We start from the raw sequence: 125,086 nt of genomic DNA on the forward strand, positions 1-125,086 counted from the left end.
GGAATTCCAGGGTGCTTTCTGAACAGTTTGATGTGCTTCCCTGCAATTCCAGCTGGCTTTCACATGCTTTTTTTCCAGTGCTTTCTAGGATTTTCCCTGTGCTTTCTAGGAATTTTCAGGTGCTTTCTTGGTGCTATCCAAGTGCTATCTAGGGATTACAGAGCACTTCCTGGAAATTTCCCAGTACTTATTTAGCAATTCCCCATTGCTTTCTAGAAATTGCAGACTGCTTTCTAGATACTGCTGTGTGCTTTCTAAGACTCACAGTGTGTTTCCTAGGAATATCTTTGATTCAAACTCCAGGCTGTTAACATCCTCCAAGAAGCCACAGGGCTACAAAATTTCTCTGCAGTATGCAGCGTCTGGGTTTTAAAATTAGTAGAAGGGGGCCTATGTATTTTTATCTTTGAACAGAGATACAGTGGCAAACCCCGGAAGCACAGTAGTCCTTTGAGCTGCTGTGGTTTTGCCATGGTCCGGATGTTTTTGCACCACATTGAATTCTCAAACAAATGAATCCAGGGATATGGCAAAGCAGAGAATATCTAGAATGCTTGAGCAGGAGAGGATGTCCCTGTGAGTGAAGCTGAGGTTTGCTGTAGCAATGCACTTGCTCAAGGGCAGATAGGAAAGGCTGGCATCGCACAAGGTGTCAGATGCTTATCTTCCCTTCCAGAACAAATGTTGCACACGGTCACAACCAATTTCTCCACCAGAAAACCTAACACCTGATTTTAGCATTGCTAGATCTGCTTGCGGTAGCCCCAGACAAGCAGCCAGCCTCCTCTGCCTGGGTTCTTACTGGCTTGCAGCAGGACACACTGACAGGTACCACCCCACCCATCAACTCCGTCCTGGGCTTGTGCCATCTTCAAACAACACACGGCAGGGCACCATGATGCAAACCACTGTGCCCCACAGGCTTCTCTGCGATGTGCTGAGAGTGGCGGGGTCCTCACTGGAGTTTCAGGAATCTGTTCTTCTGTCCCTTTGCCCTCGCCTGTTGCGATGTGTTTGCTGGGAAAGGAGAGAGCCTGAAGAAAACTGGTGAGGTTTTTCCTGATTTCCTCGAGAAGCTGTTTCTCTAGCAGGATTTCTTTAACTGAGAAAGTCTCCGAAGCATGCTGAACTGGGGAATGAGATGTTTTCAAGGACCTCTGGCACAGACAGAGATGATGGATGAAGAGACCTGTTCCTGGCATCTTTTCATCCATCACATGAAATGCAGGTTAGTAAAAACTGGGTGGTTTGGCACAATCCTGGCTCAAACCACTTCTCTGCCCCTTACTGGGACAACCATAATTTGAAGAAGCAAAGCATGGGAGGGGGCACAGGTTTGTGAAGACTGCTTCTTCCCTACATATATTTAATGTCTTCCTTTCTGAAAGAGCAGCATTTTCCTCATTTTGCTAATTTTCTAAAAATGCCTCAGTATTTTATTCACAAACACCAACCCACTACTGGCTGGCTGTGGAGCAGTGGTGAAATAACTCCCACGGGTTATGGATGGAGCACTAGTGCCTGCTCACCATCTGTCGTAACTCTGCTTCACATCACCTCGTACTTTCCAAATATTTCACCTAGCAAGCTAACAATTTTAGATCTGGCAAGAATGTTCAAGGGTGATTTTTTTTTCCCCCGTTTCTTAATTATTTTTTTTAAATTACATGAAGAGAAGAATACTCTTAGATCACCAGTCAAAGAAAGGCTGTACCCTGAACTGCATTCACCCACTCTGGTGTTGGAAATTTAGGGTTTGGCTGGAAAATGGTCTCGGTGGAGAGCAGTGCCTCTGAGCTGGCTGGTGAGATTAGCTTTTGGATTTTATGAGGTTATTAAGAGTCAAAATCCCTGTGTGTGTGGCAGATGCAAATCTCTGCGTTCAGTTTCAGCTGCCTGCTTTAGGAGCCTTTTAAAGAAAGAAAGATGGTGCCATGCTGCATCTGGTTGTGGAACATGTGGAAGACATGGGTCATCTTAGGTGTTCATGGTGGAAAACAAGGCTGCACAGGGCGAGACCGAAACCCTGGGCAGGACATCACTGGTGATACAATGTCATTTTGCTGTATCTAGCAAATGCTTGCTAGAAACTTGGTGTTAATGGCAAGATGTTCATTAACATCGTTAATTAAAAATGGGACAAAGCCTCCATAAGGGGCCTGGCCCATCCTCCTGTTTGTTTTGGACAGGTTTCTATGAGATAACGACATGTCAGACATGTGCCTGCTGGAGCTGTGTGTGCATCACCCGCAGGGCCGGTGTCTTGGTGTCCTTCACCCCGGCTGTGTTGGGACTGTCATTCAGGCTCGTCGTGCAGTGCTCAGTCTCAGCAAGGCTCTTCCTTTTTTGCCCAACATCTTTTTCAAGCAAACTTTCCAAGCTGTGGAGCAGGTGTCCCTTGGCCATTGACTGTTTTAACCAGAGTAGGAATTACTCCCAGCGTTTCCATCCCCTCTGAGAGCGCAGTGCTGGGTGGCAAATACCGCCGGGTGGCTGTAATGACTGTAATTAAGAAAGATGGTAATTAAGACGGCACAAAACCATATGCTGCGATGGTAGATCACTGCGGATCCCCGCCTGCGCTCCAGGGGGCGCTGCCCGCCGGCACGCTGGGGAACGCCCCCGTCACGTGACGAGCCATTCTCGGCCTGGGATTGGCTGAGAGGGATCATGTGCGGCGGGAGGGGGCGTGGCGTGGCGAGGGGCCGCGGTTGCCAAGGCGACAGGAGGCGGCGGCGCGGGGCAGGTAGGCCGCGGCGCGGTGGTGCCGGTGGCCCTCGGGGTTTGCTCGCTCCCCTCCCCTCCGGCTCGCTGGGGAGCGGGTAGGGCCGCATGCTCTCGGCCCTGAGGGGCTGGCCGCAGCGCCCCGGCCCGCGTGGGGGGGCGGCGGACTGCGCTCGCGGGTGCTGTGTGAGGAGCCGGTGTGCCCGCCCCGCGGCCTGGAGAGAGCGGCGGTTCGGATGGGCGAGGACCAGCGTCGAAACCTCTGTGGAGGTGCCTTAGTGGGGGGCGGGCGGATATCTTCCTCACGCGGTTTGTTTAGAGGTGAGATGGGTAATGGGCTGTGCGTGGCTGGGCTGCGGTGGGGCTGTGTGAACCGCTGCGCTGTCGGCTACCACCCCCCTTCTTTATGATTTTCTAGGTTTATCAACGATGAGATGTAGCAGTAATGCTTAGCGATGGGTGATGTTCTAGCTTATGAAGCTGAGTTACTCGGACTAGTGAGAGAGGTTGGTTTTCTCTCTTCCCCCCCCCCCCTTTTTTTTTTGTTGTTGAACAAGGAAAAATTTCATAATGCTTGTATTCAGAGCTAGGCATTGTAACTGTGGTCTAAATTCTGGAATTATTTATTTGGTTGTTTGCTACACTCTGAAATCATATTGATTCCTGTCATGCTCTGTGGATTCAAAGGGCTTAATGTTCATTAAATGCCAGCAGTCAAACGTCAAATCATTCTAGAGTTATTTATTGTTCGTTGCAAATGAGGCTTTCATTAAAGGAACAGTTAAGCTGATTAGATCCACAGACAACTTTGGGGCTCAGGTCCAATCTGTGATAATGGTGAGATCTCTAAAACATTGCATAGCTGCCTCCTCATTTCATACGTGTATAAAATCACAGAGGCATATAAAAACCCTAGAGCTGATAAAGCCCAGGCTTAAGTCCTGAGAGTACTAATCTCCATGGGTTTATGCCTAAACAAGATTTTCCAGCTAGGCACTCCTCTACCCATATTGCCTGTAAGAGTTAACCAGAATATATACTAAAGTGTGAAATGGTCCTGTGAAAAAGACAGTGAGAGACAAACTTTCAAGGGTGGGTACCTTTGTGGTAGTCTGTGCCTTCTGGATAAATTGGCTAAACCGGGATATTTATGATTTGGAACAAGAACACAAGCTGTGATCTGTGAAATTACTGGCTAGACTGAGAGGTGTCACTCTTTCAGAGACGGTGTGCTCAGTTGTCAGTACTGTTCTCTAGGATGCAGGAGGAAATTTAGTAGAACTTTCGAGAGACAGTATTTTGCTACTACATGAGGTACCTGTTCTTGGTTTGTTGGTATGAAGCCATTGGTATTTATGGACCCTGCTACATAGAAACTTTAAAGGACTTTGGTAATTCATGCATCACTTATTAAATCAATAATAAATCTAAATTTTTAAAAAATATTGTTTCTATATGTTTTTGTCTTGTAGTATTTGGATTTTGCTGAATTTGAAGAAACAGTGAAGGTATTTACAAAGGAATGTAAAATAAAAGGGAAGCCACTACCTAAACCAGCAGGTGTTTCCTCAAGAGATTTAAAAGCTTTGTCTGTTCAGGTGATCATTTACATTTACTTTGAGTAATACTAAAACCAGTTAAAGGCCACTAACCACTGTGTGAATTATTACAGCAATGAGATTATCTGAACAGATTCTTGATTATTTGAAGAAGTCTGCTAGAAGTCTTCTTTCAGTGCAGGAACCTTCAAGTTTGGGATGGGTCAAGGATTCCCGTCATTTTGAACCTCAGACAGTAGGTTTAGTTCACACTATTTTAGATTTTTAGGTTGCTATACTTTGATAAGACTGATTTTCACACATCATAGGTATGTATTTTTCCCTTATGGTAAAGGTGGGTCCCCAGATCAACATGCTTGAAAATTTGGGCTTTACTGCTTGTATTGATGGTTGATTCAGGCTCTCAGAGATGTTAAAGATAGATGGAGAAAGAACATTTAGGTGGTCATTGAATGGTGAGAGATTTTGAATTAAAATTTTCATTCAAAGTGTTCAGATGGTACTTGATTCTTTAATTTGCTAAACTACTGTTAAAAAAATGTAGCTCTTCTGTGTTTGGTTTTTCATTGAATACTTTTCCCCTTTGCAGAAAGATTTGCTTACAGCATTTGAAAATGGTGAGCAGAAGGTTTTCTTCCAGCTCTGGGAGGAGCATATTTCACCTTCAGTCCAGGATGATGAACCGGTTGCTCAGAAGCTGGAGTTCTATCTTCACATCCACTTTGCCACCTACCTCTTAAAACACTCTATGGGAAAGCCTGTAAGTTTTGTTCACGGTTCAAACTCCAAATTGCTTTTGTTTGTTTTACTTATTTGTCTTTAGTGTGGATGAGGATTGGATGTTTAATAAGAAGAATTCCCAGAATATGTGTCCAGTTTTTTGGGCCACAGTCTGCATTTTAGTTGAACCAGACCGCTTGTATTGTGAAGTACAGAGATGGAGGTTGGAGGTGTCCTTATCTTGGAGCTCCTGATGTATTTTGTCTTGGAAAACACCAGCATGCCAATACTTTCACACCTCAAATTGTAGTCTATAGGATATTCTTAAAACGCTTATTTTGCTTCCAGTTTGAACTGAAGCTGTGTGTTGAAGCATAAACATTTCTGATAAAACAGGAAAGCTGAATCTTGACCAGCTCAATATATAATATTGAAACTGTAATTCTAAGCTGTCATAAAATAAAATCTCTGTTACATGGTACTTTCGTGATGAAGAGACATTTAAGTAGCCTGGAGTCAGCCACATCAGCCAAAGCTTAGTAGCTCCTCCCTTACACCTGTCAGCTGCTACAGGAGTGTTTGGATGCCTTCAGTGTGTTTTCCAGCCTCTAAGGAGCTTTTGGTCTGTTCAGTGTGCCAGCTCCCCTTCCTGGTGCTGTGTGAGTGGATTTTACGGTTCTGCAGTTATCACTGAAATAAAGCATGTCTAAAGTAGGTGTTTCCTTTCTGCCCTGAGTGTAGAATTGGCACTCTGCTTTAGAAACCTAGCCTGAAGTGGACAGGAATAATTTACATTCAAAAAGCAATTGTGTCTCTTCTTTTGTTGAACCTGGATGACAAAAACAGCAGCATTGTTTTAAATTTTCTTAGTGGTGAAAGATAAAATGCTCTCTAGAATAAATAAATGTTGCTTTTTAGAGAACAAATATTCAGGGATTTCAAACTTGATATTAATGTATTTAGGTCTCTGTATTTGACAGCTTTACAGTGCATGGTAGTTTTCTAGATAATTGTGCTGCTTTATTTCCTAGGACAAAACTGAACTTGAGGAAAGGATTTCTCATTTTAAGGCATACTTGGAAACAAAAGGAGTTGCACTGAGCCAGACTACAGAATTTCTTCCCTTCTATGCTTTGCCTTTTGTTCCAAACCCCATGGTACACCCTTCCTTTAAAGAGCTTTTCCAGGTAAGTATCTATTGTGCAGAGATGGTATTTATGATGATTTTTCTCATGAGGTGATAGGTATTGAATGATGTTTAGATTAGTAATAGCTTTTATTGTTTGCTTTAACAGAAACTGTACAATCATAAAAAACATATTTGATGGAGGAAGGGTTGTGAGATGCCATCAGTAACAAAACAAAGTACCATCTTAAATATATATTTTTATATTTGCTCAAGTCCTAAATCGTATGCTAGCTTTGTGTCCATAAATAAGGTTTGCTGCCTCTCCTTACTTTCCCCACAACCCTGAAATACATGTGCTTCTGGGAATCACTGTGTAGTAGTTCAAGTCCATGTACTGCTTTGAGGTTGTTGCCCAACCCCACTATCTCTCTCTATATATAGCTGGATTTAAAACACGATAGCTAGGCATAAGGAGACTGAAGCTGTTTCATTTAACGTGGAAAAGAGAAAGTCAAGTTTATAAGTAATCTTGTAACAGAAAATGAGTCAGTGTTTTCTGTGTTCTGAGACTCTTCCTCATAACCCTCACCAGAAAAAAAAATGCTGGAAGAGCTTAGCTGTGCTCAGTGCTTTAGTGACGGTTGCCAGAGGCATTTCTGCTGGTTAATTTCTTTGTTAAATATGTTTCAGCCTTTGCCTTTGAATGTTTAAGCTTCAGTTCTTAGATTTGCGTGTGCAAGGTGAGAAGAGAGCGTCAAGTCAGTGTGCTTGGACTTCAAATTAGATCTCATTTGCAGGTGCACTTTCAATGTGATGATGATCGACAGTTACTCTATTATTGAAGGAGTAATAAAACACCCTTAGAGTGACTGCTTTCTGGGCACCATGCAGGTAGATGGTTATGAGATGATGTCCAGAGCTGTGGTTTGATGTTCCAAAGTATTGGTGGCAATACCCATGAGGAAGGTACAGCCACCGTTTCACCTGGTGATGGCTTGTTCCTGAGGTGCTGTGCCTTAACTTCTTGGTTATGCTGGAAACAGCTGGTTATGTGTTTGCACTTGGTCTGGAGCAAGGAACTGATGTGCTTCATTGCCTGTGAATGTTTGTGTATAAAGCTCCCATGTACACGCACGCACGTACACAAATTTGTTTCTAAAATATGTATAATTTTTTGCAGAGTTACATGCTTAAAATGCTTCACGATGCTACTACATAGACCGTTGTGCTGGCTTGTCCAAGCAGCTGTGGGCAGTTAATGTGGTGGGAGGAGGTATCTTCAGCCTGCATTGCTCTCCTGCACTTTTTGATACCAAATTAAAGCTTAAGTGATACTTGCCCTAGGGTGACTTCAGATGTACCAGCTGATGAGGAGATCCAGTGTAACACCAAAAAAAGGCATATACTGCCATTTTCCTTTGGGACTAGCTATAAATAATGAGATGTACTGGTTGACCTCAGAGATGGGAGGTTTTAATTATACTTTAACTACTCTTTTAATTATACTTAGCAGCTTTTTTTTTTTTTAAAGCCTTATCTAAGATGAGGTCCTTAGGGTTATTCGTGGTAACCCAGTGTCCAAACTCTTAGTCCACAGTCACTCATGTTTCCTTGTGGGAATTGTACATCTCATTCCATGTTAGTGTTGAAACACATATTGTTTTACATTTGAGAAAGAACAGCAGTGAGTCACTAGTCTACTAAGCAGTGTTCTTAAGGCTTTTTTTTTTTTTTCTCAGGCGTCTGATGCTTTATATAGCTAGAGTTCCTGTCTGTTTGTGTAATACATCTTGAAAAATAATATACACTCCCCTCTGTAGGAGATAAGGTTCCTTTGGTAATATACAGAGTACTGTGGTGCACCACTGTCTGGATACTGAATTGGTAAATGCAGCAAGTAAATTCTATAAGCTTTCTGGCATCATGAAATAAGGGCAAATCTGAGCTGCAAGAACAGCTTGTAACATACATATGCAGCAGTAAATTTAGGAAGTTCCTGTTACTTGTTGGAAGATACTGCTTTTTCATCTGTTGGCTAGCTTTTTGTCAAACAAACTAGCTTAACTGAAGGTTTGAAATAGAAGAAATAGTATTCAGTGAATTCTTAGGTGTAGTTTGGCTTTTTTCCTTAAGTATTATTTTCTTGTGAGACATTATGTCAGGCAGAAGGCAGCATTCCAGTTAGTGGTTGATGTATTGGTCTATTTTTTGTACATGAGATGTTTTTCTCCAAACCCTTATTTTAGAAATGTTGTACCCTGATCACTGATGTCATGTCAATGATGCTTGAAATAGTTATTGACAAAATTTACAATTCCCGGATCTTGTTAGGAGTGAAAGATGACTACGGTGATTACTTTTTGAAAACTGAGCAATGGAAAATTATTCACTTTGTACTCTATTTAATAAATGTAAAATTCATGTTCATATCTTAATCTTTTTCTCAAGTTGCTTATATTTTTAAAAGTACTTCTAATCTAGGGGTAGTTGTTGCATGTGCATACAAGGCACCAATGCTATATGATAGTTTTACACCTGAAATATAGCTACATTGTGTTTTTAGAAGTCTTGCCTAAGAATAATACTGAACTCTCTTCTAACTTCTGTACACTTTTATGGGTGGCTAGCAAACACATTTGCTTCAGTAGGGAAAATCTTTTTAATACATTGCTGGCTGCCTTGTTTACTAGTGGAAGATTGCTGTGATCCAGACAGCACTTTCAGCAGAGTATACATAATTGGTGAACAACCATCATCATTTGGTTTTGTTTTCAAGGATTCTTGGACATTGGATTTAAGGACAAGATTGGAAAAGTTCCTGTCTCTGACTCTCAAAGCTGGACAGACTCCTCGCCTTCTCAATTTATTTGTATCCTTTGAGTAAGCATTTTGAAGATAATTAGAATTATTATAAAGCGGCAGTATAATTTATTGGAAGAGTGTGCCGCTGAGATTATTGCAGAATTACAGTAACGCTGCATTTCAGTGTTAGGGTAGGAAACGTTGTTTATATTCCACATTCAAAAAAAGCTTTTGAAAAAGTTATTAAAGACAATGTATAGATGCATATGAACCTGCATATTTATCATATGACCATTCTTTGCTTCCGTGTAGTACGAGATGACTGAAAGCACTGACTTAACCTGACTTCGTTCTTAGCATTTGTAAAGCTGTTAGTCTTTTCAGTTAGCCATTTCAGGGACTAGCTGAAAGTTTTCCAGGGCTTTTAAGGGTTCCAGAAATTAGTGTTTTATTACATGTCTTGAGCTTTAGACTATATTGTTTTTGTAACAATATTGTTTAAGCTGTGTTGTCAGGCCTAATTTGCAAACTAACTAGCTGTATGACAAATTTTCTTCTCCATGTTTTGTCAGTACAGTTAAAGACAAGGTAGAGAGAACTGAACTGGATTCTGTTTCTGGCTTCCCCCCCCCCCCCCCCCCCTTTATTTTTTTTAATACAGGGGAAGTTGAAAGTCCTTTTCCTGCTATATCTTTATTCTAAAGCAGCATGTTGCCATGGTGGTATTGAATGATGAGCTGGAAATGACATTCCTTCTGTTCCATTCCTGCCCATCTGCCAGAATCAGGAGCAGTGATCAAAACACTGATTTCACTCCCATATTACAGAGGTTTGTGTGGGAGTCTGGCATAGAACAGCTGAAGAAAATTTTCTCTCTGCTCTTCCTCTTTGTGGAGTAATGGACTGGATCCTAACTGAGCCCTGAATATTTCTTAGGTATAAAACATCACTTGCCCTAAAACACTTGCATATTTGTATGTTGATTTTATGTAAAATCAGCAGTTTGACTTTTGATTTTGGTGTTAATACATTTAGACTGAAGTTACAGTATCTTATACTTCAGGGCTTGATCTAGTATCTTTTAAGGTCAACAAAAAGTATCAACTCTCCATGCAACATTGTACATTCTGCACTTACCAGATTTTTATGTATTTATTTATTCTTGCTCTCATGTGAAGCATCAGGCATTGGCTGTTGCCTGGGACAGTAGGAATATGTGGCTTGGTTGGGTTTGCCAGTTGGTTGAATTTCTCATCTTGCATCTCTGGAACAAACACGTACTGAAAGGATGCACGTTTTCCTGAACTGCTCCTGTTCATACAACAGAAGGAGAATGGACAGTGCAACAAAGGTAAATGCTGAGATGTGGTAAGGATATTCTGTATGATTATTAGGGGCTATAATGGTAGTGGAAAGTACACCTGCAATGACAGAGAAACTATTGATGCATGGCAAAAAGTCCTTTGAAATCCAGACCCCTTTCTTGGTGATAGTTATTGCTAGACTGCTTGAGGTAAGTAGGGTTGAGCATAGGCATGTATTAGAAATGGGAGAGGGTCTAGTAGTAGGATTTGTAGTCTAAGTCTATTCTGCCCTCAAATATAATAAAAACAAGTGGAGAACTCTGTACAAAGTATATACCAGGTCTCCATTTTTAGTTATGATGAACATGAGTTTCCTCAGATTCCTTTTCCATACCTGCTTATGCCTACCTGCATCTTCCAGATTTCAAATCTCATTCAGTTATTCTGATGATCTTAGACAAAGTTGATTTTTGCCCTTATTCACTCATCCTGTTTAAACTCCTAAACCAGCACATATGGGTATCTCCTGAATAAGAATGTGTTAAGTATGACTCTCCGATGTGTTGCATTTTCAGGTAAGCTCTTCATATACACTTAGGTGTGTAAGTGACTTGAGGCCCTTTAAAAAATAATTTCAGCACTGAATCCAATTAGATGCTGATGGTAATTAAAAGATGTTATTTTTAAGTCAGCTCAATAGATAGAGCTTAGATTCCCAAGTACCTTGCATGCGTTATTTCACTTGACTTTCTATATTTACTTCATTGGTAGGGATGTGTGTGAGTCCACCTTTGTTCCAAAAATGACTTTTCTTCTTGAATGATTTTAATCTGTAGTTTTACACTGACGATTTACTATTTATAAATTGAATTAAGGAGGAAGTTAGGCTCATCTCCCAGTGTGAGTTCCATGTATTTTCTTTGTTATTTTGTGTTTTGTGTTGCATTAGACTTTTTCATTGAATAATAGAAATATTTTTGTGGATTTTTATTTTCCAGAAGTTACTCTTCTTCATTGCAGTGGACTTTTCCTGAAGGCAATAATTCCATACTCTGATTAAAAAAAAAAAACTGTATGATTGGGCCTGAATTATTTTGGGCCTAATTATTTTTTTATTTGGGCAGGTTCTATGCTTTGTACAAGTACAGGGACTGTCATGGTATTGAATCCATGTAGGTCAGCCTTAATTTGTTACGTGCCTTGGAGGTTGAGTCAGTTGGGATTGTTCATAAGATTTCTTGAGGCCTGTCTCATATGAAAGTTTTGGATCCGAGAGGCTATTTTTGCAGTATGTTGCTGAGATTGCATGGGAACCACAGTACATACTGTTGGAGAATGTTTACTTTATCAGTGAAGGAGAAATGAAAAGAAAATTAATATGCAGCACATGAACGAAGAGCAGTATGGCAAAGTCCTGAAAACCCTTTTGTAAATAGTTGGCAGTCATTAGTCTGACATACTGAAGCACTTCAGATTTGGGTGGGGTGGTGCATATGCTCTTGAGGGTGTCCTGGAGAGTTTAGTGTGTTTACCTTGCCTGATTAACCTGCCACAGTCTGGCTTTTTCCCATTTGCTAAAAAACTTTAATACCTGTGTGGCTTCCGAAGCTATCTGTGTGGCAGTTGTGCTTAACTTACAGCTCTCCCATATGTTTTCAGTTTGGCTGGAAAGAATTATTGCAGAATGGTTGGCGTTTTGCAGAGAGCTTCAGACCTGCTGTGTGTCCTCTGTGCTGACAGGAATGGACGGAATGAAGTACTTGGAAGTGTGTTCAGCTACTGCCTTGTTATATATCCGTGGCTGAGGTCACATACACTCTTACACTGTTTCAGGGAAGGGGAGAGTAGGGCAAGTGTCAGGCTGCTGCACAAAAGAAGGCGAAGTGTGACCTACCTGTCTGTCAAGATTTGCTATAGTCTGAATGGCTATTATGTGGAAAGATGTCAGTTTAGAATATGGATAGTAATTTTTATGGAAGTGAGGTAAGCAAGGAGACAAGGCAACTACTGCCTCTCCTGAGAGCAAGGTTTTGGCATCACCTAAGGAGCCCTGGTGTCTGACAGCAGCTCTTGGGACCCGCAGCCCCTCTGCTGAGAGCTCTGCTGCATTGTAGGCAGGAACTCAACCTGGCTTCTAGCAAAGTGTGTGAGGATAGGCTGAGACTAGAGAGGCACAGAGAGCAAGCACAAGTTCAGGAAGCATGTTTGAGGTGTAGGTAAGCTGTCGTAAAGGATAACAACCAATCTCTCACTTAGAGAGCAGAGCTTATTGTGGAATTATGTGCGTATGCGTAATGCCTTGGCTGCTCATAGGGACTGAATTCCAAACATTAAAAAGGCCTGACAATTACATACCTAAGAGAGCAGGGAAGAATACTGGTAGAAACATGCAGTACTTCAGATGATACCTATTGCCAGCATCTTCATTTGGCAGAGTTTCAAGCTTTACTGTGTGATTCCTAATCTGTCCTTTACTTTTCCCTTTTTTCCTCCACATATGAATAATGGTTCTGGGAGGTATTAGGTCCAGAGCTTTTCCCCCCCCACCCTTCTATAAGCTTATCATATGTAGAAAGCCTTTGTCAGTGTTGGGACTTGTGTCTGGGAGAGGGCAAGAGGGAAGCCAAAGGTGTTGTGTTGTTCTGACTCCTGTTATGGGTGCAGTATGATCACACCTGCAAGGTGACATAAATGTGAACTGCCTCTGAAAGGCACCCTTTCCTTTTCCCCAATCCTGACTCAGATGGCAAGGATTTAACATTTTAAACAAGCAACTAAATATTAATTTTTACCTGGACTGGTAGCTCCCTGATCTCTCTGCACAACTGCTGATACTGGTTATGGGGATATGGCAGGTATGCATGGGGGAAATGGGGCAGCGCAGGACCCACTCTTCCAACATCTGTCTGTATTTGAGTCGGCTACATGTCAATGATGAAAGCTTCCTGCTTTTTCAGTAAGGGAAACTGTCAGGAAATACTTTTCCTTTTTTAGTAAAATTACTTGTGTGAGAAGACAGTGATACAAAAAATGCAAGATATGTTGAGACTTTGTGATTTCTGTCTTTGACTCCCTTTTCTCAGTAAAGGCCAGTGTTTCTAATCGATAATCCCTGGATTTAACAGGCAAGGGCTAAATTGGATCCCATTTCTTAATTGCCAAGACTAGCATTCATGAGCTGCACTGAGTTTTGGTTATGTCGTTTTTCCCGCTGACTGTAGTTGGAAGATGGATTTTCATCACTGGAAACTTTCCTCACTGGGCTAAGAAAAGCAAGCAAATTATGAGTAGGTTTATGTTTGGTGCTTCCAACTTTCCTTGGAGTGAAAGTCATGCTCTAGATACATCCACTGGAAATTTCTGAATCAAGTGTGTTGTATCACGGTTAAAATGTATTCCAGTTTGCTCATCTAGGCAGAGGAACAAAATGCTGAAGAATGGCTAGTTTTGTGCAGTAGTTGCTCTCAGAATCTTTATTAGTTTTGAAAAATCTTCTTGTTTTGGAGCTGTATAATATTAAAGCTATGGGAGCGGTTTAGCAGTGATGGCTGTAGAGCAAAAATAAAATCAAAATGGAATGATTATTATCAAGGAAGAATAATTTGGGTTGTCTTTGGAAGCTATCTCTTCTGATTTTCAAGTTGATGGATATTGATTGCAGTTGAGGTGGTTTTAACAGCTTAAAGAATTGTAAAAAGTTTGGTGCTCTCAGCAAGGTTACTTAATGTTACTGGGAGCTATTCTAGTGTTCTGTTCTTCCCCCACCACCCCCACCCCCACCCCCCAAATGCATTTTACTAGATTTGAGCACAATCTGTGGCTTGTCACAGCTTATATTGTGATTTCACACCGTTTTTGGCTCCCTCCGAGAAAGTATAAGAAAAACATCACAAGGATGGCTTGATCTGCAGTTTCCTATCAGGTGTCAGTCACAAATCCTGCAGGTGCAGAATGCTGTGGTTCATGAATGGTTCTCAGAAGGCAGCCATTCTTAGAGGGGAGGAGGCTGTGAGAGTAAAATAACTGTCTTTTTTTTTTTCCTGAACTTGCAGATTTTGAAAAAGTACCCATTAGAAGTAAGTAAATTTACCTTCTCTGTATTCCATGCTTTAAGACTGTCAATTTATACCTAAAGTTTATAGCTAAATTCTATTAATGCACATTTTCTCTAAAAGATCTCAATAAAATGATAATATTGCTAAGTTTTCTGAAAGTAAAAATACGCTGTTCTGCCATCTACTGCTTTTAATATAAATGGGATAAGAGCAGCCTATTTCACAAATACTGAAATCCATAAGATGTGACAAGTTTTTAAAGCAATTTCCAACATCTGAATTCACAGAGATCTAATAACTTTGATCTTTTCCATTTGTAATGAAAACTTTACAAACAGTTCTATTTGAATAGTATTTTTCTGGCAGTTTTGAGCATCTTACATCCACATGTTTATCACTTTTTGAAGCAGTTTGTTGGAAGTTGTTTGGCAGGTATTTGTGCATGATTAGTACATCATTACCTGCAATATAACTAGATTGCCATGATAGAAGACGTGAAGGCTCTTCCAGATAAGCCGCGGTGCTAATACAGCATTTCCACTCCCCATTTTTCCCTCTGCTGAAGATTACCACCCCCCTACACCAGTTGCCATGGGACAGCAGAGTTTCATGCCCAACTTCAGAGAGCAGGGGAGCAAATGGCAAGGGATAGCTTTTGGATAAGTACACCTAAATTATCCAGAGCTTGTTTATTATGACTCCAAGGTACTGTATGTTGAGCTTTTTTTAAACACAGAGCGTAACTGGTAACTGCGTGGTGAAAATTTGTACTGCTTAGGATTCTCCAAATGAAGTTCCCAAAGATTTCTGCTTATATCACCTATGTTTTGCAGTGCTTCTGTGTTATGGGAACATATGATCTACATCTTTTTAGAGAGAGATATCATGAAAGTGAATCATGAAAGAGGATAATGGTTTCTTCAGAGATCGTGGGCAAAGTCTGTTCAAAGCCAGAAACAGGAACTAGGTTTTCTAGTTTCCAGTTTTGCATCTTAGCTACTTCATTTTACTTCCCTATGGGTCTATTTGGACCTAACTGTGTCATATTGGGTCCTTTGGAATGCTCTACCCTAACCCAAACCATTTTTAAATCTGTAAAAACAAATCCTATTTCTGTTTGAAACTCTGTAGTCAAGCTGATTCCTGCCCATTGATTAACAGAAATCCTATGGCACATATTCAGTCTGTTTGCAGATCAGTGTGATTTTCACAAAACTAGAGCAATAGTGGCTTTTCAGCAAAATAATTTAAAACACAATGTTCTAGCAAAATACATAAACATCAGCAGTAAAAATAGCGTTATTGTGCCTGCCTTCATAGTTTTGTCCAGTCATGAAGATGTTCATTGTGTTTCACAGCTCCAGATTCCATGCCTGACTTCCATGTAGAACGCTAATTTGGCTAAGTCTGAGACTGGAGTGGAGGATACAGTTTTTGGTGCTTAGTTTCCTTCTTTCATCTCTGAAGTAATTGAACCCAAAGAACAAAATGTAGCAGAAATATAACTTTTTTTGGTTTTGTTATTTTCAGAAACTGAAGGTACTAAAAGTAACTGATACAGTTTATCATCAAACAGTGAGTGATAGAATCACCTGAAGAATATTGTGTAGAACTAAAGAATAAAGTAGAGAATTCCCTGCAAGTTTGAAGATTTCAGTGAATATTTTATTAGCAGATGAGGAACTGGATAACTTGACTGTTGGTTTGGGTTTTTTTTTCCTGTGAGTTGTTCCATTTTCCTTAGAAGATAGAAGACATTATTTACTTTAAAATAAGCAAAGCATTACATAACCTAAATATCAGTGTTCTATTTCTGTAAATTAACTGGAGAAAACACCCAGCCTCACAGTGTAATCTAACACGGACATGGATCTCTGAGTACTGTCATTCTCCTGTTTTGTTGTTTTATCTTTAAAGTGGTTGCTTGTCCTTTCCAGTTGCTCGGTGTGATGTTTTTTACCCACTGTTACTTTAATGAATGTAGAAGATAGTGCACAAATCTCATCTGCAGCTAGGAAGTTCAGTTAACCAAGTCTGAGCTGCGTTTTGTTAAAATGTTCTTCTGATTTTGGTATCGGCCCACAACCTCATTTTTGTGTCTGATAGCATGGAACTTCTTGTATTAACAGACCTTTAGAACAGTATCCTCTTCACAAACATATTCAGTGATGTTTATTGTCTAATAATTGTATTGCTGCTGTAACTGTGAAGCAATTGTTTCTTTGAGCAGTTAAGGCAAAATAAATACTTGTAGATGTTGCAATGCAATGAAATCACTCTAGTGGTGTGGAATTATCTTTGCAGTGAAATTCCACCCCTTGTATAAAAGTAATTCCACAGCAGCAGTTTTAGTTGTCCCTTCAGAGCAGTAGAAATGCTGTGATGGTTTTTCTTTTTTATTATTCTCTTGTCAGAAATGTTGCAACATCTTCATCAACAATTAGTGGAGTCTGAGCAGAGGACCATGACCTACCTGAAACGATTTAACAAAATGCAGGCAGACTACCATAATCTCATTGGAGTCACTGCAGAGCTGGTGGATTCCTTGGAGGCCACAGTAAATGGCAAGATGGTAAGAGATGACTCAGACATGTACTTGCTTCCCCACCCCCCCAAAAACAGAGAGAGGCCACTAAGATGTGAATTAAGCTTTGTAGTTATGAGCATTTCTGTAAGTACTGTGTCTCTTTACTAACGAGACACAGCACTTTGGATGAGAGATTCTTCTGTTGTCCCTGTGTGCTAGGATAAAGGTAGTGCAGAATATGGGTTGAATTGTGCTGGTTCCGAAGTCTTGAGAAAACTATCACCATCTCACAAGACGTCTCAGATCTCTTGTTAGAGTCCCCTTTTGAGCTTTGGCATCAGCAGTGATTAGAGGGCATTTCTGTAATTGCTAACTGCAGACCAGCCCATCAGCGGTTGTATATTTTTAAACTGCTGCCAGATCTGTTTTAAATTACACTGTGGTGGAAACAATCTTCTCATCCAAAATTTTGGTGAGAAAAAGCTTTACTCTCTGTTCTGCTAAGAGGAATTTGTTAATTTAATTGGTAAAGGGAACTGGGGTAGGAGTGAATGAGTTATTCACTGTGTGAAACAGGCCACATGTGTGTGACCAGAGAAGGTACAACTTTCTTGTGGGTATTTTTTTATACAAAGATGATTTTATGCCTCATCTTTTGTGCCATCTTCTCTGTGAGTGTGCCTCTCTGTACTATAGAAGATTACTCTTATGGTAGGTATTAGTGGCCTCTAGGTGCTTTTAAAGGACCTGTGAATTGTTAGCAGGGAGAATGACCTGGGAGTTCTGTGCTGCCTGCTGAGAAGTCAGTATGTGCCTTCCTCCCATCATCAGCACGAACATCTTGCAGTTTGTTATGCTGCATCTGGGGTCACTGTCTGCTCACATCATTAATGCAGGGAAGAGTTTGCCTCTGGGTGTGGATTTTGCTTTACAGCAGATTAGGAAACGTATCTGCTCACATGAACTTCGATAACAGTAAGAAATACATAGTCATTCATTTGCTGCCTCCCATTTCACACTTCATTGCTCTCCAAGGTGATACCCTCTTCCCTTCTGTGGTGGAGCAACCAGGCACTGGTTATCTTTTGTTGCGGATGCTTGTTTAATTTACTTTATAAGTCTTGTGCTGGGCAGTCATTTGATCCTTCCCAGGTGTGTCCAGATGAGGGTGCTCTTTCGTTATGAAACTTGGTTTCTGTCATTTCTGAATCCAAAGTGGAATTGGGTACTGAATAAAATCATGTTGAAGTTACAGCCTTCTGAATTTGAAGGGTTTTGTTGTCTCACTATAGGTCTAAGAATATCAGAAGTGTCCCAGTAGCATTTCTATAATCTCAGTCCTCTTGCCTCTTTTCTGGGAAAGCTAGTAACTGTTCTGAAATTTAGCAGTTCTATTGTGATGAACGTTTTCCAGAACAAAAAAAAACACTGAGATGTTTTGCATTGAAACACAAAGTACTGTAAGTATTGTACTATGTAATTCATATTTGTTCTCTCTGCTATACAAGACAGTTGTGTAAGTTCTGCTTCTTAGCTAGACAACACATCAGCATATCACTGTCTAAGTTTAAAGCACAAAACTTGAACAACTTACCTTTTGACTGAGGAAAATCTGTATGCAAACATAGGTGTGACAAAGTGTTTTTCTTCTAGACTCTCTGAAAATATTTAGTGTTAGTTTTGTAAATAGCATAACTATTCCCAGATGAAGAAAGTTTACTCTTAATTTCTGAACAGAACTGTAGTTGCAGTGCTTGCCTTGTGTTTACACTGATGAGTCTCAGGTGTGTGATTTCTTGCCCTCTTAAAAAAAATGCAAAATACAACCAACCTTGAGTATAGAAACACTTACCTTGTAGAAATTGTAATTTTTATATAATCCTGTGTTCTCTTTGTTTCCTAATGTTTAGATCACACCAGAGTATCTTCAGAGTGTTTGTGTTCGCTTGTTTAGCAATCAGATGAGACAAAGTGTAGCACATAGTATTGACTTCACGAGGCCTGGAACGGTAAGTATTAATGTTTGGTTTTTTACAGTAGCTGTCTCAAAAGACAATACCACTTAAGATGTATATTGAACAAGGAATGTGAGGTAGTGGAGACAAAGCAGTGTGTCTAAGCTTGGATAAGAATAGGGAAATACATAAGATTTTGTTGATTTCAAATGCTGGTGAATGGCACAGTTACGCAGTCATAGCTGCATAAGTGTAATTAATTCTGTTGTTATGATAACAGTAAGCTGTGTATCTGTTAAAACACTAACTGAATTTTTTTTTAAAATCGCAAACCTTAAAACTCATGTCCTGACTGTGGTTTGATGGCACATATTAGCCAATTTAATTTTGCTGAAAAAGGGTGGTTGTGTTGCTCAGCTCTGAACACATTATCTGTTCCTTTCTGCTGTCAGTGATGGTCCTATAACCCTAGAGTGAATTGGCTTAGCCCGCTAAAGGCGAAACATCAGACAGGATCATGAGAACAAACAGGGAAAAGAGGAGCAAGGGAGGGCTTCCCTTATTTGTAAGAGCTAGTTGTTAGATGGGCAGTTAGATGATACACCTAAGCCACCTTGTTGATTTACATGATGGGCTTTAACCCCATTATCTAAGGATCTTAGATCTTATTGATAAGCAGCTCAGGATCCCTAGGATTTTTTCTTCCCACTTCACCAGCCTCTTGTTCCTTTTCATATGTCTGTAGTATACCTAGCTGCTTCTTGTGCCCATTAATGTTCTGCTTGGTCTGACTAAATGGAGAGGAAGCTTTTTTTGTTTTTCAGCAACAGAACCAGCTTAAGATAGTTTCTAGTGTCTGTGAAACTGTGCCTGGGGGTGTGAAATTTTAAATGACTTAGTGATAGTGTAAGAGCTGTTCAGTAGTACAACCTTTTTTAATACCTAGCTTGTTCAAATTTTTCAAATAAGCATTAACATTAAAATTGCACTAAAACATTTTAGTATTAAAATATTATGTGCCACTGTTTCACAAAGACAAGCCAAAGTCATGAACTGCTTATTGGTTTTGCTGTGGCAAAACTTTGTAGTAGGAGAGCTTTGTGAAGTGTCAAAGGAAAAGCAGAAAAAAATAAGATTCTTGCTCCTTATTCTAGCCAAGGTTTTTAATAACAGTGGCGCTATGGGTACATTTTGTTCCTCTTAAATCTGTTACAGAAAGATGAGGAGATAATAAAAATGTTCCCTTTTCTATGTGCTAATATTTTCAGATCTAAATATTATTCCTCATTGCTCTTCAAGCTGTTTTAAATGCCCTCACTTCCCTGTTAGTGGTCATCATTCCTTTCTCTGACTTGCCATGTATTTAGGAGATCCTCTCGTAGCAGCCTTTGCAGGCTGCATATCCCAGGGTTTCAGGAAGGAACAGGACTGCTGTTCGCTACCTCAACATGAGGGAGTGTCTGTAACTCCTCTCTCCTCAGATTTACACCATGTCCATGGTGCATGGTTATGCTATCTCCCACCCCATAATACACCTCCCCCCCATCTTCTAATCAACAATTTTCAGGAGTCTTCCCTCTTTCCCTGCCAATGGCTTTCTGAGATAATGCACTCTGTACCTCAGTCTTCCAACATTTTTGCCATCTGATGCTGGGGGTTGTGTGTGTCTCCCAGCTCCCCTTCCCTGTACTGAGATCATTCATTCTGTACAGCCACATGTCCTCTTCTATCTGTTCCTGCTTTCTGCTTGCATCAAGGCTTCTCTTTTTCTCCTGTGCTTTCAAGGTGCTCCATTTTGCACAGGTTTTCACTCTTACTTTCTATCAGAAGATCCTCTGATCTTGTGAACCCTATTGGGAAGGGAGCAGAAGGAAGAGTGTCATCCTTATGCAAGGTGCTGATTTGCTGCTTTATCTGCTCTGCAGAGAGTGCAGAAGTGGCTGAAGCTTTGTCTTCACTGATAAAAGCTGGGTGGATTATTGCTAAACTGCACGTCTTTCTGTACCCCTACCACATACTCTATTTTAGCACAAACATCTGTCCTTGTACAGTTTAGCCCAGTTTAGCCTTTAGGTATAGGCATCTGTTTCTTTCTCTATGGAAAAAAAAGACTTTTAAGAGTTTTAAGAACAATAAATGATCGTTGAAGAAGTGGGTAGGCAGCGGTGTAGAAGCATTTCAGTCAGAACTGCTGTCACTGAAGGTTTTTAAGAACAAGGTAAACGAACGGTTACCACTTACAAGAAATGGTTGACGCTTGGCTGCTCCTCCAGGACAGATTAGGTGACCACTCAGAATCTCTTGTAGCCATACTTCCTCTGTTTCCTTCTACTAAACAACTCAACTGTGAAATGACTGTTTGTCTTATACATAATGTTTATTTACTCCTGCTTCTCTGAAAGTGTCTCCAAAAGCATTTCTGCTCCAGAAGCGCCTTGTCACTATACTTATGCCACTATGGCCACTTAAGCACAATCTTCAGCTATGTAGATAGGTCAGAGAAACAGGATTTGGTGGTGGTGGATTTTTTTGCCTCCAGTAAATAAATTTTTGCCTCCCTTCTGTCCCAAATTAGCCAGATTAAGCTGAGTAAAGCTGTATTCTTCTGGCACAGATCTATCTATTTTTATAGTAGGTTTTACTAGCATAACTATTTTTGTGTTGCTTTGTGTCTCCTTTACCCACACTATTTGAGGTAGTTGCTGTGACAGCAAAATTCTCTAGGGAAGGACCAGGACAGCTATAGCACTGAGACTATTTAGGTTAAGGGTTTCTTGACTGGTTTAGGTCACTCCTTCACAGTGAGGTTATAGTAGCTACTGTGGTTAAAATCTAATGTTGTTTCTATAAGCAGACCCACACACTCAGGCTGTCTGAGGCATTAGCCAAGTTTTGGAGAGCTAATCACAGCCTTCGCTTGTAGACCTTCACTGCATCATAACCAGGTTTCCTCATCTTATCCTTTTGTCTATACTTGATTGATTATATTTTCTTGTTTATTTCTCATGTTTTATACATGAATAGCAAACATATAGAAACATAAGTGTAAGATGAAAAAATATACATAGCACATCTTCTGAGAATTAAAATGAGACTCCTTCCTCCTCATCCTAAACTACTTCTAACTACTCCCTGACTCTGTTGATCCAGGAAACCAGATGAGATAGACTAAAAACCAAATTCTGGTTAGTGCCACTAGGCCACTAAGGCATCTCATTACTTTTTTCTTCAAGGATTCCAAATACCTCATTGTTATACACTTAGATGTTATTGTTCTACCCTTAAGTGGTTTCAGGTTTTTGCATAAGTTTTGGAATAAAGCTGGAGGCATTGTGACCCAGACTAAGTAGTAGCATGAATTTGCAACATCTGTGGTGGATTTGTGTTGGAAGGTCCCTTCACTTTTTGCTCATAACTAATTAGAGACATTAGAGTGTGGTCTTCCCAGCTACTCCATTTCACAAAACTCCTGCTATAAGGGGCAGTCACCTGTATAACTGCAGAGGGAAGAGACTAGCAGAGGGGCAGCTCCTTTGCTCATCCTTACCATTAGGTCACTGTGTAGGCAAAATAAGTGAGAGGTTTAAAAATGAAGTCTATGTCTTTTGTCTAAGTCTAAGTTTTGGCAGGCATTAAATATGGTAGTTTGGTGGGGTTTTTCCCCTTCTTTGCCTTGAGTATTCAGGATTTGACCCTATCTCACTGACATCATCGATGTCAGGACCAAACCCTTAACAAATTAGTTTCGGCAGATCAGTATCTGTAAACAGATGAGCAGAAAAGAAAATCATTAGCAAGGAAACTGCTTTTTTTTGTTGTACTGACATGCAGCCTTACATTTCTACCACTTTTACTTAGGGAATGGGTGGATGTGCATTACATAGTTTGGAAAGAGGAGGTGCTTGTGTTCAGTCAGCTGTACTAACACAGCCTTGGACAATCCAGGTTTGGGAGCAGGTCCTAAGAGCAGAAAATGCTAAAGCATACTTGAACTCTACAGTATATTTTGTTAAATCAGCTATACTACACTGGTCATTTTAAGTTATACTGGGAAGGAGGACTGTACCAGTGCTGTAACCAAAATGAAGTACTGCCCAAGGACATTAAAGAGTGTATCTTGGATTATGTCCTTGGTAGCTTTATTTGTATGCAAACTTGATTCTGTTCCTAGTGCATTGTTCTCTGCTGCGTTTTTAATGTTAGGAAGGTAGTATTGTGTAATATAAAGCCTTGACGTCTCGGGTTTTGAAATTACAATAAAGGTAGCATGTATCACAAATGTGTGCTGTTATTGTACAAACATCAGCTTCCTGATTTGCCCCTCACTGTGGCTGAAGGCCTGTCCTTTCATACTGGAAGAAATTCATATCAGGAGGACAAATCCCAGAACAAGTCTTTCTTACTGAACTTGCTTTAAGACCGGAGGCAATGACGTCTCTTAACCAAAAGACTTTCCCAGTGTAATCATACCCACAAAATCTTACTTAGCAAGGGCTTCTGGTGTTTTCTGTTGCTTTGTGCTCTCCAGTAAACTGTCTTGGATGTCATTCTTTTGCAGAGCAACTTCATGCCTCTTGCCAGCTCCGTGACCTCCTGGGTCAGTTTGTGAGCCTGATCCACATCCATTAACAGGATGCACCTGCTTGTGTGTAGTGGGAGAGAGGCCACACTACTGTGTTACAGTTGGGAGGTGCTTCCAAGGCTTCTCTAAAGCCCTGTTTTACCATAAGCCTTTTTTCCTAGCTGTTACTGCCATGTTCCATCATGTCATTTGACATGTGTGGTCCTGAATTGGGAGTTAAGAAACCCAAGAGAATTGTCAGAGCGTAATGTCTGGATCTAAGAGTAGGAGGTCAGAGCACCAGGTCTGATGAGCTGAGGAAACATTCACTTGAATTTTCGTTTGCAATTTTCTGTTTAAATACACATTATGCAGCTAAGAGGATTCTGGCTCTTTATCACTGAAGTGTTGTGCATTCACTTCTCACTGAAAGTAGCATCAGCTAATGTCTTAAACCCACAAAGAGATTCATCAATTCAAGTAAGATATACACCTTCTTGGAATTTCTTGCATTAGGGATAGTGTAATAAGATTCTCTAAAATATGGGTTAAGGGGAAAACGGGAACTGCTGCTTCTGATGGGCCGTTTCTGTCAATAGTCAAGATGTGTGTTAACCACTGGAGGATCTGTGACTACACGGCTGTATAGTTGTTTGCATATATTGCTCCTGTGTCATGGAATAGAATAAATGCCCATTATGTTTTTACTGCTGTTCAGTCTGATTATATTTACCTGTAGCTACAATTAGGTGAATTAATGTCCTTTGCAAGTTTTAGGTCTCTTTTGGCACAAGTCTTGAAGCTGTGGAAAAATTCTATTTTTTTTAGTTCTCTCACTGGACAAAAGCATCAGCTCTTCTATCAAGTTAAACTGTCATTTACAAACTGTAAACAAGGAGGAATCTTTTTATTTTCTGGGACAGCTGTAAAGACTAGCATGGGCTCCTTTCTTGTGCACTGTGCCTTTTTCCTCAAACACGCTTTTTAGTGCAAATGTGATTATGCTATCAGGCTGTGATAGTTGGTGGCAGGTGTCCTGTTTCTTACTTGTGAATGGGTTTTGTGCACCAGTAGACCCCATGAAACCTAGGAGACAGGGTAACAAGTGTTTTGTTTTGTTTTGGTCTTTTACTACTCTCAACTATTTAGAGTGGATTCACCAAACATTATGTGGATGTATGCTCTTTCATTTAAAAATAATATTCACAGTACAGCAAACAAGCATCTAGCCTAAGCAAGCTTTTCTTAGGATGAAATATATCAAGTCTTCTCCATCCCTGTCCATGGGAATATTCTTATATGTTACCACCTATATATGGTAAAGAAGAAACAAATCTACCTCTTTATGTAAGCAAAGATTTACTCTGCGGATACAGTATACGATGCCTTTTTCACAAGTTGCTGCAGGTGATACAACTACCTGCAGCAGCTTGGGCAGATATTTTTGTTTGCATAAATTCCTCATCTCTAAAGGTAAGATGTTGCCATCGGTAGGGGTTTTCACAAACTTTTCCTGTTATTGTCCTGTTATTGTTATTATCCTGTTATTTCCTGTTATTGTCCTCAAATCATAGAATAGTCCAAGTTGGAAGGAACCTTGAAAGGTTGTCTGGTCCAACATTTTGTGTTTCCTTTAATGTTAAAATTTTCCTTTAATGTCATCTTTGTCTTGATGCCTGCGTACATTTTCACTGGCTCAGATCACGTGTGTATTGAAATGTCCTTTCATCATGATACAGGTTATCTTCTGGTTTCTTTTGCTCACTTACTGGTCTCTATCAATGTTGTCTTTTGTCTTAAATTTAATTTTAAAATATCTTCGCCAGGAACTGTATGTATTTGTGTATAGCACTGTAAAAATGAAAATATTCACATCAGGGAATTATGCGTGTGATGGTAATAAAAAGAATATCAGATTTTTAAAACTGGTTAAAGAATAGAAAGAACTTTATTTTCTGCTCACAGTGAAGAGTGGCAAGTTTCTTATACCTTCTGAATATGTCTGTTAGAGGAACCTGCTAAATACAGTGTTTATGTGCTTGTTCATCTGCACAAATATGTCCTCTAAGTATTGGCAGGTTTGCACAAAAGACTAGAAGCAGAATAATTAATGTTTGTCTTACTGTGTTGAACTGTGTCCCTTTATTTTGATTTAAGACTGTTCTTTTTATATACAAAGCTGTTCCAAGTAAAATATTTTAGTCTAATTAAAGAGAACATGGCATATTTTGTACTAAACTACTCAAACCATGAATTACCACCATTTTTTATTTTAGTAACTAAATCTTAGGTTTCCTTCCAGAGACTGTTTCTTAATTTATCCTTGGAGCCTTTTGGGATGAGGAATTGATAGCATTACTGAAACACCTTAAATTGTCTCTCTCTGCTTTCATTACGTGCTGGTGAGGAACTCCAGTCAAAGCAAGTATGGAGAATACTTGCAGCTGCTTTCTCAGAAACTGAGGTCTCTGATTGATACCATGTTCACTGGTGGCTCTCTCTTAGCTGCTTCAGTGTAGTGAACAACAGAAATCATATATTCGCATAAATGTGTCAGTGCTTGGTATGTAGCTATTCTGACAGTTATAATGGAATAATGTGCAGACTAGGTATGTTTGCCAGGTGTGGAAAGGAGAACTTGTAATGTAAATTTATCACAAGAGAGACTCACTGATTTCAGTCCTAAAACATACGAGTATGTGGACTGGGAGAAGGTGCTTATACTTTTCTTTTCAAACCTAACAGTCTGTTCATTTTTAGATAATTTTGATGTGATGTTTTTTTTAGAACTGTGCATTTCTCTGTGATTTATTTCTGTTAACTTATTTTTTTAATCTTCTTTATTTTAATGTGTGCCTGTTTGCCCATAAAGGGATATTACTCTATGAGCCCTTGTGATGACGGATATGTAAGTGTCTATATCTTTATATCCTTTCACGTTGCCTGCTCAGTCTGTCACAGCCTTTAAATCTTTTCATTTCACAATGTGTAACAATTTTCCGTGCATTTTAACTTGTCATGACATTAACTGTATGGTTTATAAAGAGCCAAAAAATGTTTTGAGTTTTGGAATTTCTGCATGGAGAACAGAAGTTCTGAGAACCTTATGGCTTCACAATACACATAACATGGCATGTCAGCAAAAGAGCAGCTTTGTCCACAACTTTTACATGAAACACAGCTTCTTATAGCATGCAGAAAGCAACTGTTTCTTCCACGTGAACATCAGTGTATTATAGTATACAGTGTCTCTGAAGTGTGCCAACACCAGCTGATCCCACACCACTTTTGACAAAGCAGATAAATATTATTGCTTAAGACAATACAGCAAATTGAGTTCAGGTGCATCGTATTTTACATATTTGTATTTTTAATTTCTAAAGTGAAACTTACTCTCTGTAGTAAAGATTATAAAATTCATACGATTAAAATGGATCCTCTTTCATTGAAAACTGAAAAAGCACAACAGTATTCTGTGTATTGCCTATGACTTCTGTAACCCAGATGGAAGTTTGTATTCTGGCAATATTACAAGTACACCATAAGTATCTAATTTTGCCCATAGTCAGTGCATTCTTTGCAAACAGAGGAAATGAGTCTACTTCTAAGTAACTCGGTATGTAATCAATTCATAAAGTGATTGACACCGATTCTGAAAAATGTCAGTCAGTATTCTACTTTCAAATAATCCATATTTATATTTTTATCCCTTTTCTTGGGTAAAACAAGATTTCACCTTTCAAGAAAAACTACATTTTTTCCAAACTTATTCATCACTTGGAATTACAGTAACCCCTGTGGGCACTCAACTTCCTGCTTAAAACAACATTTTGTTTTGAGAAATAGTCATAAAATTATTGAATGCAATGGACTATTCCTTATGTGCTGCTTCTTATCTTAATGTAGAGAATACTATCTGCATTCACGTGTGTTAAAAGACCACCTGTATTAATTAACCTGTTCCTGTTGATAGTGTGAATGGTTATATCAGATACCTTTTGCTTGATGTTTAACATTTTGTTCCCTCAGTCAGTTTGTTCCCTCTCATAATGGTCTGTTTTGATTATTTGAATCAATATCCATCAAATCAAATATCCACAAGTTGATTACAGATGAGCAATTATGAATTAACTTTTCTTTAGCAAAGATAACTTTTGCCCTTATACAGGTAGCCTTAGTTAAATGTAACTTTGAGATGTAAAATACAATAACTTACAACACAGAGTTGTTCATAAAGTTTTTCTAAAGCTATCTGACTCTAATTCTGAGGTTTTTCTTGAATACATAGATAGCTTTCAGCCTCCTCATGCTGTTTATATATAGTGTTTTATACTTTGTGTTGTCATTACATTATCACATAGTATTACAGTATTACTTTTTTATGTACACTTCAGGTGTCTTAGAGAACCTGTTTTGTATGGTAAATGGGAAGTTTTCATAACAGCATATTTCTAGTATAAGTAAGAAAACAAACAAAAAAAAAATTAAAAACATTTGCAGATCTTCTTATGAAATAAATTTGCATAGTCCCAGTAGACCTGCCAGGTTACACAAGCTTGGAGCCTAATCCATCATAGGCTGCATGTAGCAGTCTTCTCGTTAATGTATAACAAATTAGCTCAACATAAATTTGTGGGTTATAATGTTATGTACAAATTTGATCAAATTTTGGGTTACTCCTCACATATTCATCATGTATCTTTGATTATTAATTCCGAATCTCCATTCACTTGACACTGAATTCTTATGGCACATTTTGAGAGTGGTAACTGAGAACAGAACCTGGCTTTCAGCTTTAGCCTTCACAGGCTATTTAGGCATTTGATGAATATATACATCAAATAGAAAAGTGGAGTTGGTTTGAATACAGAGCTACAGTATTTGATAAAATCAGTTGTGGTTTTGGCTTGCACATGAAATGCATCTGTTTTCTTTTATAAATATTGATTTTTTTTTTTTCGCTTTGAACTTTTTTGTTTTATTCCACACTGTTCATATTCATGCCTCAGTTCAAAAATGAAGGGCTGCCATCTGTGGCTGATCTGCATTGTGACAGAATTACTTCACTTAATATGGCACCTGGTTTGTCTTTGGCAAGAACCAACACAAACATAAGTCATGATCCTACCAGAATGAGCTATGCTTGGGCTGTTGTTTTCTTGTGTTTGTTTCTTTTCCTTTCATTAAGGCACCTAGTTTCTGCATGTGTTTCAATTCTGACATGATTCTGTTTCAGGATAGGTTTTAATCAAAAGTATGGTGTTCACAAGTAAGTCTGTGAATGCTGGGAGTCATGTATTGCAGATGAGTCATGCATGCCCCATGTTCTACATGCTCTTTTCATTCACTGGCAATTTCAGGAATACTATTACTCAAGAGGTTGAACTAATATTTAACCTGTTCCAGGAAAGGTAAGACTGGGGAAAGGGATTGGCAGAAAATGCTAAGGAAATAAATTCTTTTTAATCTAAGAAAACTGGTAGTACAGAGGAGCTATGTAGACTTGGCTGATTGGGACATTGTCTGGTGGTTGACATGATGGATGTGTAATGAGGAAGTTACCTGTCAGCAGTGCCTTTGACTCTCATTGCCCTTCAGTCTGTGGTCTTGGATTCATCACCTGGAGATGAAGATCATACTGTTTCTACTAACCTTACAAGAACATTAAGAATTTACTTTATATAGAGTGCTTTGAGGGCTATGAATGTACAGTGCTAATGGTTTTACTTTCATCCAATTATTTAAAAGCAGCTGTTATGAATAAGTCCCAACTTTACAGCATCCAAGTACTCTGTCAAAAACACGGTGCAGTTGGAGTTTTTGCATTATTGCCACAGAACTGACAAGATATCATCAGAGTTCAGCATTTGGATTTGAGAATGAATACCCAAGAAAGAGAAGAATGGATCTGTGAGGATCAAAAAGCCAAAAGGCTGAAGTGGTCTCTGTTCTGCCCACTTCCAGGCTTCAGTATTAACCTTTTCCTCAGTTAAATGTATCCATTCCTAAAAATAATTTTAAAAGGCTTCATGTTTTTATGTGTATCTGCAACATAGATGTCAATTTTTAAAAGCATATGGCTAAAATTTTGCAAAGAACTTGGAGTGTTGTTATTAATTTGGTGGTAGGGCACGTTTTTGTTCCTGACAATCTTGCTTTTGCTTTCCATGGTAGCAATGTAGTGAGAGGGGTGAAGCCTGGTTCACCTGGCACTCCCACCAGAAGTAATGCACGTGGAAGCTTGGCTTTGGATCTACAGAGATAATGGTGAAGACAATGACCTTTTTCCACTAGGTAGAATATGTGTTTTAAATGAAGCAAGTGTGCTGACGTAAGTAAGCCCACGAGCTGATTTGTAGGACCCAACTGTATTTGAGGTGTGGTTTTCCTTTTGTTAAAACTAATGTGCAAATCAAGAACTAGAGCTTAACATAGCTTTTTGAGGTTAGGTTATGTAAAGATATTTAAGTCTGTAAATATCCTGAGACTGAGACATCTCAGATCAGTACCAAAGAGGAGAAACAGAAACAAACAAACAAGTACTACCTAGTGAAATGTGAAAGGAGGTGCTGAGGCCAAAGTGTATTTGCTTTGGTGGGCCACCTGCTAGGGAATTCAGGATGCACATTTACCCTTCCCTGCTTGCATGGGGCAAGGCACTTTGTGAGGAGGAGAAGAGCACTCTGCTTAAGGAATAAGAGTATTAAACCAAGTTAAAATCAAATGTGAGGATGGATCTGTATTTTACTCTTTTCATTAGAAATCTTTGTGTGAAGGAAGCCATGAAATTTTCAGCAGAGTATAGGTTGTGTTCCCCAGGCTTAATTTGCACCCAAGTCCATAACTCAGTGCTTCCTACTGCTGCTTCCAACTTGTCAAATCTGCCAGCATTAAAAATGAGGCATGGGGCTTGGTACAAACTGTTATGACCTGTCTGGGGTATCAGCTGGAGCTCTGCAGGGACAGGCATCCCTTGCTGCTGCTGCTGCAGGAGGCAACGAAAGCAGCTGAGGAATGGGTGTAGAGGTAGTGCCAGTCAGTCTGGGAGTGAGAGGTGAAGAGTCCATGGTATGAGGAAGAGAAAGGCTGGCAGGGTAACAGGGCTGTGAGGGTCTGGGGTGTCGCATGTCTTTCCTCTTTAAAAATTAGGATAAAAAGATGAAAAGTTGAGACTCTATGGCAAGAAGTAGCCTAAATGTTAAATTGAATGATCAGCACTTGGTGGTACTGCATTTTTTGCTTGTTCAAAAATTAAATTAAACATTTGCTGAGCAGCAGAGAGCTTTTATATACATTATTTGCTCTTAGTGACTTGCTGTATTTCTTTTTGTACCACAGTTCTTTGTTTCATCTTCTCATCTGCAAGGGCTCAGTCATTTCGTTTGCTTTAATGTCCTATAGTCACTTTCCCATTTCCTTTAATGGAGAGGTGTGTTGAGGAAAGCAGTGAAAATTATTTGTAATTTCAATGCTCACTCAGCTACCAGATGATAGGTTTTGCCTGGGAAAACAGTTTTGTTTAAACAAAAGTTAACTTCTGATATTTATCAGAAATGCTAAGGAAAATGAATACAAATAAATGAGTGGAAAACAGTTTAGGTAGATATGATACTTTGAAGGGCTTTTGTATTGTGTGAAATAAACTATGATTTGAGAACTGCTGTCAAGACAGGTTAATTTTGAAGTGTATGACCTGTTAATTGACTATTGTGTACAAGTCATTCATTGACTTAATATAAAATGCTTTCCAGCGTGCCTATAAGCTTATTTCACATCTAAGAGAGCAGTTCCTTGTATTATGAAGGATGCCCATGAAGTAGTGTGTTCACGAGTATGTCAGCTGGTGTAATTCAATATTCTCTATGGTATTTCATGCTTTTTGTCTCCTAAATCCCTCAGTTTTAAATCTGACAATAGACATTGATTATATAGCTCCCATTGAAAGAGGCTAGGTTAGAATAGAAGTCTGATTTTAAAGGCATAAGTGGTAATGAGAGATTTTTTTTAGAAAATGAGTAGGGAGATCAACACAAAGAGAGGACACTGAATATTCTGCGAATGTGGTGTGTCGTTGACATCAGAATACATGATATGAAGCACTCTTATGCCAGAATTGCTGCTTCTTGGCTCACCTACAATTAGCTCTAGCAAAAAATATTTACTGAAGCAGACAACTTTTATGTGGAACTTTTAAATGGTGTTGATATTTTAAAGTTTTTGACTTGTTCAGTAGTGGTGCCTGCGTATGCTGTGTCACACTGCATCAGAGAGCAAGTATCTGGGCTTAACTGAATTTATCCTTGACAGAACCCCTGAGAAATGGCATGCTGTTCCATACTGGTTTTCATACTAGAATACACAGTATTCTCTTTACATAATATACAGGGGTATATCTTAGTAGCAACAGGCATTCTGATAACATTAGTGTCAAAACAAAGTAATATAGCAAGTTTGGATGCAGTAGTATATGCTAGGTCTCCAGTGAAATATTATTGCAACTTTAAGGTATGTGAAAATTTTTGAAGTCAATAAACGTGTTTAGCAAGTCCTTCATTGTTCCTCAGTGGGCTTTGGATAGTAGTTTCTACTCACTTTTTCTTTTTCTTTTTTAGAAATTCTTCAAGTGTAGATAATTTTGGGAGTATGACAGTGAAGATAACACAGCCAGATCATAACGCAAGAGATTTTTACCTGTGAAACACTTTAAGGGAGAAGATAAACACTGAAGTCCTCTCTCTCTTTAGCTGTGTTTGTATTTTGCAACATACATTTTATAGGAAAAGAACTGCAGAACATCAGTGAAAGAATTCACTGTGGACCTTGTTAGTAACACTGCTGGTATGAAATTTGGACTAATCTGTTGTGATTTTTTCTTTCTTTTTCTGATCCAGGCTTCCACAATGTTGAGAGCATCTTTAGGCCCTGTGTGAGTATTTATTGCTGAGCTTCCTTTGTATCTGTAGAGGAGGAGCGGTTTGTAAGCTGCAGTGCCCTGCCAGTTGTCTGCAGTGGCAATCACTTGTCCTCTCTGTGTGCTTCCTCTGATCTCAGTGAACTTTGTATCCAAATATTCTGTGATCTGCATTTTTCTGTTGACCAGGTTCAGTAACATCCTAATTTCAGCAGGATGTTGCTAATCCAGTAAATCTGCCACTCCACACCTGTGAGTTGGTTGCTGTATTTTCTTTACTGTTTCCGCACATTACAGTCTTGTTGTTGTAAGGGGTTTGATTCTCACAAATCCATGGTAATGTGGATTTTTTTGGTGCTTCAAGTTTAATTTTTGTTGTGACTGACTTAATAAAATTTGGCTTATAAAACTGAATAGAGATGATATATCTGTAGTGAAGGCTTTATTAAATTTTTGAGACATCGTTTTGATCCTTCTGTTGTATAAAACATAATTAAAGGGACAACTATACATATAATATAAAATTTGTTTTGAAAAGTAAAAGGATAGGAAGATAGGAGTAAAAATTTAGTGGAATATGTTTAAATATTAAAATTAAAGCATTGACTAGAAGCAGTTTTGTTAAGGGAAACTTCAAAATAGCAAGATAGTACTGATGCATGGAAAGTGGTCCTGTATTAAGCCTTACGTTTTAAGCCAGCATAGTCCAGCCTGTAAAAATCCATTCAGCCTACCACATTTGCCTTGGAGAAGACATTTCTGTGTCCATGAGGGTTTAGGTGAAGTTTGAGCTGCAGCTTGTTGCCACGTCTGTTTATAACCATGTGCTAAGAGCCACAAGCTGCTGCTGTCATGCCCTTGTGGTCCACACGAGATAAAAAGAATGTTATTGTACTGTTCTGTGCCAGTAGAAGGCTCAGATCATCAGTTGGCTAGTTGTCAGAGTTTAGTGTCCCCAAGTTATGATGGTAAATGATCTGTGTGCATGGTGGAAAAATAAGTCCCAAATTTAAATAAAAAGTCTTGTTCTAACATGGCAATGGTAATAAAAGTAACAAAGGTGTACAAATATGGAAGCTCTCTCCTGTAGCAGACTTCCTGTTTTGGCTCTTCTCACCTCAGTAGCATCAGCTGCGCTGGATAAGGAGAGAGAGTTTTGATGAATGTCTTTCCCCTTTGTGTTGTAGGAAGATGCAGGATGTGCCATTATTGCCCTCTTTGGATTATGAGAAGCTGAAGAAGGATTTGATTACAGGGAATGATCGTCTCAAGGCCTTCTTACTGCAGGCTCTGCGCTGGGTAAGGGACAGGGCCTGTATAGAAGTAAACATATAGGTCCCTTCTGGAGGGTTCCAGAACTAAAATCCATTTTGCGGGCAAGATGGTTGTTCTGGTGATCAGTTCAGCATTATAGGTAACATTTCTCTTTGTCAGTGAAGCCTGCTAAGGCTCCTGAGATGATGAAGAAAGCCCAGGCAGTAGGTATCTATTTGTAGCGGTGTCCTCATCATCTGAGGAAAGCCAGATAGGAATTCCTGGGATATTCAGTGGAAATAATTCCTGATGTGTTTTCAAAGAAGTTGTTTTAGGCAGTTCTTTTTCCATGTATTGCCCTGTTTTAGATTTATATAAATATTGCTGTATCCAAGAAACACCTGACTAATCACCAGTTTTCCTTTGTAATCAAGGTATTCTACAAGAGCCTACCTTTTGGTGACTTGGATCATGTAATGATATTTCAGAAAAATTAAACAGGAAGTTACATTTTCCTGCTGAAAAGGAAGCTGATGGGTTCAAAGTGACAGACATAAAATATTATAATAATGGAATTCTGATCCAGCTTCAATGTCCACTTTCACATAAAAAAACATCCATTGGGTCTGACCAGTGGTTCTTCTGGCCCAGTATTCTGTCTCAGATCTTTCAGAAAAGCACCACATCTGTAGCTATTAGAGGGACTTTTTAACTTTATGGGAAGTAATGCTGTATCCTTCCTGTATGGACAGTGATGACAGCTCCCAAGTAACGGTTTTGTAATGGATCATTTGGCTGAGGTCAGGTCAGTTCGTCTCTTTCCCTTAGATCACTGAGGCTGAATTCCTTCTCCCCATGAGAAGAGGTTTCTCAGCTGTGGGGTATCAGCACCTTTAAAATTTTCAGTGGCCATCAATTCACATTACCATTTATTTGACTCGTTTATTTATGTTGTTATTTATTTTAGCGCTTGACAACATCATATCCTGGAGAACAAAGAGACACTGTCCTACAAGCCTACATCACTAATGACCTCCTAGATTGCCACAGCAGCTGTCAGGTCAGCTGGAAAGGGTTTTCCTCCAACTTGTATGTGATATTGCTCTTTTGTTTATTTAAAGTGCTGATCAGAAAATTTTATCACTCTCTGGAATGGGGGAAAAAAATAATAGTGCCAAAGTCATGTAATACATTTAACTTCTGCATCCCAGTCTTTAAATATTGATGGCAAAGCTTTGCATTACAAGAGCTGTCGATGCAGATTGTAGACAAGTGGAAGTTTGTCACCTCTCCTGGTGCTTAATGCCTGCAGGTTGAGCAGAAGCCTACTGAGCCCCTTACTTAGGAGTTAGCTCTTGCTTATCAGATGATATGTCTTTTTTTGAGTGATTATGTATTGATAGATAATACTTCCAATCCATTTCACTGATCTAGGCTAAGAACCAAATTAGGACTTCAGCCTCAATACCTCTGTGGAATATATGATTATGCACTTGTAGTAAAATGTTCAACAGTATTTCCGTGAATTTTGAATGGATTGTTATCTTTCTTTAGAAAGGGAAATTACTGGCATGTTGATTTTGAAAGGTTGCTTCTGTCATTGGTAATCCAATGCTATTGCTAACAAAAGTGCAATAGCATTTTAAATTTGTAATAGTGAATTTTGTCCCCCAGTTGTTTGAAGCAGTGGGCCTACTTATTATGTTGTGGCTCCCATTTTCATTGTAACAGTAACTTCACTAGAAAAGTTAAAGGATTATTAAATCAATGATCTGGTTTTCTCTATGTAAATTTCTGTGAGAGGAAAGTTGCGTATAAGTAATGTATGAAGTAAAACAGATTAAAAGTAGTTTTCAATATGGTGTTCTTTGTAAGTTACTGAGCTGCTTTCCCACACTCTTAATTGTCAAACAAAAGCATTCCTATTTAGGTGACATTACTTCATTTAAGTTCATCAACAAATTTAACAGATCTTTTTTGTCAGTAACTAAATATTAATTTTAGATAGCAGCTTTAACTGATAACTGTGTTGATTCATTATAATTCTCACCCTACACCCATGGACCTTAATGATGGTTTAATAGACTGAGCCAAGGAGCTCTAATTTGCTTATTTGTTCATTTTCTATCTCTCCCGCAGCCTGCTGCCAAAAAAAAAAAAAAAAAAAGAAACTGAGAAATTTTGGATCATATTGACATTATTTATGATATCAGTATGCATTCAGAATTTGTTTGCTCTGAAAATTTCATTAAGCTTTTGAAACATTATAGAAGACTATCTTTTCCTACTTTGGTGAGTTTTTATTAATGTTTGCTTTCTTTTTCAGAGAAGTGTCCTCAAATTATTACATTCTAAGAGCGAGGTAGTCAGACAGTATATGGCAAGGCTCATCAATGCTTTTGCTTCACTGGCAGAAGGTAAGAGATTTGATTGGAAAAAAAAAAAAAAGTCAGCATTTTCATAGAAAACTGGCTTATAGGTACTTCACAAGTGCATGTCACTGCATGTGGAAATTTAGAGCCTTATTTGCACCCTTTTTCTAGGGATTCACTGTCTTTTGTTACATGCATTCAAACCATTTTTTCAATATCCAGAAAGTTTTAATTTTGACAGTGTATGTTCAGCATTTCAGTGGTCTATATGAGAACTTACGCAAGCACTGCCTTTAATATAGTCTTCAGTCTTTTCATGAGGGTTAAAAAAAAAAAAAAAAAGACAGAAAAGGCGAAAAATCCCTGTTAATTAAAGGTCCTGTAGGCAAAACTGCTACCAGGCTGTGCAGCAGTAATTAGTGCAGCTGCTGTTACATCTTCCTGGTCCTCACCTGAATTGTACCTCGCTGCTGTTTGCATTTATATGCAGCTTTGTATCTCTGCCTGTCCCAAATTAGCCCTTGGTTTGGTGCTACTTAAGGAGCTAACTGTTGCTAGGAACTGAAATCCTACTTAAAGTCAATAGTAGTAGAGCACCTTACTTTCCTGAGCTCTTTGGACGTCTCTGCTCTTTTCCTGAAGTATACAAAACTGATGGATTAGTAAAGCATGAATTCCTGAAAGAGGAATAGTGGATTCTGTGTGGTACTGATGTGGTGAGGAGCTCTAATGTCCCATGTGGCTGGCTTGAATGCAGATAGTCTGCTAGACAATTCATTTGTGCAGGTTTGTTTGGGTCTTGGCACAAGATTGTGGCTTGTCAGGAAGAAATCGAGGTCAATCCTGCTTACTTTTCCAAGGAGAGGGAGCTTTTCTGTCATAAGCGGATATCTCAGCATCTGTTCTTTCATCACTTTTTGCACCAGGTCGTGTCTACCTTTCTCAAAACCCAATGTTGCTGCAAATGCTGGAGGAGAGACTGAAAGCTGAAGACAAGGATTCCCTTACATGGGAGAATGTTCTGGGGGCTCTGCAGAAATTCAGCCTCAGGTGATGAAAACACAGCATGCAGTGGTGACAGCAGGAGAGGAAATGCAGGCTAGTTAGACTCTGTTCAGGGAGGAAAGAAGAGCACTTGATTTTCCCATAACAATCATCAGAACCTCTGATGACTGATGAAAGCAGCATCATTTATTATGGAGGAGAACTCAGTTTTGCTGACTGAATTAACCTGACTTCCTACAGCTGTCAAGACCCAAGTAAACGTACATAGCCTTGTGTACTTTATATGTACTCCTTAATTGAATGAAGTGAAAATCTTAATTTAGGAAGTTCTGAAGATCCTACATATAGAAAAAGAGAGTTGCATTACACTCCAAAGCATAAGGTTTTCATTATCCTTCCTGCAAACATTTTTCAGGATTTTATCCTCATCCTGTTAATCCCCTTTCCTGGAGCTGTCTATGCATGGGATGTCTTGTTTCTTACTTTTGCATTAGTAGTCTGACTCAAATGCCCACCACAAAAGAAATATGCAAAAGCAGTAAAGGGCATGATGTTGCTCCCACTTATCAAATAAATATGATCTAGGAACTCTGTTTTTGCAGTACTCAGGAGGAATATCCAGCCCTGAATAGTTAACTAAATGTAAGGACATGGATGGATGTGTTTAGCTGTTGTTATTTTCATTCATGTTTTGTCTAAATTAAAATTGCAACTGTTGGGGTTTATTTATATTTGTTTGTTTGGGCTTGTTGAAGAATCAGGGCTGCTTTTAGATTTGTCTCATTTAGAACTTGTCTGGATGAAGCACATCTAAATGTGCTTTGGGTAAAATGCTGGACTGCTTCCTGATGTGATACCTTTACACATATTTGAGATGCGAGAGAATAATTCTTCATAGCATACTGCTTGAAATCTTAAACCAATCTTAGAGAAAGTTATTTTTCTGTTAAAGCAGTTGTTGGTAGTACAAGTTAGTTTGAATTTTGGGGCCTAGGCACTAAGCTACTGAAAATTTGAAAGTCTTTTTACTTTCTAAAAGAGATAAGAATTAATCTCATAGAAGGTTAATTCCAGATATTTGACAAGAGGGACTTTCTTTTAATGTGTCACCAGATGCTCCCTTGTTTTGCTCAGTCCATGCATAGACCTGCAAGATCCAGGACTGAGAAAGTGTATGGGTTTTCAGGAGTAATCCAAATACCCACACCAGCAAAATACCTGCTTTGATCTTTGTAATTTAGATGACTTACTGTCCATAGGTAAGACAATAATGTAATTAAAAATGGTGTTCTTCAGTAAGACCTTTCTATGAGTATATAGTTCTCTCTAGTTCTCTCTTTTTTTCTTTTTTTTCTTTTCTTTTTTTTTTTTTTTTTTTGTATTATAAAGTGAGGAATTTCTGTTGTAGGAGATCACAGTTAGTTGACGACCTGGCACTCTATTGAGTATACTCTTCGAGGGCAGCTACAAGTTGAGTTAAAAGAATATGTGATTTAAGAATCTCTAGGAAAAAAGAGCAACTAGATTTAAGCAAAAGATCTCATTTGTCAAATCAACAGTACAAAAGTGCTATGGCTATCTATGGCCAAAGAAGTAATTAATTTGTTTTATGGTTCTGTTTTGTGTAGCTGGCTTTTTTTACCAATTTTAAGACAATTGAAAGTACAGTTTTAGGTGGAGTGAGAAACCTTAGAAAACGGTGAAGAAACTTACCTCAGCAGTTTGCAGGTTTGTAAAAACAAAACAAAACACAAAAAACCAACCCACCCAACAACGTTTTAGTCCTCTAACCCTATGGGAATCTGCATCTTCAATTTCTTCAGGCTTTATTAATTCTTTAGTTTAATTGGTTCTGCCAAAATGGATAGTTTTGGGAGGTTTTTTGTTGGCAGACTAGTGTATAGCAGGTAGATGAAGGATGGTTTTAATGTGCTTATATTAGCTATAAATTATTTGAAAGCTATATATGGTCTGATTTTTGTGAACTTTTGTTTTTTAATCCTAGGCGTGCACTGCAGTCAGCAATGATCAAAGATGGGCTCATTTTCTGGCTGGTTGATGTTCTAACAGATACAGATTGCCTGTCTGATTACACACTGGAGTATTCTGTTGCCTTGCTCATGAATCTCTGTCTGCGGAGTGCAGGTGTCTTACATTTTGAATTACAACCTTATTCCAAGAAATGGATAGGGAAGATTGTGAATCCTTTTTTCTGATCTCCCTGGATTCTTTCAAGTGACTATAATTAGTAGCAGGAACTCACATAACCAGAGATATTTGAGTGTTACAACCAGTGCTTTTGAGATTTACCAAGAATCCCAAACTATGGAGATTAGCTTGACCAAAATATAAATAATTAAGACAACAGTTAATCAGTGGAACCCTCTAAGAGTTGATTCTTCTTTTGTATCCGTATGTGAGGACTGCTATTCCTAAATTCCAGGTCCACTTTTCAAAGGACACTTCTTACTTGTGTGAGAGATTTGTTTGTATAAAAGAAAGTCAAAACAGAGTTGATCAGTAATGTCAAGGAGCTTAACCTTCACTTTGCTGAATATGCTCAAATGCTTGCATTCTTCATTTCTACAATGCAGATATTCCCCCAAGAAAATAAAGTTCTGTCTATGTCCAAGGGACTTAAAAGAAGCTTAAAGTAAGTTTCGTTTTAAAAAGGAAAGTAAGACAAGGGTGAAAAATTGACTGTTGCCATAAGCAAAATAATGTCTTTGTTAAACTGTTTAAAACCTTTTTGTTTTGCATCTTGTCCAAGATTACAACTGTATCTTACAAATTCAGAGTAACTCCACTGATTTCAGTTCAGTTATGCTGAGCAGCATTTGGCAGGGACAAGGCAAAGTTCTCTGTAAATTATATTTAATACCAATTTTAAGAAGTAAGCAACTTGCTCTGATCTGTTATATTTTTTTCAAGCATATTTATGTTTTCTTCCTTTGCAGGGAAGAAAATGTGTGCAAGGATCGCAAACCATGTACTCAGAGTTCTCTCTGATCTTCTTGGCCATGAGAATCATGAGGTATTTGAACAACAAACTTTAGGTTAAGGAAAAGGCAGAAAGAAAATTTAAAGATTAAAAAAAAGCAAGAAAGGAAGAAATGGAAAAAAGTAAATTGGTTTTGTTTCCCTTGTTAGACCCCCATGAAATTAAGTTGTGTGAAATTTTCCTAAAATTCAATCGTGTAAACTTTTCTTTCATTGGGCACTGTTATTTTCTAGACTTAATTTTGTCTTCCTTGCAGCTAAGAATGCAAGTCTCTTAGATGCATAGTTAACATGCAGTCCATGTACCTTCTTGATTGCAGTTTCTAATGCTGTTTAAATGTCATCTCACACCAAATCATCTCAAGCTTAACTAGTGACATGAACAGTGTATGATGCAAGCCATTATGCAAAACATCAGGTGCAAAGAAGCAAATCTTCTGATAGTTTTAAGGAATATTTTAAGAAAGCAGTACACCTGTGACATTCAAGCCCTAATATCTTTTTATCTACCACTTCATTTAACCTGCCACTTAACCCTTTTTGTGGTTCAAGTTTCTTTTCTGTCTCCAGACATGCTTGCATCTTAGATGCTAAATTAAACTACCTCAGAGGAAAAGATTAGTTATTTCTACCTAATGCTTTTCAACATGTCACTGATATCTGCTGTCTGCTGTACAAAGCATTACTTCAGTTGTCTTTGCAGAGGGTCACTTCTTTAATCATGGAGTAAAATTCAAGGGAGGAGAGAATGCAGGCAAATATTATATGAAGTTGAAACCATAGGGAGGCAGAATTTTCATCAGGGTATTCTAGATTGATTCCTTGATGACTGTGCACAGTGCAATGGAATATAAACTCTCGTGTCTCATGTTTATATACAATGATTGTATCATCAGGTTTTTTGTTTATCACCTCAACCAAAAATAGAGACTAAATTGAAATGAAGCATTTACTCCGCATTTTATGAATTCATTGCAAGATGTACATCAGTTCTTTACTAGCACTGTTTTGATTAAGCTGAAACTTAGCATACCTTTATTGTACTGTTTCACTAGCTTTGTTTTTATGAATGGTGAGAGTTAACACAATACATACTAACACAAAATAACATTGCCATCCCTAGACTGAAGTATTTAGAAAATGCTAGCATACTGTTGAAGTCTGTGTCTTAGAATGGCTTTGAAATTTCTTTCAGGGGGTGCATTCTTACAACCTAGTTTGAATCAGCACAGCTGATAGTAGTTTTGTTATCAAAGTCGAAGGGAATGCTCTTGGGTGCCAGGAGAGCTTTATGAGAAGCTGTGGAATCCTTGTGTAAATCCCAGTCCCTTATCTTTCCTTGCTTCCCCTGCTCCCAGCCTGGCTCACTGTTCATTTTTCCAAGAGTATAGACAGAGTATGACTGGAAGTCTTAGTGTTCCGACAGTAACTGACCAATACAAAGGATCACATAAATGCCGATAAAACTAGTTTGACAGATCTGGTGGCTGTCACTAGCTGTAATACAGAGCTTTCGTGTTAGGTGGGTTTTTTTTCCTCTGCTAAGGGACAGTAACAGGCAGAGTGAGAGGATGTTTGAAGCTGCTACAGCTTTTATCATCCTGCCGAAGGCTACAAGGCGTGAAGCCTGTCTTGAGCTCATGCTGACATCTTGTCCCTGTTCTTTGTCTTGTTTTTGTACTGCCACTAGTGTTTTGTCAGAAACTTTTTTTTTTTTCAGGCTAGGTCAGTTTGCAAGAATACATTTTCAGGAGTGGGGTGGAAATCAGCATGCAGCAGTACTGATTTAGAGCAACCATATCACAGTGTATTTGCGTTCTTGAAGTTTACTGCTTCCCAAGTGGGAATTTTTTCAAGCGTGGGCTAACCCGATTAAACTCTCTAACCATAGTTGCTCTGCACCTTCACTCTTAAATTTTGCTTATAGTCAACTGGGATGAATGTAAGAGTTTCTTAGTGGTATGACTATATTTCTTCCTCTTAGATACAACCATATGTGAATGGAGCACTGTATAGCATTCTTGCTATCCCTTCTATCCGAGAAGAAGCCAGAGCGATGGTAAGAAGTGCTGCTTTGCATAGCACAACAATCAACATATATGCCAATGATGGCATGCACACAGGTACCCATTGAGCAGTGCAGCAGGGCTGTGAGATAGGAGCCGTGGCATTTTGAGAAGGAAATCCGCAAGAGGCCCTCCACCTTTGCTGTTCAGGCAGGCATGGATGGATGTCTCAGACACTTTTGCCATATTTTCTGGTCTTTTCCCAGAAGTGGGGCCCCAGCAGTGTGAAGGTGTGAAGGATTCTGTCTTAAGTATAAATAAAAAGTGTTACTTTAGAATAGTGTTCTCCACCTAGCATTTCATAGACTGGATATGACCCAAGGGATGCTTTCATATTACCTGCTACTTCTGCCCCTTATTGAACTCATTTTGCACCAGTGAATAGCCACTAAGAGTATGAGTTCCTCTTGCTGATTTTGTTTCTGCCTGGTATAGACATGTTTCACTGGAGAGGCAGCAGGAGGAAGGTTTTAGCAGAACTAGGACTTGATCTTCTGTGAAAGTTAGTGTAATGGTAATCATGGCTCTTAACTTCTGAATTTGAGGAACCTGTTCTTAAGATAGCAGTGTATCTTTATCTTAAGAGCTAACCTAGAGAGTTATGCAGATGTAATTGTTGTCAGATGTTTTACCTCAAAGAGCAGGGAGGACTGGAAGGCATCTTAAATAATTAAAGACACAACATCAAGCCTATAAGGGGGCACAAAGAGAGAAGCTGGGTTTAAGAGAAGGTCATAGTTGGTGCTGCTTTTTGCTTTTCTTGTCTGAACCTTGCACTGTTGTCTTTGAATGCAAATTTTCCCTTTTCTGTTGACTATGGTGTACTGAGTTCAGAAGGCAGAAGCAGCAGGTCTATTGTAAAAATTTGCTGTTCATCATAGATACTTCTGTATTTGAACTTAGAAGCAATCTTCTTTTGTCTTTGGGAAGTGTATGGACAAAATGGAGTGCCTAGAGCTGGACACAGCGGTTTGTTTCACACTGCCTCTGTTTTTCCTGACAAAAAAAAAGACATTTTAGCTAACAAAACTCTGTCACTGTGGTCACATGGAATACTAATCTAGCAATGTTTTCCACTACATCCAGGGAATGGAAGAAATTCTGCGCTGCTTTATCAAGGAAGGAAATGCAGAGATGATCCGACAGATTGAATTTATTATCAAGCAGCTCAATTCAGGTCAGAAGAACAGATGCAACTATCTGAGCTGTAAATCTGTCACAAAAGCCACAAGAAAGCTCATGTTTTAACTTGGCGTTGAAACTCTCAAAGAATAACAATAATGTGATGGTCTGAGAAAGGGTGAATAGTGAATGTCAGGATTTGAATGTCAGATGTATTTTAAAATTTCCTTTTGTGTTAGAATTATAAAGAAGAAATAAAAGGCTGAGTAGATCTCAATTCCAAAGTTTTGGGCCTGTAAATAGAATGACCTTGACTGTTTTCTTTCATGCCAGTGGCCCCACAGTAATGAGAGACTGCTGTCAACTACAAAAACAAGCAGGTGATACAATTTGGACAGCAGGATTAGGCACTAGGTCTGTCTCTGCTCATCTCTTGCTCTGTTGAGGAGTGCAGCTTTGTGACCAGAAACGGCTTATCCTGTACAGGGGGCAGAGACACCGTTTTTGGAGAGTATGTTGATGGGTCCCAGGAGTTGTAGATGCTGTGTTAATACAAACAAGTATGACGAGGTGGAATGTTTATTGTATTTTCTTTTTCCTGTGGCTGAACGGAAAGCTGAAGAAAGAGAAATTGAATATTGAAAAGGAGGTGAATTCTGATTAAATCTTTCTGTACAGTAAAAATAGAACACTGCTTTCTTTGGCTTTTGAAAAGAGCAGAAGACTGCATATCTTACGGTTCTAGCTTGTAAAAGAACAATAAAGTATTTAAGCACCGTATTGCCACAATGTAATATTTGTTTAGCAATTGCTTCTCTTCTCCCTGTGAATTGTATTTCTAAAAGGCTTTTGTCTGACTGGTGAGTAAATGTTGAGCATACAGATTTCCAGCATAAACTTGGCTGCTTTTTTCTAGGGAAATGAGTTTGTCCAAAATTTACAATATGTATTCCATGTGAGCACTCTTTTTACATATAAAGGCAGTATAATATTAAAGTGGCCATAGGGAGAAGTAGAGTCTTCTATTAAAAATCAGTTGAAAAATAGACAAACTTGCAAGTGCACACACTTTCATTCAAGTCGTGCTGGTAAATACGCTGAACCATCATAGTGGGATTTATGAGAAAATAACTCTTCTAGGGTGTTTCTGTTTCTGCCATTTTCCCAATATGAATTTATTTCACTGCTTTTTAGAATGCTTTATAGGAGTAAGTAATTCCAATAGTTGTTCTGAAAAGAATGGGATGTCTCTGTAAGAAGCAAGCTAAATCTTACTCTTGTAGAAGAGAGGCACTAAGAGATTCTGTTAAGTTGTACATGCCTTCTTACACTATTTTGTTTTGCTTTTTTCTAGAAGAGCCATTAAATGATAGTATTGCATCTGATGATGAAGAGGAGGAGGAGGAGGAGGAAGTAAGTATAAAGGCCTTCTGGCACCTTTTAGAAAAGTCCTTAACCTTCTAGACAGAAAATATTTGTGTCAATAAACCTGACTTTGTTTTTTTGGTGGTTGCTGATTTTGTTTCTTAGTTTTATTTAATTATCCTTGTATTAACAAGAAAAATGGATCTGTTTCCATTACCTTTTCTTCATTGGAAGTCCTACTTTTATTTTGACAAGTTGCCATCTCTGTGATAACTAAAGGATTATAGCCTGAAATAAGTAAGAAGATGGGGAGTTATTGCAGCAGTAGAAATCTTGCTTTCAAGCAGACCCATTCCAGCAATTAAAAATAAAGGAAGCAAATGAACCAGTATATTACCAGAATAGTTTATAAACAGGTTGTCACTTTTTCTTAAGGTGTTATTATCTGTTTAGGGTGTGACTACTTCTTTTGCTGTTTAGAAACTTTTAAATGTGTTAATAAATTGTCTGTATATAAAAAATAGTCATTACAAATTAAGAAATAACTCCAATAAGAAAAGAAAAAAAAAAGACACAGTAAGCATGAGAAACTTTATCATAGCAAATATAAAATGGTTAGCTGTGTATTTCCAGCTCTGCTAATAAATGCATTTTATACAAGTACTTCAGCATTTTTTTAAGAAGCTGTCTTCATAGAGCAATGGGATCCTAGGTGTAGACAACACAGAGTATTCAATCATCTAAATTAACAAGCAAAGCAAGATGTAAATGATGTGAAGGAAATGTTAAACTCAGTCTTCACTGGTGATATTGCCATTGCCATGTTGTCATGAATGCATGGGGCAGGGGGTTGAAAATATACTGTGTAGGCAGTTACATGGGAGTTTTATCTGAAAGAAGTCTACCAAATAACACTTTTCTTTTATTGAAGAGTCTTGCATGAGAAATTTAAAAGAACATCTATGGTAGATGTCCTTGGAACAGCGTTTGAACATGCTTAGGTGGGTGTATGTGTGCACATACATAAACACATACACTGAAGAAGTCAGTGACATTGAGTGTTAATGATCTTTGCAAAACATTCTTGTGCAAGAAACATTACTGGAGAACATATTTACTAAAAAACAAGTTTTTAGACAAAATGTAAGAACCAACAAAGAATAAGACACATAAAACTTGCCAAGTCAGTTGGGTCCACATTCTACTAGCTTGTTGCACATGAACACAAATGCTAGTGAACAGTGAGAACCATGCTACAGTCTCAAACCTGCCCTGTTATTACAGGGTGACTGAGTGCATTTTCAGGTGCACATTGAGCCTTTTATGTTTTGAAATCAGAGAAAGAAATGTAAATACCCTGATTCTAACAGGTGTGGTATGCTCTCAGGTGCCATGGGGTGTGGCACCTTTGCCTGGCAGCATCCAGGGAAGTTTTGCACTGGTTGTATTAGTTAGTTAGTTTGTGTTGTGGCACAATAGGGGGTGAACACATGAACTAATTACCCTTGACACTTTGCCTAAACTTAAAGCTATGTGGAAATTCGAAGCTTAGAGCTACAAGGAAGTTTTCTTTAACAGTCGGCTCTCCCCCTTTTGTTCAAAGGGGGTCAGTAAACTGGTTTTGTCTCATAGGAATAGATGATTGTAATTGTTTCACCTCCTTCAGCACTGAAGGGAGTTTTCAGTAATCTTTCCACTCCTTCCACCCCAAATCAATGCTTGATGTGCAAGATGGGCTTTCTAGGAATTAATCATCATAACTTTCCTTTGTTTAATAAACTTTTTAACACCCTTTCAGTGATGTTCCAAGGCTTTGGGTGTCTTAAGTATATGATGAGAATCGAGGTGATGATATTTTCATTTGCACTCTATTATACTTTTTTGAAGGATACTGTGTTCTGTTGGGAAAGCAGAGAGATAAGGAACACCCTCATGAAGGGTGTGGCATTGAATTGCATGATAATGTTGAACACTTTCATTACTTTACCTGCTCTTGGGAACAAAAGGAAGGTGAGTTTTCCTATTCAGCCATATCCCCTAGACGAGCTTCTGCTGTTTACAATCCCAGCCGAGGCTCTATGTCAAATCATTTTGAAATACATTTCACCACTGAACCATCATGTCATTAAAATGAACTTCTGTTACTTCTTATTATTTGACTCAGTAAGTTTTTGAAACAGAGAAGTGTCTGATTCCAGTTTTTTGTTAGGTTTACCATTATATTAAAAAGTCTCATTAAGCCAATTTAAAAACTGTTTCTAGTGTAACATTAACTGTGGCATGTTCTAAATCCTAATTGTTGCTGGGAACTGGGATTCTGGTCTGTTGCAAGGTGTCCTGGTTTCTTAGTCCCTCAGTTTAGAAAATATAGCATACAAACAGCATGGCAGCAAAATGCTACACAAAATGCATAATGTTGTTACTTTGCTAAATAAGCAAAGATTTGTTGACTCACTGCCTCAGTGCTTGGAGCCTTTCTGTATTTTGGAAATTCTGTGAGTTATTGTTCTTTGATGGGGTTTTGTGATAACATCTGATGTTGTGATCTGGCAACAGAAAGTTTTGGAAAACTTTATCACAAGTCTTGCCTTTAAGGAACTTTTAAAAATTAATACAGTATTTCAGAATATGTCCATATACTGACAATTTAATGACATGCATTCAAACTGCTTACTGATATAATTTGTTGCTGATGTACTTGATATTTATACCTTCACAACTTAAGAAACAGCTTAAAGACTCTTTTATGCAGACTTGGTTTGCAGGTTTTGCCCCAGCTTTTATTGTTTCCAAGAGCATGTGAAGGTTCCCATGCTGTTACTATTACCTTTCATGCTTTTTTGCCTTTATCTGTGTTTAATTTAGAGTTGTTGAATTCTGTCTTTGGCTTTGAGCAGATCTTGTGGTAATGACTACTTTCTCCTAAACACTGCTGCCAAGATGTGGTTTAGCCAGTTAGAGGATAATTCTGGGATTTCTAAGGGCATCATACACTCAGAAATTTAAGATTCTGTAATGTGTGATAAACCAAATAAAAAAGTGTCTGTGTGTATACTGTTATTCAGAAACAAATTGGCTTTTGGGTTTGAGATTTAGTGTAGAGCTCAGGATGCACTGGCTTCTGGAGTACATACCCACCTTTGTTATGTTAGCCATCTGGGGTGTGTTGACACCCACAGTCACACTGCATATTTTCTGGTGCTTAATATTCTTTTGACTGTTCTGTTAAATACTAACTTATTTATCTTCAGTATTTGATCTTTACATTTGCTTTTTATTTTACTTTTACCATCTTTAAAAGCTGCTTGTAAAAGTGAATATGTGATATTGTAGCTCTAATTCAAAAGTTTAGTTACAAACTTGAGCTACATTTCATAACTGTATAGTGACAATTCATCAGACACCCTCTGATCCCCCATCACTCAGCACCTGGCAATAAAATCAGTAAACTGCAGTGTGAAAATACACTTCAGCTAGAAAGTGTATCAAAAGGAGAGCTTAATCACAGACCTAATCGCAGGACTTCAAGCTATTACATTAAAGGACTTTGCTGCCAATGTCTGCTGCAACCTGTGGGCAATGGTGAACAGGGCACCAATTGTGTTATTTCAGCAGTGGAATGACGGCATGTCTGTCAAAGCTGTTTTTCTGTACAAGGAGGTAGAGGATGGACATGTTCAGGCTCAGTTACGTGGTATGTAAAATAATGTCAAGGAGCAAGGTTGGCAGGAAGAGGTGCTTCCCAGAAACTGGCATTCTCTTATCTGACAAAATGTGTCAACCAGAATATTGGAAGAGGTGGAACTTGGGGAAACCAAGGCGATCTATGAGGAGAAGTTAAATACATCAATACATCATGCATGCAGATTGCTGAATGAAAGAGCAGAGTGGTGTTCTGACTGTAACATGTAACACTCTACCTAGGCACAGTGTAGACAGTCTTCTGTAAAGAACCCTTGAAGAGAAAACTGTTAGCTCTTGATGCTGCATTAACATACCATATAAAAAAGATTTCCACCAGGCTCTTTATATAGCTCATCTTTGCAACTTTTAATTTTTATTTTTTTTTAAAGTACAGTATATTGTGGAGGTTGGAGTGTGGGGATTTTTGTTTTGCTTGATACAGATGGTTGTTGCCTAGTCTACAAGTGTTTTTCTGTGTTTTTCCATTATTTTTTGCACACCTACCCTGCTTCCCAGGTAATTAGGAGCAGATTATAATTTATCATGCTTTGGAGATAAAGGCAGATTGAACATCTTCCTGAGGGCCTATACAGCCTTATCTTTTATGGCTGAGCATCTAGAGAATACATCTTTAGGAGGATGAAGAGGATTAACAATGTGGTATCTTCAGAGCACTTAGAGAAGAACTAGGGTTTTATTAAATCCATACATAAACAAATACATTATGGAAAAATTTTACTCTAAACCTGAGAACATTGTGTGGACTACTGGCAGTATTTCTGTAACTGCTTCAGTTGTTCACACACTGGCATCTAATGTCTCTTCAGTTTAACTACAGCATAGGCAGCACCTGCACAGGGCTGTTGGATATGACTTGGGACCTGCGGGAGGTTTGTGCCTTTTCAGAGCTTTTCACTAGAAGACTAGATAGGATATTTAGGATATTTCAAGTAGAACTAGATGGTGCTGTGGGCTACTGAATTGAGTCCTTTGTGTCTACTTTTTATTTCTGCTTGACACCTGTAAATGAGGAGGTGATGAGCAAAGAGCATAACTAAATCAAAACAAAAATTATGTTTTTTAAGCCGTTTGGGACAGAGGTCATTGAACCTGAAAAAATGGAAACCTGTAGAGCTCTCGGGTAGTCAACACCTGCTTGGTGTGAGTGATGGCGGTCTCGTTATTTTGCACCAAAGACTGGAATCAGTCAGCCATTTCCCTTGTAGGAAATACCTTCCCTGTACAACTTCCAGTGATTTTTTTCTGATGTTGTTTTTGTAGAGCACTGTTCAAGCATCCATATTACTGGCTAATCTTTGTGGCAGAGGGTATTTCTTACTTAGGCTATTTGAGTCTAAATCTCACTAAAGTGAAACTGCTTTTCATTTTCTTTGTGCTCTGGGGCTCATTTGTTTTCAACGGAGTTTATGCCAGGCTCTCTACGTTGCTATTACAATAGAATTATTATTAGAATGATTCATTTACTACTTTTTCTGACAGTCATTTACATTTACTGTCACAGCCTGTTTCAAAAGCAAAGCACATCATCTTCATCTGGGGTGGGTCTTATTTAGGGTATCTTGTGCAGCACAGACAAGAATTCTTTTCATTAGCAAAACACAAGCAAAAATACTATCTTGTTCATGTATTACTACTTTTGGCTTGCTGAAGAGTCCCTCAAACTTTAAAATTTCCTGCCTTGTAGATTTGTAGAAGATGCAGAACTTTCATGAAAGAAGAATCACCCATAGTTATACTAGAAATAGGCACATGAGAGTGAATTCTTGGTGCTTTTCATTTGAGAAGTTGATTATATCTGGGTTTTTTTGAATAAAATCAACAGAGGATTGTTGCCTTCTTGTATGATATTTGTATCCTAAAGTACTGATTCTAAGAATTTTGCACCGGCCCAATATTGTCAGCTTTCAAGCTTCCTTGCAAACCTGAGTAGCTGCTGTTGCTGATGCACTTTGCTCTAAAAACAGCTGTTGTCAGATGCCCGTGGTCTCAGAAGGACACACCCCAGAGTGCTGAATATGCTTACAGGCATTTTGATGTCATGGAATGCTAGCATTATGTTCATAAAAGACTATGACTTATATTAAGGTGTGCTTACTTTATTTTTACTGCTAGTTGTTATATTCTAACTTAAATCTATGGTTTTATTACTGTCAGATGATGCTGATACAGAGTGAGATCCAGACAAGTTTTCTATCAAGTTTCCTACTCTTTGCTTGAGTGATAACTTTCTTGTGCTTTTTTTTTTGTTGTTTAGAATTGACTCACCTCACATTTTTGTTGTGTGTTAAGGTGGCCTTTTCTCAGTCTCTAGCGTGGCTGAGAAATGCCATCAGGTTGTTTTTTTCGATCTACTGCATGACTAGATTGACCTGGGCAGATCTGCAAAAACTAAAATTCCAAACTTCATACCAGCTGCTTGTTAAGAACAGAGCACTGCATCTCTTCAGACTAGTATGCAGTGTTCTACAAAGATACTAATGACTGAGATTTTTCCTGAGCCTTTATTAGGTCAAGTAAGTAATAATTATTTGGGGTTGGAAATTTGAAGAACAGCTTTTGAAATGCATATGGTACTTCTTGGTGTAGCATTTGTGGAAAAGGGGTGGCTTTTTTCTTCTCTCGGGATTCTTTAGTTTCTGATTATATCAAAAGTTTAGGTAGGTTTGTCTTTAGGTGTCTGCTTTTTTGGTGGAAAATGCTTGTACATTACCACTTACATGTGCAGTACTAACAGTCATTTATCTGGACAGTACATATCATCCAGGTGACTACTGAAGTGAGAACTAAATTTGAAATGAGAACTTCTTGGAACCTGGGCTCAAATAATATGTGAGTTGCTGTTGCAGGAGGACCATGACATCATGGAGGCTGATCTGGACAAGGATGAGGTTTTGCAACCTCAGCTGGGAGAGCTTGCAGGAGAGAAGCTGCTAACAACTGAGTACTTGGGAGTGAGTACCACTTATTAGGATCTTGAAATAGTTTGCTGGATTAAGTGTTTGATTTCAGTAGTTTCACCACTTTCTAAAAATCTTTTCTTCAGTTTGTTGCTTGAAGACCTGGGTTCTGCCTGCATATCAGTCCAAATCTTTCACGGTCTGTTTTATTAGCTGCTGTTCAGAAGATGTAGAATAAGTTTGAGAAAGGTAGCTACCCTTTCACAGAAGGTGGTTAGGCTGTGGCTTAACAATAAGCTAAAGGCAGCCTTAGGGTTCTAGTGCTACAACAGTGATTCTGTGGGCACACAAAGCAAAATGCTGAGCAAGTTAACACTGAAACACCCTGCTGGTCTGAAATTATTTGGGAAAAAAAAAAAAAAAAAAAAAGTTGAAAAGTTAACTGCTCCTGCAGGCATTATGCCAGATCAGGTATTGTATGTCTTACCTCAAGCATTAAGTAAAAAAGCATGAAGTTTGCATGAATGCCATTTAGTGTGCTGTGACTAATTTGAGATAAATGTGACTGTGTACCTTCTGGATCACAGAGTCCATAGGTCTACCAATGATGATGGAAACGTGACTTGAGATAAGATATGGAATAGCCTACAGTGATTCCAGGGAATTTTATCTAGTGACACCAGAATGCAACTTAGCTTCTGACGCAATGTTTCTATAGAATTTTCTCTATGGCTCCAGTTACGTGTCTTTCCACTGCATTTTTCCCCCCCCCCCCTATTTCTTTATTTCCTATGTATCAGATAATGACTCATACTCCAAAAACCAAGAAGAAGCTGTTGCCTGGTGTCCATCAGAGTATAGATGAGCCTCTCCAGAGACCTGTGACACCAGGTTATCACAGAACTGCATACCTAATGTAAGTCCAAACAAATGAGATTGCATTGGATTTTTTAAAGCTCCTTTAAAAAGCAAAACAACAAGAAAACCCCCCAACACCGACTGATAAATAAACCTTCCCTACCTAAAAATGCATTACCATTGTCATTCCTTAATGATCATTTCAAAGAAAGAAAGGAGGGCAATATTGTAGGCTGAGAAGGGTCCATTGGCTGAGGACACATACTTAGCATAGTTGAGTAAGTGTTTACTGATCAGTTTGATTTAAATTTGCATTATATCCACACAGTTCATAGTCCTTTCATCTTCTCATAATATATTCTATTGGTAAGTTGCATGGAGTGTGTAAAATGCCTGGATCTTCCACTTTATAAGCAAGAAAGTATATTGCTCTGGGGAGATTTGCTACCCACCCATAAAAGGACAGATTAACACGAAAATGGAAAAGACAAAAATTCTTGTTATTTTGGATTCCCTGCTTTGGAAGAAATACGTTTTCCAGTGAGATGATCTGTGACACCTTGCTCTTGGTGTGATTGGCGTCAGAGGTAGGAGGCTGCATTGTAAATGGAATAAAGAAATCCTAGAGTACAGAGCTCCTTGAATATGCTCTGCCTGCTGTTAGAACATGTATATCTTAATATTTTAATTTCTGAGATGAGTCTTCTCCTTTTTACTGACCTGACTGAGGAAGTAATATACCAATGAGATCTCAAATGTAAATTATTTTTTACTTTCAGTTGCATACAGTTTTGGATTTGATTAAATCCGGGTAACTATGATACATGCAGCCGTTTATCATGAAGATTTAATGTTTTCATTTTTGCAGATACTTAAGCTGAGAGACTAAAAGTCACTCAAATTATAGGTAATAGTACTTAAGTCATAGTACTGGTATAGCTGAGTACACTAAAATGAATGGGTAATCCGAAATACAACAGTGTAATGAAGTTAGAATGTAGAGGTGGTTCTTAGGAGAACATATTGGTCCTGAAGTCTGAGGACTGTCCTGTGTTATCCCCCTGCCACTTTTTGCTTTCATATTTTCTATTTCTAAGAATAAATTTCTGCCCCATTTTAGTGTGGAAGATCCATATAGAAAACAGTGTGAGGACTGATTTAGGCTGTAGTTACACAGCTGTAGTTGAATCTGATCAAAGTCTACTGTTTTCACAGAATCACCAAGGCTGGAAAAGACCTTGAAGATCATCCAGCCCAACCACTGACCTAGCACTGACAGTTCCCAGCTACACCATATCCCTCAGCGCTAAGTCGACCCTACTGTTAAACACCTCCAGGGATGGGATCTCCCTGGGCAGCCCATTCCAACACCTAACAACCTGTTCTGTAAAGAAATGCTTCCTAATATCCAGTCTAAACCTTCCCTGGCGCAATTTTAGGCCATTACCTCCTGTCCTGTTGCTTGTTACTTGGTTAAAGAGACTCATCCCCAGCTCTCTGCAACCTCCTTTCAGGTAGCTGTAGAGGGCAATGAGGTCTCCCCTCATCCTCCTCTTCTCCAGACTAAACCCCCCCAGTTCCCTCAGCCCCTCCTCATATGACCTGTGCTCCAGACCCTGCACCAGCTGCGTTGCCCTTCTCTGGACACGCTCGAGTCATTCAATGTCCTTTTTGTAGTGAGGGGCCCAAAACTGAACACAGGAATCGAGGGGCGGCCTCACCAGTGCCAAGTACAGGGGTATGATCCTGTCCCTGTCTCTGCTGGCCACACTATTGCTGACACAAGCCAGGATGCCATTGGCCTTCTTGGCCACCTGGGCACACTGCTGGCTCCTGTTCAGCTGGCTGTCAATCACCCCCCTAGGTCCCTCTCTGACTGGCAGCTCTCCAGCCACTCCTCCCCAAGCCTGTAGCGCTGCTGGGGGTTGTTGTGGCCCAAGTGCAGCCCCCGGCATTTGCCCTTATTGAAAGTCCTCCAGTTGACCTCAGCCCATGGCTCCAGCCTGTCCAGGTCTCTCTGCAGAGCCTCCCTACCCTGGAGCAGATCAACACTCCCACCCAACTTGGTGTCATCTACATCTGTTCTGGATAGGGAGTGGTCACAGCTTTATCTTGCCTGTCTGTATTCTCCCCCACTGTCTTGTGCTGGCATTAGCATTCATTCAAGCAGGTGATCTGACTGGGACCCCTCCTGAGTCATCCAGATATGTCTTATATGCCCATTCATATGGGATTATATTGATTGTGTTACCAGGGCTGTAGAATGGACAAGTGTAACATACCAGATCTGGACATGGAAAAAGCCCTGAAAGACATTTCTTATATTTTTTTAAAAAGCAAGAGGAATGAAACATTTCCAAATTTTAAAAAGAACCTTTGGCTAACTGAGAGCAAAACTTGTCTTACACAGTCTTGATTTTTCTTCTGAGTACTAGTCTGGAAAATATGGCATCTGTTTCAGCATGGTGCCTACTTCTTCTGCCTGCTGTAGCCTGAATGCACATTTAGAGTTCTTCCTCACAGTGGTCAACTTTTGCATCATCATAATGTCCACAGCTTTTGCAAGCCTTCTCCCTATATATTAAATGTGTGTGTGTGTGTAAGAAGGAAACTGTAACTAATTAATATAAGCTCATGTTAATAGCATAATGATTATCTAATCATTCTCCTGAAATCCTCCCAAAGAACTGCAGGCCTTAAAAATCTGAACTAGCTAATGCATGACTAAATATATGTACAGTGCCACTTTAATGTGGGGTCTGTGTTACTGAGTACAAGGTCCCAGTTCCCCTGCACAGTATTTTGCCCATGGTGGGCTAGGAGACCTGGACCCGTGGAATCAGCTGTTAGGGTAGCCTTACAGCCTACTTAGAAAGTATTCTTTAGGAATAAACCTTAGTTACCACTGGAGTGTCTAAGCATTACATTCCTGCTTTATAAGTGGAGAGAAAACCAAGCTTGTGAAAATGAGATGACTTTCCTATGGGAAGTCAGGAAAATGGTGGCAAACCCAGAGGAGTGTCTTTTATTTCCTAGTGCCATGTGGTACACTGCATTTTATGCATCAGAAATAATCTCTAGAAGTGATTGTATGTCTTTACCATCTACCCAGGCAGTATATTTACTTAACAGTATCCCGGAATACTGGAGTGACACTAGTCCCGTATTTTGTCAAAACTTGAATCTCCTTATGAACAGCTGTGTCGCTCATACCTCCACAAGACAGCATCAGGTCACTGCTGGATACAAATTAAAAACACCTTTCTACCATACTGGTTCTGGTAGCTGTGGGTCTAAGAGAAGCATTAGTTTGATGGTGTGAAGCAGCCTTTACAGATCGCCTCACTGTGCAAACTAGGGAGGAAGAATGTAAACCGCAGAAATCTAACATTGTGAAAATATGTGAAAATTAATTTCCCTTCTGCTCTGGCTAAGTGGTAGAAATAATATGAGCGTTTGGTGCTCCCATGTTTTAAGTAGGAAGCATGAGATACCACTCTGAATGAGAAGTTTGTACTTTATATCTAACTAATCTGTGTGCAAGAAAACTGCAGTGAATAGATGAAGACATTTTGAACTAAAGTTTACAATAAAAGGACAAGCTTTAATGGCTTTTATGCTGTTCTAATTTTAGTATGAATTCATTTACTAAAATGAGGAAATAATCCCTTAGGAAGCCTTGCAAGAGGAGACAATAAAAGTGAATAAATCTTAGCTGCCTTAATTTGAAAGCAGTATCTGAAGTGAATGTATTTCATATTTTAAATTATTTAAGTGGCTTCTGTGAAATGAAATGGCATGAAGAATGTCAGACTTTTTAGCCTTGTATGCAGCTTGTCTACCCAGGGACAACTCAGGACAGTTGATCTGAATTATCTGAAGTTTTGGATTCAGCAGAGTAGTTAAACTGCATTTGAAATTTGTGCAAATGCTTGCATTCAGAGTTGAAGTGAATATAACTTGTTTGAAGTTCTTCATGTGAGATTCAGTGTAACATACTCCATTTTAAAAACATCATGAAAGAAGCAGCAGCTGATGGAGATACTATAACATATCTCTGTGAATTGTTGGTTCATACCTCCAAAAGGAGGGGGGATGGCATATTGCTAGTGCTGAATAGAAGTATTCACACAGAAGATTAATGCAGAATAGCCACTGCACATGTAGCAGCTATTTCATGCTAATTTTTCTATGACTTCCCAGTGCAGAAAAGGCTCTAGTTACTTCAGATGAATTGTCACGGGATTCCTATATGGACAGGCTCTTGCTGTATGGAGTTAAGGGAGCCAGGAAATACTGGAAAGCTGCTTTTTTTTTTTTTTTTTTTTTTGCTTTGCTTTTTTTTCCCCCATCCTCTTTAAAGACTCACTGGCTGAGATCACTCAAGGGGGACTGAACTACTTAATATTCTGTTAGCTGTTTCCTTAGAAACTGATTTAGCTGTGAAATCATTAACTGCCTTCTTGGATTGCATCCTTTCTAACTAGAAATATAGTCTAGTTACCTTAACCTGATACTGGGCAGGGAAACTTTCTGTGTCTGCCAACTTCTTTTCACACACTTTTCATACCCAACTTGGTTCTGCAGTGTCTTATTGCTTATTACTAAGCAATCTTGTCCCTGTTCTGTCCTTCAGCTACTTCAGTTTCTAATTGATCCACCTCACTTGGGAAATCAACAGTTCTTCTCATCTACTTTAAGTCTGTATTGCATATTGCTTCATAAAGTCAGTCCTTGTAATATGCAGGAGCAAATCTTAAATCCTTGAAAAAGTATTGAAGACCTCTCAGGCCCACTGCTAGTCTTTTTCTTTAAGTGTCCTGCTGATATTTTGGGTCTTCAGACTGCAAAGAGTTATGATTTCCTTTCCTCAGCTCTTTTATTGCAGTAGGAAAAAATGTTAATTTTAAATACATCAGCTGGTGTGGGGGAGCTACACTCATGCAGTTAAATTACATCCTTAGCACTAGTTTGCAATATGAAATATAAAATAATTTCAATATCTTCTATGTCATTACAGACAATTAGAAGAAATTAGAATTTACTCTTCTGTGACTTTTTATACTGCAAGCGTTCATCACCCTGCATTCTCCTTTCTCCTTCAGGCCAGAAAACGATACCAATTCTTGTCAGGATAAGGATGAGAAGCTGCAGTCTCTGCCTAGTGGTCATCCTCCTATTTGTGGTGGGACCAGATCCAGCGTTTCTGACCTCTGCATTTCCCCTTCGTGTAAGGATATTCTGCGGATGCTGTTGTTAACTGTTGCTGTCTTTTTTGACTGGGGCAGGTGTTTGGGGCCTAGCTTGTGTGTGGTAGACTGCTTTTTTTAAACATAGCCTTGGAACTGGCCCTCTGTAGACCCTGGGGTACTCTGCAAGACCTTGGGGGGCACGGTTGGATTTTGGCTCGAGCTGAATGAATGGCTACAGAAGGTAATGTGTGGTCGGCAGAGACCAATGGTCTCGCTTGCCTCATGCCATCTTACTTCCCATGGAAGCACCAAGGATCATACCCAGGGCTTCCGATGTGCGAAGGGTGCTGTATTTCACTCCATGGTGTCCTCTGCCTAAGGGAAGAGCTGCAGCCCAGAGACAGTGAACTTCCCAACAGGCAAAGCCCCTTGCTTGATCAAATATACCCTTGTTTGGATCTAAATGAATCACTGTCTGCTGGCACCTGCAGGCTCTGTTGGCTGGACCTCTGTATTAAAGTTGAAGGCAGCTGCAGTTATCTGCTTAGATTTGCAACTACATTCAAACCGTAAAAAGCTGTGGAGGATGGGAAGCCCTGTGCTGTATAGCTGCATTGTGGGTGACGCTGCTAAAGATTCTGTCCTTGCAACTTAAACTGAAATGAATGCAAACTGAGCTGGACCTGAGAGCTCAGAAACATGTGATGGAATTTAAATGGTTATAGGCATCTGAAATACTTTACTTCTGAGCTTCTGATATGCACAGGATCATGGAACTTCGGATGTGGGAGTTTCAAACTTCTTGCAGGATTCATTAACATTTCCCATTAGGGATTTAAAGCAAAAGGTTCTGCAGTCTTAGATAAAGGATCTTGCAGCATATCCGGTACAGAATTATTAATAAGTTCAAACAAAGCATGCCTTTACTTTGCTGAAAAATATGCTTTGAAGCAGTAAAGGAATAGCATACTTTTTACTTTCTCTTCTATTTTTTTAAATTTCCTAGAGGAAATGAAAAGGATTCTGAGAAAAGTAAACAAGGTCTTACAGGAATTTGCTTGCGTAATGCCTAGAGCTGATAAATATAATGTGCTGAATGAAAGCCGTATGATAGACACAGATGAAGCTCCTGTTCAAGATGAGTACTTTGGTTCTCACTGTTGTGTAGGAATGAGAGCTGCTGTCCTCAAGCCTCACTTTGTGCTGTAGCACCTTGAGTATAGCCAAGTCCATTCTGCGGGGAAGTTGGCTGAGCAGGGGCATCAGCTTAGAATAAGAGAGGTTGTAAACTTATCAGAAGCATACTGACTTGACAGTTTTCCTATATAGAAGAAAAAACCTGGAGTTTTCTATACTTATGCTTTGTAAAGGAAATTAAGCCAAGCAGGTATCAAAAGTGTTCCTATTTGCTGTTTTAAAGTGTGATTGGATGCAATTTCTAAGGCATTATGCAGTCACTAGGAGCCCAGCATACCTTCTGAACCACATTTTGATGATATCTCAACAGTGAAATGCATTCACTCACCTCTTGCCACTTTTCCTGTGCTGCTGATGCTTTCTGGCAGTTTGTTTGTAGAGATTTGTGGGGAGATTTAAAGAGGGAGCCTGAGTAAGTCAGCAAAGTAAATGCTGTTAATTTTTGATGGAGAATATTGATTTAAAGCCTTCATACTGATGAAATTCTTGCCAACTTTAATGTTTCATATTGTCAGAACTTTGCTTGTAGCCTCTGTCTAAAACAGTTTGTTAGCTGTTTTCAGTCAAAATTATATGCAGGTGGATACTAGTAAGACTACAAGATTATACTCTTTTCTTGCCAAAAAATTTTGGAGGTTAGAATATATAGAATATTGCAGGTTTATATGCATTATGCATGTAAAAAGACAAATAACTTTTGTGTGTGGCAGAGACAATTCTTCCTAGCACTAATTCAGTCTATAAAACAACACTGAACTATTTGAAGGATTGCCAGAGGCTTGTTTCAGATTTTTGCAAGTAGCCAGTGAAATATATGCTTGTCTGTCTTACCTTTTGGGATTTAGAAATGAGGACTAGTTGAAGAGAAAAGAGAGACTGCACTGCTGGATCCCCTGGTGGTTCATGTTAGTGACAGGACTTTCAATCTGTATCATGATAATTGGACTGGGTCTTTGGACATCCCCTGTTTTCCAAAAGGCAGTGGGTTTTGTAATTTTTAAATTGGAAAGGCTTTAATTGGAAAATAAGCCCTTTATCTTCTAGTGACTTCTAGCATATGGCAGGGAACAGTACATAACAGAAAGGTGTAAAAATAATTGTACTGCTTCTGGAGACTCTCATCATGCCCTGTCAAACATCTTTGCTGTGAAATAAATATGCTGTTTGTTGAGTTCTGATCTTGGTCTGATGGCCATTATGCAGTACTGGGAACCTGCTCACTTCAGAATACGTGTTTTCCAGCATCACATGAATACTTTGGGATTCAGAGTTTCATGCAGTCAAGTCGTGAAATGAATAGTAAGAGACCAAGAGTGAACAGTTAGCATCATCAGGGTCATATCTCAAGGAAGCTAAGTTTAGCCTCAAGAAACCTTGATCCTCTCTTTCTAAAAATGAGAGCAGTTCTTAATATCACCCCTGCCTGGATATATTCAGCTGCTCTTGAGTTGGTCTGATTTTGTTTGGGCCATCCTCCCTTTTTATCACTTTGGTAAAGAATGAATAATTCTGTCTTTTTTCTTTTTTGTCTCCTGTGAGCAGAAAACTTGTGGACTAAAGATGAACCCTGGTCATCTTAATATGCTTATTATGCTGAATGTTAGACAGAACACGTGCTGGGCAGCCAGATGCTTGTCTGAAAGTGACCTGATCTGCATCTATAACAGCATATGAGAGCAAATCAGAATGGCAGCCTGTCCTGAGCATGGGAGGAATGGAGCTAGGGATTTTCCCTAAACTTAGTGAACTTGCACATCTTGGTAGCCTTGTGTCTCTTGGCAGACTGACTGTCCTTCCCTTCTCCATTAATGCAAGGCAGAAAATGAGGCATATTGAACAAATGTAGTAGATCTGAAGTCCGACAGAAGTGTAAATCACTGTTTTTTGTCCGCAGTGGCTGCCTGCTACTATGGATATGTACAGGCAACTGCAAGTGGTTGCATTCCTGTGGCTTTAATGAGGTATCAGTCATTAGCTGATACATGTTAACTGATGGTCTGCATGCTCCTAGCCCATTGCAAATGCAGAGTGTAGCTGCTTTGAAAATGATCCAAGCATGTTTTATCTTCCAACTCCAAAGGGCTGGAAGCATGCACACTTGCAGTTGGCTTGGCTCAGCTGATGAGCCATAATGCACTCTGCCACACTAACTCAGTAGCCTGCCATTATCTCAAGGTTTCCTTTGTACAGCAGGAACTGTGACTTGATCGTGTTTCTAGTAAAATTGTAAAGAGAGAACTCACTGAACTGTGTTTCTTTTTTAAATAGCAGTTGAAAAGAAGTCATCTGAAGTGTTCTCATCAGGCTATAGAATGGACCGAAGCATCCCACCTGGTGATAATATCTTGTCTTCCCGATCTACTGACTTCACCCAGGACAAAGTAAATGGGCAATCGCGTAGGTATGATTTATCCAGAGGAGTATCTAAAAGTGCAAGAGGAGTCTGAGGGGACTTACCAGCTAATTCCACGCTGCTGTAAAGACAATCTGTGAAGTCATTTGATGTATGATGTAGTCTGGTCTGAGACAGCTGTGGTGGTGCTTGCCAAACAAAATACCCTTAGCTCTGCCAGGGGCAGCTGTTCAATTTCTAAGCATCTGGTCCAAAATGGGAGAAATTTCAAGCAAGACATTATTAATGAACTTCATGTGTACTCACAATGCAGTCTTCTGCAAATAAAACTTCCTGATTACTTCCTTGGATGACTTGACTCTAACCCATGAAAAATCATTTATTAGTAAAGGAATAGGCTGGACTGTAGGAACAGGCCAGAAATTAAGTTGTAGAAGGAAGAAAAGCACTGAAGTGGATTCAGAGTGTTTAAACATGCCGAGCTGCTAGCACTGCTGACCAGAGTCCCTGATTTATCCAATAGACGGATATAGCAAGGGAGGCAACATTATGAGTTCTCCCAGCAATGGATTTCAACTCTTCCTTGAAACCATTTCTGTCAAAAGAAGATGAAAGATCTTCCTCTTCTTCTCTTGTTCACACCTTGAGCTCTCTGTGAAGCCTTTGTCATGTGTAAGACTGTGATGTTATATCTTGGATGAGAACTAGGAATTCATTAGCAATTGGACCAAGGTTACCAAAGTTTTTCAGAGCTCACATGTGTCCTTCAGACATTAACAGCTTTTTTCCTATAGCTAATTTGATTGGGCCAAGTTTTAAAACAGTGAGTGTAGAGAAATTGTGAAAGCAAGTACATTCCAGAAGTAAAACACAGAATGGGTGGAGATGTGTTAAAGGAAAGGTTTTACCAACTCTGTATGAATCTGATTTTTCAGAAGTGCTTACTTATTTTTGTCGGTTAAAGCTCTAGCACTTCTGAAAACTGGAGAGACTGCTTAGAGCTTTGTTTCCTCCTGGCCTACAGATACAGATGCCTGTGTGTGGTTTTTGGGGACTTTGGTGTGGTTTGGGGTTTGGGTTTTTTTTTTTCCCAGTTGTGCTGTTTCCATGGTAAGATCTGAGAAATTATATATTGTCATCAAATTATCACTGGTTAGCAGCTGAAGTGCTTAGTAGTCATACCCCTATCCCAGCATTACTGGTTTTATTTCTGTTGCATGTCCTAACAGTAGCTAAGGACATACTACAAATACAAATAGACCATGAGAATGGCCAAATTGCTTGCTTTGTGATGGAGAGAGAGATTATTTTTCAGGCTTTTGTTTGCAAGAAGCAAGCCAAATTGGCAGCATCTTGCCCCCCACCTTGGCAAGATGCTTTGCTTCTCTACAGTCGTTACCTATTATTAAAAGGACATGTCCCCAGTAATCTTTAATTTTTGTTCATAAATGTATGTCTAAATCTCAGTAATAGATGGGTCTCTAACTGAAGGCACAGGTGCAATGCTCTGTAGAAGAAAATATCTTTTCATTGCATGCTTGCTTAGCATGCGTACAGTAATTTGTATTTACAAATGCAGCCTCAAGTTACGGATATGGGCATGTAGCCATTCCCAGTCCAAGCGAACAGAGTTTCCTATGTCAAGGGTCGTTTGTTAATATGTTGGTGTTGCAATAGCTAGACCTGCCTTTTCATTCTTTCATTCTTGAAAGCGTACTTTAATTTGTTTGCAAAACAAACAGAGTGAATAAATCACTGCTTTAGTCATAGTTTTGACCACTATAAGGGATATCTCCTTCATACCAAGACCTTCCTAGGAGAGGTATGTATGAGAAAAGGAAGGCTGAGTTGTGGTGATGATGTAGTCACTGCTGTTTCCCCTCTTCCTTAGCAGTATAAATTGGGAATTTAACTGCATAGAGATCAGTGAAATTACACTAAATCCGTCAGAGAGAAGAATGAGGCCCTAGGAGTGACATGTCTATTGCAGTTGGTTTATATCCCTAGGAACAAATGATTGTTCTAGCTGATGCACATCAGACTGGCAGCTGCCCCTGTGTTGCTATTTCCTGCTGCATTTTGATCATGTAAGAATATAGAACTGTTGTGCTTTTTAGATAATCAAGGATAAATTTATAATAGACTTGAGTTTACAATTGTGTCTGGCTGAAACAGCCCTTTTTTTTATTGTGACTGTGTCCAGTATAATCATAATAAAGAGCTTCAGTATCATCATAATAAAGAGTTTCAACTCTGCAGGGCCTTCTGAGGCTGCTAATGGTCTTGCTTTTCTGGTGATCTGGTTAAAATGGCCAAAAGTCCAAGTGTGTTTCTCCTGGAGAAAATGGTCTAACTCATCTTTACATTCAATTCCTGTCACATCTCCTGGTTGATTATTCCAATCCCAGTGTCAGTCTGTTGTGCACTTCTTTATAGGCAATTATTTCCTTTTTTCCAATTAAACAGTTTGCTTTCTCCTCAATGCAAATGTAGGCTTCTCTGTGAGTTTGTTGTGGGTTTGGTTTTTTGTTTGGTTGTGATTTTTGTTTTTCTTTTTTTTTTTTTGTTCCAGCACTTGCTCTCAAATTACCACACCTTGTAAATGACTCCTTTACCAAATACTGTGGAACATTTTCCCACAGTAGATCTTGCTTCTTTCTTCATCTCATCAAGTTCTAAAGGATGCCAAATAGCAGCTTTCTGTGTTATTCTGAGGATTAATTATTTTCTGTTGATCTTGACCTATTTAGTGATGTAGTAAAAGGTACCATGGTTCTGTGACACCTGGGCACATGGAGACCATGATCTGCTCTGCATCCTGTCAGAAAAACAGCAGGTTTCTTTCAGCTTTCATCCTGTCAGAAAAATAGCAAGCTTCTTTCAACTTTACAGTGTTTGCTATCAATTTATTTCATAGAATCCTCTCCTGAAGAGTTTGCAAAGATGCGAGCTATCCTATGTGATCACTGTATGTATCTCTCTTCTGTAAAGTGTAGTAACTCTGGTTGCATTACTTTGCTTTTTCTCCAGAGTGCTTATAGTGTGGCTGCCTAGGTTACTGCAGTGAAACTCTGTGAAGATGGTTGATGGCTATAAAAATGCTTTTTAGTGTATGGGAATACAGACCAGAGTTTTGTTATCTATTGCTAACTAAGGAAAAAAAAGCTCATTTATGGCTCAGAAACTGCTGTGAGGCTGTTGGCTCTTCCTTTTTTTATCTACGTTAGCATATCATAGTACACATAAGATTACCAGGAAGAGCACTGGTGAATTGAAAGCGCTGCCCTTGAACCAAAGTCAATAAAATGAAAAAAAAAAACAAAACAAAAAAAACAACCACCCAACCCAATAACAATGAGACTGTTTTATGGAGAGAGATATTTAAATCTGTCTGTGGTCCACGGCTTGGGGCTTTATCTGGCCAATCTTACTTTTCTGGGTTTGTTTTGCGAACATGTTTCTGCTGTCATCTGCCACCTTCTCCTTTGAAATTATACAAGTGCAATACTTGTAATACTCGGAGACAGGTAGAGGGCTGCAGAGCAGCCAGTTAGCACGTCTCTGTCCTTAGTATATACATATGCAAAATACAGACCATTAATGCTATTTAAAATACAAAAGGAAGCACTTGCTCAAATCTCCCTGCAAGGTGAAGCAGGGGCATGGAAGGGCTAATCAGCACTGACTCAGCAGCATTCCCAGGGAAGGAGAGGAGATTAAATGTCTTGAAAATCCTCCTGATCACCCTTGCTTGATGGTCACAAAGGGTTCTTTTGATGGAGCTAATAACACGGGGAGTTTCCATTTTAATCGCCTGTTTTTAGATGGCACCTTTTTCGATCTCCTGCCTTTGACTCTGCTTTTATTTCATTTTTAAATATGATGAGCCTTTTCAGGTAGCTGTTATTTCAGTTTAAACTTTTCTCCTTTTAAGAGAAAATTGACTCACCAGAGCAAACATGAATATAGATTCAGAATTATTTTAGAGATTTGCCTTTTTCTGGTAGCCTCCATTTTTGTACCTTGGAAAGAATATATTGATGCTGGGGGCAGGGAAGGACAGTGTATCCTCACACAGTCATGGACTAAATTTTAAAGAATTATATTCTTGCAGCACATGCAGACTGAAATAGCGGCAGCTGTTTTATGTTCTCAGTGTGAACAAGGAACCTGTGTGCTTAGGGAATTTGTTTCATAGATGCCATCACAGCTCTTTGCTCTTTTGACAAAGCCTTCAGGGAGTTCTCTACAAATCTTATCACAGCTGGGAACCAGCGAGGCTGCCTGTGTCTGCCAAGGCTGTGACCTATACCTGAGAAAAATAATAGTGTCTGTGCCCTAAAATGAAGTATTCTCTGCTATAGCGTATCTGTATGTTTTTTGCACCTCAGATTGAGTCTGAGTGTGATAAATACAGTGAAAACCAAGCTGAAGATCTATTAATTGTTTGCAGAGGACTTAACTGAACCTGGTCAATCCTGTTGTCCAAACAACCATGTTTGAGTAGGATAGACAGGTCAACAGAGCCAGGTTTAGAGTCTGTGCAGTGAGTGCATGCCCCAGGGCCATACCTATGGTACCATGTTCCTTTCCCTTTGCAGTCTCCCAGAATTTTGAGCAGTCTGTCATGCTGTCACAGCACGTACTGCAGGTTTCACTTGGTTGCAGACTTACTATGCATACATATTTCTCCATGCATTGCTAACCCTTTCCATCTCCTCCTACAGTGAGTTTCCTTCAGCCTTCACCAGCAAACCTAAGATCCCTCGCACTCCTGAAGTGCAGAGTGCCAGCCCTAGAAAGGGAAAGGTCCCAGCCATTGCCCCCCAGTTCTCTCAGTCTGGACCCCAACAAACAAGCCGTCCCAGCTCCTCAGGATCATCCACAAGGAGCAGACAGAGTAAGTGGAAAAAGTCATCATTCTGTTTGTCAGTCCTTGGGGTAGGAATGGAGGGAGCACTGTAGTAGCTCTCCAGGAATGAAGTCGTATGCTACAAATGTGCCAGGAGTATATGACATTGTGCTTGTCATCTGCAGGATGTAAAACCATGTAATTATATCCTGCTGAACACCGCTCCTATTTTCAGGCTGTCATGTGAGCAGTTAAGAGACGTGCTTTTTCCTGTCTCTGGGTTGAAAAAAGTGGACCAAATTCTCAGAAGTTTGGGGGGAAGCTTCTAGTTGTAGATTAGACTTTCTCTAGATGTCATTAGACTTTTTCCTTCTCCTTAGACACTTGTTTGCTTCGCTGTGTAACTTGTTTAATGTTCTTGAATTTGGAGCCCTGGGTGTGTCTACACTGCAACTGAATGTAGACCAGATGTCAGGCAGTTCAGAAGATGGGCTCAGGGCAGCCTAGTGAGCACCCAGCCAAATATGGTGTGCTGCTTGTGGCAGTCCTGTTCTGCCAGAGACTTGTATTTAAGAACCATATGGATGTGTCATTGCCTGAAGAAGTTTAAGCCGTACTAGTCTGCAGTGGGCTCAGAAGAGGGGAGGGCTGTGACTTGAGGTTGGAGGAAAGGGATGGACATTTGCTTAAAAGGCAGCCAACACAAGCCCAATAAAGTGGAAATGTTGATCTCGGATGCTCACACAACAGTAAACATGGGTATGGTGTGTAAGCTGTAGGGTTTTTTGGGAGGAGAGGGAAGAAAGATACAGACTTCAGTAATGAGTAAGCTTTTTCCCTGGAGTGTGGTTAGGACTAGCTGGATTCAAATACACCTCTGGGTCCATCATCAATGACAATGATAGGAACTACGTGCTGTATATTCCAAATGTATTGTAAGAAGTTCAGTGATGATGATGGTTTGATGACAGTGTCACATCAGCTCTATTCTTTACCTGTAACTGTTATCTTTAAACATTTCGCATATTATTATTAGGGAGAATGAAATGCAGAGAATTGAAATAATCTAATAAATCAGCAACAGAGCTGCGAAGAGCTTCCTAAATCTTCTATGTTGCTCAGTCATTGCCCTTCCACACAGTTGCATGTGCAAGGAGATGAGGTGCTTTCATTCAGGGAGTACAGGTGAGGCAACGGAAGGGAATGTCCTTGGTGGTTAAGAAAGGTTTTGACCTAGAGAGTATTTGCTTAAACAGTCCTGTGCTTAGGTAATATTGCCAGCTCATTCGGCGTCACTCTTGCTGTGTATGCCGTGTGTTTTACCTCTGACATCCGTGCTTTCTGTTTCCTGCGATAGGAGCACTATTCTGCCCTGACTGAATGTGGTGTTAACACCCGAGAGTCTGTCCCTGGTTCCTGTTTCAGTTCATTTACAGAAGCCCTAGCCTATTGAAAAGGAGAAGTTCTGCTGAAGAAGGGAAAAGCATAGTAGTATGTGTGTGTGTGTGTGCACAAAAACTCCTTTGCATGTTCTAGTTTTTCCAGGGTAGCTTTTACACTCCTGGGTGCATGTGTCCTATGTAAGATTCAACATACATGTGTTGCTCTCATAGGGCTCTGGAGTAAGTTCCCTTTACAGTGGCACAGTGTATAATGTATTGTTTTGAAATTGCATTAAAGTAGAACGTGATCAGAGTTCCACATCACTTGGGTTTCTCCATTGATTCAGTCTATGCAGTTTGTAAGTCCAGACGTTTGGGCTCTTCTAACTTTTGTTGGATAGGATTTGTCTTACAGTATACCTCTTATCTTTGCTGTGTCTGTGCATCCTAAAGCTGAATGTATAGCAGGCATCACATCTTACTATATGTCCTTTTACCTTTTCTCCAGAGTTTTCCATTGGGGTTTCAGGTAATTCTTTTCTATCTGTCCACACGTGCCATGAGACAGACTTGGTGTCAGCAATTAAATTGTTAAACTCTTATCTTCCTGCTAAAAATAGCAAAGAAATTATTTTGCTAACAAGTAATCCTCTGTTCTCTTTGTGTATATGGGTCCTGCCTGGTTTGCTGTCACAGAGCACCTAGTAGTTATTGCCCATCTTGCTGGGCCTTTCACACAGGTGTTTATGGTTGGGAAAAGTGAGAGGAAGGTGATAAGGACCAGATTTTTAAAGGACTAAAAGTTCCCAAAAGTAATTCCCAGCTGGTGCTGGGAAAGGGGCAGGGAAGGCATCTGAATCAGGTGAGCCCCTAATGATTTCCTAGTAAAGCTCTGTGCTACTGTTCCTTTAATTTTGTAGCTGACTCATCTGTAATTTAAAAATGGTATCAGATGCACAGATACCAGCAATCAGATTTCAGCAGTTGCTGCCTCCCATTTGCTTACTGCATAGGTATGTAAGTTTTTACATATCAGGAGACTGTCCCAGTGGAGGACTGTCTTTAGTTTGTGGATTTCTTTGTACTTTTGGAGAAATACAGGTTTTTATATCTGATGGGCATGATGAGAAAAAGATTATTTTCTGATTGTACTTACTTGATGTGCTCACTTAATTTAGAGACACATTTTTAGCTTGCTTTTAATATTTATTATAGATACGTTTTCTGGAAATAAATTCCTTTTACGTAAACCTAGCTGACCTAGCTGGACTGCTCCTCTTGGAGCATGGAGTGTGTGGAATGCCTGAGGAATGCAGCGGAAGCACAGGTACTTAGTGCAGCTACAGGCCTGGGGCCAGATTCCTGCCTGAGATGTAGCCGCTGTGCCTTAAAGCAAAACCAAGCTCCTCCGAATGAAACCAGCCATACTGGGATTTTCTGTGGATTCCACTTCCTAGCTGGTACAGGGATGACACCGGCAGCATGGCTAGAACACAGGGTGGACCTCCAAATTTAGACTTTTTCAGCTGTGCTTATGTGCTCCTTGTGGACATGGTTGAATGATTTAATCTACCCTCTTCCTCACTCTACCTGTTCCGAGCAACTCTGTATGGGCACTTTCAAGCCATTTGCAGTGTACCAAGTTCTGTCTAAGACGCAGTGGAGCTAGAGTAGTACAAAAATCTACTAGAAGAATGAGAAATTACTTTTGTCAGGAGTGCGACTGAGCCCTGGTGACTCCCTGCTCCTCCACAAGTTCTTTCAGTGTTCCCTGACAAGTGGTTTCCATAAATACATTCTGCAGCTTTAAGTTGCAACATCAGTGGTTAAGGTGCCTTTGTGTATGTTCTTTGTGGTGTTTGTGTCACTGTACAGGTTGAACAAGTGTTGCCTTCAGGCAGCTCCTGCCTTGTAATAAATCCTGCTTTCAGCTGACAGACCCTTTCTTGCTGTTTTTCTGCAGGCAGCCAGTCCTACAGGAAGTGAGAACAGTTCCTTTCCTCAAGAATCACCTGTCACATTGTTGAAGGACAGAGCCAGCTTCCTGTAATGAGCTTTACTGGCGACCTGCTGAGAAGAGAGTGAGGTTATTGACATTGCACGGCATACGCTTTGCACGGTGAAGTGGGGATTATCTGATGGGATGCATCTGTTGTCGTCTCTAAAGCTGGCTAAGACAAGGGCCTTGTTATTACAATTCAAGGTCTCAGCAGCAGCCCAGGATTGATATGGGAGATGGATATAGTCCCAATGTCTCTGATGGTTTACTCTAAAGTGACATTGCCACCTTGAGAAGAAACTCTTGCTCTCTGCCTTCTGCATCAGAGTAAGCAGCCTTTGGAGGTGTTATGTAGGGCTTCAGCACAGGAGTCTGACCAAGCAACTCTCTTTTTTATATATTGCTTGCTGAACTAGCCTGCCACTTGCTTTTTTAAAATTGTGCCTTTGTGAATGAGTTGGGAGATATCTGTGTTCAAAGGATGTGCACTAGGAGGGAAAATGTACACGGTATGTGCAGAGCCTCATGGCTGGGCAGTCTTGTGTGAAGTGAGATCTGTGTTTGGCCACCAGAGACTGGAGAGAAAGTATTTTATCAACTTCTTTTTGACCTGTGGCAGTTGAAAAAGACTCTATGAGTGCCCAAGGCAGCATGCATGGATCTGATCAGCAGCTTTATCTGCAGCAATTACTCCTATTCCTTCTTCCTACGTTTTTTTTCTTAATTCTACTGTTTAACATTTGTGGAATAAATAATTTGTTCTTTCCACTGGAATGAAGAACTTTGTTTCTTCATTCATAGAAGAAACCATGAGAATGTGAACAGATGAAAAGTAACTTTCTCTTTACATTGTCTGTGGACAATCATCTTTGGTCTTTGTTGCTTTTTTTATGTTCTTCAGTTCTGAGACATGACTGGTTATGTCTTTATGGAATTGTGCTGGTCTTCAGTGAATATGAAATGCTGACTAGGCAATAGAGATCAGAAAGCCCTCCACTAAATAAAAAAGTTAGTTCTGCCAGTGAATTAGAAACCTAGTGTTGCTTGTTGTTCTTTCTCTGAAAAGTAACAGTGACCAGGAAACACTAAAGTATTCACTGGGGCTTGGCTTTTCCTAACATCCCCTCATGTGACACATCTGTTAGGACAACAGCAACAACTTTGTCAGAAATGCAGTTTACCTTGGAACTTAGCTGCTGCTGAGGCAGAAATGCACAAAAAGCAAGCAGTGTTTTTGTGATGGGTGGGCCTCAAAAGCAAACGCTTTAACAGGTACTAAAAGGAAGAAGGTAAGGCTTTTGGGGTTTCACCTTCAGAAACAAGTGAAACCCGGCCTGAAAGGTAAAGCAGCTCCACTAGGGACACTGCCTTCCCACGGAGTAAAGTGTTGCAAAAGCACCAGTCGTTTCCACAGGACCAGAAGAAAGCTTTACGCTTCTGCTGACACCTTGAATTTTGTCTCTTGGTATGTGGTGGCGACCGAAGAGCCAAGGCCATTTCCTTGTGTGATGTAGTTGCCATGAGACCCACCAAGATCACTGACGCTGTGTCAGAAGTTTGCAGAAAGGTCTCCCACGCACAAGTAACCCCCTTTGGATCATAGACTTTAAATTGGAATCGGGATGTTTTGTAGAAGACATCCCCCAGTTCAAAATCTAGTCATAGTCACATGGAAGTTACAATATACTGTTCAGTAACTTCAGGGTGTCCACAGGCCTAACACAAAGCAGGCAGAGTACAGGTGTTGCTTTAACTCCCAAACTACACAGGACATAAAGTTATTAGACACTTGATAGTCCCTGTCGGATAGATCTCCATGCTAGACAAAGGAATCATGGAAAATCTCTGACCTGTGCTTAGATTCATCCACCTCCTCTCAGAGTTGATAAACATAATTAATGGGAAAATGTCCTCTGGTTCACAGAAGTTCAGTAATGGAAAACAGCCATAAACTCACCTAGTGGTTTTCCAGGGTAGGCAGCTTTTCTTTTTCCTCTGAAATGCTGTTTTTTTTCCAGAATGTAATATCAATGGCGAAGTTGTTAACACTGAAGTGCTAAACACATTCATTTGCATACATGGATAACACAGAATGCTCCAGAAGTTGAGTTTTATTTATTTTACAGCAGTACAGAGTTTCATGTTGGAGCAGATGTGATTCTCTGAGATGCAGAGCAGCTTTTGAAAAGGGAGTGCAGACTATTTGGGGGGGGGGGGAACAATCCCAAAACCTCACTGGCTTTACCATTATTTGAGGTGAAAACTGTATCACTCCTTACAAGTCAGCCGAAGATGGTTGGTAGGTACGGCTACTGCTCCAGCAATTCGTGAAGAACAAAATGCATCTTGCAGGACTGAAAGGAACAAGCTGAAGTTTATGTACTGGGGTGTTTATTACCCGGGCCTATTGCAATGCAGAATTCCGTATGTATATTTTTCCAACTCTTAGATGTTTTGGAGTGTGAGTGTAGAGTTTGAAAACAGATTATTTTTAATATTAACGCTTGAGAAACTTTATTTTCCAAATACTTGAGAGAAACTATGGATATGCGTAGAAATAAATTATCAGCTGAGCAGTAATTTGAGAGGCCAACAAAGTAATGTGTCCTCCTTTTCTTCGTCTTGTTCACAAAAAGCCCCTGTGATGCCAGTTGAAAGGTTTTGAAGCTAATGAAAAATGTTGATTTTGCCTTTGTTAGTAGGTCTCCACTATTCGAGGTTGAAAGGTCCCTGAATAAAGGTCAGTAACACACACATAGCAAATTCTGCACCTCATTCATAAAAGTTGTTAGGTGTCTTTTGTATATGCTATGTAGAGGCTGCTGCTAGATACACCACCACCCTGGTAAATTCATAAGGGGAGCAGGGGAAATTGCCTGCCTGAATGGGAGGTGTACTGTACTTAAAGTGCCTGTGATTTTGTTTACAATAAGCAAATACAGTTATTGCATATGACACACAGACCTGCAAGGAAGTTTTTCTGGGACTAAAGTGCTATCTGGTGCTAGCGTCCCTTTGGAATGAACTTCTCTATATTCAGTGTAATTTTGTTTATGGACAGCGTTATATGAGACATAAACTGTGTGTCTACATTTGCATGGAGGGCTCATTCTGTACAAATACTTAAAAATTATCTGGCGGTGATGGGTAAAAATGCTTCTAAAGGGAATTTTTTTCTTTCTCTTTTTGATAGGTTTGGGGGTTCATGAACTTCTAGGGTGTGCATTTGTTTACATTTCACTCTGTTTTCTTATCAACAAAGTCTATCCTCAACAGCTTTGTCTCCACCTGAGTTGAACACACAGCTCCCTTGTGTTCATCCTGGCCTGCCTCTGCAGCGGTAGCACTGTTAACTTGGAAGTGTTGCAAAGAGACCATGAACCACTCATTGTTTGTGGTCTCTCATGAGGAGAGCCCGGGCATGTGGGATGCTACTGGTGACATTGGTTTGGTGTCAGAAGTATTATTTTGTTGGAGGATTTAAGTGTGTGGAGGAAGGACAAGCAAGGAAGTTCTCTGGAGAAAATTGCTGTGATGGGGAGGGACAATGGTTGCTTGGTTTGGCTTTGAGCTCTTTCCTTTAAACAAAGTTCCACTAGTCTTTATAAATCACAGTGGAGATTACAGTGTAGAGATATAAAGTGCTGTGTTGCATTCATGCACAACTGTGGTAGCAGAAAAGCAAACAGGATACTTTCCTCCCAGGTATTTAAGTACATCCTGACTTACCTTTTAGCTTGGGGCTTGAATTCATCTTTGAGCCAGAACATCCTGGCAGTTTGGACCATCCTTACATTTGCAGTCTGGTTCAATAGTGGAACAAGCCCTTTCCTGGGAGAGGAAATGCTGGGGATCTGGGAGGCGCACCTTGGTCAGCAAGCATAACAAAACCAATGAGTGTGTGAGCCCTGCAGGCCACCTTGGTCACACCTGGCTGTGCCATGTGGCCCGCTGGGCTCAGGAGTTGTGTGGGCATGGCTAGCAAAGAGGACGTGGATGTAGCCTTGCAAACCTTCACTGACCCTGGTGGGAACTAAGTACCAAAATACCTCTGTAACGAAGCCATGTGGGCTTCTCCAGGCTGTGCTGCAGTTTCCTAACCTCTGCTATCCATATAAATTGTAAAAGGAGTGGGACTCTTGAGAATTTGTTAACAGGTGAGAAACAACAAGATGTCCTGAGGCAAATAAAACAGACTTTAAGACCAGACTGTTCTGGCCAAACTCTATGGGAATCTGCTGTTAATAGATTTTTAAAAGAAAGCAGTTTCTGGGTGCAGAACATAGAATGTTGTCCTGTGTTATCAGACCAGTAATTCTTCTAGCCTGGCATCTTGTCAGTGGTTGAGATCTGATGTTTCAGAGCAAGTTTCTTCCCAACTCCAGGCTGCTTTTGCAGTGGAAGGGCATTGTATTCAGTTACAGGATCATGATCCAAATTTCCGCTCTTTAAGGATCTGATGCTCTCCAAACAACAGGCTGAGTGGCACACCCTAGGACATCTAATAACTTTCTGGAACATGTCCTCCTTTTATTACTAAGCACTCCTTGGCATATGGTCCAAGTTTCCAAGAAACTAGGGCAGTAATTTATTGTAGTGAAAGTGAAAATACTTCACAAAAAAAGGTAAGAAATCCAGGTGAAAGCTTCAGATGTTTGTTTTGTTCCTACCTTCTTCAAATATGGGAAATGCTGTTCTGATGTAAGTCTACAGATTTGGGCACTGACAGTTATTTTGGACACTCTGAGTGTGAGTGACCTAGCACTGTGTTTAATTTAAGAAATGGTTTCTAGTATGATTTGCTGGTTTTCATCTTAAAAGTCTTTATAGTGTTACTTCATTTTATTTGTTTTTCTTTTAATGATGCTACGAGCTAATTCTGCTAAGTAAAAGAATAAACAGGACAAATCAAAATGAGCGGATACTTAATGTTTATCCTACAGATGTTCAGGGTGCCTTATTTATTAAGCTGTAGCTGACAGCTATGAATGCTGAGGCCATCTGAAAACCAGACCACCTACTAAGGGATTTTGAGGCAAGGACACCTCCCTTTACCTATCTCAAGGAAAAATTCTGGCCTTTGTAGGCCCAGATTTCATTACAGACACATAGTCTTCCTCCTCTAAAGAGTGAAAAAGTTGAGCTAATGTGAGGATGGGATGTAAGTGCTGGAAATAGCAGCCCTGTGCCAAGTGATACAGTTCCTCATTTGGTCTGCCATGTGCCGGTCTGACTGCCCTAGCCGTTGTCTGGATCCGGTTGACTGTTGGCAGAGGTTGAATGCTTCCTGAGAACAAATCACTTCATTGTTCGTGTCTGCTCATGCACTTTCTTTTGGGAGCGTGGTTCATGTTGGTAGCAAGAAGCAGGACCATTAGCACCAAATGAATTCTTTGTCAAGCAGCATGTCTCACTGAAATTTTTACCCTTTCCTCCAACTGTTTCCCCCCTGGATTGAATTTGCAGTATCCTAATGGACTGGCTCCTATTAAGCAGATGACTTGTTTTGGGATGGGTTTTTTTGTTAACTCGGCAGATTGTGGCCTACCATGATTTTCCACAAAACTGGCTCCTTTCTTTTTCGTCCTCTTCCAAGTGAGCAGCTGGGAACTGAAATGAGGCAGCTCCAAGACTCGAGGAAAACAGTTCTGTTTCGATTAAGCCCCTTCCATCCTCAAGCCCTGTGTAAACTGGTCTGCTTGGAACAACGAAAATTTCCATTCTAACTGTACCAAAAGCTCCATGCCAGGGAGCTCCTAGTTATGAGCCACCACCTCAGGGACTGACCCACATACAAAGTACAATGGCAGATCTCAAGGGTCCCATCACTCCATGCCCCAGCAACACTGGCTAGAGCAGCCATCGCTGTCCTGCTTCTGCCCAGGTCCAGGGTTTGGGACTGTCTGGAGCGGCTGCACCAGTATGGCCACACTGCAACTGGGGGGTAATCATGGATTATGGGCCAGCACACTGGTCCTGTGGCTCATAGTCAGCCTCAGTGCTTATGTGACATGAGGGCACGAGCATCTGGGCCCATAACTAAGGCTTTTAGGCCCTACCACAATGCACAGTAACAGCAAGAAGAATTTGGCTTGCTTGTCCCAAAACCTAAAATTGGTCTGGTTGAGTTTTCAGTCATACGTATGTGGAGCTGGCCTGAAGTTTAGTGTCATCTTCTCACTCAAATTGAGGACCCGACCATTGCAGAGTATAGTTCCTCGTTTGTGCAGAATGGGAGAGAAATAATTTACTTCTTACTTTAATGTGGATTAGTTTTCCACATACATTAAAGACTTAGAGTTGCTGAACAGCTGTTTCCTGTGCCGTAGTTTAAAACCTCAGCGTGCTTTCGGCAGAGGCAAGGAGACAGCATTGTAAGGCTGTGTTTCTCTCTAACCCTTGTTATCCTCATGACTCTGAAGATGCAGGTGAGGATGCAGTTTTTCTCAAAGCTGTGCTGAGTGCTGCAGGAAGGTGTGTCTAAGCGACTGTGAACTTCCACAAATCTTGTTGGGGCTTCCAAGGTTCTCTGAAACCACATTTACAGCAGTTAAAGCATAAGCCAATGTCAGCAATTGTACGTCACTTCCCAAGTTACCCAGAAATGGCAGCAATGAGAACCGATTTTATCTCGAGTCCCAGCAGGGTGTCTTGGCTCCTGGGTCATGTTCCTGCGCAGCGCAGAGACTGAGACTTTTTAACCGAAACAAACCCAGGTGATCCTACACCTTTCTGGTGACAATAATACATTTGTACCTGTAGAGTCCAATCTGAAAAAGACATATCCTTGCTGCACATCTCATTATTTTCATTGCTTGTTGCTGGTGAGATAGAAGTATGTCTGTCCTGTATTTCAAGTCAGTCCAGCTTCCCCCACGCAGCTGGGAGGGGGCTGCTGATTTTCTACCAGCCCTCTCTCCTCACTGGCAGCAGGGGATGGTTTGAGCCTTCATAGAAAGCTCATAGTGTTGTTTGGGTGCCTGAAATGAGTTTCAGAAGGAACCTCAGCACATGCATAACAATCTGGCCCTTTATCCTGCAGCAGTGGCCTCTCTGAAGAACGTCCTTGTAGTTTCCTGTCCCTGCTTCCTTCCCTCCCTATAACTTTGTTTTGTTTGGGGAGGGAATTGCCTTATTTTTTCCTGCAATGGGAATTATTCCATAAGGCTGGATCATGTTTGTGCATTACAGAGGCAAAGGAGGCTTTGAAAGGTGCTCATCCCGACTGAAGCTCTCCTAAAACTTGATATTTTTTTTGGTGCTTGCTGGCTGTAGCCCCTGTCCCTTCACCTGTACCACAGCCTCTTCCTGCAACACAGCCCTTTATTCCAAAGGAGAGCTTTACCTGTCTGGTATTATGCAGGAATCTCCTTCCTTTTGTGCTGGAGCTGATTAAAATCTCTTATTAGCTTTACCTTCTGACTTCTGACGCCAGTACTTTATGCAAAACCATTTCCTAATGAGAACAGTTTAGAGCAAGTCAGCCACTGAAGTGTTACCTTTCCAACCGTGAGATCTCTGGGCCTCATTAGATGCCTCTCAAACCATTCCTGGGCAAGGGGAATGGGACAGTGGTTTGCTTAGATGAGCTGGCAGAATATTTTGTTCCTTTTTCCCAACACTGGCAGGTGTGCTAGGCAAAGCAGTAAGTCACAAGCTGCCTTATCTTCTGTGAAGCTGACCGGTCCTGCTGCTTGGTATGGTTACTGGTGTCGCCCACGTGTTTCTTTGAATGACCTTCCTCTGGGCTGTGAGTGTGGTTTGGACTGGGAATACCCTGCCCTTGCTAGAAAATCAGCTCCTGGGGAAATATGTCCTTGCTTAGGCGCATTGGAGATGATGGAGGGGGTGTTGTGGGTGAAGTGGGCAGCTCAGGCCTGCACAGCCACTTGCTTGCTCCCTCCCAGCAGGAGCGAAGGGTAAACTGTGAGAAAACTTGTGGATTGAGATAAAGACAGTTTAATAGGTAAAGCGTAAGCTGTGTGTGCCAGGAAAGCAAAATAAGGAATTCATTCACTGCTTCCCACGGGCCGGCAGGTGTTCAGCCATTTCCAGGAAAGCAGGAACAGTTACTTCATCATGTACAACCGTTATTTGAGAAGACAGACACCGTAACTCCTTCTTTCTCCCAGTTTTTATTGCTGAGCATGATGGCGTATGATCTGGGATATCCCTTTGGTCAGCTGGGGTCAGCTGTCCCTGCTCCCAGCTTCTTGTGCACCCCTCGCCTGCTCGCTGGCGGGGCAGCGTGAGAAACAGAGATGGCCTTCACACCGGGTAAGCGCTAACTACAACAGCCTGCCTTATCAGCACTGTTTGGGTCCCAAATCCAAAACATGGCACCATGCCAGCTACTATGGAGAAAATTAACTGTCCCAGCCACAACGAGGCCAGGGTGTCTGTCTGTTGTGCCCTGCACGGACTTGGCCATAGCATGCTACGAGTCGGAACACAGTAAGACTGGGGAGACGCAGTAGCTCTTCCGAGCCCAGCTGTGCACCAGAGGAACTGGGTGGATGGCAGCAGGGGCTGGCACAGGGCTGGCACCGTTACTGGATGCAGACCAGTTATACAAAGAGTAGAAACTGGGGTTTCCTTAACACTTTTGGGGGGATCTGAAAGGATGTGTCATACAACCCTGAAAGGAGTGAGGGCTGTTGGTCGTCTGCTCCATCTCTGCAGAGTTCTGGGTAGGCACACTGAAACCCCCAGTTTGGACAAGAGGGAAGGTTACCCAAAAGCCCTGCGGTCCTGGGCACCAGGAATGGGGGCTCTTTGTGCTTCCAGCTGTGAGGGACTCTGGGGAAGGCTTTTCCCCCAACATCTCTGCTCTGTCTGTCATTCCCTTGTGCGCTGGGGATGGATCAAAGAGAGAAAAACTGCACTGGGAGGTGACACTCCCTTTTCACTAGTTCAGCAAATGTTCCTGCTACTGCAGCAGCTCTTCCAAGTCAGGCTGTCCCTGCCTGACTGTGCCTGAGCTGTTGCAGGCTGCTTTTCTGCCCTAAGGAGCAAGAGATCAGTTTTTTAATCATGAAGAGCTTCTGTGTCTTGTCATGAACTGATGCAATAGAGCAGCAACTGCCCCAGATATGCTGCTGTGCCTGGCTTTCTGTGCAGACCTGTGCTCTGAAACAAAGGGAGGGGAAAGCAAAGAAGCTAAAAGCTCTGGTTTGCTAGTGTAACACCAGATCGGCTAGAAAGCTGTGTTTCAGCCTGGGTCATTACCCAGCGCCATTTTTATGCATGGACTGTCTTACAGCAGCTCAAATCTGGAGTATGACCTGCACACCTTCAAGTGTATATGCACCAATTAGTTTCTATTAGGCTCTTAACCACGGAGAAGGTCATACAATAGTCTAGGTGCAGTAAGGATTAGAGCAGTATGAGACTGAGGTTGTTCCTGACAATGTAAGAATCAGGAATGGAAACTTTACCACCACACCCACTTTCAGACCTCCTTGAACATCACAAAGAAGCTGAGAAAATACCTTTGTGGCTCCGGGGCTATGTGGTTGTCTCAAATGCAAATGTAGTAGCTTAAAAGTGTCTCCTTATTTTAACTCCTTCCAACCTGAGGGAGCTTTGCACCTGCCTCAGGGTTGATAGATTACAAGAGACAGAGCAGGGGAGATGCAGGGCTCCCCCTGAGCCTCCAGAGCGCTGGCAGCTGGGCCTGGACAGGGTGGCAGGGTTTGGGTAGGAGTGCTGCAAACATATAGAGTGAGTCTTAGGGGTAGTCCTGCTTTTATTTCTTACTATTTGATCTGAGGTTCCCGTTTGTTGTTAGTGTTTTCACACGTGTTCTTGCAGCAGGGTAAAAGTGTTTGTGCAGGGTGAAGGTGCAAGGGGTGCTCAGCGTATAGGGAGGGTGCAGCTGGGGTAACCGGAGCTGCTGCGCTGGGAGACCTGCAATGTTGTGCATAGGGGGCTGCAACTGGAGATTGCCTGGAAACTCAAAACGTTAACATGATCAGTACTAGTTTGTGCTTATTTTCTTTTCCAGGCACAGTTTGATGCTAGTGTTTGTGACCCTGAGGACTAGAAATAGATTTTGTTTGTCAGGACAGCCACGGTGTCTCTCCACTCCTGTGGTTCAGGATGGGTAACTCCTACATCCTATTAGCTTCACACTGAAATTGCAAAACTTTTGATCCTCCATCTGCATAAACTTGGCCCGTGCTATACCTGTATCAGCTAAGAACTGTTACATGGGATCTGGTTTTTCCTCCACATCCACTGAACATGCAGCCCACACCAAAGACTGGGGCTGCATAAACCCAGTCCAAGTTTTCCTTTGTTACATCACCCACAGCTAATGGGATGCAAAGTAATAGTGGAACACATCCCCTCCTTGTATGGACTAATGCACCTGCCTTTTGCTCGCAGCCTTAATTTTATTTTTTCCTGCTGCACTCTTTTATGCAGGCAGATTTCTGTTGCTCCAGTGTGTTTCCTGGGTATTAGTCAGACAACTTATTCTGGCACAAAGGAGGGACTGGGTTGGAGCAGGTTAGAGCTGTCTGGCCTGGCCATGCTGGAACTAGTGACAAATAAAAGCTCTGTAAATACAGTGTACATTCTTCTGCCTCTCTCCTTCCTCCCCACATGTATCCATTCCTTTCTCAGATTATTGAGAAAAGAATCTATATTTCCTGGGTGTGAAATGTATTGGTTCTCCCTTTGCGAACTTTGAAGATAATTTTTCTGGCAGGACTGTGGCTTGGCCCGAGGCTCTGCTGCTGGATGGCTGATTCCAAGGCCAAGGGGAGCAGCGGAGACACGGGCCTCAGCCCTGTGAGTGGGCTGCAGGTGCCTCTGGATTGCTCCAGCGTACTAGGACCTAGCTGGGATGTGGGACCAGCCCAGGATGGATCTGCCTGCAGGGACAGGGCTCCCTTCCTTCCCTGCCCACCCCAGCACCCAGTGCCCTGCAAGGCTGGGAAATGAGGTCCCTCTGGGCTCTAGGTCTCCCAGGGGTCTGTATATATTTAGGCCTTATCCATCAGATGTTCCTCTGTGGCTGCCATCACCATCTTTTGGCATCAGAACATCTGGCACAGCTGCACTTGCCCCCCAATAATGGGTCTCATCCTCCCCATGCACATTCCTGTGCTAAAGGGGTGATAGGATCCATCCCCCAGCTCCTTAACAAAACCAGGCGATGGTGCAAGGACAACCAGAGAGGGAGGGAGTGGAAAAAAGCTTTGCCAGGCGTTGTTACCACCCCAGCCTGATGCAGCAGCACTTGTTCTGTGCTCCAAAGCTGCGCTCGCCGCTGCCAGTGTGCAATGGGGCTGGTGACAAACCACGTCCTTCCCCTGCACTGGGACTGTGGGACCGTTGCCACACATCACAGGGCTCTCTGTGGCTGCTGGTGGCTGGCACTCGTGTCCACGCACCAGCGGCTTGACCTCATGGCCAGAAGTGCAGCTTCTGGGTGACCTTTCCCAGGTTAAGCACAGCTTGCAAAACTCTCTTTCCTCTCTCTGGGCCTATAAATCTCAAATTCCTTTGTTGTGGCAGTTTCACTGGAGATGGGAGCTGAAGAGGGACTTCACAGCTACTGAAACCTGGCAAACACCCAGAGGGGAGGGTGGCTGCAATGCACATCTCAGCCCTTCAGATATGGCATTTCTCCCACCAAGATTTCAAGATTTCGCCTCTCTGGCCTTACTTCTGGAAGAGAACAAACAAGCCTGGCCCCAGGGCAGCATCCTTCTGCTGTTCCATCCAAGGAGAGATGCCTGGGTGAGAGTGGAGGTTTGTCAGAGAGTCGGTAGCAAATCCCAGGTGGGGATTCCCCTTGAGCCTGCCTCTTGCGGTTTTTCACAGCCAGGATTATAGGTTTTTCCCCTTTTTTCTTAGCCCTGTTCCCTCCCTCAGAGCTGGGTTTGAAGCAGGTCTGCATGCTCCGCAGGTGTAAATTAGTGCAGCTTTGACAATGCCGGTGACCCCATGACGCTGCTCAGGGTGTGAGGGTCAGCCCCTTCATGTGGTCATGCTGAGAGCTGTGATAAAGATCGACCCTGCCCTAGATGGATGGAGGGACAGATGAACACACACACACACACACTTCTGCATCTGCCATAGAGGAGTCTGTGACTGTTTTGCCAGGTAGTTTCGGTATTTTGGCAAACTGAACAGAAAATCACAGGCAAAAAAGGCAGCAAGAGGCAGGAAGGAAAGAGAGGCAGGAGATACTCATGCAACCTCGTGCACAGAGGTATCCTGTGGGTTTGTGCACATCTCTGCTGTGTCACAAGAATTTACCTTTCTTTTTGTGTCCCTTGGGACATGCACACCTTGCTGGAGAGGCTGTGACAGCTGAAAAGCCCTGGTGTTAGGCTGTGGCAGGTGGGTAAGGCTCTTTTTGGGGTATAATCAATCACCCCCCTCCCCTGCAACACCACACATAGAATTTCCCAGGCTCCAGTGCTTTACCCCAGGCCATGAGATGTAAGTCCCCGGGGAGGGCAACAAGTCCCTTTGCACAAGCAGGACGTGGTGCAGCGCAGGGGATGGTGCTGTCCCGCAGGCAGCGTGCCTCCAGCTCACTCTCTGCACAGCCCTGGCCCCGAGGAACTCCTCTGCAAGCAGATTTTCTAGTGGCTTCTCTAGTAAAAGATTTTGCAGTGTTTCCAGGTGAAGAGGTGGTTTGTACAGCGGTGCCCACCCTGCTGCCAGCTGGGAGCCAGGGAACAGAGGAGCCCCTTCTCTGCCCCCCGTCCCTGCACAGCAGACAGAGCCCCGCTGTTGCTCAGGGAAAGTTTGGTGAAGGCAGAGGGGAGGAAAAGGCTCCTGGCAGGTTTCATCTGTCAGAGCCAAGAATGGTCCCGTTAGGAGCTTGTGATCCTTTTTTTTTCTTTTCAAATACATCTATTTATTTTTTTTTAGACTGCTGGCCCTTGCTCAAAGGGACTCGGGCTGCGTGTCCATCCCAGCCGGTTGACCGCTTGCTTGCTCCTCATCCTGGCTCAGATCACACCAGGAAGGACTTTGGCTTCTCGGCCATGAAAGCCGCTCTCTTAGCGAGGGCGCGGATGTCTCCCCTTGGCCAGGAGCCTGTGCCGGCAGCGGGCGCTGGGGGGGGGGGGGGCTCGGCACGCTGGCGCTGGGAAGACTGGGGCAGTGTTTGGGGCTGAGGGCTGCTGAAAGGGCTCAGTGTGTGCTGAGCGTGAGTCACCCAGGCTGGAGGGCAGCTGGGAGCTGGCGGAGGAGAGCAGCGGAGAGCTGCTACAGGAGGGGCCGGCGCCCCAGGAAAAGGTGGCAAAATTAATATCATTAGTGTGGAGTGGAGACAGAAGGGCCTGAGGAAAGAGGGAGGCTGGGAGGTGGCGTTTCCAGGGGCAGAGGGGTGTGAGGGACCTTCATGTCACACCTGGGGAGTGTGTGTGGGGACAGGGATGGGAACAGGGAGGGAGCAGTGGAGGCTGGGTCCGTCTGCCTCCAGGTACATCGCTCAACCTTCATGTGGCTCTGAGTGTCAAGCTGAAATGAAGCCTGGGGAAGGGCTGGGAGAGCCCCGGAAGGCTTCATGGGGTCCTCAAGACAGGGACTTCAGTACCCCAGGTGCCAGCTTGCAGGGCTGGTGCTCCATCCCAGCTGGTACAAGACAGCCCTGGAGCCACCGGTTTTCTTTGGCTGTAGCTCAGGCTCCGTTTGGCTGCGTGCTTCCCGGCCTGGCCCACACACACCCAGGCGGCTGCCAGGCTGCGCTAGTACCTTACGCATCCTCGGCATCATCTCCCTGTCCCCAGGGATGTCAGCTGCTGTGACAGGCCCAGGAGGCAGCTTGTCCCCTCCCAGAGCAGGGATTCCCTAAAGGGATCTTGGCTTGGTTTGGTGACATCCCAGCTAGGACCTCTGTGTGGCTGCATGTGAGATGAGAAGTAGGGAGGATTTTCTGGTTTAGCTTCAACACAGGCATGCGGGGGAAGGTCTAGGTCCATCTCAAAAGCAAACACCCCTGCTCATGGGGGTACCAGCACCCATAGAGGGATCCTCCCTGCCATGTCTGAGGGTTAACTGTGTCCTGCTGCTTCCAGAGGCATTGTGTGCTCATATGAGACACTAGCATGTGTGAGGACACCCTCTGGGGTTCAGCTTACCCCATCCTTGGGCCCACAAGCCCTGGGGACAGCGGGAGGCTGGAACTGATATGGAGAGGGTGTGCTCAGAAATCACTCCAGTGGTGGAGGGAAATGTATTGAAGCAGATACGCTTTTTTAATGGAGTTTTAGTTGACTGAACTGCAAAGTTGATCTTTACTGAAAAGTCATGCTAAGACCTTTCCCTCTAACATAAATAACCGCAACCCAAAAGCACTGGGTCTCGCCAGCCGAGCAAAGGGGGAGGGCGGCTGATGGTTGTGGGCAGCCTGGCCACGTTCCTGTGCCTCCAGACCGACAGAAAACCACTCCAGAGGCTGGGAACAATCTTATCGGCTTACTGGCTGCCATCCCAGGACCAGTTCCTCCACCAGACCTCTGGCTTGTGGATCCGTGGGGCCCCACAGCTGAACTCCACAGCCATGTGTTCTGTGTTGGCACCACGAGCTGCTGGTGCCGGGGAGTGTCCATGCCACCTTGGCCCAAGGACCTATGGGCTTTCCATCCTGCTCTTGCTATGCTGTCCAGCTCTCCATCCTTCCCTACCTCTTCTTAAGGTTGGGCAGATCTTCAAGGTTTTGGCCCTATAAGAGTGACCTCTTAGGGTGGTGCTTTTCTGTCCTGTTGTCACCAGTGGCAGCAGTAGGATGGAGAGCAAGTAAAACATTACAGGGAGCACACTGTGATGATACAAACGGGCCGGAAGGACCCACGAGAGCCATCAGTTTGCCCCTCCACCCTGCAGCAGGAGCTAATTTCCCACGGTGAGGCAGGGATCAACCCAGCAGCGGTGTCTGGAGCCTCCCTGGACCAAGATGCTAGAAACGTCAGAGCCACAGCAGAACTGTCAGCCCGACGGATGGCACGGGGCTGTGGCTGTGCTTGCTGTGAATCAGGGCAGGAGCTGGATCCATGCATTAACTCACTGGCCATCTCAGCCCACAGCATGACTTCACCGTCGGGTGAACATCCCACCATGGAAACCAAACCTCAGGAATGCAGCTGGGCGTGCCGGCTCTCTTCTCCTCTCCCAAGGGCTCTCGCATGGCTGAAATACTCCCAGGCTAGCAAATTGCTGTTGTCACCTCTCCCACCAGCCCCCTGAGCTGGGCTGGGGAGCAGTGCCCATGCAAGGGTCATCCCCTGTGCCAGGTGGGTGCTGGCCTGGAGGTAGCACTGTGGGTGCTGGGCACTGCCCTCCTTTCTTGTGCGTGCAGACACGAGGAGCTTTTCCATGGCCTTAGTTCAGTAGCCCCAGCCAAAGAGGGGGAAAGTTGTACTCCACATACCCTCTTTCTCCCTCTCTCCACCTCTTGCTGGAGACGGACCCACCAGTGGCTGTAGCAGAGCCCAGGTTTTGGCATAGGCGGCAAACAGCAGTGGAGCAATGATTAACGATGAGCAGAGCCGCAGGGCCAGGGATGTCTGAGTCGCCTCTGCCTCCCTCCTAAACCGATTTGGCTAAAAAAGGCTAACGTGAGCGTTTCTGCGTCTGCCGGCCCGGGAGGGGGCCCGGACAGAGCTCGGGGTCTCGGCAGGCATGTGCTGTGCTGGGGCTGTATGTTTTTCCACTTGGGCTGGAGAGGGGCCGCGGGCAGGCAGCCGCTGGGCTCAGGTGACTCCTGAGCCGGCCTTTCCATCTGACTCATGAGAGACGTCGCGAGGGCTCTCCTGCCCAATGGAAAACATGTCACCCTGCAGCTTGTGGCTCCCGGTCCTGTGCCAGCCCCACAGACAGCGGGGCTCCCCGGGGCTGCGAGCGCAGCGTGCCGGCACCCCAAGCCCAGCCCTTCTCAAGCTGGAGCTGGGAGAGCGGGTCCTGTGGGCTGACACCTGACCATGCCTGCGTGTGTGGCCTGTGCCCCTGGGCATCTTTGCAGGACAGCTGGGGCAGCAAGGCTGAGCAGGACAGGCCCGTGGTCCCTGTGGCAGTCAGGAGCATCTCTGCAGGCAGGGCTGCCAGCTTCAGCGCTGGCTGCCAGCGTGACATTGGTTTTCCAAATCTCCAACCTGGGAACTTCTCCCTCCTGGTTCCCTCTCCTCCACCTTTGCTCTTCGGGAGGGTCCAGGATGCGAGCGGTGCTCTCCGGCAGCAGGATGGGCCCTTCCCTTCCCCTCCTGGAGCTAAGCACACCAACATCCTCCTCCTTCCTTTCTGGCTCTGGCAGCACCAGCGTGTCCCTTCTCAACCCTGCTTTTCCTAGGCTTTTGCCATCCCTCTAGGTTTTCTCCATCTTCATGGGCTTGTTTTCCCCAGTGCCCGGATGTCATCCTAAGATTCATGGGGCAAACCTAGACCTCGGGGCTTTTTATGTGAGGCTGAATTGAGTAAGTAGAGAGGGGGAAACTGAGGCACGCTGGGGTAAGAACTTCTTGCAGGGGCACACTGGGCTGGGAGAGACAAGTCAGGGCCCCTGGCTCACTGTGTCCAACCACAAGACTGTTCACATCACACCGCAGAGGCAGCCCCACAAGCTGTCTTCTCCCCCCATGCCCGCTGCCAGAGCCACAGCGTCGGGCTCCCCCTGCTCCTTTGGGAAGGGAAATGTTTTCCCTTTCCCCTCCCTTCCCTGCTCGCCAGCTTGAGTCCTGTTTCCCCCGCGTGCTGCCGCCAAGCGCCTCTGGAACTGCTGGAAAAAGCATAAAAGGCCTGGGCAAGGCTGCAGTGAGGGTTACTCACAGTCACAGCTGGATCCAGCTGCTGATTTAAAGCAACAGCACGGCCAAACCGGGCTCCCCAGGAGACCTAGGCATCCCAGGGGCACAAATCCCCCGGGGAGAGGAGGCAGCGTCCTTGCGGGGCAGCAGCCCCCAAGCTGGAGGGGAGCCTTTTCACTGGGGAAGCTGAGGAAGTGGCATCCCCAGGAGGCAAACTCTTGGGTGGATCCGGCCCCAGGAATTTGCTCCTCCAGGTTTGCTGAGCACTTTAACCTGCCCTGCTCCTGCGGCTCCCGGCACAAAGGCCAGGGCAGCACTTTGGTGCCAGCCCCATCTCCTGTCCCACCGGGGGACACGGCTGCTACAACATCACCGACACCATGCCCTCACCCTGTCCCCTGCCTTGCCCCAAGCCCGGGGCACTCGGGTCTCCCCCCATCCTCCTATTCCCCAACATTGTGGCTGTGGGGTCCGTGTCCCCCCTCCCCGAGCACTGTGCTCTCATGGGGTGGCCCAGAGGCAGGTTGGGACTGCAAAGGGCAACAGCAGCCTGGGGACCTCCAAGCTGGGCGGGGGCTGGCCTGGCCATCACCCTTCCCTCCTCCCCTGTTTTTGGAAGCAGTCATGCAGATCCTGGGGGGGTTTGATTCAAAGCAGGGCAGCGGGTGCTGCTTTTGGCTGAGGCTGGAGGTGTTTCAGCAGCCTCTGGTGTTTCAGTGTGAGGCCGATGGAGCCGGAGGGAGAGCCTGGCTTTGGGAAGGCAGAAAACCTCCTCCCACCTCTGCCTGGGAGCCCAACTCTGGAGAGGCGCTGAGATGGAAAGGGCCACGGGGCCCTGGGGTTAAAGTCTAAAATAACTCACCCCACACTCAGCATCTGGTTTATGGCCCTGTTAATGATGGGCAAGCAGAGAGAGAGCTTTGTGCTAGGGGTGGCTGTTTTTCCTGGCATCTCACATCAGGTACATATTTGCCTCAACTTCTAAGCTGGTGGCATTCACCCAGCAATAAACCAGGATAATTATTAATCCTAACCACGCGGGGGGCTTTCTCTGAGCAAGGACTGGGCTGGAGGTGGCAGTGCCAGTCCCTGGTCATAGCCCCCAGCATCCCACGTGGGAGCAGCGGTGACGAGCAAACCTCTCCGGATTAGTCTCTACCTGCCAGCACAGCCCCAGCACCATCATGAAAGGTGCTTAGAGAACAAATGTGCTAAGAGAAAGGAACGTTCCCTGTCCTATCGCATCCAGGATGTTTGCCCACAAGTGCCTGCAAAGTCCTGACGCAGTGCAAGTCTGGCTCAGCTAAACAAATAGCAGCCTTGGCCTCCCTCCCCAGCCCCGGGGTACGTCACAGGTGCGTGGTTTATCAAAGGAAAACCTAAATGTGTGACCACCCAGTGCTACCGGTCTCGGGTCAGGCTGAGCCCTTGGTACCGCTCCAGGCGCTCGGAGGTTTGGGGAGAAGAGGGCTGGTTTGGGTGTCCCCACAGGGCGACGGGACCTTGGCGTGTGTGGGAAACCCAGCCCAAGAACGAGTGGCCAGGAGGTGTGAGCATCTCCAGGAGAAGGGATGAGACTTTATTCTGTGTATGTATAATTTGCTGGAATGGAAAGAAATCAGAAAACAACACCAAAAAACCCACAGCAAAGAAACCAGGGCAGCTTTTCCCTGTGAAACAAAACCCAAACCATCAGTGGGAAAACATTGGCTGGGTCAATCTGCCACAAGCCAGTCTTCTGGGATTAAATAAACTTCATCAAAAAAGCTCACTTCTTTCTTTGTACTCATTTTTTTCATAAAACATTTTAATTCAGGTCCACTTTGAAATGAAAAGAGGCTTCTTGAAACAAAAAAAGCACTGTGGTTTGCTTTGAGAACATCTAAATGAGCCATTTCAGCATCGCCCCAGTCCTTGCCCTTTCCCTTTGCCCAGACAATGCCCCGTAGCCCCGTTAGATGTCAGCTCCAAAGCCTCGTGTCCCCACAAGTCACTTGTGCCCATCTCCGGCGGTGACCCTGGGAGGGATGCTTGGGTGAGAAGCAAGTGTGTGGCACTGGTACTGGCCGTCTCCAAATGGATCCTGGGAGCTGGTGGCCAAGGACGTGGCTGCTGTCATCAGGAGCTGATGTCACCCCGGCCATGACTTGGGTGTCACTTGCATTACCTTCCCTTCTGCATCCCCATACAATGCAACAATAACATGCCTGGGTGTTATTTCTTGCAGGTCTTCTGCCAGCTCTCATGGGACTGCGGCGGCTCAGCATGCCTTGAAATGTCACTAGCATTGTGCCAGGCAAAGAAGTTTGGCTTTTCCGTGCCCAGTCAGCACCTGCCACTCAAGAGCCTTTCCCTGAACACCTGCAGCTCTGCCAATGGTGCCAAAAAGGTGCCTCCGAATTTCAGTCTGATGGCTTAGACCTAAGAAAATAAGGGCACTGGGTGCTGCAGCGAAGGAGTGGCAGGGCAACAGATCCAGCTGCTTTGCTGAAGGCAGAGCTGGGCAGGAACAGCAGGGATCTGCTGATGGCTGGGTCTGCCTGTGGTGAAGTGATGCTGCCCTCAGCTTCATTTTTGGGTGAACATAAAAATTCAGGTTTCTCTTTTTTCAGGTTTCACTCTCAACAGAGGTGTTGTGGCTGCTTGGATAAAAGCCATTCTTGCTGGCCACTGGAAAGAGGCAAGGAAAAGGTGTGTGGAGGATTTTAAGAAAAAAAAAAAGCTTTCAGTTTTGTTTTAGTCTTCCTGATGTCTTTCTGCTTTCTCAGGGTGAATGTGGAGAACATGAAAGCTTGGATTTATCCTAAACTTTTCTATGTAATGATGAAGAAAATGTAAAAAATGATGCTTCATCTTAAGATTCAGCCTTGAAACAGAGCTGGCAGTGCCAGGGATGCCAAGGACAGTGCCTATCTCTCTCATTAGTAGCCCCAGACCTGACACTATTTGAATCTTTAATGACTATCAGAAGTAAAGCTTTGCGCAGCCATCACTCCCCAGGTCTCACACAGTGGGATGTGCATCTCTCCCACACAGAGGGAGGTGGGAACGGACGGGGTCTGCCTGCACAGAGGGGGTTAGAGCCATAACCCTGCACAGCAGCACGGAGACCATCCGGTAAAGCTCGCAGTCCTGCCGCTTTCCTGCACGGAAGCAGGCGTTGGAGAGGCGGGAGCCTGGGAGCATGGCTGGCAGAGTTCCCTGCCGCAGGCTGCCGGGAGCCCTCCTCGCCCCGCAGCAGTGCCATTGCCACGCCGGAGCTGTACAGCCCACGGGCACGCTGCATCACGGCCAGCCCTGGGCTTGCTGGCCCACTGTGCTGATGCTGGGGGGACCCAGCGAGCCCCGGGAGCCTGTCGCACACCCACAGCATCTGGGTGTCCCTACGGGTGGAGTAAAACCCAGCAGGGATGCTGCCGTCCCTGTCCCCATCGTGGTCTCAGGGCATGTTGCAAGGAGGAGGTGGTGGCTGCACTTTTGGGGCTTTGATGTTCACATCCATTTGTGCCTGTTTGTGAAGGGGATGTTCTCCAGTGGGGTCCCCATGAGCCCCTCTTTGCAGAGTGGGGTGAACTCCCAGCCATGGCAGCCCTGTACTACAGGGATGAGAGGAGCCCTTCTCACATCCTGCTCTGGTCAATATGACACTCAGTGTGATTCTTCTTTCTCTGTGCATCTCACAGCCACGATTTTCTTGTGGCCATGAGTTCAGAAGATACAGAGTTTCCTATGGGCAGCAGGAACAGACTAGAAAGGAATCAGGGAAGGTGCGTAGGGACCTGTGGTGGTGATAAGGTTGTGGGGTGCTGCAGAGCTGGTGCAGCCTGTTTGGGCAGTGTTTCCAGGGGAGCTTTCACAGCCCCCAGGACGCAGAGCTGCAGGGCATCTGGGAAAGCAATAAGCCAAGATAAGGAGAAGCAGGTCTGGAGGAAGCAATGCAACTTTCCTCCCCAGAATGAGCTGGATTTGGGGTTTTCTGGGAGCAGGGCCAAATGCTGTTTGAGTAGCAGAGGTTGCATGGGTCCCAGTGTGTGTCCAGCCTCGGAACAGAAGAACCTTTCTCATGACAAGCTCAGTGTGTCCAGAGGTTTGTGAAAGCTGTGGGAGACTGGCCCTCAGCACTCGTGCAAAATGCAGAGGGGCTGCAGGGAAAGGAATATATCTGCTGGGCAGGAAAGGAAATATCCCAAAGGATTTCCTGCAGGTTTCCCAGTGTGGCTTTGTAATTGACATGAGTGGCTGGTGGGGATAGGAGGACGACAAAAAGGGAGACATCATAAATGAGGAGACTGATTTTCATGGCTGAAAAAGCCCCTCAACTGAAATGCTACATTTAAGAGGAAAGGAAGGTCTTAAATCCGCTTCTCAATGGGCAGTGGGATGTCCCATGCTGCAGCAGGGATGCTGGTGAAACACTGCTCTGAACCAGGGCTGAAGGTAAAGTTTGGAAGGACACCTCACCTGCCTGTGGTGCTGGTGGAAATTCAACCCATGACCAGGTCCTGGCATGCCGAGCGGGCACCATCCTGCAGCAGCAACCCTTTCTCTCGACCCCCTGCACCCCCAGGTGAGGTGTGGGTCCAGGAGATGTGTGGGGCCTGGGTAGAGCGTGGGGGCCTGGTGAGGTGGGAGTCCTGGGCAGTGTTGGTCCCAGGTTCTGGGAGAAGTGTGGGTCCAAGGAGCGGGGGGGGGGGTGGGGGGTGGGGGGTGGGGGGGTGTCCCAGGAGAGGTGGGGGGCCCAGGTAAGGGGGAGATTCTGGATAAGGGGGAGGGTGTCCCAGGAGATGTGGGGGTCCATTGCTCCAGGGATCCCAAACCGTGCTGTGCACAGAGGCAAAGCTGGGATCTCAGTGTCCTCATGAAAAACTGGGGTTGGGCCCCAGCTCCCTTTTGGGATTCATCCCAAAGTGACCTGCTGGGAGGCGGGGGCAGAAAAGACCCACATTTCTTTTCCAGAGATCAAATCCCAGCTGCCGAAAGCACCTCTCCTGGTGAGCGCTGGGATCTCCTTCCCGTATGTAGGATCCTTTACAATTACCAGCCCATAGCTGTTAATTTGTTAATTTGCAATTACCAGCCCGTGGCAGCTCTAACGCCCCCCAGAGAGGGCACTGTGCCCGGGGGTGCAGAAGACCCTGCGGGGTGCTGCAGTGGGAGCTCCCAGCTCCTGGTGGGTGTCCCATCAGCAGCGGGGAAGGTGTCCAGGGGGAAGTGTGGGGTGTCACCCTTAAACTCCTCGGGGCAGTGCTGGGGAGCCTCTGTCTGCTGGTGCGGCTGAGGGGGCGACGGAGGGGCAGGGCAAGAGTTAACCTACCTGCTCTGCCATCCCTCTTGGCTCCACCTCGGAGACCGAGGGGAGGGAAAAGGGAAAAAGTAGGGGGAAAAAAAAAAAAAAAGAAGAGGAGGAGGAAGAGGAAGAGGGCAGAGAGAAGCGCCCGGACCGCGGGCAGCCCGGCCAGCAGCGGAGCGGCCGCCCGTCCCACTCCCAGCATGTTCCAGTGGTGAGTGACTGCGGGGAACGGGGACCCCCAGCCCCGCTCCTGCCCCGTCTGAGACCCGGGTTCCCCTCCCCTCCTCTCCGCTCCCGCCGCCCGGCACCGCTGTCCCGGCGCTGCGCCCTGCCTGGAGCCGGGGGGGTGCGAGGTCCCCCCGCCACCGGGTCCGTCCCGAGGGGTGCCCCGGGGTCGGCTGGCAGGGAAGGGGCAGCTTTGGGGGGCAGAGTGCGCATGGGGAAGGGACAAAAGGACGGCGGCTGTCCCCTGTCCGTCGTCCCCATCCCAGGAGCGACGCTCCCCCCCACTCCGGCTCTGCAGAGGGCTCCCAGGCGAGGCTTCCACCCCCGTCCCCGGGCCGGGGTACCCCGGGGAAGGGTCTCTGGGGTGTCCGCTCCCAGCGCAAACCTCGCCCCATCCCGGGGGCACCGGGCAGGGGCTGGTGGTCAGTCCCCCGCCTCCCCGGGGGTGCCTTTCCCAGCACTTCCCTGCGAAGGGCTGGCTCGGGTGCTGGGGCCTGGGGGCAGCCAGACCTGTCCCGTGGGGTCCCTGTCCCGTGGGGTCCCTGTCCCACGGCAGCGCCAGCCTGGGGGCAGATGCCCGCGGCGGGGCAGGGAAACCTCCAGGGTTTCGGCTCTTGTCTCTTCCCCGCCCTGTGTTTTACCGCCTTGTATTTAAACCAGGCGTCTTTTTGTAAGAAAGGGCCGTGTCCCCGCACACCCCGGGACCGGGGACAGACGTCGCAGGCTGCTCTTGGAGACATTTGGGTGCTTCTGCCCAGCATCTGCTCCCAGAGGAGAGCCCCCCTGGCACTGCCAACAGAAAGGGCTCTCTACTGGCGGTGCCTCCGCCGGCTCGGTGACTGGCTCTAATTGAGGGGCCAGAAAAATCCAGACAAGTAGATAACCCTGGCCGATGAAGGAGGTTTTCATGCGGATCAAAAGTGGCTGTGTGCCTCTCCAGGGACCGGGGATGGAGAGCCCCAGTCTCCCGGGGCCTCGCCCGCCCTGCAGCATCGCCACCTGAAAGGGAAACTGCCCACCCCTAATTTGGGGATTTATATTTAACCGCCGGCGGTGTGTGGCCGTCTCACAGGGAGGCTTTTGAGCTTTTCCTGGTGGAGAGAAGGGAAGAGGAGGAGCGGGTTGGGACCTTTTCAAAGCGCTCTCGATGGCACCGACACCGGCGGATGGGGCGGTCGGTCTCGGTTGGCACCGGCGGGCGCCCGGCCGGGGCGCGGGGGCTGCTGCCGTCCTCGGGCCCTGCGGCGCCGGGTGCCCCGGGCTCCTGGGGACGCTGGCAGGGACAGGCTGGGGGTGACGCCCCAGAGCAGGGTGCAGGGGCTCCGCACTGTGATTTCTCTGTGATGGCAGCCAACCCGAAGCGCCTCCCTCGCCTCCTGCAGAGCCGCGGTTCTTGGGGTCTCCAGAGAGCAGGACCCGGTTTCTCCCCCCTTAAGTACGTCCCAGCTGAGGAGACCGCAGAGCAGAAAGACTCGAGATCAGAAGCGATCCACACATGATTGTTAGTCTTTTGGCCCCCAAAATCCTTAGTTTGATGTAGGAATCGCCTGCGGCTGTGGCTCAGGGTGCCCCCAGGTCCAGTCGCTTTCCTGCCAGTGAGGGATGGGGTTTCTGCAGGGCAGGAGGTGGCCGCGGGGCTCCAGGTTCCTGCGGGACCCGATGGTGCCCCTGTGGTTGGCCGAGTCAGACTTAGAGGAAAAATCCAAACCTGATTTTTGTAACAAAACAAAAATTGAACGTTGCACCGGTGGGAGATGGGAAACGGTGTCTACTGAAAGAAGGAGGAATACGTTTCTGTGCTGTTGTGTAACACGTCACCGATATACCCAGCTGTACCCAGGCTACCCAACCCTCCAGCTCTTACTAAAGACAGAGCTCTCCCCTCAGCCCCAGGGCAGTGGCTTCGGCCTGGCCTGAAATAAAAACCCAAGGAGGGTAAATCTGTGGCAGAAGAGTGCCAAGGGTGGGACTCATCCATGCCAGCTACCAACAGCCCTACTTATGCACATTTTAAAAAATTATATAATTTTTTAAAATTCTATCCCCTGCCCATAGCTTCTGGGGGACCTCTGGCCATCCTTTAGAGTGGGTATTTAATCATGGGTTGTCCCTGGGGTGGTGGGAAGTGCAAGGATGGGGTGTCAAGATGGGATTGGTGCAACTGGGGTTACTATACAGGGTGACCGGGCTTATTTCTGCTGCAGTGCCATTTATTGATGAGGTGAAAGGTTTTAAACATCGCTGAGCTGTGCAGGAGTTAAAGTTGTATTGGGACTGAAGGATTTCTAAGAATAAGCTCAGAGCTGTGCAGCCAGGGCTGGAGAGGGTTAAGGGAATGGTGAGATCTAATCAGAACTGCTCCCTCATCAGTCTCAGATGAGTGGCCACATATAAAACCTGACGGGGAATATCTATCCATTTACCCGTAATTACTTATTTCCACGCTCGCTCTCACAGTCCACGCTAGTGATCACAGTTTTCTCACGTAAACATGGGGCTGAAAAGTTCTTTGTGCTTGAGGGTGAAGCCAGAGACAGGAGCTCCCAAAAGCTCCTGGTCCTCCTGCTTCCCATTCGGGGCTCCTGCGTTTCAGGGTGGCTGGAGTTCCCAAGTGCAATGCTGTCCCCTGCCCTGGGAGCCCGAGGGAATATAGGGTGTCCCACCAAGCAGGTGCTTTGATGCAGCTTCTTCAAAACCCCAGCAGCTTCCTAGTGGCACTGGTCACAGTCTGGCTCCCAGGGCCAGGAGTTTCAAGGCTTTTTTTTTTTTTTTTTTTTTAATTCTATTTGGAAATTACTTGGGTTAAATGTTTCAGATCTCAACCCCAAGCTCCTTTTCAGGACTATCCCAAAGTGAAGGTGTCATCTGCTTGGTAGAGATGATGTTGGATTTTTCTGGCTCTAACAGGGAGCGGGAGGCTGAGGATTGTCCCTGATGGGTGGCTCCCAGCCTGGGACGTGCTTCTGCCACCAAGAGTACAGGCGCAGGGGAGACATGAGACCAGTGCCACATCCATCTCCTTTGGCTCCTCAGCTGAGGTCCCTGTCACCTGCCAGCAGGGAAAGAGGCTCCAGGGGCCACCCAGTACCTCATGTATCCCCTCCACGTGGGAGCAGCTGGAGATGGGGCTGCCCTTGGGAAGCCGTTGGGACCCCGATGGGCACACAGACTCCAGCTGCCACCCCCTGTGCCCAGTGCTCATTTGCACGAGGAGATTGCCCAAGGCAGCTGGAGCAAGCAGGACTGCGGCAGGAGGAAATTGGTGCAGATGTGCCAGCTGTGGAGGGGAGCCAGGCACTCAGGGGTGACATAACACAGATGGGCAGAGCAGGCAGTTCCCCTTCCCCACGGCAGCAGGGTGAGAAACCCACCTTTAACTGTGTGGAAAAGCAGGTTGGGGTGTATTTGGTGCATCAGTAATCTCTGAGTGCAGCCTTCCTGCTGTCCCAAGGACCGCAGGAGTATCCCGCTCAAGCTCCTGCAAGCCCCAGGGTTTGTCCCATGAGCCAGCAGCTTCCCGGGGCGATGGGTCTGCAGCAAGGGAGAGCAGCAGGATGGCCCCGCTGTGGCTGGGACTGATCCACCACCCCCAGTCCTCTGCACACCCTGGACATGCTGATACCTGGTTAGCTGCAGGCTGGGAAAATCTGCCCACGAATCTGCAGTGAATCCGCTGTTCCTTATCACTGCAAAGCAAAGCAATGGGTCCTGAGGGCTGGCCAAAATGCCCAGCACTGCCCCCAGAAATGCTGGTTCCTGAAGTGGTTGCAGGGTTAGGGATATCTTTTCCCTACTGAATCTTGAAGATCGTCTCAAATGGCAATTTTTTGTCCTGATCTGCCGTTTTGAAATGAAATGGTGATGCCTGTTTTGTGTTGTCTCCCATGGTCTTCCTGGCTCTAGTTTCTCAGTGTTGTGTAACCTGTGATGCCAGTCTAGGGGTCATGGGCAGCACATCTGTGTTTTGGAGGTAACATTTCCATGGAAAAGTTAATTCCCTGCTGCTCTTGTCCTAAACTGCAATTTTCAGATGGCTGAAACAAGGGTTTCCCTTGGGACTTTTCTCCAAACCAGCTGCTTTGCTGAAGTTCTCGTCCTGACTTCATTTCTCTTTCTTGACCCATTTTCTTCATGAATTTTTCCCAGCTCTTTACACAGATATGGGGGTACCAGATGACACTGTGGCCACCTGCCACATGCCCTGTGCCTGTCCCTGTGGTTAAATGTGGCCCCAGATCCGCCTCACAAGTGGGATGCAGGTGGGAAGAGTGTGCATGGAGGTGTCCCACAGCTCTTCCCACAAGGCTGCTGCCCGCCCAAAGGTGATAGGACACAGATTATGAGCATCCCATGATCTCCAGGAGGTGCTGTTGCAGACAAGTCTCTCACAGTCTGCAGTTTCCTCTCCTTAACGCTCCTGTCTCATCCCTTTAGGAAGAAGACCATCTACAAAACGGTTTGCCTCTCCTTCTTGCTGGTGATCACGGTGACGGTGCTGCAGCGGGGAATGGCCCCCAGCCAGTTCATGCAGGGCCAGCAGCAGAAAGAGCTGCCCCCTCCAGAGCCCCTGAAAACACAGAAGAGAGACAATTCCTTCTCCATCACCAGCACTTTCTGGAAAAGCAAGAAGGAGAAAGCTCCTGTGAAGGAGGAGGAGAGCGTGACAGCGAAGCAAGCCAAATCCTGGGATGTCACCACTACCAACTGCTCAGCCAACCAGAACTTCAGCAAGGTGGACTGGTTCAAAGGGCTGGAGCCCAACTTTCAGCAGTTCCTGCTTTATCGGCACTGCCGCTACTTCCCCATGCTGATCAACCACCCCGAGAAATGCAGCGGGGATGTCTACCTGCTCATCGTGGTCAAGTCTATCATCACGCAGCACGACCGCCGCGAGGCCATCCGGAGGACCTGGGGCCAGGAGAAGGAGGTGGAGGGCAAGAGGATCAGGACGCTATTCTTGTTGGGCACAGCCTCTAAGGAAGAGGAGAGAGCCAACTACCAGAAACTGCTGGATTATGAGAACCACATCTATGGAGACATCTTGCAGTGGGATTTCCTGGACAGCTTCTTCAACCTCACTCTCAAAGAGGTCCATTTCCTGAAGTGGCTGAACATCTACTGCGACAACGTCCGCTTCATCTTCAAAGGTGACGACGATGTGTTCGTGAGTCCCAGCAACATCCTGGAGTTCCTGGAGGACAAGAAGGAGGGAGAGGATCTCTTTGTGGGGGATGTCCTCTACAAAGCCAAGCCAATCCGGAAGAAGGAGAACAAGTACTACATCCCCAGTGCCCTCTACAACAAAAGCAACTACCCACCCTATGCAGGGGGTGGGGGCTTCATCATGGATGGACCCCTGGCCAAGAGGCTGCATAAGACCTCGGAGACGCTGGAGCTGTACCCTATTGACGACGTCTTCCTAGGGATGTGCTTGGAGGTCCTTAAAGTATCACCTGTTGGGCACGAGGGCTTCAAAACTTTTGGCATTGTGAAGAACAAGAACAGCAAGATGAACAAGGAGCCATGTTTTTTCCGGAGTATGTTGGTAGTTCATAAACTGCTGCCTCCAGAGTTGCTCCAAATGTGGGACTTGGTCCATAGTAACTTGACATGCTCGAGAAAACTCAACGTCCTTTAGCTCAGTCTCTCTGGAGAGCTGGGACTGGAGGGGCCGGGACAACCCATCCCTGCTCCGGGGTGGGGTGAGCCTCTGCTGGTGGCACACAAATCCTTCAGGGGCAACTCTCTCCGGGGCAAGGAGGGCAGAGACACTGTGCTCGCGGGCAGGGTTTGCGATAGTGTTTGTTCCTGTACTGTAATGTGGTTCGCTTATCTCCAGCTGGGTTGGGGGTTGCTGAAAAAAAGAGAAAAAATAAGAAAAACACAACAAATCTAGCACAGAATGAGAGAGAGAGGGTAGATGCATTTGTGTACTAGAGGCTTTAGGTACCACATCCACTGGAGCCTGATGAACGGTGGGGTGGGGGGAAGCAGAGAGGGATGTGGCACAGGCATTTTTTTTTTTTTGGAGATGTTCAGGGTCTGGCTATCCAGGGAAGCTGCTCCAAGGGAGTTGAGCAGTTTACAAGTGCATGAACACCCCATGCCTCAAAAGTCAAGGGGATTTTATTTGTTATCTCAAATTTCTACTCCATGCAAGGTTTTAGTGACATTGACCCTGTGCGCATTGGGTTCACCCCTGCTAAAGTCCTCTCTGTGTCCCCACTGTGCGGCTGGGGAAAGAGCTCTCCTCTGAGACCAGGCCTCATCAGCCCTGAGCCCCTGTTAAGAGTTTCAGTCAGGCAGTTGGGGATTGGGGTCTTTGTCCCTGACAGAGTGTCCCAGATGATGGTGGCTCCCAGCACCAGCCCAGGCTGTGCTTGGCTCCCCAGCCCCTCTGTGGCCTTGCTGTGCGTGCACTCAGAGGAATGTACCCAAAATTCCTCAGGGATTTATTCCTCCTGTCAGGAAAGGGAAGGGATGAGGCAGGCTGCCCTTGCCCACAGCCAGGGAAGTGACAGAGAAACTTGGTTGGCCCCAGCTAGAGTGGCCCAGGGGCTTATCACCTCAACTTGGGTGCAGGCACCCCAGGGGTCTGCTGCAGGGACACCCTCTCCTTGCAGCAGGGCTGCCCTGGTGGGGTAACTTCGGAGGGGGACAACAGCCCCCAGTGATCCTGGCCATGGCTAATTTGGGCTCAGCCCTGGTTTTGCAGCGAGCACAATGCTCCAGGACAGGCTGGCAAGCATCAGTCCCACTGTGGAACAGGGTCCAGGGTGAAGGAGGGCTGGTGTTTCACGCCACATCTGCTCCTCTCAGGGTTGTTGTGGTGTTTATTCTACAGGATGAGGCCCAGAAGCATGACAGGGAGTGGTATCACGAGACATAGCCCTTTTTCTTTGGGCTGAAATGGTCACTGGAGTTGTCGAGGGGAGCCCTGAGCCCGCTGCTGTGGTAGAACCCACCCCGACACAGAGGCACACGGTCACACAGGGGCCACAGATGCTATCCAGCCACCGACTGCAGACATGAGCGAAGCCACGGGCATGTGCAAAGCCACATGTGTGCACCCGCACCGGTGTGCCAGCTCCCAGAAACAGGCTCTGTGCATGCAGATGTCCTCATGCACAGGGCTTGGAGGCCCAGATGTCCCTGCGGGCGGGTGGACCCGCACAGCCACATCCATGGCCCTGACCATCCACAGCGAAACATGGCATGTGCACTCAACTCTCTCTCCCTCTTTGGTGCCAGACATTGAAAGCAAAAAATTTCAACTACCTCAAAGGTCCCCCTGTGCAGTGCCTTTTTTTTTTTCTTTCCTTTTCTTAATGTGTTTTGGAAATGGGCCCGTTTCATTTTCTCCAAGTCTGTATGTTCCCCAGGTTAGAAAGCAAACAAAAAAAGGGCATCAAGCAGCCAAAAAAGGCACCCTCATGCCAAGCCACACCACTTCTCGGCAAATGTCCCTCGTCTACTTAGACGAGATGCAAATTTGAAGAGGAGGAAGAGAAAGAGCCCCTTACTGCCCAGGGTTCAGCAGTTGGTACTGGGGCTGGCAGCAATACTGTGAAATTTGATTTATGATGCACCCAGTGGCACTGTGTCCCTGGGGCAAGTGCTGGCAGCACAGGGCAGAGCCCTGAGGGCACTTTCAGTGCCTGCTGGGCTTAGACAGCACACAACACTCCTTCGTTTTCCCGTCCCCTCCCTCCCTCCAATGGGAGCGAGTTCAGAAATACTTTTCAAATTGACACCTCCATAATTTATGTCAGGTGCAGTACATTAGGCTGTATATTTATCCTATATGCAGGGACAGCTCTTGCTCTCCATAGCAATGTGTACAGCGAGCCAGAGCTGTGTGCAGAAATCTCTCAGTATTGCTTTTCACCTGGTGGGACCTGTACAGAGAAACCTTGTAGATTTGGTGAATATTCTAGTTTCTAAATAAAGGTTAAAAGAAGAAGGGGAAGAAAAATAAAACACCAAAAGCCCTCACCTCGTGTCTTTGCTAGCGGGTTTGTGCTGGCCAAGGCAGCCTGGCTGGTTGGGAATGGAACCTGGTTATGTGCTGCAATGGCAAAACTGGGCATCTGGGGGCTGCGGCTGCCCTGCTTCAGCTTGGCACAGATTCCTTGTGGAGCCTGGCATGGTGTTTTAACAAGGGATGAAGATAATCTTCTCTCTTCCATGCACTCCTTCAGCTGCATTTCAAACCCAGCCAAACCTCAGATTGTCCTGGCACTCCGCTGCAAGGAGCTCCTCACCTCACTCCCCGTGGGAAGGCCTCTTTGGCAGGTTTGGAACTCGCCTTTGTCAAACACCCTCTTCCTTGTGCTGAAGGAGTTTGCCACCTTGCTGTCCCTTGTCACCCTCTCCATAGCAGGACTTATCTTTTTCCCCTCAACCAAGGCACCACCACAGGGTGACACATTCCTTGGCCATGGCGCAATGGGATACACACACCCCATGGGTCAGCAGTGACCCCAGAGCAGAGCGAGCCATGGCTGCAGGGACAAACCTGCATCAGGTTTGCACCTGGCTGGACTGAAGAGAAGGAAAGCCATGGATGAGCCCGTGTGTTTTCCCTCAGTGTTTGGGCATTGAGGGCTCTGTTTCTGGGGATGGCACCTGGCTTAGATGCTCAACATGGTGATGGGGAGCGGAGGGGCCAGCAAAGGGCACCAGGACATGGTTCTGCTTGAGCAGATCCAGAGGAGGCCATGAAGATGATCAGGGGGCTGGAGCACCTCCCCTGTGAGGACAGGCTGAGAGAGCTGGGGAAGAGAAGGCTTTGGGGAGACCTTAGAAGAGCCCCAGAAAGATGGGGAGGGTCTCTATCAGTGAGTGTATTGATAGGACAAAGTGTAATATTTTTTAAGAGGGTAGATTTAGATTAGACATAAGGAAGAAATTCTTCCCTGTGAAGGTGGTGAGGCCCTGGCACAGGTTGCTCAGAGCAGCTGTGTCTGCCCCCTCCGTGGCAGTGTTCAAGGCCAGTGTTCAAGGCCAGGTTGGACGGGGCTTGGAGCAACCTGGGCTAGTGGAAGGTGTCTGCCCATGGCAGGGGGGAGGTTGGAACTAGATTAAGGTCCCTTCCAAGCCAAATAATATGATTCTATGATATGCTGGACTTGGCAGACTGGCCCACCAGCCACCCAGGCCAGCTTCCCCATGGCCCCAAGAATATTTTACAGCTAGGGACAAAAGGTAAATGCTGAGCAGACCCACTTGAGGATGTTCTTGCACATTCCCTCTCCAGTAGGACCCAGTGCTGCCTCCTCCCGCCGCTGGGCTCCTCCGCAGGGTACCAGGGTGCGAGCAAACGCTCCAGCCGGGGATCCAGGGCCCCGGAGCGGGCAAATCCATGTTCTGGTGTGAAAATGGGGCTGGGCCGAGACCGACTGCAGGCCTGGGATGTGATGTGAGTTACGGCAGGGGCAGGGGGTGGGAAGGATGCTGCAGCCCCCAAATCCCCGTGTTCGAGAGTGTGAGGCAGGGGCCGCTCTTCGCGCAGCACACCCGCCGCCCGCCGCCTCCCCTCAGCGCGGGCGGATGCTGCCCCCTGGCGGCCGGCCCCGCCCCGCCGCCGCCCTCCGACCATTTGCCGCCGGGGCGCGGGCGGCGGCTCTAAAATGGCTGCGGGCCCGAGGGCGCGGGCGGCGGGAAACGGCGCCCCTGCGGCAGCCCTCGAGCCCAAAGCAACCGCCCCCCTCCTGCTCCATACAGAACATTTTATCTGTAGAGGAATCATTTTCTTCCCTCACGGGGCTGTATGGTGGGAGGGGCTGCAAGGACTTTGTGTAGCAATGGAAAAATTAACGCACGGTTCTACAATATGCCAAGAGGGGGGAGGTGTCTGCAACCACAGCCAGAGCTGAGGTTTAAGGCCGCTGCCCCCCCCTCCCCTGACACTCGGTGCCTGTGCCCAGGGGAGGCCTGAGCCACAGGCCTGCTGCGGTTAAACCAAAACAGCACCCACCTGCGGCGGCCACTCAAGGGCAGTCTTGTCCCCCAACAGCTGCCACTGCAGGACACCAGCCAGGCACCTGGCTGGAAAAAAAGAAGAGAAGTAACTGCTGGGGGCCTGGGTCAGGATGCAGCCCTTTCACCCGCACAGGGAAGAGCCAGAGGTGGGTGCTTTGTCAAGGTCGCAGACACAGTTACCGCTTCAACCCTGTGTTTCAGTTTATTTGCTTCAGACCTTGGGCCAAGTCAAGAAGAGACAAGAGGCAATGCCTGTAAGAGTGTGATTGAGGTGCACAACCTTGGTACAAAATCCAAATTTACTTATTTGTTTTAAAAAGTAAAAAAAAAGGCAATTGGCTAGTATGCGACACAACATAAAAAAGCATAGTTGTCTGCCTACCTCAGCCATTATCTTCCTCTCCCCTACTCCTTTGTGCAAGCACTCTAAGCACAGCACAGAGGGTGGGGAGCTGACAGGCTAGAGCAGAGCTGGATGCTAGCTGCTGTCTGTGCTGTCAGTGATCGTGAGAGAAGGCTCAAGCCAGGCTCTTAGAGCCCTGCTTCATTTAGCGGCACAGAAGTAACACGAACCAGTTTAGGTCCTTTAATCTGTCCAAGACAGGGTGCTGAAGCACAAATGATAAAACATTCTGCATTTTTACAGCAAAAATGCTACAGAAGTTTATAGGAAAAAAAAAGGTTTTGTACATGGGTAAAACATTATAAATTCAAGACAACTCACAGACAAGGGGTAAATTCCCACATCTATCGCTCATTTTTTTAAAAAGTTCCTTTGAATAGGCAAGCAGTCAAAATGGCTTGCTCTCTCTTCCTTGAAATGAAAGTTGTATCTTCCAAGTGGCTCACAGTACTGCTTCGCATCTTGGAATGTCCTCCGAAGGCTCCGCCAAGATCAAAGGAGAATAAAAACCCCCGGAGTCCTTTCAGATAGTCTCAGAGAGCAGGAGAAGGGAAAGGAAAAGGGAAGTTTATTCAAACTTTATCTTCTTCCCTTGTGGCTTGTGATCTCCACCTCCTCCTCTGCCTCCTCGGAAGCCTCCTCCTCTACCTAGAAAGAAAATTATTACAAGAAGTAGTGTTACAGGTATCCCTGCACACTTACCACTGCCCTTCCAGACCCATCCTGGCACAGGACAGAAAACAGATTCACACCAAGCACTCCTGTGGTGGCACCACACCATCACCCCAAGAATGGCTTTGGGTTATTTTTTGAACACACCCCCTTAGAAAAACAGCTCTTACCTCCAAATCCTCTGCCACCACCTCTGCCACCAAATCCACCCCTTCCTCCTCGGCCTCCTCCTCTGCCGCCACGACCGCCAAATCCACCGCCAAATCCGCCGCCCCGTTGAAATTCACCCTTTGGCTTGGCAAAATCGAGGATCACTTTGTTTCCATCTATCTCTCCGTCCTCCATGGCTTCTTTAGCTGCTTTGGCATCTTCTGGGGAGCTGAAGTCCACAAACCCAAACCTATAAAACGGGTTAAGAGAAACAGTCAAACTCTGCAAGCTGCAGCACCACCTACAGGTACTCAATAGCAATCCCTTCGAAAGCAAACACCCGCACTTCAGCAGCCACACAGGCAGCAAGACGCAGTACTTGTAGAACAGCAGTGGCTAATCACAATCGATGGAGCCCCATTGTGAGTTTGCCAGTACTGAACAGTTAATATTCTTCTCGTGCGAATCCATAGGCTGCCACGGATTTGTTGGCAGGAAGGAGCTCATTGAGAAGTGAGCACGTGCTGCCCTCTACGTGTAGACCTGAGGCTGTGAGCTTGCTCCCTGGTTCCGTATGATTTACTAGTTTCAAATAATCACCCGCACAGGAGCATGAGAAACACCCCACGCTATGCACATCAGTTAAAGTGAGGCTCTTTGTAGCAAGTGAATTAATCCCAGGTTTATGTTTATCATGCTCTTTAACATACCCTTTAGATGATCCAGTGTCTCTGTCTGTGACTATTCTAGCACTTATAGAGCCTTCAAATGATTCTCTTAGCGTCTCCTCTGTGGTGTCCTCAGAAAGGCCTCTGACAAACAACGTTTTGCTTTGTTCTATGGAAAGAGAAAACATTCAGAGATTATTTTGAGTAAGGAAACCATTGGTTTCTTACCATCGGATCCAGCTTGCACTACTGGCTGCCAGAACTCACAGGGCCAAAGGGTTTGTTTTGAAGTAAGAAGTCCTTGAAAAGTTTTTCAGGACTGCAGTTAGATCTGGATGTCAAAGTATCTCCATCAGCCAATCCAGTACTCAAGATTAATTCTGCACACACCCCCCCTCTTTTTTTAAATTAAAAAAAGCATCTTATCGATAGGGATACTAACTGGACAGACACCGCTGGATCAGCACTTGACTATCTAGAGGACTTCGGTAATAGTTTCATCAGCATTTCAGATAATCAGTCATCATATCCAGCACACCCGCTTACAATGCAAGTCTTTCACTCCACAGGCATGCTTTTTTTTTATTTAAAAAGCAGCCCTAAGTTTGCATGAATGGTACACTCCTGCCACGGCTGTTTTAAGATCAAGTGATGAAAACACGGAACACTTACGATTAAATCCTCCTCTCGCATTCATGTTCCCTTTCTGCCATGCTGGTGAACTGAATTCCAGTCTGATTGCTCTGCCCTCAATCTCTGTGTTGTTACAGGAATTCAATGCCTCTTTGGCATCCTCAGTTGTGGGAAATTCTACAAACGCGTACCTATTCGGAGAGGAAGATCTTGCTCAGCCTGAGAGCACAAGGGATCTGTGGAGTTAGACATTTCCAATGCCAGCTCAAGAGAAAGGCACAACATACCCTTTAGGCCTGCCCTGGTTGGTCTGTGGCATCTTGATGGAAGAAGCTTTCTTAAACAGTTCTTGGAGAGTCTCTTCTGAAGCAGCGTACGAGAGGTTGTTGACAATTAGGGTCTTTGACTCCCTCTCTCCACCTCCTGTGGAGAAAACTCAGCGCTGTAAGTGCAAGTCTGAAGGAGGAGAGCTCTCTTCCTCTATTTCCAAGAGCTTCTCTAGGATGAGAATAGTTGTTGCCCCCTCCTCACCTCAAGGTGAGGCACAAGGCCAAGTGCAACACTCTTTTGGTCACCTAGACCAGTTGTCCACCCTTGTCTCAAACATGCCAGACATACAGGGCAAAAGTTCCCTCCCTGACAGTTTTCCTGCAGTGTTTCAAGATATTCTACTCCTAGCAAAGTTCTGAAACAAGTGGAATTAAATCCTAAATGGCATTTGTATGCATGTTATTGGTCTGGAAAGTACCTTTCTGATGGTCTTGATGGCTCTTCTCACCAGTGAAGTCAATGACCATGGCGCGACCATCAATCTCCGTGCCCTGCTTCTCCTCCAGAGCTTTGTTTGCCTCAGCTTCTGTTTTAAATTCAATATAGGCCATCCTACAGCACAGAAGAGAACATTCAAAAAATGCCTCCTAGGAGTGACCAAGTTCATGAATAGAAGGGAAGGATGTGGAAGAAAAATGCTGCACAAATTAGCATTTTCAGTACACCTAAAGCAGCAGGTTCCTTAAGGTAGCTAAAGGACACAGGAGATGTGTTTGCCAAAAGTCTGAGGAAGAGCCAACATCTAACAGTCCACATACCCTTTGCTGTTCCCATCCTTGTTCATTACTATCCGGATTTCTAGTGCATTTTCAAACACCTCTCTCATTTCCTCTTCAGTTAAGCGGTAGGGTAGATTCTTCACAAACAGCGTTCGAGCATCTCTCTCTGCAAAGAGAGAAAAGTTACTTTCACATTACCAGCTAAAAATCCCTCCCAATCTACACTGCCAGTTCAGTGAGAATCAGCAAGGTGATACAGCAGCAAATAAGCCACAATTAACATTCACATTTTCAGAAGCTGAAGAAGCAACTACTAGGAAAGTTAATTAGGCAACCATTGTACTTAAGTGCAACAAGTTCAGAAAACAGGTCCTAAAGCTTCAAGAAACAGCCACATTTCCTGCTCAGCCCCCAAAAGATACACTATTTCTTGGGATCCCATTTCCAGTTATTCCAGTCTGAACTTGCATATCCGTATGTCAGCATTTGATAAACTGGTTACAATAGAACTACCTTAAAAGAGCACAGTATCGGCCATCACAAACACTGCAAGCCTGCTGCAAGGCCCAATTATGACGACAACTTGTATTTGATGTGCACAGATAGTCAGTTTTTTAGTTTGGGGCCATACCTTTCTTATTTTCTTTCATCGTTTCCTTGCTCTTTGCTTTTTCCAGTTTGATTTCAAAACCCATTAACTTCTTCCCATTCAGTTGGAGAGCTTTATCCAGATCTTCAGCAGATGAAAAGTCTACATAGCCGAATCGCCTGAAAGAGTAACCTTACTATTTAAGCTGATCTATCTCTAGTAGCAGCAAACACAAAGAGAAACCCAGAACCAGAAGTCCCCACTAGTCATGTTAAGACTGTTAATAAAATAAATGCTAACTGGCCCACATAACCAAAACAGTAGAAAACAACAGCTCTGTACTGAAGTAGCAGCTCTCCCTTTAGAGATGCTGTCTGAAAAGCAGCAAGCCAGGGAAGCGAGACCCTTATCAGTACTGTGCCTCTTCCAGCTGCCATACACTAGCAAGCAACCACACCAGCATCTTGAAGGGAACCAGCACCAGCAGCATTACACCTCTCCAAAGAACTTACTGCCAATTAAAAAAGTAAGCAGCAAAATTATACTGAACTCACTTGGAAGCACCAATTCTGACATCTAAAACTTCGATATTCTTCTTCCCAAAGAATTCTTTGATGCCAGTCTTCAGTTCTTCAAACTCCTTGGTGGGGACCAAGTTTCCCACAAAGAGGGAGAAAGCTGAAGTAGGCCCTTTAAAAGGAAAAGATGAATCAAGGTGGGTTTTTTGGTTGTGGTTTTGTTTTGGTTTTTTTTGTTGTTTTTTAAGAATTGGAAACCAGACTCCAGACAGCTTTAGCACATCAGTTTCTGTTCAAAGGTGACATCATACTTCAGTATTAAGTCCCTTATAATCATCATTTGTGCTGGAAAAAGTCCCACTCAGCATCCTGTCCCTGCAGTTATGTGCCTCACCCAGCAGTCCAAGAGTCCATCAAACAAGCATCATTTGACTACCCAGCGGCACCTACCATCTGTTTTCTTTTTCTTGGCCTCTGGTGCACTTTTATTGGCCATTTCCTTCTTCCTCTTCCCAGGTGCTTCCTTAACAGGTTCTGTGATAGAGATCAAAAACCAACACTGAAACAAAACTACAAAACTTTTCTATACCGGATCAATACAGGAGCATTAATCTTTACACCAGTCATACACAAGACCTTCTCTTATCACTACAGCAACTCTTCCTCAGCCCAAAAGACCACAACAGGACAGAAGTTCTGCTCAGGCACCTTTCCTGTTATTAGAAACTTATGATTACAAAAACATTTACACTCACTTTCATCCTCACTTTCCTCCTCAGCATCCTCTTCATCCTCCTCCTCCTCCTCCTCTTCATCCTCATCTTCATCATCATCCTCTTCATCTTCCTCATCTTCAGATTCTGCCTTGGCTTTCACTGGTACGGCCTTTGCTGGAGTAGGTTTCTTCACCTGAATAGGGGTTGTGTCCATGGCTTCATCTTCGGACTCTGAAACAAGTTGAGCACAAGATTTTACACACGTTCAAGATTAAGCCCCTTCTGAGACAAAGAATTAAAATCTTGTGAAGTATAATAAGTGTTTTTCATGTCTCCTTAAATTTTTATGTTCTCAGGAAAGGAGTTTAATGAGTAAAGTTTTACCAGCAATAGGGAAATTAACACACTTGCTCAACCACATCTGATGGACGACAGTAGTCAGCTAAAATCAGCTGGGCACTAAATGGAGACACACACCCTGCATGACTCCCACTAATCCATTAAGTTACACTCCCCTCTAGCACCCTATACGTGTTTATCAGTTTAACATTTTTTTTTTTTTGAAGTCAGACAAAGTTTTCCCAAATCCCACATACCATCATCATCTTCCTCATCATCATCATCCTCCTCCTCAGACTCTTGCTTTGCTGGCACAACTGCAGTCTTTTTGGCTGGTACCGCTGCAGGCTTTTTGGCTGCAGGTTTCACAGGCATTGCTGGTTCCTCTTCCTCATCTGCACAAACAATACAGCAAATGTTTACCTGTACCACTCAGCCTTCAAACTTTACTAGTAAGTACTGTGTTTCACATCGTTTTGGTAAAGTTCAGGTTAAGAACGATCAGTAAACTAGAAGATGCTTCACATGCTGCATGTAATGCAGCTGCCGCCCAAGTTCTCATCCAAACTCCACCTTTCCTTCCTCACCACCTTTTAATCAATGGACCCCTCTCTATGAAGCATTAAATCATAAACTTTCAATTCCAAAAGTACTTAAATTCAATAACTTGATTGGACCAACTTTTCTCAACTTATACAAGGATGGACACATATTTCAAAAATAACATACCAGAATCTTCTTCCTCTTCTTCCTCCTCCTCCTCATCATCTTCCTCGTCATCTTCATCTTCTTCCTCGCTCTCTTCCTTCTTGGCATTCTTTCCATTTTTTGCTCCTTTGGCTAGGACAGCAGCCTTTTTAGGTGATGGAGCAACAGCCTTTTTAGCTGGAGTAGCCACGGCCTTCTTGGCAGGTGTAACTGCCTTTTTTGCAGGAGCAGCAGCCTTCTTTGCAGGGGTAGCAGCCTTCTTGGCTGGTGTAACTGCTGCTTTTTGCTTTTTCTGAGGGATCATCTGAAATATATATTAGTGTAAGACTCTTATTCTGACCCTTTAAACTATTATTACTTCAATGTCAAACATATAGCAACTGCAATCTAAAGTATATCCTTCTGTCTGACAAGTTTGTGCTGAATTACCTCAATTGCCTATTCTGTTGAATTAATAAAAACCAAAATCCGCTTTTTCATGCTTTTAACAGACTAATGGAACATTAAAGCATCTCCAAATTTCCTGGTACTGAAGCAAGACCAGTGATCTCTCTAGTAGCATTCAGTAGCTTGAAGTTTTAAGTCTTGTATATTATTTATGTGTGATAAATCACTTATGGCCAATACTCTAAGGTAATTAATCATCCACTTGCTCATCAGTACTAGGACAGCTTTAAGAGCTCAGAAGTCCTTCCAAAGCCTGGAAGTACAGATTTGACAGCTAAACTAGTTTTCCCTACATTGCTCTTCTCTTATGAAAACCAGTTTATTCTTTAGCCACAGTTAACTGACTGAATAAACTGTTTATTCACATTGATTCTCTTGTCACATACTACGCAAGCCCCCAACCCTCATGACACTTTTCTAACATGTGCATCCTTTCGACTTCATTTCTAGATTAATCACCTCTTCTCCGCTGCTTTCCTCTAGTTCTGAGGACTCTTCTTCCTCGCTTTCCTCGACCTTTTTCGGGGGAGGAGCCATTTTTTTCTGTTTGATCTGATTCTTGGGAGTCTGAAAGAGAGAGCGAGCTGTAAGCCGGCGTTCCCGTCTCCTGCCCGGCAGCACAGTAAGGCCCGCGGCACTCCGCCGCCTGCACGGCCCCACAATTGTCCCAACCACGTGGCCGCCCGCCTGCTCCCGCGGGCCGCCGCAGCCCCGCCACGGTGGGGCCGACCACGACGGCCACGACCGGGCGGGGGAGACGCGGGGGTGCGGGTCCCGCCGGGGGTCCGAGGCCGCCCCCGGGGCGGGCGCCCCGCGCTCCCACGTGCTCGCTCTGCCCGGCGCACCACGTGGCTGCGCGGCACCGTAGCCCCGCCCCCCCCGCGCCGCGCGCGCCCAGGCGCCCCCCCCCCCCCCCCCGCGCCTTTCCCCCCCTCCCCACAGACCGCGCGTGTGTGCCCCCCGCGCTCCCCGCAACAACGCGGAGAGCGGGACGGGACGGGACGAGGCCTGGAACCGCTCCCGGCGCCCGCGCGGCCCCTCCCCTCGCCGCCATCTTCGCAGCGAGGGAGGGGAGGCCTGGAAACAGCCGCGCGGCCTGAGGAGGCGGGCGGCGGGAAAGCGGCCCGGCTGCCCCCCGCCCCCCCATCGCCATCCGCCCGCCCCGCCATGGCGGCGGCCGCTCGCCTCCCGCCTGGCGGCTGAGCGCGGCCCCGCCCGGCGCCCTCACCTTGGCGATCTTCACCATGATGGCGGCGGTGCCTGGCGGCGCAGGGGCGGCGGCCGAGCTGTCTCGGGAGAGGGGCGGGCACGTCCGGCGGGGCGGCGGCGAGGAGCGGAGCGGGCCCCGGGCGGTCGGGGGGAGCGGCGGCGAGGCGCTGGCGACCCGGACCGGGGACTGAAACGAAAGAGCGAGCCCAGGCCCCTTCCGCTCGCTTGCCTAGCCCTCCGCTACGCCACGCCCCCTCCGCCCCCGCCTCAGCCAATCGCCGCGCGCGCCTCGCCGCCCAACCAATCACCGCCCCCGCCCCTCGAGCCCTTCCGCCAATCGCCGGTGCTTTGCGATCAGCCAACGGGAAAGCGCGTTACAGCCGCCGGCGAGAGCGAGCCCGTGAGGCAGGGGACGAGAGCGGGGGGACGCGCCGCCCGCCCGGGAGAAACCGGCGTTAACCAATGAGAGGGCGGCAGCTCGGCGCCTGCGCCCTGATTGGGCGGCGGGGCTTAGCGGAGGGTGGGCGTGGCCGGGGCCGCGGGAGAGCACGTGGCCGTCGGCGGGCCACGTGTTGGAGCAGGGTCGGGACCGGGAGGGGGTGCCCGGGGGTCCCGGGGCGGGAGGGGAGCGGAGGGAGGAGCCGGGGGGGCGGGGGCCCGGGTCCAGGCCTGGCAGCCGCTGTGCGCGGCGCGGGGGCCGTCTTCCCTTCTTCTTCGGCTTTGGCAAAGGGACGGGGCTGGGGCATCCCCAGTGCTGCCTCCGCCACCCCCCTTCGCCGCGGCATCCCCTCCCCGACCCTCGGGAGGCAGTAGCCCCCTTGGACAGCTTGAAGAAGCATCCCCAGGAGCTGGTCGGCGTGCAGCTGCTGGGGCTGCAGTTGGCACAGGAGCATTCTGCAGCTGCCACCCTCCTCTGGCTCACAGTGGAGAAAAGGCTCAGCGCTGGGGCAAAAATAAAACTCTGCTTGCCTGATGAATGCTGTTGACTTCATTTTTTTGAAAGAAGACACAGCTTTCTTCCTGTGGAATTTTACCACTGGACTTTTACAGAGTGGCTGTGAAGTCGGGGTAGGGATGACCCCAGGGCAGCATATAGCACCCCTGTTTAACTTGCCCATCTGCTGGCAGGGCCGAGTGCTGTCTTGCCCCTGTCTGACATGGTGTTCCCCAAAAATCCGAGTGGCATCTATTGCTGGGGCTTCCCCACTGCCTTAAATCCCTTCCCACTTCAAACCGGGTGTCCAGCCGGCTCCTCAGGCTCCTGACTCATGCACATGTGTCTATAGCAGTTTGCTCTTCTGAGGCTTGCTAGAGATAACCCCCTAACTCGGGGAACACGAGATCTAGGGAGACCTAAAGAAAAAAACCGAAACACAACAGACTCTCAATGATGATTGGGAGGGGGCCTGCAGGGCCCTGATGACCTTGAGGGGACACCTCTGGCTTGCTCAGTGCCGCAACCTGAAAGCAAGGGACACACTGTGAGTGAGGCAATATACCCAGTTCCTAGGCTGTCCTAGTGCCATTTTCTCCTCTGCCGGGTGAGGAGAGGCAGTTTCCAGGCAGGCAGAGCCATAGCTCCCAGGGAGGTGATGGGATCAGCCAGCCTCTCCAGGAGTAAACCAGCCTGCAGAGAAACTGCCACCTTCAGCCAGTACAGGGAGTGAGGGAGCCAGAACAGAGAGGGACACTGCCCACGTCCCAGCCCTGGTCATATACGCAGGCAGAAGGGGATCCCGCCTGGGGAAACCCCTTGTATAGGGCAGCTGGACTCTGCAAGTGAGACAGCAACACCTGGCACATGTCCCTCAGTGTGCGCAGGAGCTGTCTCTGAGTGCCCAGGGGAAGCATCAACACAGACCCCGCATGGCCCACAGGGAAGTGGGGTGATGGAGATGGAGGAAGTAGAGGCCGGGTAGGAATTTTTAATTGTCTGAAGCAAGAATTGATTGCACCCTCCTTACCGTGCCTGCACATGGTGCAACAAAATCCTGTATTGCTTGTACAGCTCTGCTGCCAGTGCCGGGGCTGGCCTTGGTTCCTCTCCGTGCTGCGGGAAGGCTGGTTTGCCATGGGAAAGGGACAACTGTTGCTTCAGCCAGGGGCAGTTTTGTCAGCCGGGACTTTGCATGTGTCTAATAACACAGTGCCAGCGGTGGGATCAGGAAAGGGTTGAGCTGGCAGCTGGCCAGTCTCGATTCCCAGCCCTGGCAGGGGACATCTCGGCATGGCCTGTGCTCCATCTCTTCTCCCAGCGGCGTGCTCAGCACTGGCAGGTTGTCCCTGGTGCTGCCACCTCTGAGGCTGTGGCAGGACCCAGCGGTTGGGGGAAGGAGCACAGCACCTGTGTGCAGAGGGGCGAGAACTGACGCTGCCCAAAGCGCTGTGTTAATCCAGGCACTGTGTTAACCCACGCGCCGCCGAGCAGGGATGGATACGGCCCGACCCTGCCAGCCGCTGCTGTGGCTGTAAAGGGCCAGAGGTGCCATGGGGAGGAAGGTAGCCAGGGCACTGCAGATGTTGGCATTTAGGCTGGGCTGTTCCCTGTATCCCACCCACATTCGGGACCTTCTGGCAGCCCTAGCACTGGGCAGGAGGATGCTGGAGCAGGAGGGAGGCCAGCCTTTTTCTGGGGGGACACCACACTGCAAGGCTGTCCCAGCGGCACAGCACAGCCCTGCTCCTCTGCACGCACCACCGGGAATTTCAGGGCCAAGGGAGGTCTGCAGAGCAGCATCAGTGAGGAGTAATTTGGCCAAAAGAGCAGGTTTAACAGCTCTAGTTGTGGAGCAGATGCATTTTAGGTGCTTTTATGGCTGTTGCTTCCTGTAGCGTATCTGCAGTTTGAGAGTGTTCATCTAATTCCCCAGTTAAAGGGAATTTAGCTGGTTTAATGGAGACCCCAGGATGGATTTGCCGAGGATTCGCAGTTTCTGGCGCAGCAGACACTCATCCCCTCTGCTTCTCCCTAGCCTGGGAGCGCTGGGGCCACCTCGCCCAGCTGCCAGTGCCCAGGGCTGGGCTGCAAGGGACAAGAGCCCGGCAAAATGGGTGACCAGCCAGGGAGACACCCCCACGGGGACTGTAGGTGAGGGAGTGAGTGTCCCCAGATGGCCTGTGCCTGGTCGCGGCTGGGTGTTTCCACTAGATGGTGACAAAAGGCTGCAATGTCTGTCCCGAGTGGGAGCCCGCGGGGTTACGCTGGCTCCCGAAGCACATCTTTGTGGGTGCAGCTAAGCAGGTGTTTTGCCAGTTATTAGGCCTAGCATAAAGGACACAGCCAGCATAAAGATGAACCAATAACCAAATTGTATTTGATACAAAAGGGTCAGTACATGGGTGAGCGCTGGGGGTACAAACAAGTCGATCAGATTATACATGATTGACATCAATCCCACTGACCCCAACAACAACACCGCATGACCAACAATGGGGGGAATAAATGGTGAAATGCAGTCTCCTATAGAAGGGACAGGAGACAACCGAGTCAACAAGCCAAACGCATAAGACCAAGGAAGCCACACACTGAATCTCTACACAGCCTGTGTTTACAAAAGCCAGACCTGACTGGAGCCCAGTCCCAGGGAGGCGGGAGGTCCTTCCCCAACAGGGAACTCTGCACAGGGCACCCACCTCACACACAGACACTGCCCCTCCTGCAAGGGGTCCCAGCTTTTATCCCCCAGTGGGACACCTGACCTTGGGTTACTTAATGCAGACACCCGGGGCTCATTTACCCAATGGCTCTGTCTGCAAGGGCCGAACTCTGGAGGGAAGCCTAAAGGCAAACTCACCCCCCCTTTGGGAAGGGCTGTGGGAATCACCCATATGTCAACCTTAATTTGGGGCTTGGGGTTGAAAACCCAGCATTTCAACAGAACATCCTGCCCTGCCTGATGCATCTCTCAGGAGATCTTGGCACACGGAGAAGGGTCTGAGATGAGCCCTGCATTTGGTACCCACCAGATAAAAGCAGCAGCCAAGCACAGACCAGAGAGGAAAAGTTTTACCTATGGCTTGTGTGGGCATCTGCTGCCAGAAAAACTCCAGGACCTCCAACCAAACACACTGCAGGTGCCCAGAGAAGGGGGAAATGAGCTAGAAAAGCCATCAAATGTGGCCCCGAGTTCCCCAGCCTCAGCCTTGCTCCCCTGGCATCACAGCTCAGCTGTGACATGGCCCAAGCAGTGGCCTTGGCATGGCAAAGGTGACAGAAAAAAAAAAAAAAAAAGGCAAATTTAGCCATCCTAGGTCTAGGCGCTGCTTAAAACCTCTTGAGCATCCCCATGTCGCACTAGCAAAGGCCATCTCACCCCATCAGTACCAGCCAAAAGTCCCTGCCACCAGTGCCCACCTCACCCCATTATGCTGCTCCCCTGCATTTGCTTGCTGCCAGCCAGAACCACCCCAGCAGGTACCACAGAGCAGCTGATGGGTGGCAATCCAGCCGGGCCAGGCACACTGGACCTGTCCTCTCTCTTCCCAACCACATACCTCACTTCAAGTACGCAGTGGGTGGAGAAAACTCTTCCCCATGCCCTGATTAAGACAGGACATCAAATGAGATGGGTCTGTGTGGTATCCTAATTAAACCTTTTCTTCATTATCTACCTGGCTATGCCCAGAGGAGAGCCCATGAAGTGGGTGCAGGGCTTGCTGTGACAGATGGCATTTAATTTGAGTGGCCACACGCCAGCCTACGTCCTGCACCTTGAAACAGGCAGCTCGAGACACAGTGGGCTGCAGGGATGAAAGCCAGTGATGCCTGGCAGAGTACAGGATTTCTTCTCTGGGAAGTATCCTTTCTGGAGGTGGGATGCTGCAGGGATTGGCATAGGCCCCTGGACACGCCCTTTGCCACTCTGACCGATGGTGGATTATAACCCAGAAAATCCCTACTGGGTGAGGCTGTGCTGTTGCCTGGGGTTTGTGACAAGGAAAAGTCTGGGTGACTCACACGGAGAGTTTCGTATGTACAGTGTTTAGTCTCCCTGTGACCTTCAAGTATTCCTCAAAGCAATCATTCCTGGTGCCCTTGGAGAAAAAGGCCCTTTCTATTTCCAGAAGAAGCCAATTGCCCTGGGATGTCCCTTCTGGCAGGCCTGTGAGCCCCCAGCAAGCCCACACAGCCACCCAGAGCCTCCAGGCCAGGCAGGACTGCCCTCCGGCTCTGCTTAGCAGGAGGAACAAGCATAACCCTGGAAAAAATGGTGTGAGGGAGAGAAGTAGGACTGAAACAAAGAGGACTCATTTGGTGTGAGATAAAGAAGAGGCACCAGGTGAGGGAGATGTGGAGCACTCCAGGTGGCAATAGGGGAGCTTGGGAGCATCCTCCTCTCTCCATCAGGACAGAGAAAGCTGGTGAGATAGGAACAGGGAGGCATTTCAAAGCAGTACATGCAAGTGCCTTTATAACCCATGGGGAAGTCAACCTGGGGAGAAGTTACAGGTGATCCCATTCAGCAATCCCAGGCCAGCAGCCAGCACATGTCACCACCCCACGCAACTGCAAGTCTCCCTGCATTGCCCCACAGTGCTTGGGAAGGCTTTGCAGGACATTTATGGAAACAGCCCAGAGAGGGAATCTCCTCCTTGCACAAGGCGTTTCTGTGCATCCTATTCATCTCCCAGAGCTGGGGCAATAGAGAATGGGATCCAGACAAGTGCCAGTTCCCTGAGGATGACTATTGAGAGATTCAGGTAAAACATCTGCAAACGGCTTGTGGCTCAGCATATCTGCCCCTTGATACAGGCCCACGGTGCAGTCACCCGGGGCTTTGCCTCAGCTCGCTCACATTTTACCTGCTGGAAGCTCTCTCTGCTCAAAGGCTTGTGTTGGGCTATTTCCATTTCACAGCAGTTCCTGGGCATGGGGCCAGCAGAAGGCAGACGCTCTGCCTGGAACAAACCCAAATCAGGGGAATTTAAAAATTTTTTTTTCCTTCTCAAACAAAAAAATGAATCTTTCTAGAGTCCAAACTGGAAAAACAGGAGTCTCCCTCCACTCCCCCTATTTTTGTGTTTATATCCAAGCGAGGAGGCCAGCTCAGCCCTGCCCTGGGAACCACACTGCTCACCGCTCAGCAAAGGCAGTGAGCAGCGTGGCACGGTGAACCCAGAGCTTCCCCATGTCCTTACCTCGAAAACCAGGACAGAGCCAAATGCCACCAGGGAGACCAGAGCCACAGTGTGCTGCTGCTCTCAGCACCCCCCCTTACAGCCACCAGGTACAGACACACGTGTCCCCAGTATAACGTGTCCCAGCCTCTGCCAGGGGGGCTGGCAGGCCCCCACCAGCAGCGCCAAGTCACAATTACCCTTGGAAACAGGCACTTGTTCTGGCAGAAAGCATGCCGGGAGGCTTCTCAGCTTAGTGGGAAATGGTCTGATGTTTCCCGTGGGAGCTGCTGGGCTGTGCTGTCCCTGCTAAAGTTGCCCCCTGAGCCACATCCACAAGGTTTGCAAAGCTCCTGCCCCAACTTGCCAGCACGAGGGACCCACTACCGCAAGGGCTTTTGTGGTTGTGTCGGGAGGCCCATCCAGGACACAGCCTTTTTGGAAAGGGTCGCCTTGCACTTCCCTGTGCCTGCAGAGCTCAAGCAACCTGGGCTGACATTGAGCTGTACAAACCACTCCAGAGCCTGGGGGAGGTCAGAGCTCAGGAGTCACCACCACAGCACCAGGGATGCTGAGCCCACCCAGCTTTCACTCTCCATCTGCACAGGCCTCATCCTGGCAGCAAGTTGGGCTGTTTCACTTACCAGCTCTTGCAGTGGAAATTCCCACTAGCAAGGTGTGAGTTAAAACCACTGCTTTCAAACTTCCTACGACTGTAGTTAAAAATAAGACTCAGAGCAATAATTTTCCCACTGCCAGTGTTGTCAGACTTGAAACCTGGTCCTGAATGACCCAGTGGTGTCTCATTAAGCTGGACGAGTGTGTGATCATGAGGTCTGCATCCTGGGAGGGAGGTGAGAACATAGTTTCCTGGGGAAAAGTCCTCTCTTTCCTGTCCCTTACAAGCCATCAGCTCATCTTCTCATGCACAAAATGGCAGAGGAAGCTTAAAGCAGCCTGAAAATAACACTGCATCTCTGCTGCCTGGTTCTAATTGTAGAGCAAAGAAAGAAGCCCATCGATTCATCCCGCTGGGTAATTAAATGCTTAATGCTATTGACTATAAAGACATTATGGTTCAGTAGCCCAACACTAATGCATTAATAATCACTTATATCATGGCAAGGAAGGGGCATGAGGTGCTCCTGAGGAATGTGATAGTTACGTGAGATGGGAGCTTGCAGTGAAAAACTTTAAGGCCTGAATTAGTGCCATGATGACTTGCAGGAGCAACAGCTTCTCCCAGGGAGCAGTGGGAGAGGGAAGGGCTAGAAGGAGAATGGCAGGCAGCCCCTACCCCAGGGAAGCCCCGCCCAGCCACACAATGGATGGGCAGTGGGGACGGGGTCTGCGCTCCGAGCATCAGTGCTGCCTCCTGCACAGCCCTGGGGTGGCGTAAGCTATGGGATCAGGAAGATAAATCTGAGCAGAGCAACCCTTTTATAAAAAGCCATGGTGCAGGCATGAGCAGGGTCTGCCCACCTCCTATACTCACAATAATTATCTGGCTGCTTTAGCATATTTATTATGCAAATGATGTGGAGTACACATTGCCTGGGATCAATCACATGAAGATGTGGCCGAGCGAGCACAGCTCTGAGCTGGAGAGGGCAATTTGCTCGCTGGGAAAGATGGTGCTGACCCTCAGAATGTGGCGTGCTGGCAGATACTGTGCATCCCCCAAGGAGCCTCACCTGGTGAAGGATGGAGATTGCTGTGGGGGCTGCACAGCATCCCACCTGCAGGGACTTCAGGTCCCAGCAACGTGGCAGGATTCTCGTGTCCCGTGGCCACACAGGCTGCACAAGGCCCATTTACAGAAGGTGGAGGAAGGAAGGACCCGCAGCAGCATGGGGAGAGGTGATCATTCCAAGACCATCCTCTGCTGAGTTTTTTCCCAGCTTCCCATAAGCAAGGCATTGCCCCTCCAGCAACGGCACACTGGGTTAACCCAGAAGCTCACCTGCAGCCACACTGAGGGCCAGAGCAGACATGGCCTAAAAAGCCACCAGAGACACAATTTTCATCCAAAATCCATGTGAGCAGTCCCCTGCCCAAGGATAAGGGGAGATCATGCACTCTTCCTGGCCTCCAGCATGAAGACCAAAAGTCCTTGCAATTTTCTCTGAGCAAATAAAAGTGCAGATCATGCTGTCAAACACTTATTTGATTTGTTTCTCTGGTGGCTCTGCAACACTTCTTTCCCTGAAAGTAATTTCATTACTTTCTCTGTCCCATGCCATAGTCCAGTAATGTAGCATCTGCCCAATGAAAGGTCCATTAATATAATCCACAAGTAGTTGGCACTTTCTGCCTTGTCCAGGAGAACCGACTGGGTGCCCTGTTGCCCCTTGAAAAAGAGGGGGTTTTAACAGTTATTCTGAGTGGGATAAGTAATCTCCAAACACTGTTTATAGCCTGATTTATCTTCCTGAAGTTGCATTTCTCCCAAAGTTTTGATTCACAGCTTAAAATCCGGCCTTTTTAAATGTATTTCTTTAAATAGTCTTGGGGAAAAAAAAAAAAAAAGGCTGAAAAGAAAGAGAAGGGAAGATCCTTTCCTACAGTCTCCCGGGATGAGGAAGGAGGTGCCTCTGGCTCTTGTGGAATGCCCCAAGGGGAACACGGAGTCAGGGAGGAGCAGTGCCTGGTGCTCCCAGTCTCCCACCTCACCAGGTAAGGCAGCCCTGACTCCCTGAGCTGCTGCATTTCCTCTAGAAAAGCCTTTCTGAGACCGAGGTTAACCTAAATACATACCTATGTTGGTACATATGTGTGTATAAAAGCCTTGCTAAGGGTTTTTTAGGGTACTAGGAGTGAAACGGATTTGCTGAGGTTGCTGTGAGGGTAAGGGAAGTGCACTGCTGTTGCTGGGTCTCTGCACCCCTGAGGTTTTGGGACATGCCCATGGTGGTCAGAGGTCAGGGTCCGTGCCACGGAGCGGTGCTCGCTCTGCACCCTTTTTTGAGAGCAGAATGAATCATCACTGCTATGGGTGCCAAACCCAGCACCCTCTGGGCTGTGAACCTCATAGTCTCATGCTTAAACTTGCTGAAATTGGTTGGGGCTCCTGCAAGGCGGGTGGCATTGCCCTGCGCCTTCAGGCTGAGGAGCACCCAAACTAGTCCAGCTGCCTCACTGGGGCTCACCCTGCAGCCTCATCCTCACCCTGGCTCAGGGCATCACTCCCGGGGAAACTGAGCTTCTCCGCACAAGGCACTTCTCACCACAGGGCCAGCATTGCTCAGATGATAAAACACACCCAGCGGATGAGCCACAGCCTGGGAGGGGACAAACCCCTCTGCAAAAGGAGATTGCACTGGGAGAAAGATCCAGAAGGAAAAGGGGAAATTTCAGGGCAAGCCCAAATATCTCCAGTCACAGCAGTGTCAGGTTTTTTTTATTTAAATGGGTTTTCCTTGGCCTTCAGTTTTCAAGTGGCTCCATCACATTGCAGGTGAAGGCTGCCTGTGCACAAAGAGGCAGGTGGTTTCTCTATAGGACTGGCCCAAGCTCTTCCTGCACACCAGGGCAGTGGCCACACAGGGGTTAACATGGAGCCTGGTCTCATCATCCTTGGCCAAAAAACTGTGTTGTGGCTAAATAAATGATCCTGCAGATTGGCCAAGTATGGGGGGCCAAGAGCTGCTCCCACGCCTGACAAAGGCAGGAGAGATGAACACATCCCAGGTCCCTGCCCTGGATGCTGGCTTTGCTGGAAAACTAGCTAAAGGCAAACCTTAATGGGTCTGAAAGAGCACTGAGATGTACTTGCACTGTCATTAGCACAGGATTTGTGCAGTGCTGCGTGGTCTAAACCTCCACCCTCTAGGTATTAAAAGGTGCATTTAGCACTGAAAGGACTGGAGGGTGCAAAAATGCACCAAACAGGGAGAGTCTCGCTCTGCTCACTCATATTCAGTCCTTTCTCATTTTCCCCAGTGCCTCAGACCCAAGTGGGTATTTGCACACAATCAGGATCTGTTTTTCTACCTCTGCTTCTGTCCTTGCTCTCAGCTGCAGAAAGGTGATCCTCCTCCTGCCACCATTGAGGCTGGAGTGAAGGCAGCAAACTGGGGAAGGAGTTCAGAGGGGACAGCAGCAACGTGGTGGCTTGCCACAAAGTGCCCAGCTGTTTTCTGCAAAAAACATTAAATCCTTCTCTTGGAGGATGAGCCTGCTTTTGCGTGTCTGGCACTGGGCAGAGAGCAGCCTCCTGGATGAGGGAGAATTATACCAGAAGGTCCTGAAGATGCCAGCAAGTGCCTGTCGGCCACATCACACTCACGCGTGTCCCAGCTGCTGAAAACAGTTACCCTGGGGTGACCTGTGAATTCACACACACTGGTGCTGCAGCACAGGAGAGCACCCGTCCTCACCACCAAGGAGGGGACGTGGCTGAAGCAAGCACCTTGGCAGAGTGGGGCTGTGGTAGGACCACATCTCCCTGCAGCTTTCACTTGGAGATGCTCCGGCTCCCTCTGGGGGAGGGTTGGATATTGAAAGGATACCAGATTGCTGGGCCTGGTCTTTCCTATTGTTTTAACTTGTTCTCCCAAATCCTGGCTCAAGCACAGTCAGGCTTGATGACCAAAATTATCACTGGCATAAAAAAGATGGTGTTGGTACCTCCTGAATGGGGCTGGAGATCCCCAAACCTGTTTCTAGTAGGTTTTGGCAGAAAATCATGAGTGATGCACAGGGTGTCTCATTGCTGACCCCAGCCTCCCCCAACCCACACATGCACAATGAAATTGCACAAATGTTGGCCAAAGGCCCTGTTCAGCTCTGGAGCTGTTGCACTGCGGGGATGTTAAAATTTTGGGGCAAGGAAGTAGGACAGGATCTGGGAGAACAGCAAGCAGACACAGAGACCTCTCGAGGGTCAGCAAGGAAGGGGATTCTCACAGATATGACCCATCAGATCAACCTCAGCTCCAAGGATGGATGGTTTGCAACCTGTGGCTTATGGAATAGCATTAAACTCCCTTACATCTCCCCGTTACATTTTCACAGGGTCAATCAGCAGAGAGATACAAATCTTTTTTTCAGGAGGAAAAACCTTTAAATGCTTCAGTTGCCACACTCACCCACCCTGACTGGGTGCTTTTCAGGTCCATTATCATCATTTACTGTGTTTTCTTTCTTTTAGCTTTTTGCTGCTGTATATTTAATTCAACCACGCATCACACAATCAGTACAAATCACTCTCACCTTTCTTCCTCCTTCCATGGCAGGGGACTGAAGAATCCCTCACCCAGCCCTCCTCTTGTGGGGCTCCCCACTCATGCAGATGATGCTTTTGCACTGCACTTGCTGCTGTTGTGTTTCAGGCTCTTGCCAGATGGACTCACTGCCTGCAAGCCAGGATTGCCACAGAAAAATAGAAATGAAACCCAGCTCAAACCATTTGCTTTTCCATCTGTGCAAGGTGGTTGTTTAAATCAGCCCCAGCAGAGAGCTTTGGAGCTGGGGCCAGGATTATTTGGGATGACTGAAGAGCTGGAGAGAGATGTGGATCTCCCTCTAACCAGAGCAGAAATCACTTGAAGACACCAGGAAGAGCAAAGAGCTCTTAAACAGGGGAGCCCAGACCATGGTGCAAATACAAGGCAGTACCTAGAGAAAGGCAGCTTGAGCTTGGGATTGCTAACAGGATCCCCGGGTGGCTAGGAGCTGTAGGTGTGGGAGAGAAGAGCAGGGCAGGCAGCAGCAACACCCTCCCCTGTTCCTCATTAATACAGCAGTGAGGCTTGATAGGTCTTCTAAATTATAACGACTTTCTTGTCATTAACTTGATTTCTTTCTGGTGACAGCAGCAACAAATTGTTCCCAGTTGTTCTGAGCACAGGATGAGAAATTAAAAGGAATTAAACCAAGCCAAGTGCTGGAGGGGTTGGTGGCCTGGACAGGGGTGTGTGTGTGTAAGACACTGAAAAGCAGGTGCCTGCCACAGTGGGCTCTGGCTGGGGAGGGGACACCCATGTGTGTGCTGAGGCCACTGCTATGGGAGAGGACACATGGAGACTGATGGGTTGTGGGGTCTTGCCCAGCCAAGAGAGACAGGCATCCTGTAGAGATGCTTTTTGGGGTGAAAGTTGAATAAAAGCAACTTGGACCAACAAGCCAAAAGCCTTCCCTGAGGAAAGCAGGATCTTGTCCACCACTTCCATAAACCTGCAGCCCTCTGGGGATTTCCCCCTCCCAGGAGCATCCCCTGGCTGGGACCCGGCTGGGGGACGAAGGAGGGCAGCGCTGCTGAGCTTCTTTCTGAGCCTGCACAGGCAAGTGTCAGGCAGCAAAGGGTTTCTATCAGCCACCCCTGCAGAGGTCAAGCACAGGAGCTGAGGAAAACTGGATTTATTTCTGTGTCTATTTTCTGCTGCCTGTTGGCAGCTCCTGCACCTGCAGGCACTTGTCTGCCTGCGAGGGCATGGAGAAGGGCTTGCTTGGGAAATCCACCCCTTCCCATCTCTGCCAAATACCCACTGGGGGCCTGTGTCCTCCCCTCCTGGCAGCCCCAGTCTGATTCCTGTGTGAAATACAGCCAGCTTTTGGCCTGGCTTTTAGCTCCGGGGCCAGCTGGGACCACCCTGCGCATGATGCAAGCTCCGGAGGTGGGCGTGGATGTCTCATGCTTGGTCTCAGCACCATTAATGTGAAATGGTCATTAATGCAAGACAATCACTCTACATGCCCAGGAAAGATAACAAGAAAGAGGTGTTTGGCCTCCAGATGCCTCTCAGACAGCTTTCTCCAATGTACCACATTAAATAGTTCCGAAACGGGAAGACAAACTCACCCTGGCTGCTGTGATAAGCACAAAGAGCGATAAAACCCTCTAATTAAAGTCTGCTGCTATAATAATGTTGCAGCAGAGACATCTGGGGTCTATCCCTGAGTGCGGGTCCATGTCTTGTGTCTTTACTTGTTTTCATTGCAAACTCATTTTGGAGGGGGTCAGACCAGGTACTGCTGGGTGCTTTGAGTACCAGGAGGGAGGGGAAGATGCTGTCTGGGCATGGTGGAGTGGAGCAGCAAGGGCTGCCTTTCTTTTCCTGACTGTAATGCAGTCCAGGTCCTTAGCAGAAGCAAATACCCTCCAAACCACATTTGAAGAGGAGCTGACCTTATAGAAAAGCATCCAGTCCATGGGGAGGGATTTTTCCTTGAGGTACTCCACCACCGCCCTTGAGAACTTGTGCTCACATTTCTCTGGTCCTAAATATATATAAAACTAGATAAAAGTTAGCTTTCTCCAGTCTGGGCATCCCAGCTTTTCTCTTCATACTGGAATTTGTCCCACCCCAATGAGGACCAGAGAGCTGGTGGCCCCTCATCCTCCACATCTCACGCAGGGAACCAGGGAAGACTCCTGGGACATGTATACTGGGGACCCTAAGCACAGCTTCTGTGGGCTCTGGGGAAGCCCTTTGCAGACTGTTGTCCTCCAGGTCAGTCTTGGGGTTCTCCACTTGCACTCCCCAAGCCCCAGGGACCTGCACATGCTCAGGGACAATGTGGGGGCCTTGGGCTGAGCCTGGGCTGAGCCTGATCCCCCCAACGCTGCTGGGGATCACAACAGTCCTTGCTTGCCTTGGAGCTCTGCCATCCAGCCAGCTTTAATCCACTTACTGCCATGCTAATTACGCATCACTTCCATTTCTTAACCGAAGTGTCCCCATGAACCAAATTAAGCATCACCCAGGCTCCTCTAACATCAGTTCTGTCATCTTTAGCAACAACATGTTGTGACAGAAGAAAGCATGGGCTAACCAGACTGTCTTTTCTAACTCGTTGCAGTGGGGTTTTAGCCCTGCCCTAGGTGATGCTTGTGAAGGGGCCCAGTGGCTTTAATCCACTGCTTTGCCCCTGAACATTGCTAGGCTGTGGGGAAGGGTGCTGGGCATTGTGCTTCTGTCCTTCCTGCCACCCTGCCATGAGGACAGTGGGATTTCAGGCAGGGAGGTCCTTTAACACACAGATCTTCACTTCTTGGAGATGCCCTTTGCTCATCTAGCCCCAGTGTGTTCCCTCCCTGCATGCCCTAAGGCGGGGAGAGGTGGGGTACAGGGATGTGAACATGGCCTGGCCCCTCCAGGGCTGTTGGGTTTGCCATGACGTGGAGATTATCCCCAGCGCAGGTGGCAGCCGTGACAGAGACAGCCTGTGCATGCAGAGCTGCACCTGAGCTCCTCCATCAGGTTCTTGGGGTGGGCTGTGCTTCCCACACCGCCTCTTCCCAGCCTCCCCGCAGTGAGTGGCTGTCTGGAAAGGGGGTTCCTATGTGAGTCCTGGCTCTTTGGGAAGTCACCAAGGAGGCAGGAGAGAAGATGGGCTGCCTTCAGTGTGGGGCTAAAAATGTAACCCACAGGTATCCTCAAGGAGGAGAATCAAATCCTATATATATTTCTCTTGCTGTCTGTTTGTCCTCCTGCCCATCACCAGTCTGTAGGCACTATGTGATAGCTTTTCACTGCCACCCCTATCCTGGAGTAAGAGGAATAATTGAAATATTGTTCAAAAAGCAGCCTAAGTCAGTGCTGAGCTCAAACCCAGGACAACCCTGTGGTTTCCTGACATTTACATTTTCCTGCTTCCCTGCTCACCTCACAAAGGCTGGTGGGAATCTCGGTGGGAAAGGCTGCCATGCTGCATCCATGGCCAGGCAGCCCAAATCGCCCCACTGCCCGGCCCCAGCCAGGGACTGCTTGCTCCCAGGCACGCGAGGGCTTTGCCAGTTCATGCTGTATGAGTTTTCCCCATACCATGGCTGTGCGAGGGAAGCGAAAAACAACTCTTCCCTTGACTTATTGAAGAGGGACAGCAAAAAAATCTGCTGGCGCTCTCTGGAGCCATCTATCATGGCTCCAAATGGACAAATCCATTGCTGTAAAACTTGAGTTTGGCTCTGTAAAGGAAGAAAAAAATACCACCCCATGCCTGTTGCAAACAACCACAGCACAAAAAAAAAGCCTTACAAGGCTGAGGCAGCCTCATAGATGGATTGCTTTTTAATCCCCAAAGCTAGGGTGATAAATCTTTTTACTGGAAGCTCCAGAGATACTGTGTCACTCAGGGCACGCGGCAGCATGGGGGAAAAACAGCTCCACCAGCAGAGGAGTCTCCTGGGAGCAGGGCCTGAGGTGATGGTGGAGGGATGGGTGCTTGCCATGGGGGTGCTGAGCAGGCACAGAGGGGCAGGAGGGTTCCTCTGGGGCCAGGAGCACGTCACTAGGCAGGAACTGGCTGTTGGACAGATGCTACCATAAATCTGGGAAGACAGATGGACAACTTTTGGGGAATGGCTCTTTGGAAACAAAACATTTGGAGATGAGATCATGGCATGGAGCCTGACCCGGCCACATGCTCTGTATTACAGGGTCAGAGAGATGCTTCCCCCAGCTCCGAGCAAAGACCCAAAGAACAGCACCTGCACGCTCCCCCAAGCTCCCAGCCCCTCCAATGTCCCTCTGCTCTGCCCCCTCCAGGCATCCTTGGGTCCTCCTTCCCCACAGCCATCCCAAAGCACCAGTTGATCCCCCCTGGCCAGTTACACAGGGGAGAACAGCAGGAGTTATTCCCCCCATCCCTGGCTTCTGTTGCCTACCCTCCTCTGCAGGGCTCTTTGCTTCTATATCACCTCCCCGGCAGGAATAATCCCTCTAAGTTATAGTGGGAAGGTGACGGGGGACCAGGCTGAGCCTGAGGGCACAGGCCAGTGGGGAGCATTC

General features: G+C 45.1%; 3 protein-coding genes and 3 non-coding genes across 17 annotated transcripts; 2 read left to right on the forward strand and 4 right to left on the reverse strand.

The window, feature by feature from the left end:
* The first annotated feature begins 2,690 nt into the window (after positions 1-2,690).
* ARMC9 (armadillo repeat containing 9) lies at positions 2,691-72,248 on the forward strand. Of its 12 annotated transcripts, none has more exons than XM_074911877.1 (26): positions 2,691-2,746; positions 3,143-3,230; positions 4,197-4,322; positions 4,873-5,043; positions 6,035-6,190; positions 8,909-9,001; positions 10,261-10,285; positions 16,708-16,865; positions 18,731-18,829; positions 26,209-26,244; positions 32,228-32,262; positions 33,435-33,546; positions 34,469-34,561; positions 35,828-35,918; positions 36,800-36,923; positions 38,884-39,023; positions 39,836-39,912; positions 41,863-41,937; positions 43,031-43,121; positions 44,421-44,479; positions 50,983-51,087; positions 51,834-51,949; positions 56,997-57,121; positions 60,549-60,681; positions 65,361-65,533; positions 68,831-72,248. In XM_074911877.1, exons 2-26 carry the CDS (start codon positions 3,180-3,182, stop codon positions 68,851-68,853), a joined length of 2,487 nt encoding a protein of 828 aa, XP_074767978.1. In that variant the 5' UTR covers positions 2,691-2,746; positions 3,143-3,179; the 3' UTR covers positions 68,854-72,248. The 12 variants fall into 12 exon arrangements, 10 of the variants coding, with proteins under 10 accessions (XP_074767978.1, XP_074767975.1, XP_074767981.1 ...); XM_074911874.1 differs by having other exon boundaries at positions 60,549-60,677; XM_074911875.1 differs by lacking the exon at positions 2,691-2,746 and adding an exon at positions 2,951-3,045 and having other exon boundaries at positions 60,549-60,677.
* Positions 72,249-90,864: 18,616 nt separating this feature from the next.
* Positions 90,865-99,081, forward strand: B3GNT7 (UDP-GlcNAc:betaGal beta-1,3-N-acetylglucosaminyltransferase 7). The gene is made up of 2 exons (XM_074912037.1): positions 90,865-91,136; positions 95,585-99,081. The coding sequence occupies exons 1-2, from the start codon at positions 91,126-91,128 to the stop codon at positions 96,786-96,788; spliced, it is 1,215 nt and encodes a 404-aa protein (XP_074768138.1). The 5' UTR covers positions 90,865-91,125; the 3' UTR covers positions 96,789-99,081.
* Positions 99,082-101,706: 2,625 nt separating this feature from the next.
* On the reverse strand, positions 101,707-109,488 carry NCL (nucleolin). The gene is made up of 15 exons (XM_074912349.1): positions 109,255-109,488; positions 108,486-108,593; positions 107,601-107,883; positions 107,129-107,266; positions 106,572-106,763; positions 106,267-106,350; positions 105,853-105,988; positions 105,341-105,477; positions 104,749-104,875; positions 104,409-104,542; positions 103,948-104,083; positions 103,700-103,851; positions 103,070-103,196; positions 102,380-102,609; positions 101,707-102,185 (listed from the first exon to the last, which is right to left on the reverse strand). Exons 1-15 carry the CDS (start codon positions 109,270-109,272, stop codon positions 102,106-102,108), a joined length of 2,082 nt encoding a protein of 693 aa, XP_074768450.1. The 5' UTR covers positions 109,273-109,488; the 3' UTR covers positions 101,707-102,105.
* LOC141963459 (small nucleolar RNA SNORA75) lies at positions 102,737-102,875 on the reverse strand. Its single transcript, XR_012634117.1, has one exon. It is a non-coding gene; the product is annotated as a small nucleolar RNA SNORA75 (small nucleolar RNA).
* On the reverse strand, positions 103,483-103,559 carry LOC141963462 (small nucleolar RNA SNORD20). Its single transcript, XR_012634120.1, has one exon. It is a non-coding gene; the product is annotated as a small nucleolar RNA SNORD20 (small nucleolar RNA).
* LOC141963461 (small nucleolar RNA SNORD82) lies at positions 106,094-106,163 on the reverse strand. The gene has a single exon (XR_012634119.1). It is a non-coding gene; the product is annotated as a small nucleolar RNA SNORD82 (small nucleolar RNA).
* Positions 109,489-125,086: the final 15,598 nt, after the last annotated feature.

This window comes from Athene noctua, chromosome 8 (assembly GCF_965140245.1).
Source record: "Athene noctua chromosome 8, bAthNoc1.hap1.1, whole genome shotgun sequence".
Classification (NCBI taxonomy): Eukaryota; Metazoa; Chordata; class Aves; order Strigiformes; family Strigidae; genus Athene; species Athene noctua.

Coding starts and splice junctions, on each gene's coding strand:
- ARMC9 (XM_074911870.1), top strand. CDS start 2,833: ATGCTCTCGGCCCTGAGGGGCTGGCCGCAGCGCCCCGGCCCGCGTGGG. Junction 6,191..8,908: donor CCTTTAAAGAGCTTTTCCAG/GTAAGTATCTAT, acceptor TTTGTTTTCAAG/GATTCTTGGACATTGGATTT. Junction 60,678..65,360: donor CAAAGTAAATGGGCAATCGC/GTAGGTATGATT, acceptor CTCCTCCTACAG/TGAGTTTCCTTCAGCCTTCA.
- NCL (XM_074912349.1), bottom strand. Junction 107,884..108,485: donor AGGAAAGCAGCGGAGAAGAG/GTGATTAATCTA, acceptor TATATATTTCAG/ATGATCCCTCAGAAAAAGCA. Junction 102,186..102,379: donor TGGTGGCAGAGGATTTGGAG/GTAAGAGCTGTT, acceptor TTTTCTTTCTAG/GTAGAGGAGGAGGCTTCCGA.